The sequence below is a fragment of the Hyperolius riggenbachi genome, chromosome 6 (assembly GCF_040937935.1).
Source record: "Hyperolius riggenbachi isolate aHypRig1 chromosome 6, aHypRig1.pri, whole genome shotgun sequence".
In the NCBI taxonomy this organism is placed as follows: domain Eukaryota; kingdom Metazoa; phylum Chordata; class Amphibia; order Anura; family Hyperoliidae; genus Hyperolius; species Hyperolius riggenbachi.
Window position 1 is genome coordinate 291305474 of NC_090651.1, and position 144179 is coordinate 291449652.

General features: G+C 44.8%; 3 protein-coding genes across 8 annotated transcripts in view; 1 reads left to right on the forward strand and 2 right to left on the reverse strand.

Annotated features, from left to right (window-relative positions):
- Positions 1-14849: 14849 nt before the first annotated feature.
- On the reverse strand, positions 14850-67607 carry LOC137521592 (zinc finger and BTB domain-containing protein 49-like). Of its 4 annotated transcripts, none has more exons than XM_068241047.1 (6): positions 67409-67607; positions 60131-60175; positions 57389-57558; positions 36714-36928; positions 33885-34180; positions 14850-20420 (listed from the first exon to the last, which is right to left on the reverse strand). In XM_068241047.1, exon 6 carries the CDS (start codon positions 20368-20370, stop codon positions 18886-18888), a length of 1485 nt encoding a protein of 494 aa, XP_068097148.1. In that variant the 5' UTR covers positions 20371-20420; positions 33885-34180; positions 36714-36928; positions 57389-57558; positions 60131-60175; positions 67409-67607; the 3' UTR covers positions 14850-18885. The 4 variants fall into 4 exon arrangements, with proteins under 4 accessions (XP_068097148.1, XP_068097146.1, XP_068097147.1 ...); XM_068241045.1 differs by lacking the exon at positions 67409-67607 and adding an exon at positions 63021-63103; XM_068241046.1 differs by lacking the exons at positions 36714-36928; positions 67409-67607 and adding an exon at positions 63021-63103.
- Positions 67608-93683: 26076 nt separating this feature from the next.
- Positions 93684-105616, forward strand: ZNF865 (zinc finger protein 865). 3 transcript variants are annotated; one of them, XM_068241042.1, is made up of 2 exons: positions 93684-93726; positions 102456-105616. In XM_068241042.1, the coding sequence occupies exon 2, from the start codon at positions 102475-102477 to the stop codon at positions 105319-105321; it is 2847 nt and encodes a 948-aa protein (XP_068097143.1). In that variant the 5' UTR covers positions 93684-93726; positions 102456-102474; the 3' UTR covers positions 105322-105616. The 3 variants fall into 3 exon arrangements, with proteins under 3 accessions (XP_068097143.1, XP_068097142.1, XP_068097144.1); XM_068241041.1 differs by lacking the exon at positions 93684-93726 and adding an exon at positions 93733-94145; XM_068241043.1 differs by lacking the exon at positions 93684-93726 and adding an exon at positions 93749-93802.
- Positions 105617-135764: 30148 nt separating this feature from the next.
- The window catches only part of LOC137521591 (zinc finger protein 271-like), a 13643-nt gene continuing 5228 nt past the window's right edge, over positions 135765-144179 (reverse strand). The window contains exon 2 of the mRNA XM_068241044.1: positions 135765-138087. Coding sequence (XP_068097145.1) covers positions 135903-138047 — 2145 coding nt within the window. The 5' untranslated portion in view covers positions 138048-138087 and the 3' untranslated portion in view covers positions 135765-135902. The remainder of the gene's footprint in view (positions 138088-144179) is intronic.

Here is a 144179-nt window from a genome sequence, read left to right on the forward strand (position 1 = left end):
GGACAGTGCCATCTTTTATGGATACAAATTCATCTGATCTGCATGTTCTAGATGTTGCAAGAACACTTAGAGCCTATGTGAATGTAACAAGGGAGCTTCAGGAAATCAGAACAGCTCCTCATAATTGCATCAGCTCTGATAAAGAGCCAGCTAACATCAAACTCAAAAGATCTCTTCATGGTTTAAATTAATCAACAAAGCCTTTCCTAAGGCTGGCCTATTATCAGGGTTTTGACCTTGTCCCTCTGGGTGGCATCACAGTGCACTCTTCTCAGATCACAGCTGTCATAGGGGCCACCTTCGCTATCCGGGCAAAGATTCACCAGGCTGCCAACTGGTCCTCTGTCCATACTTTCATTGCCCATTTCAAAGTCAATCCAGCAGCCTCCGCTTCAGTTTAATTTAGAAAGAAAGTTATTTCTGAATGTGTTAAAGCCTTAATTGAAATTATTTTTGGTCAGCAAGTCTTGTCCCACCCTTACTTTTTTCTGCTAGTTAAATCCCATATGTATGCTGCCATGGAGGCATATGGAAAATTGTATACTCACTTAACGGTAATTTTCCTTTCCATGTGCATCCATGGCAGCATAGGGATTTTCCTCCCTTTCCTTTTGTTGACTTTTTGCTGTTCTCCGGTTCGGCTAGTCAATGAGAATGCTGCTCGATAGGGGTCACTTTCTTTTATAGCTAAGGTCCTGTTAATTGGTAGGGGTGGGGCTTAACCCATATGTATGCTGCCATGGATGCACATGGAAATGAAAATTACCGTTAGGTGAGAATACAATTTTCCATTATATGCGCATAATCATTGGCATTTTGTAAGCGCACTACCTTTTAAATATTTTATCAATAAAACGGAATTATGCTATGTTGAGCCTTGTTTGAGTCATAGGCAAACTGTCTTCTGGAGAAACGCCATTATGGACCTCATAAAACGCTGGGTTTGCCTGTCTGTGCTGGGTCAGCATATGAATCTGGTAAGAAGCTTGTGTACTTACTTGGTGGAGGTACACTGGGTGCTGTAATTAAGCTTGTGGTGGCACTGGTGGTTAGGGGCGTCTCTAGCCATTTTGTCACTCCAGGCGAGAAATCCTGTGCCCCCCCCCCCCGTGATTGCCCCCAGTCCCATACCCCGCACCCCTCATGGTGAACACCACTCCTGTGGTGAACCCCACCCCCAAGACCCCCGAAAATCATAATGCAGCAGCGTTTCACCAGAAAATGTACTTATTGCGGCATGGGTTCACCAGAAAATAGTTGTTATGCAGCAGAGCGTTTCACCATAAAATATACTTATTGCGGCATGCACTCACACACACCACACACAGTACACACACACACACTATACACACACACACAGTGTACACACACACACACACACACACACACACACACACACACAGTACACACACTGCACACAACATACACACTATACACAGTACACACACACACACAGCACAGTACACACACTATACACACACACACACAGTACACACACTGCACACAACATACACACACACACACAGTACACACACTGCACACAACATACACACTATACACAGTACACACACACACACTAGACATGCACAGCACAGTACACACACTATACACACACACAGTACACACACTGCACACAACATACACACTATACACAGTACACACACACACACACACACTTTAGACACGCACAGCACAGTACACACACACACACACACACACTGCACACAACATACACACACACACACACACACACAGTACACACACTGCACACAACATACACACACACACACTGCACACAACACACACACACACACACACACACACACACCACACAGAGCACACTGTACACAGCACACAGTAGACATACACTATACACATACAGAGATAGGAGGAGTGGAGTGAGACTGAGAATAGCCTGAGATGGAGCAGTTTATCTGTATTGCAGTCCCACATTACACAGAGACTAGTTGCTGGTAATAGGACTGCTGTCCCTGCCAATCTCTTACACAAGTCAGCAAGCAGCCCTCCTGGAGTCTAGGGACTGTCAAAACTTTTCAACCTGTTTAAGACCTTATCTGCACATGCAGTCATTATAACAATGGAGAGAGACCAGACAGATTTTTTCCCACTGACCCTCCAGACGAGATCTACATCATGCTGTGTATATTTACCAGCTAGCCTGCCCTCTAATTGCACTTTTATCAGCTAGCCTAGTATTTTACATTGCCTTACATCAACAAACCTGAATACAGCAGACACAGGACCAACCCTAAATCATTGAATGAAAGGCAGCCTGGGGGGGAAGTCAATGCCTGGCTGCTACACAGTCTCTACATCCACGCAGTTAGCAGTAGCAGAGAGAGAGGGACTGAATTCTCAGGAGTTGGACTCAGGAGCTGATGATGCTGTACTCCTCGGATCCCTGACTAGGATGAGTGCCTTCTCTCACTGACTCATTCATTACTGTGGTTCTTTGAATCATTGAGCTGAAGTCCAGTCAGCCCCGCTGCTGCTGTGTAAACTGACACCTGAGTCAGCTGAGAGGCATTTCTTCTCTCACTACTCAGTGCAGAAGCGCCCTTGCCTCTTCCTGTCGCCTTAGGCGAAAATTTATAGCTGCCTAATGGCTCGGACGCCTGTGCTGGTGGTACTGCATACAAAATATTCATACAGTATTACGCTATTGTGGCATATTTTTTTTGCATGATCGAAGCATTGAAGATCTTAGAAGGCTGAGCACAGCATATGTGTTAACTGACAAGGCCACAAATGTGTTTTGCTGATCTTACTCAGTCAGCCATCAAATCTGGTGAGCGTAATTCGTTATTATTGAAGGTGTTGTGAAGAGAACCATGTCTAGAGGGAATTGAAAGGACTCTGAGGACACTGTGAATTTTATTAGAACTTTTATTTTTAAAGGGACACTTCAGTCAAACAAAAAAAATGAGTTTTACTCACCTGGGGCTTCCAATAGCCCCCTGCAGCTGTCTGGTGCCCTCGCCGTCTCCCTCCGATCCTCCTGGCCCCGCCGGCAGACACTTCCTGTTTCGGTGACAGGAGCTGACAGGCTGGGGACGCGAGTGATTCTTCGCGTTCCTGGCCACAATAGCGCCATCTATGCTGCTTTAGCATATATCATATACCATATAGCAGCATGGAGGGTGCTAATGTGTCTGGGAACGCGAAGAATCACTCGCGTCCCCAGCCTGTCAGCTCCTGTCACCGATACAGGAAGTGGCTGCTGGTGGGGGCAGGAGGATCAGAGGGAGACGGCGAGGGCACCGGACAGCTGCAAGGGGCTATTGGAAGCCCTAGGTGAGTAAAACTCATTTTTTTTGTTTGACTTAAGTGTCCCTTTAAGGAAGGCATTATCTTTTGTATAGTGTGAAACATTCCCTATACCTGATTTTAGTGTGAATAACCACTTACCTTCTGCCTCTTGATGTGCCTATTGTTGAGTCTACCCTGTGAATTTATACAAAAAAATACATACCGGTAAATAGTTACCTTAGGGACTAAACTTTAATATGTATGTGTAACGATCGGTTTCAGCACGCAGAGAGAATCTGATTAGTGGTGATCTACAGTATCACCAAAAATACAGATATACACCTGATTATTGATGATCTGCACAATCACCGATAATACAGATATACCACTAACCTCTGGACACCTATATAGTGTGAGTGTTTGGTGCAACAGTAATAACTTTGAGTAAGGACCACCCGAGAAGCAAGTGGTCCTTGGCAGTATGAGAAATACCTCCCTTTGGGAGTGCAGAGATCTTGTGGCAGCCTGAGAGATCCAAGGGGGCGGAGTCCCAGGCTGAATAGCAAGAAGACCCAGTGGCTAGTGACCCCTGGAAGATGGGTGTCACAAGCAGGTCTGGAGAATGACACAAATGATAATACAGTTCCCTAGTCTTGGGTACGAGGTCCATGGTCTCAGCACCCTGGAACTAGTCTGGAATATAACACAAATGATAACACAGTTCCCTAGTCTTGGGTGCGAGTCCGTGGTCTCAGCACCCTGGAACTAGTCTGGAGTATAACACAAATGATAGCACAGTTCCCTAGTCTTGGGTGCGAGGTCCGTGGTCTCAGCACCCTGGAACTAGTCTGGAATATAACACAAATTATCATACAGTTCCCTAGTCTTGGGTGCGAGGTCCGTGGTCTCAGCACCCTGGAACTAGTCTGGAGTATAACACAATAATAACACAAGTAATCTGGCTCAGTGTGAATTCCCAGGTCCTCCCGGCTCAAACACACTGTACGATCTGACTATGGTCTGAATGCCCTCACGTAAGTGTTCGCAATGGCAGACAACTAGCAACTGGCAAGCAACCTGAATATATAGTTGCTAGACTCAGCCGCCCCGCCCGAGCCACTCAGCCAATCAGGAGTCCAGCAGGAATCAGCTGATCAGCCTGATCAGCTGATACATCTCCTGCTGGAATAAAAGGTCTGACTTCTGGTGCGCGTAGCTCCTCAGCCCGTGTGAACGAACAGACCCAGCCACACCAGACGCACGCTGCTGCAGACAAACCGCCGCGCTGGACGCGGAATCAGCCGTTTCCTCACAGTACCCCCCCCCCCCCCCCCGGGGAGTGGACTCCGGACACTCTCCAATCGGGTTCCCAGAATGTGGGTCTAGAATTTTTTCGGTCTCACATTCCGATTGGTTCTTTACCATCACAGGGAGGGGGGTAGCTAAATCCACGTGCACTATGTCCCCTGGGGAAAACTCCCACTACAGGCTTTCTCTTATTGGTCTGTTTTTTCTGAGTCCGGGGGTTTCCTCGGCACTGGTAAATGTTGTAATGTACCCGGTGAGGTCTGACTAGATGTTTTACCCTCTAGAATGTCTTGCTGGCAAGGGCTTAGATTAGGCATCCAGTCCTTCACTGTCTCCGCAGGTGCCCTGACCCCCTTCCGAGGTAGGCTGATCTCAGGCTCGGAACTTTTAACTAAAGCTTCTGCTTTTACCTGCTCTGCCACTCCTCCAACCTGTGTCTTGGTAGCACAACTTGCCCTTCTCCCCAAGCAACGCTGATGGCAATAGGCTGACCATTTCAGTAACTGACCTGAAGCCCAGTCGATTTGTGGGGAGTGGAGTCGCAACCAGGACATACCAAGAACAATGGCGGAGGTCGCCATGGGCATAACCAGGAACTGTAATCTCTCCTTATGCGATGCCCCTAGCCAACATGACAACAAGGGGGTTTGAAAGAGAGGTTGATTACTCTGTAACGGAGAGTCATCCACTGCAGTGACCAGAATCTGCTGGCCAGGCGGGGACAAAGGTATCCCCAAACTTTTAACGAAATCGTAATCTATGAAGTTCGCTGTAGCACCAGAGTCTACTAAGGCTTCTGCGGAACTAGTCCGACCTTCCCATGTAATCGAGCAGGGAAGGAGCAGACAATTTTTGTTTAGAGATGATGACCGCTCACCTCTGATATTGACTAAACCCAGGCGGCAGCATTCTTCTGGGCCTTTAGCACCATGCAAACCACTTTTTCTTGGCCTTCTGTGACTCTTTTTTACTTGACTCAGCCCTGTATACCCGATTTGCATCGGCTCGACTGAGGGTGTTGGAGATCCAGAAGAGTCGTGTAAGACAGACCTTCTAGCATTTCTACCACGAACCTGTTTCTGGTAGTGCAAACGGCGATCTATCTGCACGGCTAAAGAAATTGCCTCGTCTACAGATTTGGGCTCAGGATGTCCAATCATCACATCATAAATTGCATCCGACAACCCTGCCAAAAAACAATCCAAAAGTGCAAATGGCCCCCATCTCGCAGATACTGCCCATTTCCTGAACTCAGCTGCGTAATTTTTAACTGAATCCTTGCCCTGCTGCAACGTCTTGAGCTTCCGCTTAGCGGTCGAGGCAATGTCCGGATCATCATAAATTATAGCCATAGCTTCAAAAAATTTCTCAACTGATGCTAGGGCCTCATTCCCTGCCTGAAGACCATATGCCCAGGTCTGGGAATCCCCTGAGAGCAGAGTCTTAATAAACGTAATTCTCTGCGTCTCGGTTCCCGATGAATTAGGCCTCAACTCGAAGTATGACAACACTCTATTTCTAAATGAAAGTCAGATCTGTGACCAGAAAACCTTTCGGGTACAGGCATACGTATGTCTGTGCTAGGAGAAGATCCAACTGAGTTTATAGCTGATTGAAGTTCCTGAATAGCCCCAAATAGCTGGCTGATCTGGGTCTGTTGGTTCAAAACTGCCCCGGAAAGATTGTTTACCGCGGCGGTCAGGACTTCAACATGCCTATACCGTGCGTTCATTTGGTTTGGGTCTGCCATTCTGTAATGATCGGTGTCAGCACGCAGAGAGAATCTGATTAGTGGTGATCTGCAGTATCACCAAAAATACAGATATACACCTGATTATTGATGATCTGCAGAATCACCGATAATACAGATATACCACTAACCTCTGGACACCTATATAGTGTGAGTGTTTGGTGCAACGGTAATAACTTTGAGTAAGGACCACCCGAGGAGCAATTGGTCCTTGGCAGTATGAGAAATACCTCCCTTTGGGAGTGCAGAGATCTTGCGGCAGCCTGAGACATCCAAGGGGGCGGAGTCCCAGGCTGAATAGTAAGAAGACCCGGTGGCTAGTGACCCCTGGAAGATGGGCGTCACAAGCAGGTCTGGAGAATGACACAAATGAAAATACAGTTCCCTAGTCTTGGGTGCGAGGTCCGTGGTCTCAGCACCCTGGAACTAGTCTGGAGTATAACACAATAATAACACAAGTAATCTGGCTCAGTGTGAATTCCCAGGTCCTCCCGGCTCAAACACACTGTAGGATCTGACTATGGTCTGAATACCCTCACGTAAGTGTTCGCAATGGCAGACAACTAGCAATTGGCAAGCAACCTGAATATATAGTTGCTAGACTCAGCCGCCCCGCCTGAGCCACTCAGGAGTCCAGCAGGAATCAGCTGATCGGCCTGATCAGCTGATACATCTCCTGCTGGAATATAAGGTCTGACTTCTGGCGCGCGCGCGTAGCTCCTCAGCCTGTGTGAACTAACAGACCCAGCCACACCAGACGCACGCTGCTGCAGACAAACCGCCGTGCTGGACGCAGAATCAGCCGCCTTGCCGCCAGTACACGCGGCGGCTTTTCCGCGTTTCCTCACAGTATGTCAAGAGGGTATATTTACTATTACTTTATAATTATTGGGCTTGTAATCAGGGATGGACGCAAAACTGAAATGGGACAAATGAGTAAATAAAATGTGTGGGTTTTAATTACGGTAGCAAGTATTATTGTAAAACTATAATGGCCGAAAACTGAGAAATGTTTTTTAAAAAAAAATATTTTTCCTGATAGAACACTTTTAGAATAAAATAATTCTTAGCAAAAAGTACCCCCCAAAGAAAGCCTAATTGGTGGCGAAAAAAAGAAGCTATAAGGCCATATGCAATTACATTTTTCTCCTAAAGTTTCTCCTAGGCGATATTTTCACAACTTGTCATAAAATCCTTTTTAAGACACCAGCAAGCAAGAAAATACTCAAAACAATTTTGATAGTACTTTTTCACCAACTTTTTGGTACTTTTTCTATTACAAAATGCTGAAAAGTTGTTTTAAAAAGAAGTTGAAAAATTATCTCCTAGGAGAAAAGTCAGGTGAAAAAGTTAATTGCATATGGACCATAGATTGTTTCATTGTGATAAGTAGTAATAAAGTTATAGGCAAAGGAATGGAAGAAGCGCTGACAAAAGAGAAAATTGCTTCGTTTTTTTAAGGAGAAAAACCCTTTGAGGTGAAATGGTTAAACAAACCAACAAAACTTGTTAATATAGACTAAAACAAACTATCCTTATGTCTACAGCTGATTCTTTACAAAAAAAATTAAAACATTAAAGTACAACCCAGATCGGTATTAAAATTGTTTTAATATTTGAAAATATATACGGTACTTCTTTTGTTTTATTGTTCCAAGTGATCCAGATGGGATGGAGAGTTCAGCAAATAAATCATCAGATTTCTGCAGCTATTGCTGGGGTACTATACAACTTTTTACGGATGGGTCAAACTACCTACAGACTCAGAAAGTGACGGATGTGATATTTATAGATATATACAGTATATTTATGTATTCATATGCAATTATGCACCTCTGTAGAGATAGAAGAAATAAAATGACTGGTATGGATGAAATAATAATGGGTTAGTCTAATCATCCCTGTTATTCACTAATGGAAAGTCGTAAGAAGCATGTCATTAAGAGAAGGATAGGCGGTGTGTTGGCAGGAGTCACAGCTGAGCCCACGACTTTCACCGGAGTCACACAAAGGACACGAGTTTCCTTCCACTATATATTTTTATCTGATTGATTGAAGGGTAGCTAGGAAGTCGAGCACAAAAGAACAATGCTATTAGGCTCTGTTCACATCTAAAATCGAAATTGCAAATGCAAGCGTTTTGCGATTTTGTGCGCAATTTTTTTTAGCGCCTCCTGGCATTCCACTATGCGCTGCATTTTTTTAAAAATCGCTTTTCTCATCGCTTTTTCAGAGCGATTTTTTAATTCACTCCCTGACGCAAGTCAGGAAGTGAACTCTTTGACCCGGAAAAGAATAAATACAATGTATTTATTCTTAAAAATGCAAATGCAATTGCAGCACAAAGCGATTTTGTAAGCATTTTGCATTTTTCCTATACCTGCGCTTGAAAAAAAGAGCAAAAAACGCCCTTAGTGTGAACAAGCCCTTAGCAGGAAAGTGAGAGTGAGGAAAAGGCTACACACCAATGCCAGCTATGTTTGAATTGTGTCTATTACTGTTATGTATAGACAAGGGAGGGTTGTTGTTAGGCATACCAAAGGAGGGTTCTTGTTAGGCACAGATAGGCAGGGACGGATTTGTACTCTTTACCGCCCAAGGCCACTGTCATCAGCCCTTCGGTATTGCTAGTGAGATGACCCCTCCCCCCTTCCCTCCAGTATAGGTAGCCAGATGACCTCCTCCAGTATAGGTAGCCAGATAACCTCCCCGGTATAGGTAGCCAGATGACGCCCTCCCACCTTCCCCTCCAGTATAGGAAGCCAGATGACTTCCTTAATCCCAGCCATCAGTGCCATTAATTTCTCCACTCATCTCCAGTGCAGAAGCTTCCTCTTCCTGTCTCCAAAGCTGCCCAAGTCCATAGCCGCCGGCCACAATGCAAAGGTGCACAGAGAACAAGGTGGCTGCTGCACAGCTGGCTAGCCGCAGAGTACCACGGTCAGGAAGATATTAGCCTGATCTTTCTGCATTGCAGCATTTACAAGCTCGCAAATGCTGCAATAGTTTAGCCTGCTGCTTTGGTGCCCTCACTCCTGTGGTGCCCTAGGCCATGGCCTAGGCGGCCTTGGCCTAAATCCGGCCCTGCAGATAGGGGAGGGTTCTTTTTAGGCACAGATGGGGAGGGTTCTTGTTAGGCACAGATAGGGAAGGGTTCTTCTTAGGCATATATAGAGAAGGGTTCTTGTTTGGCATAGATAAAGGGAAGGATCTTGTTATGGTGGCCACTAATGATCCAATCTTTTTCATCCAATGTTGCCAAATCTATGTAGTAGAAGGGTAAACTGAGTGAATATATTGAATGGATTATTTAGGCAGTTCCCTTATATTACATAGAAATGGTAAGATTGGATGAAAACGACTGGATTGTTTTTGGCCACCATTAGGCATAGATATAGGAGGGATCTTGTTAGGCACAGATAGGGGAGGGTTCTTGTTAGGCATAGATATAGGAGGGATCTTGTTAGGCACAGATAGGGGAGGGTTCTTGTTAGGCATAGATAGGGGAGGGTTCTTTTTAGGCATAGATAAGGGAAGGTTTTTGTTAGGCATAGATAGAGGAAGGATCTTGTTAGGCACAGATAGGGGAGGGTTCTTGTTGGGCACAGATAGGGAGGGGTTCTTGTTAGGCATAAACAGGGGAGGGTTCTTATTAGGCATAGATAAGTGAAGATTCTTGTTGAGCATAGAGGAGAGTTCTTGTTAGCCACAGATAGGGAAGGGTTCCTGCTAGGAATATATAAGGGAGGGTTCTTGTTAGGCATAGTGTAAGGATCCCTCCAGTAGCATGTCCTGCTGGTTGCAGTGGAACTGCAGCCTGGCAGTTCTGAGGTCTTTGCATGCATTTGGTTGCATAGCCTTGTTTGTATTTGCACTGAATGTCATTATCTCTGGTAATCACCCTGCAGTTCAGAGCAACTCAGGATGTTGTCGTGAAACCACTTGTGGCTTGTTGCGGCTGAACTGCAGCCAGACACTGCCAGTTTCCTTGCATGCATGTTGCTGCATATTGTTGTATGCATTTGTAATGAGAGTCTGGTTCATTGGCAGTCAGCCTGCAATCTGCAATCAGAGTGACTCAGGATTGAATGATTAGCATTCAGCTGTGCGAGAATTTGCACGTCTGTTCTCATTTAATGATGCTCATGTAAAGGTCTTGATGCTGACAGTTTGCTTCAGGCTTGAAGGAGGAAGTGACGGCAGCGAGCCTTGGAACGCTACTATTAGGACGCATGGACCTATATGGAGCGCGGGGAGGACGCGGATTAAAGGGTAAATAACCCTTCCAATCCCCGCTGCTCAGCTGCTGTAATTAATCCTCATTTGAATCACGAGTAAACACTCGTGATTACTTGTGATTACTCGTGATTAAGGTCGGAGATCATCCCTGCGTAGTAGTGACCAGTGGTCACTTAAGGTGGCCATACACTTATAGATTTGCAGCAGATTTGACCATTAGATAGATTTCTGGCAGATGTCCGTCAAGCCACATCTGACAAGAATCTATCTGATGTGTGCCATACACTAGGAACAGATTTCCAATAGATTTCAGAATGAAATCTATTGGAAATTGATTTAAATGCATTATTGGATCATTAGATCCAATGCAACTCTATGGCCCATCGATCTGCTGCCAGTAGCAGATCGACCTAGATTTTCCATCCTGTCAGATAGATCAAATCGATCAAAATTGGCTGTAAATCGATCGAATGGGGAATTTGATAGAATCGATTTCTGATCAATCGATCGATTCTATAGAATCGATTGATCGATGGCTGAAATCGAGCAGTGTATGGGCCCCTTTAGACTCTCAGTGGTGAGGTCAACAGGTCTGTCCCGTAACACATAGATAGAGGAGGGTTCTTGTTAGGCATAGATAAGGGAGGGTTCTTGTTAAGCATAGATAGAGGAGGGTTCTTGTTAGGCATAGATAAGGGAGGGTTCTTGTTAGGCATAGATAGAGAAGGGTTCTTGTTAATCATAGATAGGGGAGGGTTCTTGTTAGGCACAGACAAGGGAGTGTTTTTGTTAAGCATAGATAGAGGAGGGAACTTGTTAGGCATTTATAGAGGAGGGTTCTTGTTAGGCATAGATAAGGGAGGGTTCTTGTTAGGCATATATAGAAGGGCAGGTTCTTGTTAGGCATAGATAAGGGCGGGTTCTTGTTAGGCATAGATAATGGCGGGTTCTTGTTAGGCATAGATAAGGGCGGGTTCTTGTTAGGCATAGATAGAGGAGGGTTCTTAGGCATAGATAGGGGAGGGTTCTTGTTAGGCATAGATAGAGGAGGGTTCTTAGGCATAGATAGAGGAGGGTTCTTAGGCATAGATAGAGGAGGGTTCTTGTTAGGCATAGATAGAGGAGGGTTCTTGTTAGGCATAGATAGAGGAGGGTTCTTAGGCATAGATAGAGGAGGGTTCTTAGGCATAGATAGAGGAGGGTTCTTGTTAGGCATAGATAGAGGAGGGTTCTTGTTAGGCATAGATAGGGGAGGGTTCTTGTTAGGCATAGATAGGGGAGGGTTCTTGTTAGGCATAGATAAGGGAGGGTTCTTGTTAGGCATAGATAGAGGAGGGTTCTTGTTAGGCATAGATAGAGGAGGGTTCTTGTTAGGCATAGATAGAGGAGGGTTCTTGTTAGGCATAGATAGGGGAGGGTTCTTGTTAGGCATAGATAGAGGAGGGTTCTTAGGCATAGATAGAGGAGGGTTCTTGTTAGGCATAGATAGGGGAGGGTTCTTGTTAGGCATAGATAGAGGAGGGTTCTTGTTAGGCATAGATAGAGGAGGGTTCTTGTTAGGCATAGATAGAGGAGGGTTCTTGTTAGGCATAGATAGGGGAGGGTTCTTGTTAGGCATAGATAGAGGAGGGTTCTTAGGCATAGATAGAGGAGGGTTCTTAGGCATAGATAGAGGAGGGTTCTTAGGCATAGATAGAGGAGGGTTCTTAGGCATAGATAGAGGAGGGTTCTTAGGCATAGATAGAGGAGGGTTCTTGTTAGGCATAGATAGGGGAGGGTTCTTGTTAGGCATAGATAGGGGAGGGTTCTTGTTAGGCATAGATAGGGGAGGGTTCTTGTTAGGCATAGATAGAGGAGGGTTCTTAGGCATAGATAGAGGAGGGTTCTTAGGCATAGATAGAGGAGGGTTCTTAGGCATAGATAGAGGAGGGTTCTTAGGCATAGATAGAGGAGGGTTCTTGTTAGGCATAGATAGAGGAGGGTTCTTGTTAGGCATAGATAGAGGAGGGTTCTTGTTAGGCATAGATAGGGGAGGGTTCTTGTTAGGCATAGATAGGGGAGGGTTCTTGTTAGGCATAGATAGAGGAGGGTTCTTAGGCATAGATAGAGGAGGGTTCTTAGGCATAGATAGAGGAGGGTTCTTGTTAGGCATAGATAGAGGAGGGTTCTTAGGCATAGATAGAGGAGGGTTCTTAGGCATAGATAGAGGAGGGTTCTTAGGCATAGATAGGGGAGGGTTATTGTAAAGCATAGATAGAGGAGGGTTCATGTTAGAGGCACAGATAGGAATGGGTTCTTGTTAGGCATAGATAGAGGAGGGTTCTTGTTAGGCATAGATAGAGGAGGGTTCTTGTTAGGCATAGATAGAGGAGGGTTCTTGTTAGGCATAGATAGAGGAGGGTTCTTGTTAGGCATAGATAGAGGAGGGTTCTTGTTAGGCATAGATAGAGGAGGGTTCTTGTTAGGCATAGATAGAGGAGGGTTCTTGTTAGGCATAGATAGAGGAGGGTTCTTGTTAGGCATAGATAGAGGAGGGTTCTTGTTAGGCATAGATAGAGGAGGGTTCTTGTTAGGCATAGATAGAGGAGGGTTCTTGTTAGGCATAGATAGAGGAGGGTTCTTGTTAGGCATAGATAGAGGAGGGTTCTTGTTAGGCATAGATAGAGGAGGGTTCTTGTTAGGCATAGATAGGGGAGGGTTCTTGTTAGGCATAGATAGAGGAGGGTTCTTGTTAGGCATAGATAGAGGAGGGTTCTTGTTAGGCATAGATAGGGGAGGGTTCTTGTTAGGCATAGATAGGGGAGGGTTCTTAGGCACAGATAGGGGAGGGTTCTTGTTAGGCATAGATAGAGGAGGGTTCTTAGGCATAGATAGGGGAGGGTTATTGTTAAGCATAGATAGAAGAGGGTTCATGTTAGAGGCACAGATAGGAATGGGTTCTTGTTAGGCATAGATAGGGGAGGGTTCTTGTTAAGCATAGATAGAGGAGGGTTCTTGTTAAGCATAGATAGAGGAGGGTTCATGTTAGGCATAGATAGGGGAGGGTTCTTGTTAGGCATAGATAGGGGAGGGTTCTTGTTAGGCATAGATAGGGGAGGGTTCTTGTTAGGCATAGATAGAGGAGGGTTCTTAGGCATAGATAGGGGAGGGTTATTGTTAGGCATAGATAGAGGAGGGTTCATGTTAGAGGCACAGATAGGAATGGGTACTTGTTAGGCATAGATAGGGGAGGGTTCATGTTAGGCACAGTTGAAGGAAAGGGTTCTTGTTAAAGAGTTAGCTGGGGGGGGGGGGGGTTGATTAAAGTTAGCCGTGGTGGTTGGGTAAGGTTAGGCATTAGTAGAGGGAGGGTTCAGTGTGAAAATAGGGTATGTTTAGCTGTAGTATCGGTATCTATTAACGATATTGTGCTATCATCATTTGCACTATAAGAGTAGAATATCAGTAAATTTATAGTTATGGTTATTGGTTTCAGGATGCCCTTTCTTTCATGTACACCCTGTACTGATGCTAGATATTTGCAAAAAACAATCACAAATAATCATGTTGGGCAATAAAAATTTAGCATCTGTACATTTCCGATCATTACATTTTTCAGTGATAAATACTGTATGCTTACACATAAAAGTGACAGGAAGGTGGCAGGTGCAGAGAAAGCAGAATGTTTGGACTTCACAAAGACAAATTAAAGGTATGTAGTTATGCTTCAAAAGGTACATTAGAAAAACAGAGCTCACATATGCATTAACTCATACAGATATAGGAAAAAGGAGTTAGGCTAGAGGATGTTAATATATATAAAGGCTTCACTGTTGTACAAGAATAGGGTATCGTGAAATCCACTCAGCTTAGAGTTCATACACACATCCATGGATGCGAGTCGCGCCGGCCAGATCAGGTAATGTATAGCTGGCGGGCAGGTGGCAGCTCCACTGATTGTGATCGGTTTCATGCTGAAATCGATTCACAATCTGTTTGCAGTAAAGGCAGCCATACGATCCCTCTCTGATCAGATTCGATCAGAGAGGGATCTATCTGTTGGTTGAATCTGATGGCAAATCGACCAGTGTATGGCCACCTTAAGACTTGTGTCTCTGCTGCTAATGTTTTTTTTCTTAGCTGTACTACACATACAAATAATTAGATCATAATTTGTTTTCGCTTCAGTGTGTCTTTAAGTTTCTTTATATTGCTGTAATTGCATATTGCTATTATTTCACATGCACAGAACTAGCAAATATACAATACATACAGAAATGCACCACATTTAAACAAAACAAAATAAACCACTTGTTATTTATTGGGAAATGTGCATAAAGAAATGCTGTTATTACATATATACAGTACATTTGTCTCAACGTGGGACTGTTGAATGCATTAAGGTCTATCTGTATAATACAGTCTGTATTCACTATGCCATAGCGATATACCTGCAGAATGCGTTTTTGTGGTGTACAAAATGTAATATGGCTAGAAAACTCTGTACTGTTCCACCTGTCAACTGTCTTTCAGGTTACTAAGATACGGCAAACACAAGGTAAGTGCTGACAGCTGAACCGGAGTGAGGCCTCTTTTCCATGGACTGTTGAGCTGTGTGCTTAGCAAGGCTGCAGTGAGCAGTTATCAGACAGCAGTGAGCAGATACCAGGCAGCAGTGAGCAGTTTTGAGAGTTTGAGAGGCATTTCACTGCCTATCAACACTCCGTGGAAAAGAGGCCTTAGGAGAGTGTCGCTGAGAAATCAGCTGCATACAAACACTTTACACTTTTTAATACCATTGAGCTATATTGTTGGACATTACATTATGCAAGGGCACTAGTGAAAATCTGACTGCACTGTACTCATTGCCCAACATGCCTGGTTTATGATACAACAGCTAGAGGCTAATCCTGGACACGGACTTCTACTAGCAACTTTCTACACACATATTTCCTCATCTTTTCTCACCGCATGCTGTATTTAGTAACTAGTATTGTACTCTCACAGCTTAGAGGACACTTGCACTGCCTCCTTGATCTGGTGATTAAGTCTGATGATTATTCATTTAAAGACATCAAAAAAAGATTCTGGTAATGCCAGCATAGCCGGATTTCAGGCAGGACCACAAAGGCCATGGTCTTGGTCTAGGGCACAGGCAAAGCAAGGGGCGGGACGTTGGCAGCAGTAGCAGTTCGGGATGTTGGCAGCAGTTAGCCTGCCGAACATTCATCCTGCTACACAGAGTTTGCACATAGCTGTGAGCAGCTGCCAACAGCCGGATCTGACACTAAGGGAATGAAGGAGCAGCTAACGGGCACTTACAGTGATCTCTGAGCTGCCTGTCACTCATTGAATGCACCACTCACCGAGGAGCTTACAATTTAATCCCTGCCGTCATGTTACTAACTGTCCTCAGAGGAGCTTATAATGTAATTCCTGCCATCACTTCACTAACTGTCCTCAGAGGAGCCAAACCATGTAATCCCTGCTGTGTTGGGGGGGGGGGGGGGGGGGGAGTTTATGATGCTGTTGGTCCGGGGGAACCTGGTGATAGTGGGCTTTGGGTGATACACAGTACAAATCTGGCCCTGAATGCCAGTGGGTAGATGTATATCATTGTTCATAAAGCCAAGAATCTCCCATGGTTTCCAGAGTAAGGTAGCCAAAGCTCACTTCAACAGTGAAATAGAACACTGATGGGGAGGGATTGCTTTGGAGTTGCATAGTCTGCGAGGCAGATGTACCAAAACCGGTGCAAATTGTAGCAAATAAGGGCATAAAGTGGAGCAGTTGCTCTCACCGACTAATCAAAATCCCGCATCAGGGAAACTGCTCCAATTTCTTGCGCCAGTTTTATTTCAATTTTTTTGTACTGGTTTTCATAAACCTGCAGTTAAGTCTGCCCCTGTGGCTTCAATTAAAGATATACTGTACTAGGAGAGATACGGAGGCTGCCATATTGATTTGCTTTTAAACCGTGCCAATTGCCTGACTGTCCTGCCAATCTCTCTGGCTGCAGTAGTGTCCACATCAAACACCTGCAATTAGCATGCAGCTAATATGGCCAGTCTTTAATCACGGCATCAGATGTTCATACTAATTACGGATCAGTGACTGAAAGTATTAAGAGAATCAGGATCAACAAGACAACCAGGGAGTTGGCATAGCTTAGGCTCTCTTCCACAAGCAGCTGACAGACAGAGAATTCACCACCTGTCAGCTGCTGCCATCCACCGACCGGATTCTTGGTAGCTATCGGCGCAGGCGGTGGAAAGGAATCCCCCCCCCCCCCCATGGAGGTGCACCTGAGCACGGCGTTTGCACTGGCGGCAAGTGGGACGCTAAACTGCTAGACATATGAGCAGTTCAGACGTCTGTGGAAAAAAACAAACAAAAAAAAAGTCTGAAAAGAAAAGAGCAGACTTCACACTCCCCCACTACAGTTCTCCTTTAAGCAAAAGAGCCTCAGATGCAATGTGAGACATCACAGAGCTGGACAAGGCAGCTACAATTCATGATAATTCACGCAACACTAGACTTGGTTCTGCAGTGGTCTACCTACCTAAGTCAGTAGCAGATTATTAATACTATTGTTAGTTCTCTTGAAAAGTGACTGCGGCGGTAACTGGCCCAAAATATTCAGTAATGGAGGTGATAATATTGCTTGTTAAAGTATAACTTGGCACATGGTAACGTTTACAAGTCCAAATGGAAGGAATAGGAAATGCAGCTGTGTTTCCTGGTAGACGTACTCCGGTACCATCACAGCTTGGGTCCACCGCAACCTCTAGCTAGTGGGAAGAACTCTTTTGCATAGCTACAAGGTCTGAGAAATGAGGGGGAACCTTTCTTTGATAATCTATTAGACATGCTTGTAAAATGTGTGCTGCTTGACAAGAAAAGCTAATACCTCCGTCAGAGAGATGGGATTCAGACTAATGAAGCATGAATGGGCCTATGGAGGCTATCGCTCTCAGCTGGTTCTTTTTTACTCTTTGTGATTCATATAATTCTTAAGTGACACCACCTCAGTTAGGTGATCTCTTGTGAAAAAAAAACATACATGACATTTAAATGTAGAAAAAAAATAAAAAATGGAATACATCTATGCTTTTTATGATGAATTAACCCCTGGGTACTACATTTCATGACATTTTAAAATCCTCTCTCAGCAAGAGAAACATTTAGTTATTGAAACCCAGTACATTCTAGAACCTAGGTTCTCAACATTGAATGGAGAGCATGCACACCAAAGGGTGCCTCTGATGAGTTCAGGAGGCACTTGGGATTGATAGAGTAAAGGCCCATATCCACCAGAAGATTTTCGTGTCAAATCACTAATGTTGAACGACCGTTTGCGCAATATCACGTAAAATCATTTTGATGTTCGATGACAGCCGATTACATGCGATAACCGTTCATTTTGAATAACCGTCATAATGGATCCAATCGTGGACGGTCGTTCAGATCGCCATTGACCCCCATGCTAATTACCACGATCGTTCAACATTGCGTTTGCACCCGTCATTTGTTCCAACGGTATGCGGTGGCTGGGGATGGATCAGCGGAACAAATCGTTCGTTGCCGTGTATCCCTCGATCCATCTTCCACAGTCTTTGTGGTGGGTACAAATTCAAAAAATTAGTAATCATACATAGACAAAACTGAATAAGAATTTCACTTAATAAAAGCCACAGGAAATTTTCAGAAAGTATTTATGCAGTTAGAATGTACTGCTAATTAAAAGACACTTGACCAAAGTGAGGCTACCCAAGGTAAGCATAGTGGTATGTTCATGTTGGATCCACATACCTTTGTGCTTTATCTGTTTCTCTCCTTGTTCCCCAGGTCCACGTAATCACCCTTCAAAAAAAAAAAATCTGGCTTTTAGCTAAAGTGAAATTTTCAGACAGGAAGAGGCAGGCTTGCAGTGATGATCCCTCCCCACTGATCCCCTAAAGGCGAGGGGATGGGGCAGGGAAGAGAAGGAAGTGGGAGGGCGATTGGAGGGAACATTGCCACAAGCCTGCCACTTCCTTTTCAAAGATTTTATTTTAGCTAAAAATCATATTCTTCAAGTAGTGATTATGGAGATGGGGGACGAGGAGAGGAATGGACATCATACAAATGTACGTTGAGCATACCTCTGTGCTCATCTTTTAGGTAGCTTTGCCTCAGGACAGGTATATTTTAATGTATGTATATCATATTTGGCAAACACAGGTTTTCATATGGGGTATGTACCAAAATAATGTTGAGAAACACGGCTCCAGAATTCTTGGATCTGAACTGTTATTTTAAATTGGTATAAAGGTAAGTCCTAAGTATCCGCTAAGCAATCACAGAGCACTGTCGTCTAGAATACTTCTCATAAGTTTTGCCTCCCAATCCGTGCTGCCTGCAGCATCCTGTCTAAGTAATGCCTGAATGGTATGTTTCCGCTTGGTATGCCTGCGGAGAGTATTTCTCTCCGTGAAGCGCACGTAACAGATTTCACATTGATAAGGTTTTTCCCCAGTGTGCACTCTTTGGTGTCTTTGTAGTTCACCAGACTCTCTGAACCCTTTGCGGCAAACCGTACATATGTAAGGTCTCTCTCCCGTATGAATGTGTTTATGTCGTTGCAGGTGAGATGATCGTTTAAAGGTTTTCCCACACACTTTGCAATCATACGGTTTACGCTCCGAGTGGGTGATGCTGTGGCGCTCTAAGTCGGAGAGATACAAGAATGACCGGAAGCAGATTGGACAGTAATGAAGTCTTCTTGGATCATCTGGGTCATCTTCTTGTAGTGATGACATGTAGTCCTCCTTGAAAACTGTGTATGGAATTCCCCTATCATCTATCAAGAGAAAGTTACTTTCTTCTTCAGTACAGCATGCTTCTTCAGAGTCTTGAGTATGAGATTGAAGAGCTTTGGTTGGTGCGGTATCAGGTGAAAAGCAATCCCCGCCTTTGTCATCTTTACTCGATTCTTGTATAGTTTCTGAAATTTCCATCACACTCGATTCATCACTGTCACTTGAGCTCAACTCAATTGGACAAAGATCCTCAGTTTTGGACTCTGAAGAGGGAGCGTCATCCTCCACACTTTCATGCTCTACTCTTTCGGTGTCTCTGGTAGCTTCGGAGGACATCATTTCACATTCGTAATTCCTCACTGCCTCAGAAACATTTCTGGTAGCTTCTGAGGCTGCATTCCCGTAACTTAGCTGTTGTGATTGCTCTGCCATCATTTCACATTCGTAATTCCTCACTGCCTCAGAAAAATTTCTGGTAGCTTCTATGGCTGCATTTCCGTAACTTAGCTGTTGTGATTGCTCTGCCATCATTTCACATTCGTTTTTTCTCACTGCCTCAGAAAAAGTCTCCATGTCATTCCAAGGTGCTTTCAGCAATGAATTGGAAATGGGTACCGTAGCTACTTTTATTAGTTCTGTTCCGTGTGTTATCCACTGTGATGTTACCTCTTCAAGAACATCTTTGTGAGGGATGTTATCCATAGGATTATACTGGATGGGAAAATGGTGGTCAAATGCAACACCTGAGCTGGCAGAGGGTAAATGCTGTGGAAGGCAACGATTATGTGCTTCATTGACACGAGTCTGTAAAGTACTGTTGTATCTATAGATTTGTTGTGGACGTACGGGCTTCACATACGAGTCATAGGTCTCTCTGTGTAGAGGCTCGGTTCCAGAGTTCCAGACCTGTTTCCATGATATAGGGTTCCTCATTGGGTGGACCAGGTCAGAATAGTCTTTGTAATACAAGTGATTCACCATCCAAGGTTGGTGATACTGCATATTGTAATTCGTTGATTCCATCTTTATAGGCTTGTGTCTTATAAGTAATCCATTACACTTTATAGGCTGACCTAGAATTAGAAATACAAGAAAATAGAAGCAATAGTGTGAAAAATGATTTTCTGTGCTTGATTTTATTGATAGGAGCGTTATTTTAAATTGAATTATGCATGACATTTTTTTGTAAAAGACAAAAGTTTTTACAAAAATAAAAATGCCTAGTATTGTGATTTACACTGTTTCGTCATACGTCCAACATGATAGTTGGACAATGTGTAATAGCAGTACACGGATGACATTGGTGGGTGGAGGCACCCAAAATTGTAAAATAATTAAAAACTGTTTATATAGGAGAGGTATGGTTGGTTTACCTCTCCTGGAGGTCTTAACGCATTTACCACTCTCTCAGTTCAATACAGTATAATCTCGTAATAGTAAACTCTGATATAGTAAACATTTAGGAATAATAAACTAAGAGTCCAGGTCCCAGCCAAGCACCATTATAAGTATATGGGAGTAAGGATACATATGAAATCGTCGCCGGGAGACTTGGGCGCAGGCAGTGGCGTAGCTACAAACCTCTGGGCCCCGATGCGGAATCTGGATGTGGGCCCTCCGGCAACAACAGCCCCCCCTCCCCGGCAACACCCGACGCACACACATATCCGAATCCCTATAGCCAGCTATAGGTCCCCCCAGTATAGGTAGCCAGGCATAGGTAAGCCAGTATAGTTGCCCCCGGTATAGGTTAGCCAGGTAGGTGCCTCCAGCATAGGTAGCCAGTATAGTTGCGCCCAGTATAGGTGAGATAGGCAGGCGCCGCCAGTATAAGTTAGATAGATAGGTGCCCCCCGGACAGGTTAGCTAGGTGGGTGCTTCTAATATAGGTAGCCAGAATAGTTGCCCCCAGCATAGGTTAGATAGGTAGGTGCCCCCAGTATAGGTTAGTGAGGTAGGTGCCTCCAATATAGGTAGCCAGTATAGTTGCCACCTGTATAGGCTAGCTAGGTGCCCCCAATACAGGTTAGATAAGTAAGTGCCCCCAGTATAGGTTAGATAGGTAGGTGCCCCCCAGTATAGGTTAGATGAGTTAGGTGCCCCCCAGTATAAGGTTAGATGAGGTAGGTGCCCCCCAGTATAGGTTAGATTAGGTAGCTGCCCCCCAGTATAGGTTAGATGAGTTAGGTGCCCCCCAGTATAAGGTTAGATGAGGTAGGTGCCCCCTAGTATAAGGTTAGATGAGGTAGGTGCCCCCCAGTATAGGTTAGATTAGGTAGCTGCCCCCCAGTATAGGTTAGATGAGGTAAGTGCCCCCCAGTATAAGGTTAGATGAGGTAGCTGCCCCCCAGTATAGGTTAGATTAGGTAGGTGCCCCCCATTACAGGTTAGATTAGGTAGGTGCCCCCCAGTATAGGTTAGATTAGGTAGCTGCCCCCCAGGATAGATTAGGTAGCTGCCCCCCAGGATAGATTAGGTAGCTGCCCCCCAGGATAGATTAGGTAGCTGCCCCCCAGGATAGATTAGGTAGCTGCCCCCCAGGATAGATTAGGTAGGTGCCCCCCAGGATAGGTTAGATTAGGTAGGTGCCCCCCAGTATAAGGTTAGATTAGGTAGGTGCCCCCCCCCAGTATAGGTTAGATTAGGTAGGTGCCCCCAGTATAGGTTAGATTAGGTAGGTGCCCCCTATTATAGGTTAAATTAGGTAGCTGCCCCCCAGGATAGATTAGGTAGCTGCCCCCCAGTATAGGTTAGATTAGGTAGGTGCCCCCTATTATAGGTTAGATTAGGTAGCTGCCCCCCAGGATAGATTAGGTAGCTGCCCCCCAGGATAGATTAGGTAGCTGCCCCCCCAGGATAGATTAGGTAGCTGCCCCCCAGGGTAAATTAGGTAGCTGCCCCCCAGGATAGGTTAGAGTAGGTAGCTGCCCCCCAGGATAGGTTAGGTAGCTGCCCCCCAGGATAGGTTAGTTAGCTGCCCCCCAGGATAGGTTAGTTAGCTGCCCCCCAGGATAGGTTAGTTAGCTGCCCCCCAGGATAGGTTAGATTAGGTAGCTGCCCCCCCCAGGATAGGTTAGGTAGGTAGCTGCCCCCCAGGATAGGGTAGGTAGGTGCCCCCCCCCCCCCCCATAATGGAGGGGGAAGCCGCAGCCGCGGGGAGGGCAGCCCGACCTCTCCCTCCCTTCCTCTCCCCGGGCCCCCCCCCCCCTCAGATGCAGAGTGAGCGCTCACGGAAGCGCTGTAGGCAGAACTTACCTCCGTCCCTGGTTCCAATCGCCACTGATCTCCTCCCGCTCTGTATAGATGCTGATACACACACTGCCGGAAGCAGTGTGTGTATCAGCTTCTATGCAGAGAGGAGATCAGCGGCGATTGGAACGCAGGGAGGTGAGTTCTGCCTACAGCGCTTCCGTAAACGCTCACTCTGCATCTGAGGGGGGGCCCCGGGGAGAGGAAGGGAGGGAGAGGTCGGGCTGCCCTCCCCGCGGCTGCGACTCCCCCCTCCCAATAGCGCGCACGGGCCGCATGGCCCTCCAAACGGACATGGGCCCCCCGGGCCCCTCCCCCGCCTCCTCAGGAGCCGGGCTCAGTCGCCATGGCGACCGTTGCGACCGCGGGCCCTACGCCATTGGGCGCAGGATACAGCCGGTATATGGCTGATCCTGCTGCTGCACAAGTCCCGGCCGCGCTAAATACTATTCCCCCTCCAGGCTGCCATGGATAGTGGGGAATGAAGTAATTTGGCTTCCAGCAATTGCTGGAACCCAAATAATTATTGTGTTTTAAAAGTAACTTCAACTCCGTCTTCTGACAGCGCCGGAGTTACTCTGTGTACGCTGCTATAGCTGTAATTCCTATTACAGCCTATAGGGGCGGCTGCTGCGCCCAAATCTACCTGCGCTGTAATTAGAGCGCTCGTGGGAGTAATGCCTGGTATAGTGAAACACGATATGATAGAACTGTTATCATAAACCTGTTTTTTGGACCCTTCAGTAGTCTATATGTGGCTATATTAAAAAGTGGGCGGAATCATGCGTCATACATCAGTCTGAGACCCACGAGCCATGGTCAGGGGGCAGGCTGGCAGCAAATTGTAGCCTGCTCACTATCGGCACACTAATCTGGGCCTGCGTGGATTACCTCAAAAGCACCAGTTGTGTGAGACCTATGCTTCCTGTGTAAGCTGCTGCCTGATTACGGAAATTCCTGTCATCTGTGACTTGCTTGTGCATGGCTGCAACGCTATAGTATCATCCAGGCTGCACAGAAATGTGGACAGAGGAATACACTATAAAGTACTGTACCAGCATTAACTGAGACCTATGAATACCTGTGCAAGCTGTTGTGTGATTAATGCATGCCAATCCCTGCATATTGAGCACTGTCATTTTGATCTAGCTTAGACACTCTTTGCTGGCTTGCTGAAGCAGAAAAAATGACTCCCAATTATTTTAAAGTAGTTCTTGGTTTTAGTCAGGATCTACCTAACTACCAGGAGTGCCAACTTCTGAGGACCCTCACAGGGGCAGGAAATCCTTCGTAAGGCTCCATTCACACTTACAAAACGCTGGTGCTTTAGCTAGCGTTTTGCTCTGGCGTTTTTGGGCGATTAACGCCATTCACACTTGGGGTGATTTCCCATCGACCGCGATTAGCGCTTCTATAGCACTAAACTCGATCGCCGGGAAATCGCTTGAAAATGGTGCAGGATACAAATTTTTTGGCAGCGATTTGCGTTACTCGCCGGCGATTAACACAAATCGCCCAAGTGAGAACAGGCCCATAGGTTATTATTGCACTAGCGCTTAGCGTTTTGCCGAAATCGCTGGCAAAACGCTCTAGTGTGAATGGGGCCTAAGCCTTATTGGTGGTTGCATAGGTTTTGCAACTAGAAATTTGTAAGTGGTTCTACTAAAATATTTGAGTGTTTTGACTTATTGCACTACTGGCTCCTGGTTTGTTTCTCCCTTATGTCTTCTCGGGCCGCAGATCCCTTGTCCTACACTCCTCCAGTATGGTTTTTGTGTATGGCCAGTACACTGATGAGTCATCATTCTGCTTGCCCTCATGCAATCAATCCCATTATTGGAGAGCAAAATAAGCCAGTCGACCCCAATGAGTGTACAGAAGCATGCATGATGCTGATATTAAGACATAAATAAAAGTTTTGATAGTGTGACCAAATGCAGCTACGTTGAGGGAGTTAAATTCAGACACTGTGGGTTGGGCTGCTGCTGCTTCTTGTATTGAATCATTCTGCTGTTTAGACTGCAAGGAGGAAGGCACAGACTAAAGGCTCATACACACATCAGACCATAGTCTTTGGAAAATGAAAGATCACAGACCAATTTTACCCCCTTCCATGTAGTATGAGAGCCATACCTACACAGTATATTCTATGGAGCTGAACTCCCCATCAGACATAAATCTTTGCAAGATGCTGCACACAAAGATGCTGTAGACATTCAAAAGATCTGTATTTGCAAAAGATCTGTTCCTGCAAAAGATCCGTTCCTGCAAAATGCATTCATAGTCTATATCTGCAGATCCTCATACACACCTTGTTTAACAGACATTCATCTGCAGATCAGATCCACCAGGATGGATCTTCAGATCTGCAGATGATTGTCAGATCTGCAGATCAATGTCAGTTAAACAAGGTGTGTATGAGGATCTGCAGATATCATAGACTATGAATGCATTTTGCAGGAACGGATATTTTGCAGATACTGATCTTTTGAATGTGTGCAGCATCTTGCAAAGATTGTTGGTATCTGATGGGGAGGTCAGCTCAATAGAATAGACTGTGTAGAGTATGGCTCTCATACTACTTGGAAGGGGGTAAAATTGGTCTGTGATCTTGCCTTTTCCAAAGACTTTTATATCAAGTGTGTATGTAGCATAAAGGTGCCCATAGACTTAACCATTATGGGCAAATTCAACAAATTCCAGCTTTAAAATGACAAGTAAAGTGAGAGGGATGTAGAGACTGCCATATTTATTTCCTTTTAAGCAATACTAGTTGCCTGGCTGTCCAGCTTATCCTCTGCCTCTAATACTTTTAGCCATAGACCCTGAACAAGCATGCAGCAGATCAGGTGTTTCTGACATTATTGTCAGATCTGACAAGATCAGCTGCATGAGTGTTTCTGGTGTGAGTCAGACACTACTGCAGCCAAACAGGTCAGCAAGGCTGCCAGGCAACTGGTATTGTTTAAAAGGAAATATATATGGCAGTCTCTATATTCTTCTCACTTCAGTTGTTCTTTAGACCTTGTTCACATTATAAATCGCCAGTGCTATCGCAAGCGCGAAGCGATTTATTAAGCTTTTTTCAAAGTGCTTTTCCCTGCGCTTTGAGCTTAGTAAGCAAATTACATCTTTCCCGACTATCCATGGCGGCCTGGAGGGGGAATAGTAATAGTAATAGTGGATGCCCCCAGCTAACGGAAAAGTACCAAAAATCACATTGAGCTCTATTCACAATAAGCAGTTCGGTAAAATCATTTTGGATGGTAAAGTACCTCATGCTGTCTTGTGTACTACTTGAGCTTGTATGTGCTAAAAATAATTCCAGGTACAAACCCCTGTACTTGGCCATTAAACTTGATTCTGATTCTGATTCTAAATCTGTATGTTACACTTTTTTCTTCCAAATTCACAAACGTTTTGCCCCATGAGGCAGAAGTTTGGTAATTTACTGAACAAACGTGCCTCAATTCACTAAGCCCTGGTCGGTAAGGCCTCTTTTCCAAGGACTGTTGATAGGCAGTGAAATGTCTCTCAAACTCTTACAACTGCTTGTTGCTGCCTGGCAACTGCTTACTGCTGTCTGGTAACTGCTCACTGCTGTCTGGTAACTGCTTGCTGAGCACACAGTTCAACTGTTTGTGGAAAAGAGGCCTAAGTGTCACTTACCAGCCTTCTAGCAGGGCAGCGGGCGGGCAGGGAGCTGTGTGTGACTGAGGTTTTCTGTCCTGTGCATACTATCATCCCTTTAGATGTGCTGCAGCCACCAGGGGGAGCTCTTCTGTGTGCTACAATACAAATATGCACATCTAAAGGGATGCAGGGATGCCCGCAGAATTGTCTGCTTCTTGTGCTTTGATACACTGAAAGACCCACCGGCATCCCTGTCGCATCCAATCACAGTGAGAAGCAGGCTGTGTGGCTCTCCCTATTGCCTGCCTGGCTCTCCCCAAAGGCTAGCTAGTAAGAGTTAGAGTTAGTTATCGGCTGCTGTGAGCTGGAGAAAAATACCGAACACTTTTGGCCAGTAAATGACAAATGCAGAAATCTTTGTGAATTGACATTTCCCGAGGTAATTACCGCACAAGTCGGTAATTTACCTCACTAGTCGGGAACTGTGATTTTCTGTGTGGAGATAGGTTTAGTGAATTGTAACTTGGGTACTTTTCAATTAGCTGGGCGCATTCACTAGGTGGCGATAAAACTCCACCAGAATTACATCTTTCCCTACTATCCATGGCGGCCTGGAGGGGAATTAGTAATTAACGTCACCTAGTGGATGCGCCCGGCTAACGGAAAAGTACCGTAACTTGTGAAGGTGAGCACTAAAATCAGCTGTTTTCAGCATGACTGAATGCGGTAATGCTTTGTGAATAGAGCCTAATATGTAGAAAAATACACCACAACCAGTGAATGCTGCGCAACTGCATATTTTAATTAGCGTAATTGCAGTACACATATTAGTATTTTTCAATGCATGACAATGCAAGCATTTGCAAAGACTATGGCTATCATTCATAAAGCATTTCCGCATGCGGAAATGCTTAATACCGCTGACTTTACCGAACACTCAGCAAAGTCCCAATTCATAAAGGCTCTTTCCGCATGAAAAGCTAACATTCCCGTGAAGAGCGATACATTTCCACCTTGTGCGGAGTTTTTCTAGATTAATCTAGAAAAAGTAACAAACACATCCATTCATAAAGATTAGAGCAAGCGGTATGCGGAAGGAAAATACCGCTTGCTCGACAGTAGCGATAGGCGGGCGGATTACGTGTAAATAAATGGGACGGACCTCCCAAGCAGCATCAAACAGAGGAGTGCACGGAGGGAATCGGGCAGCTTTTATGTTTCCGCATGTCTTCCGCCACGCTACCTCCAGAAAACCTCCGCACTTGTATCGCAACAGGCAACTTCTTTATGAATGACCACCCAGAAGTCTTAAGTACCGGTTGCGGAGAAGAACGGTGTTTTCCCGCACTACCGACTGGTCCTTTATGAATGATAGCATATATATATATATATATATATATATATATATATATATATATATATATATATATATATATATATATATATTAACATCATAAATTGTAGGTCTGGCGCTAGCTATGCAAGCAAGGATTAAACATATCCATCATTATAAAACCTTCAATTAGGCATCCCTGCTTGTAATATTGCCTCAATCGTATAAAGAGCAGATTAGTCCAAGTAATGAATCTCACTTAAATGCAATCCACTATGGAATAGACAGGCAGGCAGGCAGGCAATCCTAGGCAGAATTTTAGTTGAAACAGTTCCACAATTGAAATAGTTTCCCATTGCCAATGCAGCTGTATTTTCAAAGCAAAGATGTATGGAATAGATGCTGCATAGGTCAGACACAGTTAAGGGCCTATTTCGGCTACACGTGGATTCTAGATGTAGAAAACTGACTCCAATGAATACCTATGGGAAATCTGCATCAGAAAAATTGTGTTTAGTGAAAACAGGCCCATAGACATTCATTGGAGTCAGGTTTTCTGCATCCAGAATCTGCGTGTAGTGGAAACAGGCCCTAGTCCGATTTCCCAGATTACAATTGTCCACAACGTGTAAAAACATTGTTGCCCCAGTATCTTCTCTGGTGCGTGGACAATGTAAATGAAGTGCAAAGCTTTCACACATGATCAGTTCATTCAAAGAAATCACAGTGCAATGGCTTTAAATCACTTTTAGCAAAGTCTCAAACACGCAAACTCTCTCAAGGCTCCAGACGGAGATACTGTGTAGTGCGCAATACATATAGTTACCAGTCCTTTGGATGTAGCTGAAGCTGCGCATATAGACCGCTATCCTCCGTTGCCTTTGAATAGTTGGTAAGAAAGTTCCACCATGTAGCCGCCAGCCTGTACATAATCGGTAAATCCTTGGACTTAAGTCCGCTTATGAATTGTAAGAGCACACCAGCCGCTGTGACCAACTGTCATACGCCAGACCTACGTGATGACGCAGTATCACGTTAACATGTTTCATCCCGCCCACAAGACTTCCTCAGAACATACTGCCTAGCAAGTTGGTAGGTGATGGTTGTGTTTATACACAGCACTATGATGTACTATATATACATATGCTTGCATTGTCAGGCTTTGAACAATACTATGTGTACTTCAATTATGCTAATTTAAATACGCAGTTGAGCAGCATTTACTGGTTTTGGTGTGGGTTTCTACTCTGGATAGTCCAGACTGGACTGTCAGTTTAGGCGTAAATATGGTAGGGAGACTAATGGAAATGATCAATAAAATGTACAAATAAAAATCAGATCACAACTTTACAATTATGGCCATCTTACATGGCAGCCTGATTTTCAAACCAGAAAAAGGGGCCATGCGAGGTCAGATTGCTGCTCTATAAGTACAGAACATTTTCTATCTCTATATTTATGTTCAGCACCCTCTAGTGACTGGAGACAGCAATAGCCCAGCAGATAAACACAAATAAGGCCTCTTTTCCACGAACTGTTGAGCTGTGTGCTCAGCAACCAGTTGCTAGGCAGCAGTGAGCAGTTACCAGGCAGCAGCAAGCAGTTGTGAGAGTTTGAGAGGCATTTCACTGCCTGTAAACATTTCGTGGAAAAGAGGCCTAACTATGGGGTTGCAGCTCTGCAGTCTGGGAAAAAGAATCAGCAGGACAGCCAGGCAACTGGTATTGCTTAAAAGTAAATAAATATGGCAGTCTCCATATCCCTCTCACTTCAGTTGCCCTTTAAACACACACACACAAAAACTCTGCAAGCAGTTGAATATTAAAGGGCACCTGAAGTGAGAGGGATATGGAGACTGCCATATTTACTTTTAAGCAATACCAGTTGCCTGGCTGTCCTGCTGATCCTCTGCCTCTAATACTTTTAGCCATAGCCCCTGAACAAGCATGCAGCAGATCAGGTGTTTCTGACATTATTGTCAGATCTGACAAGATTAGCTGCATGCTTGTTTCTGGTGTGATCCAGACACTATTGTAGCCAAATCGACCAGCAGGACAGCCAGGCAACTGGTATTGTTTAAAAGGAGATAAATATGGCAGCCACCATATAATTCTCACTTCAGTTCCCCTTTAAAGATGAACTTAGTTGAAGACACGCCCTTTTTTAATATAGATACTTAGGGCCCTGTTTCAAACTGAAAAATTGTTCCAAAACGACTGCTATTTTGCCACAATTAGGCCTTTTTTCCATGGACTGTTGATAGGCAATGAAATGCCTCTCAAACTTGCACAACTTCTCACTGCTGCTTGGTAACTGCTTGTTGCTCCTGGTAACTGCTCACTGCTGCCTGGTAACTGCTTGCTGAGCACAGAGCTCAACAGTCCGTGGAAAAGAGGCCTTATATTTGCAATTCTCATTCAGTGAGGACTTCACATTTGCAATTCTCATTCAGGGCTGGTGCACACCGACTGGGCTGGGGATACGCTTGGTCAATGTATCTCAATGGGGTGGTTCACACCAGAGCGGGAGGCGTTTTGCTGAAACGCATACTCCCGGGGTGAGGCATTTTTTGGATTGCGGAGGCGTTTCTGCCTCCAATGTAAAGTATAGGAAAAAGTATAGGAAAAACGCAAACCGCTCTGAAAAAACGGCAGTTCAGAGCGGTTTTGCAGGCGTTTTTGTTACAGAAGCTGTTCAGTAACAGCTTTACTGTAACAATATATGAAATCTACACCAAAAACACTTCCCAAAACCGCAAAATGCTAGGTGAAACGCTACAGAAAAATAAGAAAAAGCGTTTCAAAATCTGCTAGCATTTTGCGGATCTGCTAGCGGGTTTTGGTGAGCACCAGGCCTCAGTGAGGAATTCTCGTTCCCTGAACAAGAATTGAATACGCAATTGGGGCAAAACTTTGCCATGATTTTCAATATGGAACAGACTGGTTTTCACAGTTATTTTCAGCTATTTTTGTCTGATATATTTCTGATCTCTACTAGGCTGCTATGTCAGTGCTGCATTTGATCTTGTGTCTGATCACAATTTCTACAATATTATACAGGGCTGTGGAGTTGGAGTTGAGGAGTCAGAGGTTTCATAAACTGAGGAGTTGGAGTCTTGAATGAATGTTTTGCTTTCTGTTTACTTTTCACTTATTTGATAACACCTGCCTTGCAGGCAAACAAAGGGACCAGATAATTTCGTAATAAGACTACTACTATATGTATCTGTGTTTATCTCATGTCACTTCAGGTATGCTTGACAAATGGGTACTTATCCGTTAGCCGGGCGCATCCGGCAGGGCAGGTGGCGCTTATTACTATTCCCCCTCCAGGCCGACATGGATAGTAGGGAAAGATGTAAATCTGGTGGAGTTTTGTCGCCACCTGCCGGATGCGCCTGGCTAACAGATAAGTATCGACAAATGTTCTAGTAAATTTATATAAAAAGTTGTGTCTTAGGCCTCTTGCACACTGCAAGCGATTCAGATTCAGATTCCGCTTTTTAATCTGTTTTTACTTCCGATTCAGATTTGCAGTTTTCTCCCTGCACACTGCAAATCGGAATCTGAATCTGATGTAAAAACTGATTAAAAAGCGGAATCTGAATCAGAATCGCTTGCAGTGTGCAAGAAGCCTCAAAGAGACTCGGAGCTGAGTCTTCCTGCTGTTTTTTACTTACCCAGGGCTTCCTCCAGCCCCATAAGCATGGATGACTCCCTCGCTGTCCTCCGTTCAGCTGCAGTCAACTCCCGGTACGCGGCTCAGTCGGACTTAGTCTGACTAAGTGACGTCACCCGGGGCTTTCTGTGCTTGCATGCGCAGAAGGCCTGCCGCTGACATCACTGAGACGCTTACTGGGGAAGATTGCGGCTGAACGGAGGCGCTGAGGAGGATGGCGAGGGACTCATCCATGCTTAAGGGGCTGGAGGAAGCCCCGGGAAGTAAAAAAACAGGAGGAAGACTCCGCTCTGAGTCTCTTTAAGGTGCGTTCACACCTCCAACTTTACTCCTGATTGTGATTTAAACTGGTCGTTTGAATGAATTGAAATGCAAACAACAAGCTGTTCAGATGTCCTGTACACACTGACCAACAAAGCGGCTGATATCCTAATTTACTGTCGTTTAACCAGCTTGATAATGGACAATGGACTGGATGGAACAATGGACTAGATTAAACAATTGATCAAACAACTGTAAGTTTGAACGTCCATTAGTTAGACAAACGACTAGAAGTTGTTTGTACACACGTGCGGACCTTACAGTCGTTTGATCGACAGTTTTTCCAACTGATCCGACAAGCGGATTGGGCAAACCGCCTGTTATCAGTCGCTCGACTGTGCATACACACGTCCAACTTGTCGTTCAAATGACAAGTCGGACAACAAGTTGGGCGGAAAATCAGGACAATTGTACGTACCTTTAACTGGGGCTCCTAAAAGTATACCAACAACACTTAGGCTGCTTTCACAGTGGGACGTTACAGGCGCACGTTAGAGCAGCCTGTAACGCAGCCCACCGCACAGTAATGAAAAATCAATGGGCTGTTCACAGTGCCCAAGTTGCGTTACATTGTAACTCTGCAAGTTCTGGGAAAGTGCAGCATGCTGTGCGTTATACTGGGCTTTAGCTGCGTTAGACTGCTTGCACATGCTCAGTGACTAGCCACATGGCTAATTAATATTCACTGCACTGTGGTGAGGTAACCTGGACTCATAGTGTTGTCCGGATCATGAATGAATTGTTCATTTGATCCGGATCTTTTTTGTGAGTCGAATCATCCGGATCATCACAATGAACAATTCGGTTCACAGTGGATGTCTGCCTGAAAGAAACAGGAACATACAGAATGTACAGTGCAGGGAAAGTCCTGTCCTGCTAGTCATTTCACCCTCAGTCTGCTTCCCTAGTAAAATGATTCAAATGATTCGGTTCAAACATCTGGATCTTTTCAATGATCCGATTCGAATCATCCGAATCCTTGAAAAGATCTGGACTTCCCATCACTGTCCTGGAGTGGCTGTTCTATCAGTATAGATAGAACGAAAACAGCGCACCAAGAGCCTCATAACGCGGCTCAATCTGACGTCCAACTTCAACACCACCATGCGTTGCGTTAGGGGCACGTTATGCGATCTTAACGTCCCCTAACAATGTACAGCTACAACATGGGGAGCACCATCCCCTACAAACTCAATATATCACCCAATAATTATCGAAAAAAGTAATCGAAACAAGTGGGTGTAAATCTGAACTGTGCAGAACGGTCAGAAAATAAGCATCATATACTAGAACCAAAGCAATGACCTCAAAATAACCGCACCAGGACAGACGTTATCAAATACAATAATGCATCCTTTATTTGAAATTACAAACATTAAAAACTATTAAAACATGATGGGGGAATATATAAACCCACAATATCGGAGAACTGGCGGACAATAAAGTGCTAATGAAGAATATAATCATTCTCAAATAACCTGTGCATGGCACTAGAAGTGCATAACGCTATAGTAACACATACAATGACATCAGATATATACATGTGCAATAGATGTCCCAAGTCAACGCATGAGACCAGTGAGAGTAGAAAAAAAGAATAGGGTGACCAGGAAGAGGGAAGCAATCCCCTGAGCCGTGTAAATGTGTATTAGAGAACGGCCAAAGACCAAATAGAAAAGTGCACAAGCTTCGAAAAAGCCACACTATAGGCGGCGAATCGCGATAGCGGCGGTGGGGACCCGTGGAGACATTATACTGGTAGGATCTTAGCCATCACTATCCACTATTTCAGCATTTGGCTCTGCCTTTTTCATCATTCTCATTCACTTATTCCCTTGTGCACTTTTCTATTTGGCCTTTGGCCGTTCTCTAATACACATTTACACGGCTCAGGGGATTGCTTCCCTCTTCCTGGTCACCCCATTCTTTTTTTCTACTCCCACTGGTCTCATGCGTTGACTTGGGACATCTATTGCACATGTATATATCTGATGTCATTGTATGTGTTACTATAGCGTTATGCACTTCTAGTGCCATGCACAGGTTATTTGAGAATGATTATATTCTTCATTAGCACTTTATTGTCCGCCAGTTCTCCGATATTGTGGGTTTATATATTCCCCCATCATGTTTTAATAGTTTTTAATGTTTGTAATTTCAAATAAAGGATGCATTATTGTATTTGATAACGTCTGTCCTGGTGCGGTTATTTTGAGGTCTTAACGTCCCCTAAAACGCAATGTCTTGGTGTGAAAGAGGCCTTAAGAATAACTATACCATGATACATGTACACTGCTATCTAAGTGTCATTAGGAAGCCTCACCTGTAGAGGGCAGAATTGTTTATTTCCCAGCCCATGTTCAGCAGCATCTTGATTCAGATTTCAGCATGGTTTTCATGGTCAGCAGTCAATCCTGTCCACCACCCAGAAGACTGGCTTGATACAATGTCTGCCTTGGGCTATCATGTGCCTGACCCCTCAGGGTCAAGAGTGAGGCACTTCCCATTTTTTCTGTAATCAACGTTGGTGCCCATGTCAAGCTGAATTCTGAGGCTCTAAAGAGGCAGCGATGATCAGCACTGATTCTAAGGACACAGTTTTAGACTGGAAGGACACATCTGTGGTCATAAAAAAGAAGACAAAAGTCAAAATCACATACACTGTACAATGCTGGAATTTAGCAGTAGCAACATTTTCACCGAATACAGGTTTGTCCATTGCAATAATTGCAACGGAAATTCCCGACCTGCATGATAATTAGCTGGAAGCAGATGTATTGCCATAACCAAAGATAAGGCACATTTTCCCTCCTCAGACAGTGCAAAGATCTTCCACAGACTACCGGAACGAGTACACCACCCACTCTGGCTGGCCCACAGTGTGCTGTGTGGATCAACCCTAAACCATGAAAGAAAAAAGTGATGGGTTTTTACATACCTACAAAGCGAAAAAGGTCAGCACTGCAAAATATATTCAAGCGATTTTATTTATCAATTACTCCATAAAATTATAAAAGTTGTGGTAGCTGTGACTTGTGGTGCCGACCCTTTTCGCTTTGTTGACTGGACTGGCTCTGAGGGGTACCTGTGTTGGGTCAAGGCATGCAAGGATTTACGTTTAGCCATTTGTGTGCCCCCACATAGGCCTTGGACTTAGACTGTCACCTATGTCAATCAAACACAAAAGTGGACATTATTGGAGTAGTGGTTAGCACTCTCTCCCCTTGCGGCGCTGGGTCCCGGTTCGAATCCTAGCCATGTTAACATCTGAAGGGAGTTTGTTTGTTCTCCCCATGTCTGTGTGGGTTTCCTCCGGGCACTCATGTTTCCTCCCACATCCAAAAAACATACAGGTAACTTAATTGACTTCCCCCTAAATTGGCCCTAGACCACAATACATGCACTTTACGATACATACATAAACATATGACTATGGTAGGCGATTATATTGTGAGCTCCTCTGAGGGCCCGTTTCCACTAGAGCGTATCTGCATGCGTTTCCTGCATGCAGATTTGCATAGACAATACAAGTGGATGGGACTGTTTCCACTTGTCAGGATTTCTGAGCATTTTTCTGTGCAGAAAAAATCTGCACGGCAGAGCCATCAGAATTCACATACTGCATACCGCTATGCGATTCGCATACAATGTATTTAATAGGAAATTCGCATGCGGTTTTGGTATGCGAATTTTCATGCGAATTCGCATACGATTTCGCATAGAAACAATGGAAAAGCACACAGGCACTGCCATGGTTAAATTTGCATACATAGGCTATCATTCATAAAAGTGTGGTCGGTAATGAAAATCAGTGCGGGAAAACACAGCTTTCAGTATTTTACACTTCTGTGTGGTCATTCATAAAAAAGTGTACAGGTGCGATTGCAGTTTTGAGATTTCCCGAACTAGGCTGGCGGTAGGCTTGCGAAAACACAGGAAGCTGCCGCGTTGATACATTTCTCCATGTTTCGCTCTACTGCAGCTGCCTGGGAGGTCTGTGTCTCCATTTACTTAACATGGTTATCGCCACATCCAAGGGAGCGGTATTTCCCATCCTCATACCGCTTGCGTTAATCTTTATGAATTAACATTTTGTTACATTTGTAACGATAGTCACTGCACAAGGTGGTGATTTATCTCTCTGCTTGGGAATGTCAGCTTTTCATGTGGAAACAGCCTTTATGAATACACATTTTGCTATGTGCTCAGTAAAGTCAGCCGTTTTCAGCATTTCCGCATGCGGGAATGCTTTATGAATGATAGCCATTGTCATCCATGCAAAATCGTATGTGAATTCGCATGAAAATTCACATACAACCGCATGAGAAATTCGCATCTGCATTTTTTCCGTGGCGATTCCCACCGCACAAGTGGAAACGGGCCCTGAGGGACATTTAGTGACAAGACTATATTCTCTGTACATCGCTGCGTAAGTTGTCAGCATAAATAACAATAATAATATTTAGATAGCGCTAATCTTCCGCAACTCTGTACAGAGTAAACTGTCTTGTCACTTAACTGTCCCTCAGAGGGGCTCACAATCTAATCCCTACCATAATCATATGTCTATGTATGTATCATGATCTAGGGCCAATTTGGGGGGAAGCCAATTAACTTCTCTGTATGTTTTTGGCATGTGGGAAGAAACTGGAGTGCCCAGAGGAAACTCACGCAGACATGGGGAGAACATACAAACTCCTTGAAGATAGGACCCTGGCTGGTATTTGAACCAGGAACCCAGCACTGCAAGGCAAGAGAGCTAACCACTATGCCACTGTGCTGCCTAAAACACATGAAATCTATTTTTAAAAAGTAAGAGTTGCCCACAAGCACAAATGCTTTAGCAAGTTCTGCAAATACGATATAGGAGGATTGTCAGTGTTTCGGAGGCAGGTCCATTTCGGGTTGTCTCTGATGACTTCTCTGTAACTAAATGCAGCAAAGATAATTCTTATGGAAGTTATGCAGAGCTGACAACCCAGTGCATTCAGTACACTAGGGAGAGCAAGAACTATTCTAAAGTACAGATAATTTTTTGTCTTATCAGAGGTCATCCTGTGAATGCACTTTTGAACTTCAGTGGTACTCAGTGGACATACCGTAATAGCTTATTATGAGTAAATGAATAATTGTACAGGGAAATTTTACTCACCTTTGGTATAAACGTGTATCAAAACTTCACATATGTTTCTGCAGTTTATGGCATATAAGACTGCTTTTTAACACCTGAAAATCTTCTGAAAAGTCAGGGGTCGTCTTTACGCCAGGTGTCATTGATGCCGGGTGATACGCCCTATCCTGTTACTGACTCTCAGATCTCGCTGCTGAGGACTGTAGTGAAGCGCCGCAGGCGCACATGTGCAAGATCTGAGAGGCAGAGAAGGAGGTAAATAGGATACAAGGGTGGGCCAGAAGGCTGAAAGGTAGACAAGGAGAGCTGACCAATCCACTTAGGGAGAGTTCACCAATCCAACCAGTCAGTCGCCTATATACTGTTATATACTGGGTACCACATACAGTACAGCACCAGTTGTTTAATTTTGATTTGGTGTGCGTTGGAAGAGGTGTAGTCTTATACAGCGAGTATATCCCAAACTCTATATTTTAACTGGAAAAGTTGGGGGGGTCATCTTATATGCCCAGTCGTCTTATACGCCGGAATATACGGTAGATGATAAATGACTTTCCCTACCACAGCTCACATTGCTGAATTTAAAAGGAGAAGCCTAACTTTAAATGCCAGGTACTTTTATACATCTGTTGGAATGTCACAAGGTAAACCAGTTTTAATCTCAGGTTGTGAAATCTCTGTATGTTGAGATTAGAGTTGCTGCTACATCTAATCCTAAATGGTGTTTACAAGGGATATGGACTCCTGTCAGCTCTTCCTGTTCAGTAAGCCAGCACCTATTCAGTGAGGAGACCTTGGGCAAGACCCCCAAACATTGCTACTGCCTATAGAGCGCGTCCTAGTGGCTGCAGCTCTGGCGCTTTGAGTCCGCCTGGAGAAGAGCACAATATAAATGTTCTGTATGGCCTAGTGCACACCAGAGCGGTTCTGCTGCAGTTTGCGATCCGCTTGCGGGTGCGGATCTGCTAGGGTAATGTATTTCAATGGGCTGGTGCACACCAGAGCGGGAGGCGTTTTGCAGAAACGCATACTCCCGGGCTGCTGCAGATTTTGGATTGCGGATGCGTTTCTGCCTCAATGTTAAGTATAGGAAAAACGCAAACTGCTCTGAAAAACGGCACTTCAGAGCGGTTTGCCAGGCGTTTTTTGTTACAGTAGCTGTTCAGTAACAGCTTTACTGTAACAATACATGAAATCTACTACACCAAAAACGCTTCACAAAACCGCAAAATGCTAGGTGAAACGCTGCAGAAAAAGAAGAAAAAGCATTTAAAAATCTGCTAGCATCTTGCGGATCTGCTAGCGGTTTTTGGTGTGCACCAGGCCTGTCTTCTCTGTGTCTTGTCAACATGGATAAGCAAAACTGTATTTTAACATAGAGACCATTTTTGAGGCAAAAATTACAGAATAAGGACTGTTTCACACTGAAAATCACCAAATACAATTGCATCGGAAATTCGGAATTGCAAATGCAATATTTTTTTTTACATTTATACCAGGTGTTTTAACGGCAATTTATATTTGTACAGTGTCTACACTAATAACACCATTACAATGACTATTAAATTGCTACGTGCAGCGCTTTTACAATTTTAAGTAAAACAAACCACTCTATAAGATTACATAGCCAAATCGTTTTTTGAACTGCCAGTGATTAAAAAATCTCTAAAAAAACAACAGTGCTTGCAATGTGTGAAACAGCCAAGCCCCATGTGTAACTTCTAAATTATTATTTATCCATTTATAAATACATGATTAACAGAAAGGGGCCAGTATCACTAACCATCTATTCTGGGCTGTGGAGTCGGAGTCATTTTTGGGTACCTGGTTTCATAAACTGAGGAATCTGAGTCCAGGCGCATTAGATTAAAGAGTAGGAGTCAAGGAGCCGGAGCAATTTTGGGTACCTGGAGTCAGTGGCGTCGTTGAGTATTTTTGTACCGACGCCACGGCCCTGCATATATTTATGTGCATTATGCTTGTTGTTGTGTAACAAAGGCTCCAGCAGTAAATGAAGTAGCAGAAAGTCTTATGGTGCCCATACATGGTACAATTTTCTTCATCCAATCTTACCATTTCTATGTAATATAAGGGAACTGCCTAAATTCTCCTTTCAGTATATTCACTTCATTTACCCTTATACTACATAGAAATGGTAAGATTGGATGAAAAAAATTGTACCATGTATGGGCACCATTAGGCCTCTATCACATGGGAGGCTGAAGGAATTGAATTCACTGCCTGTCAGCTGCTCTTGTGCAGAGGCTACCTTGTAAAATGGGTGCCACATAGACCGCAATGTTAATCGTGTTCATTGCAGCGCCCAGTGAGTAATTTGGTTGGCCTTTGGTTTATTACGAATTAGCGGCAGCAGGTGGTGCTAATATTGGCGGAGGTGTGTGGGTGGTGAGTTATTGTTAGGAGTAGGTAGAGGGTGGGTTAGTGTTAGTAGGTAGAGGGTGGGTTAGTGTTAGGAGTAGGTAGAGGGTGGGTTAGTGTTAGGAGTAGGTAGAGGGTGGGTTAGTGTTAGGAGTAGGTAGAGGGTGGGTTAGTGTTAGGAGTAGGTAGAGGGTGGGTTAGTGTTAGTAGGTAGGGGGTTGGGATAGTGTTAGGAGTAGGTAGAGGGTGGGTTAGTGTTAGGAGTAGGTAGAGGGTGGGATAGTGTTAGGAGTAGGTAGAAAGTGGGTTAGTGTTAGTAGGTAGAGGGTGGGTTAGTGTTAGGAGTAGGTAGAGGGTGGGTTAGTGTTAGGAGTAGGTAGAGGGTGGGTTAGTGTGAAAAGAGGTAGTGGTGGACTTACCTCCTCCAAGTAGACACACAAAGACTGTAGTAAAGACAGTCAATATATTTTGGTTCACAGAGGTGCCTGGCTCTTCTACTGACCACATATGCTATTGCTCCGTTGTTAATGCCTGGTGAAATGGGATCAAACCTGCGAAACGCGTTGCATATTTGGAGTTCATAAATAAAATATATTCACTGTCTTTACTACAGTCGTTGTGTGTCTACTTGGAGGAGGTAAGTCCACCACTACCTCCTCTATTTACCAAGAATTTGGTTTTTAAGCTCATTTAGCTTCCTTTTATCCTCTTGGCGCCTCTGTTCTCCTGCATAGTTTGGAGTCCACCCTGGGTGGAGGATTGAACCCCTTTTTCTCATCTACAGAGAGCGACTTCTTATTCCTGAGTGGGGTCAGGAAAATCTCCCCACCTGCCTTTACAGTGGTTGCCTAATAGTAACCCTGGTTTGTGAGTATTAATATTTACTCTATCTAGTAACCATTTACCAGTACATATTACACTATTGGGGCTCTTGGTGTTCCTTGTTTTTAATGTGAAAAGAGGGCTAGGTAAAGTGAAAGTAGAATATCAGTAAAAATTACCTATATTCTACTATCTATATAAGCCCCTGCCCAATTGTGGAATATCTGTAATTTTACCGCCATTTTACACTTGGCTTCACCCAGCTCCCTCATATAGCCCTTTTTTTAGCATATGCGTTTCTATTGCCGACCTCTGACTTTACCACCTTGAGGGTCACCCTATTAAATGCCAGTAGATTTCTCTGATTAAACACTGCTGTTTTTCTGTTCTTTATTTTTGGCAGCAAACACTATTACAATAATTTTTCTATTTACTGTACACCCCTAACTAAAGTCTTGTTTACCTCTATATATTTTGTTTTTGTTCCATATATTTTGGGTGTGAGAGATGCTGTTGCAATTCGCTGTGAAATACAGTGTGTGTATATATATATATATATATATATATATATATATATATATATATATATATATATATATATATATATATATATATATATATATATGTGACCATTGGTGTAGCAACACAGACGTCTGATTATGTGTGATCTGCAGAATCAACGATAATACAGACGCTATACCTGATTATGTGGTGATCTGCAGAATCACCAATAATACAAGTATAGCTAGCAGGATAGCAAGGTGTATAGTGTTTGGTGCACCAGTAACTGAATAGTTTAACTCGACCTCACCAGAGGAGCTGGTGGGCACTATTGGTACACAGTAACTGAATAGTTTGGCTAAACCCCACCAGGGGAGCTGATGAGTACTAGACAAGAGCACCTCACCAGTGACAAGGGCTCACTGGTGAGTAGAGTGGTCAGACAGGCTAGGATCAGTAACAGGCGGGCAGGTACAGTACAAAATCGACAGGCAAGAGAGTAGTTAGATGTCAGGAAGAGTTCAGCAACAGAGTCAGATGGGCAGAAGTACAGAATCGATTTGCAAGAGCAGAGTCAGAGGATAGCCAGAGTCATACACAGAATATCAAATATACAATAAACAATAATCCTAGTCTTGTGTGAAATCCCTGGTTTCCTCCCAGATCAAAACACACCGGATACTATCTAAGGTCTGAGCACTAACACGTGAGTATTCGTAACAGCAGACAGGTTGCGAGTGAAGACTGAAGGCTTTTGAAGCAGAGGAGACCCCACGGCCGCGCCCACCACCAATCAGCCAATCCGGAGCACCGTGAGTCTCCTCTGACGTCAGCCAACCGGCTGGTCAGCTGACGCGCCTCCTCCCCGCATAAAGGTCCTGTCTCTGCACGCGCCCGCGCGATACAGCAACCCTATGAGCAATAGACAACCCCGTCCTTGGCGTACTAGACGCCAGAGGAACGGGAAAAGTCCCAGAGCAGGGAAGCGAGGCGGCTGCGGAGACACCCTGCGTGCCCGCAGCCGCTGCTTCCATGGGTGTCACAATATATACAAACAAATAAAAGAATAACAAAAAAACCCCATGGTATAAATATTCACTTTGCATAAAATTGCTTATAACCCAGATCCACAATTTCTTAAATTGTAGGAATAATTTACGAGACGAAAAATAAATTAAACTCCACTATTCCAATGCATCCAGACACTGGCAAAATACAGCTAAAAGCAAATGATGGGAGAAACTGCATACTCCATGCACCACCTAGTGGGCAACTGTATCATCATTTATTTCTCCATTGGTTATATAGCTGTGCTACAAGGAGCAGTGAGATGCAGAAAACTTGTCAGCATTTCAGCCTCAATCAACAAACTTAGCAGAGCTCTCAGATTAACCTCCTTGCCGGTCTAATTCCCCCGGCAAGGAGGCAGCGCAGCACTTTTTTTTATTTATTTATTTATTTTTTAAATCATGTAGCGAGCCCAGGGCTCGCTACATGATAGGCGCTGAGCAGCGGCAGCTCTGCAGCCACTTTCTGGCGATCGGAGTAAGCAGGAAATCCCGTTCAGAACGGGATTTCCTGCTGTGCTTCCCCGGTCGCCATGGCGATGGGATGACGTCACCGACATCATCGACGTCGGGACGTCATAGGGAATCCCTATCCACCCCTCAGCGCTGCCTGGCCCTGATTGGCCAGGCTGCGCAGGGGTCTGGGGGGGGGGGGGGGGGAGGCGGCGATCGCATACTACACGCAGCTAGCAAAGTGCTAGCTGCGTGTAGGAAAAAAAAATTATGCAAATCAGCCCAGCGGGGCCTTAGAAATCCTCCTGCGCAGGTTACCCCGAGCTGAGCTCGGGATAACCGGCAAGGAGGTTAATAGGGCTTTTACCATTTGTTTTCCTATTCTTGAGCATCCCAGCGATAGAGAAATAGATCACCTATTCTGCATCATTCTAAAAACACTATAGAATACTGAAATTGACAGTGCCAAAACTAACCTATGTGCATGTATTGTCAAGGTAGTAAAGACGTACTTCAATGTCCGAAGTATTCCGAAACCCACCATGCAGCTTGTAATTCTGGGGTTAGAGCGGGGCATTGCCTGGGGCGCAGCAGCGGTGGTTGAGGGGGGGGGGGGGGGTATGGGCGTACCAATAGGGGATGCAGCCCATGCGCCCGCGGGGAGGTCCAGGCCCCCCCCCCTGGGGCCCGCTCGTGGCCGTTTTGGGGCCTGGAGGGGTCGCAGCATGAGGGGAAAGCTATGGCCACACTCCCCCCCCCCCCCCTCCCTCGGGCTTTCCCCTCTGTGCTCCCCTCCAGCTTCAATAGCTATACAAATACAGCGGAGCGGCGGGCAGCGGCAGGCAAATATATCTTCCATGCGTTCCAGCGCGGACACTTCTCGCTCTAGTGACTGACGCGACTTCCTGTATAAAACAGGAAGTGGCGTCACTCACAAGAGCGAGAAGCATCCGGACGCACGGAAGGTATGTTTGCCTGCCGCTGCCCGCCGCTCCGCTGTATAACTATTGAAGCTGGAGGGGAGCACAGAGGGGAAAGCCCGAGGTGAGGGGGGGGGGGGGGGACGACACTTGGCCATAGCTTTCCCCTCATGCTGCGACCCCTCCAGCCCCCCAAAACAGCCACGAGGGGGGCCCGTTCACAATTTCTGCAGGTGGGCCCGGGGGCTCTTAGTTATGCCCCTGGGGGGGAGGGGGCAGGGGTTGAGCGCAAGCAGAATGCACAACAAAAGTGTTTACTCACTTCCTGAGATCCACACGCTACATGTCCTTCGGCCTCTGGTTGGCCGCCTCTGCAAAGCCGTAGCGGCTGCTATGAGGGGACCCCCTAGACTGGCGTGGTGCGGAGGAAATCCCATCATGCTGTGCACAGCATCAGGGAAAAAAGGCCTGGGCGGTATTCTTTGATGGTTGGAGCTTAGATGACCCCTCCCCCTTCCCTCTGGTGAAAGTAGCCTGATGCCCCCCCCCTCAGTATAGGTAGCCAAATGACCCCTCTCCCCTTTCCCTCCAGTATATCCCTCCTTTTCCACTACCCCCTTTCAGTATAGGTAGCTAGCTCGCCTTCACACCGCAGCAGCCATCAGTGTCACTCATTTCTCTGATCGTCTCCAGTGCAGAAGCTTCCTCTTCCTTTCCATCTCCAATGCTGTCTAAGTCCATAGCCTCTGGCCACAAAGCCAACATGCACAGAGAGCAGGGTGGCCACTGCACAGGCGGTGTACCACAGTCAGGCACTCGCCTGATCTCCCTGCATTGCAGCTTGCAAATGCTGCACCAGTTTAGCCTGCTGCTGTGGTGCCCTTGCTACTGTGGTGCCCTAGGCCATGGCCTAGGGGGCCTTGTCCTAAATCTGGCCCTGGTTGGACCCCAGAACACATAATGTGCAGTAACTTGCTAATAAATGCTAGTTTAAAAGCCTGTATTGTTATTATTGATTTATAAAACGCCAAAATATTCAGTGGTGCTGTACAAAGTAGGAAAACAACAAGGGATACATAATGATACAGATAATGATATACATCAAATATGGACACTGGTACAAAATACAGAACTGCTGATTACAATGACAGATGTAACCTGATGAATAAAATGTATAACAGAGTGCAAGCTATGAAATGAATAACATTCCAAGGCACAGAAGGGTGAGAGAGCCCTGCCCTTGCGATCTCACAATCTAAAGGAATGGGGGGAAACAAGAGGTGGGGGAAGTATGCAGTATACATACAGGCAGTGCATGTTTAGGTTATCTAGTAAGTAGTAAAACTTGATGAGAGGTCGAAGGGGGAATGGCCTAAGTTAGAGCACATGATTGTCGGAAAAAGTATGTTTTTTAGGGAGAGTTTAAAGATTTCAAAGGTGGGAGAGTGACAGATGTGCGGTGGAAGGGCATTCCAGAGGAGGGGTGAGGCACGTGAGAAGTCTTGTATACGTGAATGCAAGGAGGCAATTCTAGAGGGTAAAAGAAGCTCATGCGCAGATCTGAGATTGCGGTTGGTTTGGTATCTGGAAACTAGTAGTGAGGAGATTGAACTGGATCCTCTTGCTAATTGGTAGCCAATGAAGAGCTTGACAGAGAGGAGCAGCAGAGGAAGACGGATAAGAGAGATGAATGAGACGAGCAGCCAAGTTCACTACAGATAGGAGGGGTGTCAGTTGGTAGTCCACCAAAGCAATATATTACAATAGTTCAAGCGAGATTCTAACAGTTTAGTTGTATCCTGAGTGAGAAAAGGTTGGATGCATTATATGTTTTTGAGTTGGAGATGACAGGCGCTGGTTAGGGAGTGAATGAATGGAGGGAATAAATGAGTAAGAAGAATCAAATATTACCTCTAAGCCAGAACCGGATTTACAACTCAGAAGCCTGTAGGCACAGATGTTTTAGTACCTTAAACTCCGCCCCTGAACACAGGCCACACCCCCACAAAAATAATCTGAACTTTAATCCATGCCTTATGTCACTAACTGTCCTTAGAATCTTACAATCTAATCACTGCCTCATATAATCCTCAGTGACGTGAGACAAGTATTAGGGTGTAAGTGCCTGAGGTCAGTGATATGAGGCAGGGATTAGACTGTAAGCTTCTGAAGTCAGTGATCTGAGGAGGGGGGCCGCCCCTCCCACATAAGGTGCCTGTAGGCTCAAAGCTCAAGAGCTGCAGCCACTAAGGCCGCGCTCAAGAGGCCACGCTGCAGTGTTAGGAAGTCTTACCCAAGGACTTCTTACTGAATAGGTACTGACCCTGGCCAGGATTCAAACCCTGGTCTCCTATGTCAAAGGCACAGCCCTTAACCAGTACATTGTCCAGCAGAGAGGTAGACAGAGATGGTGGAAAGATGATTAGTTCTCTTTCAGTACAGTGCCTCCTTGCATTGGATTTGAATTAGCACAGCAATATTATAAAAAACTAAAATACTACTCATGTGTGTGCCTCTCTCAACTGCCTTATTAGCCTGTTTACATAAGCACCCTATGACAAAAGCATAACTTGGAGTACCTTCACCTCCTCAGACCCATCCATATAAGCGGGCTGAGACTGTAGCACTCAAGGATGAATACTGCATTCTCATACTACAGAGGAAAGGTCAATGCAGAGCTGGAGCACAGGATGGTGTAGATATTGTGACTACCACTGGACCCTGGTTCCAGCATGCCCAGCCAAGCAGGTCCCTGGTTCAGCCACCACATCCGCTTGTTATTGGTGTTATAGTGGCAATGATTACCACCATAAGTGCTTAACATACTGGTAATATTAAGCAAAGGTTGTAGGCGGTGGCTTAGTGTGGGTGTCAGCTAAGTGCAGCGGTTGTGGTGTGTGCGCACAGTTGCAGGTGCATATGTGCATACTTAAAGGGGAACTGAAGAGAGAGGTATATGGAGGCTGTCATGTGTATTTCCTTTTAATCAATACCAGTTGCCTGGCAGCCCTGCTGGTCTATTTCTCTGCAGTAGTATCTGATTAAAACCAGAAACAGGCATGCAGCTAGTCTTGTCAGATCAGACTTATAAGTCTGAACCACTGAAACACCTGATCTGCTGCTTGTTCAGGGGCTATGGCTAATAGTATTAGAGGCAGAGGATCAGCAGGGCTGCCAGGCAACTGGTATTGTCAAAAAGGAAATAAACATGACAGCCTCCATATACCTCTCTCTTCAGTTCCCCTTTAAAGGAACACTATCGATTAACATGTTTTTTTATCCTGGGATTGAAAGAGTTCTGGAAGTGCTGGTAAATAATGATGTATACAACTCACTTGCTTTTCTCTTTTGTTTACTGTATCAAATTCCTTTCACTCTAAACCAGGTATGTCAAACCGGTCCTGCGAGGGCCGAGATCCTCACACATTTTTGATACAGCTCAAATGAATTGATGGGTCTGAATCAGGAAAGGTGTGGTCCATCAGGTAGAACACATTACTCTCTTTCTCAGTCCATTCTAAACACTGGCATGGATCTGGCCCTTCAGGCCTGGAGTTCGACACATGTGCTCTAAACTGACGGCAAGTCTGCTCAATTCTGACGACCAGTGAAACATGAGGGGAGGGGGAACTACTACATCTAACACTACATCTATTAACACTGGGGGAGATTTATCAACGCATTACCAACAGTTCTTTCTTCTAAAACTGTTCTAACCAGCAGAAGAACAGTTCTGCATGATAGTAAGAAACTTCCCAAAGCCTATGTAATAGTGGCAGTTTAGCGTGGATTTCTAGAGCTACACTGCAGTTAAGAAAAGTGCAAATCCATTCCTTAACTGCTGCAGATAAGAAGTGCTCATTAGCAGTTCTTCAGATAGTCCAGGATAGATGTGATTTGTGGAGGGCTCCTCCCCCCCACTCAGAGCTTGCTGACATCAGGTGTGTTGGTTACCTCAGCAACAGCAATTTCCCTCACAAATTGCACCGCCTGAGAGACCTTCCTAACTCCTCCTATTCCTTACAGTTTAAGAAGGTATCTGCACTAGCTAGTGATATCTTAGGATGTCTGAGACAGTTCTGCGCGGATTTCTAAAAACCTACTAATATTTTGTCTCAGACACTCTTGATAAATCTGGCCCAGTGTGTAACTCTGTGTGTGAGAGAAAGCTCTTAGCAGCTGCTGCTGCCTGTTCTGTGTCTCTGAACTGTCTGCAGAGAGCAGAGGAAATGTAACTTGTTATTGTGAGAAAACGCGGAAAAGCCGCCGCGTGTGCTTAAAGCAAGACGGCTGATTCCGCGTCCAACGTGGCGGTTTGCACGCGTAGGCACGCGTCTGGTAGTGTGGCAGAACGCGGAAAAGCCGCCGCATGTTCTAACAGCAAAGCGGCTGTTTCCGCATCCAAAGTGGCGGTTTGTACGCAGCAGCGTGCCTTTGGAGTGGCTGGGTCTGTTAGTCCACATAGAGGGATGAAGAGCTGCGCGCGCGCGGGCCAGAAGTCAGGACCTTTATACCAGCAGGGGAAGTGTCGGCTGATCAGGCCGATCAGCTGATTCCTGCTGGACTCATGATTGGCTGAGTGGCTCGGGCGGGGCAGCAGAGTTCAGCTACTATATATTCTGCTTGCTTGTCAGTTGCTGGTTGTCTGCCATTGCAAACACTTTGTGGAAGCATTCAGCCCATAGTCAGATCCTTTCCAGTGTGTTTGAACCAGGTGGACCTGGGAATTCACACTGAGCCAGATTACTTTGTACTGTTATTATTATTTGTTAGACCAGTTCCAGGGTGTTGAGATCAAGGCCCTCACACCCCAGACTAGGAATACTGTGTATCTTCTGTGTATTCTCTAGCATAGTTCCAGGGTGTTGAGATCAAGGCCCTCACACTCAAGACTAGGGAACTGTATTGTCTTTGTGTTATATTCCAGACTAGTTCCAGGGTGTTGATGATCACGGACCTCACACCCAAGACTAGGGAATTGTATTATCATTTATGTTATACTCCAGACTAGTTCCAGGGTGTTGATGATCACGGACCTCACACCCAAGACTAGGGAATTGTATTATCATTTATGTTATGCTCCAGACTAGTTCCAGCGTGTTGTGACTACGGACCTCACACCCCAGACTAGGATTGTGCTGTTACTGTATTACGTTAGGACTGGAAAAATGAAGAGGAAAGAAAACATCCGGGCACCTTCCATCTTTAAAATTTATTGTGCAATGTCCACATCCATCAGGGTTACATACCACGAGTGTGTTCCACGAGTGGTCAATACGGTGGCTGTGAGGTGGAGGTGGGGATGCCGGGCATCAGTGAGGGCTTGCGACGGCCGTTTCGCGTCTTGCTAGACGCTTGGTCACGCTGTGCTCCCGTTACTGTGGCAATACGCAGGCATCCGGTATATGCGGCGGTAAACCCCGCCCCTTCCGGGTGTCGCGTATGCCAAAATTATGGAGACCAATGGGAGAGGGTGCCGAGCACGGGATGTGCGTCATCAAACGGTGGAAGACTACATTGCCCAAAAGCCTGTGCGTGGTGGAATACGGGAGGAGGGCGACACAGCTCCGCCCCATCTCTTTCCACCAATGGATGGCAAAGCACTCCGCTTGTCCACTCCAATGCGCATTGGTTTAGGAAGCCTGCCTATATTTTAGCAGGGCATATAAAAAGAAAAAGAAACGTAGTCTGATGTGGATGGTACGTATTAAACAACCATCCCCCATTGATGTTCAAAATGCATCCCGGATCGGCACACCTCACAGTGATGTGTGTTAGGTGGCAACAAGTGACAATTACTGTGGCTTCATAAGTGAGTAAGCACAAACGTTTAAAAACACACAAGACCTGGGGAGACTCAGACTTAACTGCAGTTACAAAGCTAGTTAGGCGATAATACACCACTACTGAATTTACATCAAAACATTTCTTAAATGGATATGGCCGTAATATTTATATAGGGGACACGGAGATTGGTTAAGGGAATACTATCATGAGCCACATTAAGGGATCCCCAATTCCATCAAATCAGCCACATTTTTCAGCACCACAAATTACCATATAAAAGGTCACCCACGAGAGACAGTGTTCTAAATATACATTATAAATACGAATAGAAATAAGTCCAAGACATCAATTGATCTCAATCATGGATCTAACATGCATGCTAATTCTATTTTCTCGTTTAGGCCTGCTGGTCCCATGGCTTCTGTACGTAATATTATACACGTTTCCCTTCTGAGGAGTAATCTCTCCCTGTCCCCCCCTCTCCTGGGGGCTTCAACCTTTTCCAGGATCGCAAATCTCAACCCATGACTTACACCTCCATGCGCCTCCTTCATATGTAAAACTAATCTGGTACAACTCTTCCCAGCTTTAATGACACTAATGTGTTCTCCAATACGTTTCTTTAAAGGTCTAGTTGTTTGACCTATATAATATCTTTTGCATGGGCAGAACAACACATAAACCACATGGTCAGTCTGGCAGGTGTATAACCCCTTACTTCGAAATTCGACCCCTCCGACATCAACAACCTTCTGTGTGAGCATCTTAGGACAATACTTGCAAAATCCACATCTAAAGTTCCCTCTAGTGGAGTAACGATCCAACCAGGTTGTTCGTTTAGGTGACACAAATTCACTTCTAGTCAGGTAATTACCCAAGGTAGGTGCTCTTCTGAACGTCACTCTAGGGGGTTCCTTCACCTTCCCCATTAATTCTGGATCCTGATTGATCATCCCCCAGTGTTTGAAAATACTTTGTCTGATTTTGCCAGCCATGGGGTTGTAGTCAAAAGAGAAAACCATTCTATTGTCTTTCTCTCCTCCCACTGCTCTGCCCTTTAGCAAAGTTGCTCTATCCTGTTCTGCGGCTCGCCCTCTTGCTCTAATCAACAAGTGTGGATCATAACCCCTCTTAATAAATCTGGCAGTCAACTCTGTCGCCTGTTCATCGAAAGCAATACGCGACCGATTGTTCCTCCGTAAACGTAAATATTGACCATATGGAATTGCATCCACCACATGCTTAGGGTGGAAACTCTTTGCATGGAGGACAGAATTGGTCGCGGTTGGCTTTCGATATCCCTCACTGACCAATCCCTCATCCGTTACTTTGAGTCTTAAATCGAGAAAGACCACCTCGTCACCAAACATTTCCGATGTGAATTGCATGTTAATTTGATTGACATTTATGTGGTTCACAAAATCCTCAAATTCAGTTTGAGTTCCGGACCACACCACCAGGACGTCGTCCACGTACCTGGACCACCGTCTGACGTGCCTCCGGAATGGATTAGAATCCGAATGCACGGCAGACTCTTCCCACGCCCCTAAGAATAGGTTTGCAAAGGAGCACGCCACCGGGGTCCCCATAGCTGTCCCCGCGACCTGCTGGTACCAACGGCCGTCAAACATAAAAGCATTGTGTGCCAACACAAAGTGTAAGCACTCACAAATAAACTCGATAAATTTCTCGTCCTTATTGGTACGTTGTAAGAATTTTTTGACAGCCTGTACCCCCAGGTCTTGGGGAATCCTGCTGTACAGACTGACCACATCAATGGTGGCCAGTCTGTCACCCGGGACCCAGGTGGCGCGCTCCACCTCTTGCAACACCTCCAGGGTGTCCCTCAAATAAGAGGGCACCCCTGCAAGCAAGGGGCGGAGAAGGTGGTCCAGGTACCTGGACAATCTCTCTGTGAGAGACCCACAGCCTGAGACTATGGGACGTCCCGGCGGTGCAGTCATAGATTTATGCAATTTTGGAATGTGGTACCACACCGGTCGTCTGGGGAAGGCTGGGACAAGATCCTCCGCCAATTTTCTTGGCAAGAGGCCTCTCGCCGCTCCCCCATTCAACAGTGCTCTGAGGCCTGACTGGTATTGATTGGTCGGATCACAAGGAAGCGGACAATAGGTGTCTCTGTCTCCAAGCTGCCTTTCGGCTTCTGTCTTGTATTGTTGGACAGTCATTATGACCAAATTGCCACCCTTGTCCGCATTCCTAATGATCAACCCGTCATTCTTTCTCAACCAGTCCAGCGCCTGTTTCTCCCGTTTGCTCAAGTTGGGGATGGTCTGTTCATGAATTTGGGCTTTCATATCGTTTAGAACAGCATTGAAAAAATAGTCTAGACTGGACCCTGGGTTAACTGGGAAGGGTTGTACCGATCTACATGCTCTAAAGGATGAATTATCCCCCAACGTGAGCCCATCCCCAATTGAACTATTAGACCAGTCCATCCTCCCACCTTCTTCCCAGAGTTCATGCAGCATAATCTCTATTTCCTCATCTGTGGGATCCCACCGCGTCACTGGATTCGGGTCCAGATCGCAAGTGGCTGAACCCTGCATCATCTGAGGAGAATGGAGTATATCGCCCTCAATTGCCTGGCGGGTAGCTCTTGGGGTAAACCCCTGCTCCCCTATCCTATTGGCTATTGTCATGGGGTGTATACTTGGACTTGAGGGAGTTGTATTCTCTTGATTCTGGACTCCATTGTTCAACCTGCCAAATTTCTGGCAGATCGCCAGCTTGCGTACTGACTTATAGAGGTCGATAGTGAAAGCCACAATATCAAATTCCTGTGTAGGACTAAAGTTAAGGCCTCGTTTGAGGAGGGAGATGCAATCTTGCGAAATGGGTTCCCCTGAAATGTTCACTACTTGTAGCATGTCCTGTTGCTTATTGTCCACTATGCAGTGGCTTTCCGTTTTTTCTTCGGTTGTTTGACATCTTTGATCCCTTCCCAATGTACTGTCTTTGAGGAGCCTCCCCCGTGTACCTCCTCTTCCTCGTCGGATTCTGGATCTAAAGGGCCCGCTGCTCCTACACATGATGGATCTGATGGGCTTTCTTCCTTTTTCGGGGTTTTTGGATTCTTTTTAGGTTTTCTCCTGGGGGGCCGCCTTGGTTGTTTCCCCTGATCTGGGTCACTGTCAGAACCTGAGTCGGTGGTCCAGTATCCCCGGCCTTTTGGATGTCTGGGAACCGGGGCCGGACCCCAATTAAAGATCTTTCCTTTTTCAAAATCTTCTTTATCACGAAAGAATTTTTTCAATTTTCTGGTTTTAATTTCGTCTTGAATTTTTATAACTTTATCTTCAATTTTGGAAGTTACTGCCTTGAATTTTTCTTTGGTGACCGAAATCTCGTATTTCTGTCTTGTGTCACTGAGGTCGGCTGATACTTTGTTGTATTCTTGGATGGTACGTGCCAAAACTATATTTTGCAATCTTTTGGCGAGGTCTAGATGTGCCTCTGTCCAATCCTCTACAAACCGTGTATCGTCCCGATATTCGGATGGCTCCCAATATCGTCTAAATCCTCTGGCTACATATCCGTCATCTTTGTATCTTTTCAAAGTGGTGACTGTCCAAAAAAGCTTTGTTTCCTGCTCACTGAGTCTCCCCAATTTGGTCTCCAAAACCCGGGCCCCCACCTCCTTGTTCGCTTCTGTCGATGTTGCTGTGTTAGAGAAAAAATTCCTGAGATCTTCCCTTCCTACAGCTACCTTGTCACTGACACATAATAGAGAATCAATGTCCAATGAATTCTTTCGTGATAAAGAAGATTTTGAAAAAGGAAAGATCTTTAATTGGGGTCCGGCCCCGGTTCCCAGACATCCAAAAGGCCGGGGATACTGGACCACCGACTCAGGTTCTGACAGTGACCCAGATCAGGGGAAACAACCAAGGCGGCCCCCCAGGAGAAAACCTAAAAAGAATCCAAAAACCCCGAAAAAGGAAGAAAGCCCATCAGATCCATCATGTGTAGGAGCAGCGGGCCCTTTAGATCCAGAATCCGACGAGGAAGAGGAGGTACACGGGGGAGGCTCCTCAAAGACAGTACATTGGGAAGGGATCAAAGATGTCAAACAACCGAAGAAAAAACGGAAAGCCACTGCATAGTGGACAATAAGCAACAGGACATGCTACAAGTAGTGAACATTTCAGGGGAACCCATTTCGCAAGATTGCATCTCCCTCCTCAAACGAGGCCTTAACTTTAGTCCTACACAGGAATTTGATATTGTGGCTTTCACTATCGACCTCTATAAGTCAGTACGCAAGCTGGCGATCTGCCAGAAATTTGGCAGGTTGAACAATGGAGTCCAGAATCAAGAGAATACAACTCCCTCAAGTCCAAGTATACACCCCATGACAATAGCCAATAGGATAGGGGAGCAGGGGTTTACCCCAAGAGCTACCCGCCAGGCAATTGAGGGCGATATACTCCATTCTCCTCAGATGATGCAGGGTTCAGCCACTTGCGATCTGGACCCGAATCCAGTGACGCGGTGGGATCCCACAGATGAGGAAATAGAGATTATGCTGCATGAACTCTGGGAAGAAGGTGGGAGGATGGACTGGTCTAATAGTTCAATTGGGGATGGGCTCACGTTGGGGGATAATTCATCCTTTAGAGCATGTAGATCGGTACAACCCTTCCCAGTTAACCCAGGGTCCAGTCTAGACTATTTTTTCAATGCTGTTCTAAACGATATGAAAGCCCAAATTCATGAACAGACCATCCCCAACTTGAGCAAACGGGAGAAACAGGCGCTGGACTGGTTGAGAAAGAATGACGGGTTGATCATTAGGAATGCGGACAAGGGTGGCAATTTGGTCATAATGACTGTCCAACAATACAAGACAGAAGCCGAAAGGCAGCTTGGAGACAGAGACACCTATTGTCCGCTTCCTTGTGATCCGACCAATCAATACCAGTCAGGCCTCAGAGCACTGTTGAATGGGGGAGCGGCGAGAGGCCTCTTGCCAAGAAAATTGGCGGAGGATCTTGTCCCAGCCTTCCCCAGACGACCGGTGTGGTACCACATTCCAAAATTGCATAAATCTATGACTGCACCGCCGGGACGTCCCATAGTCTCAGGCTGTGGGTCTCTCACAGAGAGATTGTCCAGGTACCTGGACCACCTTCTCCGCCCCTTGCTTGCAGGGGTGCCCTCTTATTTGAGGGACACCCTGGAGGTGTTGCAAGAGGTGGAGCGCGCCACCTGGGTCCCGGGTGACAGACTGGCCACCATTGATGTGGTCAGTCTGTACAGCAGGATTCCCCAAGACCTGGGGGTACAGGCTGTCAAAAAATTCTTACAACGTACCAATAAGGACGAGAAATTTATCGAGTTTATTTGTGAGTGCTTACACTTTGTGTTGGCACACAATGCTTTTATGTTTGACGGCCGTTGGTACCAGCAGGTCGCGGGGACAGCTATGGGGACCCCGGTGGCGTGCTCCTTTGCAAACCTATTCTTAGGGGCGTGGGAAGAGTCTGCCGTGCATTCGGATTCTAATCCATTCCGGAGGCACGTCAGACGGTGGTCCAGGTACGTGGACGACGTCCTGGTGGTGTGGTCCGGAACTCAAACTGAATTTGAGGATTTTGTGAACCACATAAATGTCAATCAAATTAACATGCAATTCACATCGGAAATGTTTGGTGACGAGGTGGTCTTTCTCGATTTAAGACTCAAAGTAACGGATGAGGGATTGGTCAGTGAGGGATATCGAAAGCCAACCGCGACCAATTCTGTCCTCCATGCAAAGAGTTTCCACCCTAAGCATGTGGTGGATGCAATTCCATATGGTCAATATTTACGTTTACGGAGGAACAATCGGTCGCGTATTGCTTTCGATGAACAGGCGACAGAGTTGACTGCCAGATTTATTAAGAGGGGTTATGATCCACACTTGTTGATTAGAGCAAGAGGGCGAGCCGCAGAACAGGATAGAGCAACTTTGCTAAAGGGCAGAGCAGTGGGAGGAGAGAAAGACAATAGAATGGTTTTCTCTTTTGACTACAACCCCATGGCTGGCAAAATCAGACAAAGTATTTTCAAACACTGGGGGATGATCAATCAGGATCCAGAATTAATGGGGAAGGTGAAGGAACCCCCTAGAGTGACGTTCAGAAGAGCACCTACCTTGGGTAATTACCTGACTAGAAGTGAATTTGTGTCACCTAAACGAACAACCTGGTTGGATCGTTACTCCACTAGAGGGAACTTTAGATGTGGATTTTGCAAGTATTGTCCTAAGATGCTCACACAGAAGGTTGTTGATGTCGGAGGGGTCGAATTTCGAAGTAAGGGGTTATACACCTGCCAGACTGACCATGTGGTTTATGTGTTGTTCTGCCCATGCAAAAGATATTATATAGGTCAAACAACTAGACCTTTAAAGAAACGTATTGGAGAACACATTAGTGTCATTAAAGCTGGGAAGAGTTGTACCAGATTAGTTTTACATATGAAGGAGGCGCATGGAGGTGTAAGTCATGGGTTGAGATTTGCGATCCTGGAAAAGGTTGAAGCCCCCAGGAGAGGGGGGGACAGGGAGAGATTACTCCTCAGAAGGGAAACGTGTATAATATTACGTACAGAAGCCATGGGACCAGCAGGCCTAAACGAGAAAATAGAATTAGCATGCATGTTAGATCCATGATTGAGATCAATTGATGTCTTGGACTTATTTCTATTCGTATTTATAATGTATATTTAGAACACTGTCTCTCGTGGGTGACCTTTTATATGGTAATTTGTGGTGCTGAAAAATGTGGCTGATTTGATGGAATTGGGGATCCCTTAATGTGGCTCATGATAGTATTCCCTTAACCAATCTCCGTGTCCCCTATATAAATATTACGGCCATATCCATTTAAGAAATGTTTTGATGTAAATTCAGTAGTGGTGTATTATCGCCTAACTAGCTTTGTAACTGCAGTTAAGTCTGAGTCTCCCCAGGTCTTGTGTGTTTTTAAACGTTTGTGCTTACTCACTTATGAAGCCACAGTAATTGTCACTTGTTGCCACCTAACACACATCACTGTGAGGTGTGCCGATCCGGGATGCATTTTGAACATCAATGGGGGATGGTTGTTTAATACGTACCATCCACATCAGACTACGTTTCTTTTTCTTTTTATATGCCCTGCTAAAATATAGGCAGGCTTCCTAAACCAATGCGCATTGGAGTGGACAAGCGGAGTGCTTTGCCATCCATTGGTGGAAAGAGATGGGGCGGAGCTGTGTCGCCCTCCTCCCGTATTCCACCACGCACAGGCTTTTGGGCAATGTAGTCTTCCACCGTTTGATGACGCACATCCCGTGCTCGGCACCCTCTCCCATTGGTCTCCATAATTTTGGCATACGCGACACCCGGAAGGGGCGGGGTTTACCGCCGCATATACCGGATGCCTGCGTATTGCCACAGTAACGGGAGCACAGCGTGACCAAGCGTCTAGCAAGACGCGAAACGGCCGTCGCAAGCCCTCACTGATGCCCGGCATCCCCACCTCCACCTCACAGCCACCGTATTGACCACTCGTGGAACACACTCGTGGTATGTAACCCTGATGGATGTGGACATTGCACAATAAATTTTAAAGATGGAAGGTGCCCGGATGTTTTCTTTCCTCTTCATTTTTCCAGTTCCAATATCTGTCATTTCTATTTTGTTCCGAAGTGCACACGCCTGAGCAAGTCACGCATAAGGGGTTACTGGAAGGAAGGTGAGAAGATTTACTGTTTGCCTGTCAATTTTTTGTCACTGACTATTGCTAAGTATATGGTAGGGAGTGCCACTCACAAAACGCTGTATCTACATGTTATATCAACTGTATTACGTTAGCCCAGTTCAGGGCAAATACCTTTCATATTAGCAGCAGGGCTTCCTGCAACCCAGCCTTGGTCCCTCGCCCAGGGGTCCACAGGCTACAGGAATATCACCCACAGTCAGGGGTGAATTCCTCAGGGGTCTTAGGCCGCCAGCTCCTCTGGTGGTCTCCACTCAGAGTTGTTACTGTTACACCAAACACTCTCACAATTCTGGTGTCCAGAGGTTAGTAATAATACATCTGTATTATTGCTGATTCTGCAGATCATCGATAATCAGGCGTATATCTGCATTCTTGGTGGTACTGCAGACCGCCAATAATCGGATTCTCTCTGCGTGCTGACACCTATCGTTACAGTTATAAACAGTTGTTTTGTAGGTGAAACCTGATACCACATATTTTCATACGTTTTTTTGCTTTCAGAGAAAAATTCTCTGTAGTCTGATATGTAGAAAAGAACACTGGCTCTGCATTGAAGCAGACACCCCTTCTGCAAATAAATTGTTCCAACAGAACTAAATACTACACAATGAATTAAAGCTTTTGCCTCTGATATTTAACATGCAAAGTTGGAAAATGTTTATACAGCTACATAGACATTATTTGTACATTGTCATTTTAGAACTCTTGGGTATTGATGGTGTTCATTTAAGTATGCATGAACACACCTGTGGGCAGCGGCTTAGTGTATGTGGCATGGTAGTGGGTGGTGGTTTAGTGTGGGCGGTGGCTCAGTGCAGTGGTTGTGGTGTGTCGGGGGTTTCCTGGTCATTTTATTAAATTGTAGACGTTGATAAGGTGCCCTTTGATCTGTGGCTATATCACTGAGCAACAGCACTGGATACAAAGTGGTATAATACTAATATTCTCTCAATAGAGTAACAAAGCAAATAAGCAGAAAGAATTAAAGTGGTTACCTTCCTGCAGACCTTCGCTGCTCAGTCGCTTGATTTCGCCGATGGAGGTTCCAACTGTTCCCAAGAAGTAACAACTTTCCAAAGTGGAATTACTCTACCAGTCCTGTACCGTGTCTGGCACCTCTTATAGCAATCAGTAGCTTTCCTCCTCTAGAATTGCTAACTTGCTCCTGTTAGTCAATCCACAAAGGGAAAGCAATTAGATGAGACAGCTCAGAATGACAGGCATAGGAGTACAGCTCTAATTACTCAGATAGATGCTTACCACTCAAAACATGCTAATTTACGCAAAAGCCACTAAGAGCCCAAGAATGGATTCATCTTACATTTCTTTGCTTAGTTTATCTGATATTTTTTTCCTTGTCCCCCTCTGAGATTCCAAAGGTTTTGTGTGCTAAAGAGGCCAACAGGCCTTCTAGAGAAGAAATTTTACAATTCCGAAGCGAAAACCCTTACTGTTATCAATGTGGTGCTACAAAAGTGACAAACTGACTTTACGGGCCCTTGAGAGGAATCCAGAAGGTGTGGACTTTCATGGAGGGACAGCGGTGGCCCGAGAGTGCACAGAGGCCTGGGAAAGCTCTAAGGGCCCATTTACACTTAATCAGTTGGTGTGCATTAGTGTGCGTTGGTACGCGTTTTTTCCGTAGCAGTGCATTGGGAAGATTTCAGTTAAAACGCGTTAAGTGTGAAAGTTGCCATAGGAAAACATGGGCATTACTTTGAAAATCAGTTGACCTTTCAGTTATAACTGAGAGCAACTGATTAAGTGTAAACGGGGCCTAAGGCAGGCATGTCCAAATTCTGGCCTAGGGGCCAAATAGCCTTTTCTGGTGGCCCCCAAAGCATACTTCCCAACTTTGTGAGATAAGTAAAAGGGACACTTTACTAACGCCCCTGCTACATCCTTAATCACGCCCCCGACTTACCCCTAGTCACATACACATAAATTACATAAGAAAAATATATTGTTTTACAATTCAAATCACACTGGTCCTTTCTATCCTGGTTAATTTTTCTTCATATTAACATTTGAAAATAAGAAATACATCTATTTAAAGTAAACCAGAACTATAAAAAATAAAGATTTGATACCCACCCGCACCTTCCTCCTGCAGCATAAGCCCGTCTGAGTCCCACGCCGTCCTCCCACAGTCGTTCAGCCGCAATCAGCCCCGGTAACTGGCTCCGTCGTTTCAGTCCAAGACTACTGCGCATGTGCGGGACTCCCCCCCCCCCCCCCCCCCTCACATTTAGAGGTTATCTGCCACCGCTATAGTGGTAAAAGACACTGGTTAGTATCTGCCACTGTGCTAACAGCATGCAGTACATGGATTATTGCCCATGGAAATATTTCATTTGACATAATGTCACAGGTATAGTGTACCTAATAAACATCAGAAAAAATTGTATTTAATTTTGGTAGTTCGACCCTCTAGAACTCTCTCATGGAAGGCAATATGGCCCTTGGCCTAAAAAGTTTGGACACCCCTTCTCTAAAGGTGCATACACACGTCAGATAGGAAAATGAAAGATCACAGACCAATTTTACCTCCTTTCATGTAGTATGAGAGCCATACTCTGCACAGTCTATTCTATGGAGCTGAACTCCCCATCAGACAGAAATCTATGCAAGATGCTGCACACAAAGATGCTGTACAGACACAAAAGATCAGTATCTGCAAAAGATCTGTTCCTGCAAAAGATCCATTCCTGCAAAATGCATTCATAGTCTATGATATCTGCAGATCCCATACAGACCTTGTTTAATGGACATTCATCTGCAGATCAGACAATTATCTGCCGATCTGAAGATCCAACCTGGTGGATCTGATCTACAGATAATTGTCCGTTAAACAAGGTGTGTATGAGATCTGCAGATATCATAGACTATGAATGCATTTTGCAGGAATGGATCTTTTGCAGGAACAGATCTTTTGCAGATACTGATCTGTTGCATGTGTACAGCATCTTTGTGTTCAGCATCTTGCAAAGATTTCTGTCTGATGGGGAGTTCAGCTCCATAGAATAGACTGTGTAGAGTATGGCTCTCATACTACATGAAAGAGGGTAAAATTGGTCTGTGATCTTTTATTTTCCAAAGACTTTTATCTGACGTGTGTACCCACCTTAAGGCTTCTTGCACACAGGGACGTTACAGGCGCACGTTAGTGCAGCCTGTAACGCTCCCCCAACGCACAGCAATGTAACACAAGTGGGCTGTTCACACTGCCCACGTTGCGTTACATTGTAACGCAGCAAAGTGCTGCATGCTGTGCGTTCTACTCGACTAAGCCGCGTTAGACTGTTTGCACATGCTCAGTCATGTTGGGGAGGAGGGGAGAGCGGCCGGGCACATGGCTAATTAATATTCACTGCACTCAGTGACGTGCAGTGTTTACTTCCTGGAGCGGCCGCTCTGTGCGGCGATTGGCCGGGCGGAACCACGTGATGCCGTATGTGTCCAAGAGTACGCATCACCGCATCACGGACGCCAGAGTGAGCTGCACAACGCGGCTCACTCTGACGTCCACATCAGAGAGCACCAGGCGTTGCGTTAGGGGCACGTTATGTGCCCTATAACGTCCCCTAAACGCAACGTCCTGGTGTGTAACTAGCCTAAGGGATCCAGAGCCTTCCTTCTATAGCGAGTATGTAACTTTTTTTTCAGGTTGGCTTCAGATTTGCTTTATGTATAAATGGCAGCAACACCATAAGATAAGGATACAAATATTTACTTACGTTCTCTGCATCTGCTGTGCACCTTGGGAGGCTGTGCTATCCGATCTGCAATCACAACACAGATTTGGTAAATAAGTATAAATAAATAAATAAATATTACAGCGTCATTGTCACTTAAAAAGATATTTTAAAGGGAAATTCCAGTTCAGTTGAGAAATATGGCATCTTTTCAGTTCAGCTCTATGTGCTTGAGGCACTATATAAACCTTATTTCTGCCTGATTTTTTTTTTTTTAAAGGAGGCTGCTATGTTTATTTCCTTTTAAGCAATACTGGTTGCCTGACTATTCTTCTGATTCTCTACCTCTAATACTCTTAGCCATAGACCCTGAATCAGCATGCAGCAGATCAGGGGTTTCTGACAATTTTGACATATCTGACAAGATTAGCTTCATGCTCAATTCTGGTGTGATTCAGACACTACTGCAGCCAAATAGACCAGCAGGGCTGCCAAGCAACTGGTATTGCTTAAAAGGAAATAAATATGGCAGCTTCCATATTCTTCTCACTTCAGTTGTCCTTTAAGAGGTGCGTATAATTCACAGACATTCCACTCTTTGTAAAATACTGTGGCTGACAGGAGGGATTTCATTTTGTTGCCTGCCAATGGATTAGTGCACTTGTTGAAAATAAGTAAAAAGTCTATGGAGTCCAATACTCATGCAACAAAGTGAGGGTTTCTGCACACAGAGCTTACTGTCAGTTTTGGAAATGCAAAGCAGGCTACACACTGGAATGAAAAAAAAAAGTTTGACTTACCTGGGGCTTCTTTCAGCCCCCAGCCGTCATCCCGTGTCTGCGCCATCCTTCCACGACCCTCCAACCAGCTGCAGCGACCCCCTCAAAGCTGGCCAGTCACGCACCTCCTCGTCGCATCCCTGTGCACAACAGAGTCCTGAGCATGCTCAACGGGAATGCGATCAGGGCATGCGCAGTAGCGACTGGCCAGCTTTAAGGGGGTCGCAATTTGCTAAACTCCAAGAAATCGCTGCACACAGTGCTTGCGCGATTTAAAAGCCCTGCAATTCCTAGTGAGTCCCTAGCCTCAATCAGGCCAATTATTCCATTCTGATGTTTTGGCGTGGTGTGCCAGGATAATGCAAATAGCAGTGTGCGGTTTCCACTGATGTAATACGATTCTTTGTGAATCGCCTGTACCTGCTGCATTTTATGTGCAGTTGAGTTTTTGCACCATGAATTGGACTGTGTAATCGCATTAAAACCGCATAGCCAGTGATCAGGAAAGATGAATGCCGAACGCAACAGTTTTTCCTGTGCGTTCTTTATTTTTTTCAGAGGAAAAAGGCCCTGGCACCCGATAGGCATAAAAGATAAGCAAGAGAGAACAGGTAAAAAACGCTGCATGCTGTTTGGGAAATCTGAGCCATCCCTTTGGTGAGGGGGAAGGGAGCACTTTGGCATCTTTGCATTGGGTGCTAGAAGACCTTGCCATTTATTGATTGACTTAAGGTGGGTACACACATCAGATAAAAGTCTTTGGTAAATGAAAGATCACAGACCAATTTTACCCCCTTCCATGTAGTATGAGAGCCATACCTGCACAGTCTATTATATTGAGCTGAACTCCCCATCAGATAAAAATCTTTGCAATATGCTGCACACAAAGATTCTGTACACATGCAACAGATCAGTATCTGCGAAAGATCACTTCCTGCAAAAGATCCGTTCCTGCAAAATGCATTCATAGTCTATGATATATGCAGATCTCATACACACCTTGTTTAACAAACATTCATCTGCAGATCAGATCCACCAGGATGGATTTTCAGATCTACAGATAATTGTCTGAACTGCAGATGAATGTCTATTAAACAAGGTGTGTATGAGATCTGCAGATATCATAGACTATGAGGCCTGGAACCCACTGAAAACCGCAAACGCAAAACGCAACCGCTAGCGTTTTGTCTGAGCGGTTTGCAAGCGGATTCATGCGCGTTTTTGGTCGTGTTTTGCAACATTGTATTTTTTTCCCCAGCGGGTGCCTAGCGTTTTGCGTTTTTCATTTTTATCCTGATTGGTCCTGTGAATTATTTTTCATTTTGTTACAGTGTGCTGAACCGCAAAACGCTAGCAAAACCGCTCAGTTTAGGTTTTGCTGAGCGTTTCTGCTAGCGTTTCAATACTTTACATTGAAGCGCTAACGCTCCCAAAATGCTGCAGGTCCTGCGTTTGCGTTTCTGGGAAACGCAAACGCTCCTGTGGAAGTTGCCCCATCCATTAACATTAGCCCAGCGTTTTGGCAAACTGCTAGCGTATCGCAGTGCTGCCAAAACGCTGCCAAAAGCGCTCCTGTGGGTTCCAGCCCTGAATGCATTTTGCAGGAACGGATCTTTTGCAGGAACTGATCTTTTGAATGTGTACAGCATCTTTGTGTTCAGCATCTTGCAAAGATTTCTTTCTGTTCAGCTCAATAGAATAGACTGTGTATGTATGGCTCTCATACTACATGGAAGGGGGTAAAATTGGTCTGTGATATTTCATTTTCCAAAGACTATGGTCTAATGTGTGTATGCACCTTAAGAATGCATTTTGCGGGAACTGATCTTTTGCAGATACTGATCTGTTGAATGTGTACAGCATCTTTGCGTACAGCATCTTGCAAAGATTTTTATCTGATGTGGAGTTTAGCTCAATATAATAGACTGTGCAGGTATGGCTCTCATACTACATGGAAGGGGGTAAAATGGGTCTGTGATCTTTCATTTTCCAAAGACTTTTATCCGATGTGTGTACCCACCTTAAGTCTTTAGAAATATGGCTGCTAATTAGGGCCAGAAATGTTGTAATGATTGTCAGAGCTTCTCCCTACTGCACTGGGTGAATATTTGGTCACAATAACATGAAATCCAAGTGTGTCCTGTTCTCCCTACCTGTATGCCTGTTTGTGCTGCTTCCTGTACGCATCCCTGCATCTCTCCATCCTGCCTGGGCATGTGCAGTGTGCTTCTCTCTGCACACCCCCCAATCTGTGATGCAGAGGGCTTGTCACGTGAACTAGTGCAGCCATTCCTCTATACTTCAGCAGCGCCTTGATCTATTAACCCTTACTCTCCCCAACTGCAGCTGGTTATCCCCACTTTGAAATTCTTAAACCATTCCTCCCCAGCATTTAGCGCACTTAACCCTTTCATTCCACTTTTTCAAGAATTTAAACGTTCCCATCCCACTGTGTTATCCACTTGACAATTTAATAACTTGTGTGCGTAAGGCGACGTTCATAGTGGGCATTGCGTTCCCTGTAACAACAGGAACGCAACGCAGCGGGAAAGCAGGTTATCCGCATGTTGCATCGCATACAGTCAATGAAAGGAATGGTTCACTGTTAAGGTGGCCACAAACAATACAATAAAATGATCTAAATTTAAGGGAATTCGATAAAAACATTCGGTTGTCCCGAAAAATCAAAAGCTTTTTTTTTTTTTTTTCAAGCAAGAGATCCGATCGGTTTCCCATTTTCATTCTATATAAGTCGATTAGGAGTGGTGGATTTTTCTGATCAATTTTTATGAAAGTTGAATTGAGTTTTCAATCATTTTCCATAATTGGGTAAAAATGAATACTTGTGTGCTACATTAGTCAGATTTGTAAAAAGTTACAATCAATCAGAAAGATTGATTGAAAACCATGAATTGAAAATAAATTTAAAAAATTGTATGGTGTGGCCACCTTGAAGGTGACAATACACCATACAATTTTTTTTATATTTCTTTTCAATTCAAGATTACAAGCACTTTTTTTTTCTTATTTATTGTAACATTAAAAAAATATGACCAATGTATCGCACACATGTTACATTTTTTCACAATTGCGAAAAAAAACCCTGAGAAAATTGTTTGTGTGGATACATCAAAAAAGCTGACAATCTACCCTACACCATTCAAATTTCATAAAAATTGGCCTGAAAAATCCACCATTTTCAATTGACTTATGTCCCAAAAAAATTGTGAAATTATTTCAGATTTCTCAAATGAATAAAAAAAGAGCTTTCAATTTTCTAAACAGCCGACCATTTTTATCAAATTAATATAAAATTGGATCATTTTATTGTATTGTGTGTCACCACCTTTAGGCTTTGTTTACATCTAAAATCTAAAAATTGTGCACAAAATCGCAAATATGCTTGCGTTTGCGATTTTGTGCACAATTTTTTTAGTGCCTCCTGGCGCTTGCCTGTGCGCTGCATTTTGTTAACGCTTTTACAGATCGATTTTTTTAACTCACTCCCTGACGCAAGTCAGGAAGTGAACTCTTTGACCCGGAAAGGAATAAATACAATGTATTTATTCTTAAAAACGTGAAAATGCAATCGCTGCACAAATCGATTTTGTGAGCGTTTTGCGCTTTTCCGATACCTTCCATTGGGGCAAAATCGTCTAAAAAATGTTACAGGCACAGCTTTGCTGAGCGGATTGCAAACGAACCCCTCAGATGTGAACTCTCTCATAGGGGATCATTGCACACGCGTTTTCAGGGTGATTTTGAAAATCGTCTGCACTTGAAAAAATGCTGAAAACGCCCTAGATGTGAATGAGCCCTTACTGTTAACGCGCATGTTTTGCGGTAACGCACGGCTTCACACTGCATTACAAAGCTGTTGTTATATGCCACACCACAATGCACCACTGTGAATGTAGCCAGACGCCCCTTACCCACATAATGCAATTTCAGCTGCGTTTTCAGGAGCACAATGCGGCGAGATCCATGGGGACATCAGGAGTGCATCGACTGTACTGTCTGATGTCCCCATCTGTTTGTTGTGAGTCACCACAGAATCACAATGCACAGTTGGTGATGAAAATACACAAACGCATTCCATTCATTGTAGTGATTGGAATGGCAAGGAGGAGGCCCCTACTATTGTGCAGGTGTGAACCCACTGGCAGCTGCATAGTGTGGCTACACTTGTACACAGAGAGGAACACCGCCGTGAAGATGAAGAGGGTATCATCCAGCAGTGGAGGGGTTGCGGAGGATTTCCCCTATTGAGGTAAGTATCTAACTTTTTTAAATTTCTCTGATTACAGGTTTACTGCAGTACACAAAATTCAAAATCTGTTGGTCCTCATATTACATGGAGGTGGGAATATTGGCCAATCAAAATTGGATGGGTATATGCACCTTAAAGCAAACCTGAAGCAGAAAAAAAGTATGATATAATGCATTGAAATGTGTAGTATGGATAATGAATAGAACATTAGTAGCAAAGAAAAGAGTCTCGTATTTTTATTTTCAGTTATACATAGCTCCCAACTGTCCCTTTTTTTAGGGGAAGAGTCCCTCTTTGGGAACCATATCCATCTTTCTACCTTATTTTCACCACCCCCTCCCTTTAGATTGTAAGCCTTTGGCAGGGCTCTCCCTCCTTGTGTATTCTACATGATCGTGCATCCTGCTCATAGATTAACATACATTTATATTACTGGGACTACTACTCCAGTGTATGATCAAGCATTGTGTGCCTTATTGCTTATTACCTGTATTGTGTTGTCTGTAACCCCTATTATCAATGTCTATAACCTAATTTATTGTACAGAGCTTTGTAATATGTTGGGGCTATATAAATCCAATTAAAAATAATAATACTTTGTACATCCTCCTCGTTCTCCCGTTAGCAGCCCCGATAGCTTGGCGAGTCAGGGCGCACTGCGTATGCTCGGCCCGGCCACGTGCCCTGCCACGCTCCCGTGGCCGGGAACACTCTGCGCCTGTGCAGTACTACTGTGCAGGCGCAGAACACTTCCAGCTGCGGGAGCAAAACGGGGTGTGCACAGCTGCACTGCGCATGCGCCGACTGGCCCCGATTAGCCAAACTTACAGGGCTGCTAACGGGGGAGCGAGAAGTTGCAGGAATACAGCGTTTGGAGTGATTGGGGCTGAGGGGGCTGGAGGATGCCCCAGGTATATATAAATCTTTTTTTTTCCTTTCATCTCTGGTACACTTTAATTCCTTTCCTTTAAATTGATATAGTTTTAAATTCCAAATTTTAATAGGAAGAAAAAGTAGTGATGATAGAAAGGACCAGTGTAGTTTGAATTCAAAAAGTACATGTTTTGCATAATATTTTTTTGCGGAATGCGTGGCTAGGGGTGTAGCAAGGGTGTGATTAGAGGTGTGGCAGTGCTGTGTCTTAAAGTGGCCATCTTTCTCATCTCAAAAAGTTGGGAGGTATTGTTATGTAGCTTTCTTACATTTTTTTTAATAACACTGCATATACTGTCGTTTTAAAACCACACTGTCTTTTAAGCTATAAAACAAAGAAATAATGACCCTTTGAACTTTCCTGCAGTAAAACCTTATCTCAAGCTGTCTCTCATTGTTTCTTGGCTGTTTAGGTGCTTCAGAAAAACGGACTGTATTCACCCAAGTTGGGCCGATTAGCTCAGAGAAGCTCTTTTGCATAGATAACTGAAGTTTTTTTTTTTAACTATTTACATACTGGAAAATATCTGAGACTCTTTTCTTTACTAATAATATATTTCTGAGCTGTATGACACATACAATTCATTTCATGCGTTTATTTTCGCTTCAGGTTTGCATTAAGTGGTCTATAGACACAGATGTGGTCTGTAGTCTGCAGATTTCTACATAAACTGGTCCGCTCCAATCTGAACTGGTCCATGCTGAACGGGATGTTTTGCTCCATTCCAAATGGAAACCAAGCCTTAGAGAAGAAGGCAGCAGTGCCCTAGGCATTTGCCTGCTTGCCTTGTGGGTGATCTGGCTCCGCCTCTGTGGGTGTCCCTTCACCAGATGGATAGATCAATAGTGATTTCATGTTTACATGTGCCCTATATTTATATCTGGCCAACCACTATCCCTGGGCATCACCAGCGCTAGCAGTGTCTCCCTGCAGCTCCCTCTTCCCGTTCTGTAGGGATAAACAGAGATGCTCAGACAAGATAAGCATTCCTGTTTATGAGCGCCACGGAATATGTTGGCGCTTTATAAATAATAATAATAATGTGCACTCTCCATTCAAAAGAATGGCCTGAGGGCAGTTTCATGTTTGTATAATAACCCTCCAATAGCTAAACTCGTATTAATGTTCACATATGCCATTTATTGCTATCAAGGGGGCTGTAGAGTGCTCAGTTTTGTAGTAATGGCTAAATCTGTCACACAAAAAGAAATGTCCATAATTCAAACTCGGACTGGTTTGCCTATTGCACCTTGAATAACGTAAGACAAACACGCATATGACAGATGGAATCCACAGTGAGGACTAGACAAATGATGAGGCAGTGTGAAATTGCTTACCCTTTAGCCCAAAGAAAATATCTTTTTTCCATTTTGTTCCTTGCAGTGATTAGATCATGCAGGAAACAATGACTATAGCACCAGCAATGAGCGCATAGGAATCCTAATTACATTGTTGCACCTTCTGTAAAGTTACCATCACATGATGAGAATGCACTGCGGGATTCAGGAGTCGCTGGGAATCATTCATTCTAGTTCTGCATGTCCTTGGTTTCATGAAACAATAGAAAGCAGTGGCAGAGGTCGGACACTAGGACCTGATGGCGTCTGCAGTGCTCGGGGGTGGGGGGGAGAGAGGATGGGAATCTATGCCAGACTTGCCTCTGCTGCCAATGGACGCACATAAGAGAGAACAGCTCTACCAGGCAAAAACTGGAAATATTATATTCCCCAGATACTTTGAGATTGCCAGTCCTAACTATTCAGAAAAAGGCTCGTTGGGATTTGTAGTTCTACAGCTGCTAAAATGCCTTCATCGCCGGAAGGTAAATACTGCTGTATATTATACAAACGTCCATCCCAGTGGCATTTTTTTTTTACAATATTAACTTGTCCGCTAGGGGGCTTACGGGTGTTGTAGAAGCACCAGATAAAGCGCTGCTTGGCATGCGCAGTACGATCTTTGTGTTCTGAACGGCTGCTGAACAGCTGTTTTCGAGACATGCGCTGTAGGGACATTTACAAACAGCAAATTTTCACTCAGTTTTGAACATGTTCACTAAGGCCTCTTTTCCACAGACTGTTGATAGGCAGTGAAATGCCTCTTAAACTCTCACAACTGCTTACTGCTGCCTGGTAACTGCTAGTTGCTACCTGGTAACTGCTCACTGCTGCCTGGTTACTGCTTGCTGAACACACAGCTCAACAGTCCGTGGAAAGGAGGCCTAAATATGTAGAAGGATGCAATCAGACGGCCCCGTTCACACTTATGATCGCAAACTGCTAGTAGTTCTCGCTAGCATTTTGCCGCTGCGGTTTTTTATGCGATCATTGCGGATTTTTCACTGGACATTTTCACAATGTTTGAGCAATCATGACTGAAATGCATTGCAATTGGGATCGTTCTAAAATTGCAGAAAAATGTTGCATGTAGCGCTAATGTAGCGCTAATCCCGAATTGCCGGCAATTGCGGCAGCAAAATCGCTGCCATATAGTTAACATTGCACTAGTGCTAGCGATCGCTGGCAATTAGCGGTGAATAGTAGTCGATTGGGGTGCGCAAATGCAATCTAAATTATGTCAGGCAGTGCGCTCATATATTAAAATTGCAGAAACAGTCAGATTGTATGCGCAACACAGTCCTGCTATATGGGGGGAAGCAATGTCCCCCTAACCATCCAATTGGACAAAAGTTTATCAGTTAATTATTCTTAAAGGGAACCTGAACTGAGTAAAAGTATTTAAAATAAACTCATGAGTTAACTTCAAATGAACATTACATAGTTATCTCGCCATCAGTTCCTTTCAGAAGCTCACTATTTTCTTCTGAAAATGATCCCTTCCAGTTCTGACAACATTTTGTCAGAACTGAAATATATCAGTTGCTGTCAGTTATATATCAGTTGCTGTCAGTTATAGCTAAGAGAATAACTGATGTGCCAGGTAATGTCCATGTTTTCCTATGGCTCAAGTGGGTGATATTACAGTTTAACAGTGTGCTGACCAGAAAGCTGTTATGGGGTAATGGCCATTTTCAAAATGGAGGACGGAGAATTCCATTGATCACAGTTGACAAACAGGACGCAGGACAGGAGAAAGAATTTGAGGACTAGACTACACAGGAGGTAAGTATGACCTGTATATGTTTATTTTGACTTTTCATTTTCAGTTCAGGTTCTCTTTAAAGGGGGGTCGGGGGAAAATGAGCTGAACTTACACGGGGCTTCTAATGGTCCCTCGCAGACATCCTGTGTTGGCGCAGCCACTCACCGATGCTCCGGCCCCGCCTCCGGTTCACTTCTGGAATTTCTGACTTTAAAGTCAGAAAACCACTGCGCCTGCACGCCCGTGTCCTCGCTCCCACTGATGTCACCAGGAGTGTACTGCGCAGACACAGACCATACTGGGCCTGCGCTGTGCGCTCTTGATGACATCAGCGGGATCGAGGACACGGCAACGCAGGCGCAGTGGTTTTCAGACTTTAAAGTCTGAAATTCCAGAAGTGAACCGGAGGCGGGGCCGGAGTATCGGTGAGCGGCTGCGCGGGCACAGGATGTCTGCGGGGGACCGTTAGAAGCCCCGGGTAAGTTTAACTCATTTTCCCCTGACCCCCCTACAGTATCCCTTTAAAGAAAGGAAAAAAGAGACTGCTACACTCACGCAGGTTGTCCAAGTGGGAGCTGGGAACCAATGCCACAGTTGCAAAATAGTCAGAAAAATCCCGCTACACCAAGTGGTGGGGTGAAATAAAAAATATCCTTTATTCTTTAATCCATATCAGTGTCACAGATAAAAGCTCACGCGTATTGGAGCGATGGCTTGCTCCTTAAAGCCAATGGGTACCGCTATAAAAATAAAAAAGTCAGATACTCACCTAAGGAGAGGGAAGGCTCGGTCCTAAGGAGCCTTCCCTCTCCTCTCCCGGTGCCCTCGGTGCTGCGCTGGCTCCCCCGTTCGCGTCCGCCGCCGCAGGGACTTCGGAGGTCTTCGGGAGCACTCGGGCTTCCGAAGTCGGGCCGCTCCATACTACGCATGCGCGAGTGTGCGTCAGAGGGCGCTTGCACATGCGTAGTATGGAGCGGCCCGTCTTCGGGAGCCCGAGTGCTCCCGAAGGCTTCCGAAACATCCCTGCGGCATGCGGAAGTGGCAGTATTTGACCGAACTGGTCGAATACTGCCACGGGGATCCTGTGCGGGACCGGGCACCGGGAGAGGAGAGGGAAGGCTCATTAGGACCGAGCCTTCCCTCTCCTTAGGTGAGTATCTGACTTTTTTTTTTTTAAACGGTAAACATTCACTTTAATCATAGCTTAATCATAGCTTAATCATGCTAGGCCACACCCCCAAGGGTGTCCATCTTTGCCTTAAAGTAACATACATCTAAAAAATGGGTATAGGTATCCACAATACAATACAATACAATACAATAACATTTCTATAGCGCTTTTCTCCCATAGGACTCAATGCGCTTAGGCTCTCTCAGATTCAGTAATTAGTAGGATGAAGTATTCACACAACTAAAGTTATATTTCTGCAAATGCCAAACTGAACAGGTGGGTTTTCAGTCTGGATTTAAACACGTCCAGGGATGGAGCTGTCCTGATCTGTTGAGGTAAGGAGTTCCAAAACGTAGGGGCAGCATGACAGAAGGCTCTGGGACCAAACGTTTCCAAGTGGACTCTGGGTATGACTAGATTATTAGAACCTGTTGATCTGAGAATGCGGGGATTGCTACGTAGCTGCAACATATCTTTCATGTATCCAGGGCCTAGATTATTCAGGGATTTAAATGTCAGTAGGCTGATCTTGAATAGGACCCTCCATTCTATAGGTAGCCAGTGAAGGGAGTGCAGGACTGGCGTTATGTGGCAGTGACTGAGTTGGTTGGTTAGCAGTCTGGCAGCAGTATTCTGTATCAGCTGTAGACGGTACAAGGCCTTTTTTGGAAGGCCAGTGTAGAGAGCATTGCAGTAGTCCAGTCGGGATGTGATGAAGCTACGTCTGTAGCTGGTCATTGCATCTGGGTCCAGGGAGGGTTTTTTGAAGAGAGGCCTGATGATTGCTTCCTTCAGTAAAGCAGGAAATATCCCTGATTTTAAGGAACAGTTAATAATTTTTAGGAATACCGGTACGAACAGGTCGGGGCAGTTCAACATGAACTGTGTTGGGCCAGGATCCAGGTCACAGGTAGTTAGGCGGACGTGAAGGAGGATGCTTGATGTGACTTCTTCATCAATTTCTTTGAAGTTTGACCAAGGTGTTACATTGTCTCTGCTAATGGTCTTCGGCGCTATATTAGGCTCAGATGCTCTAAGTTGGATGGCGGACCTTATAGCGGAGACTTTGTCTGTGAAGAAATGGGCAAATTGGTCACAGAGGTCCTTTGAAGACTCGATATTAAGTTTTTGACATGCCGGGTTGCAGAGTTTTTCCACTGTGCGGAACACTTGGGCTGGTTTGTTAACTGCATTTGCAATCTCTTGTGATAGAAAGGATGATTTTTTTCCCCGTGATTACCTTTTGGTAGCTCTTCAAGTGGAGGATTAAGGCATGTTTGTCTTCTGGGGACTGAGATTTGCGCCACAGTCTCTCAAGTTTTCGGCCTTGTCTTTTCAGCTCTTTTATAGCGTTATCAAACCACTGTGCATGATGGTGTGGAGTAAGATATTTGGTGCGCAGAGGAGCAATGGTCTCAAAGGTGGAGGACACACATTTGTTGTATTTAAACACCAGAGTATCAGGGTCCAAGCTGGAGTCAGTCAATTCATCAAAGCTAAAGTTATCTCGGATATGTTGAGGTGTTAGCCCTTTTAAGCGGCGATATTTTATTTGATTCTTGACCTGGTGTTTGACAGCTGGTATTGAGAGGGAGAAGTGGATAGTGTGATGGTCTGACCAGGCAACAGGATTATTTCCACATTGGCTATTGACAGCCCAGTATGGAATATAAGGTCCAGAGTGTGACCTTTCCTGTGAGTAGCAGAGCTGATTGATTGGAGGAAGCCCAGTTCATGTAAGGCATGAGATAGCTCTATTCCAAATTTTGAAGAGGAGTCATCCACCCATGTATTGAAATCTCCAAGAACAATCCATCTGGGGTGTTCCAGTGTTAGGTTGCATAGGAGGTCTACAAGTTCCTGAAGGAAGTCTGAGTATTTTTCTGGTGGGCGGTAGATCAGCAATATGTTAGTGTTTTTCTCAGCTGAAAGTTGCACCCCCAAGCATTCAAACGAGTTGGTAGGACCTACAGTAAGTGGTCTGATTTTCAAAGCTGATCTAAAGCAAAGTGCAACCCCTCCTCCCCTGCGTTCTTTCCTGTTGCAGTATATCACGGAATAGTTTGTTGGCACGGCGGCCTCCAGGGTGGGGCCAACTGGTTCAGAAAGCCAGGTTTCAGTCAGGCAGGCCAGACCAGAAGACTCTATTAGATCATGTATGATTGCTGTTTTGTTGTTTATCGATCTGATGTTACAGAGGACAGCCTTGATGGGGCTACCCTGGAAGCTGAGGTCTGAGATTGATGACTCCAGGACAGAACAGTCTCCAGATGTGTGGCTGTCATCTCTGCTGGATTGTGCTGGAGCTATTAGGGTTGTTGGCTGGGTGTACTCTGTAGATTTTGTCACAGAGTTATTTTGGTTCTGTGGTGAAGAACGTCTTTTCCCACATCCTCTCGATCCTCTCTTTGTCTTTCTGAGGATTCCAACAGACTTAAGTAGAATTATTGTGGATTTGTCAATTGGATAAATATTTCTTGGTTGGTATACAGCTAAAAGTCTCTCTGCTGAGTATTGATGTTTACACATTAGGATGGACAAGAGACAGCTCAGGGCTCCTGCCGAGAAAGGCCCTATTTAGAGTCAAGGTGTGAACTTTCTCAGCTGTGGCTGGTATCCTGCAGAGATCAAAGGGCCTGTATAGACTGATTGTCCTTACACAGAGATGTATGGATGGACAGCATGGATTTGAAAACACAGTCCTTTGTTTAGGAATTTGAAGATATAATGTATAATATATGTAGAAAAATATAGTCTATTGAGCATAGATGCTGTAGATAATCGATGAAAGTTACTCACAGGATGGGAGAGGGCGGGCACAAAGAGGCAGAAAGTCTTTAAGGTCTCAGGTCAATACTACAATACTACAGGTCAACAATACAATACAATAAAAACATATATAGAACTCCATCACGATTGCACCTGTATCGTAGAAAAAGGAAGGAGGGAGGGAAGAAGGAAAAAGGTAGGGAAGGATGGGAAAAATTATGTATATATGAAAGGGGGAGGGAGGAAGGAGGAAGAGAGGGAAAGAAATGGGAACATCAAAAACAAAACTGGAACCACATATATCAAAATGCCATGAATATACAAATGCAGTTCCATATATCATCTTTCGTAAAACACATTAAGTTAATTATTCTTCTTTTTTTCAATTTAGTTTTATTGAAATTTTAACAAGCAAAACAAAAAACATCACAGTAAACAGCAAATACCAACGGATCCGGTCCGTTTGCATCCGTTTTCCGTGCGGTATGAACACGGTTGCGGTCCGGATCCGTTTTCTTAAAGAGATAACAACCTGTCCCACAGGGCTGGTATCTGCTGCACCTGTAGGATGAGGTCTTCTGCTGTGTAGGGCCTCACCTCCTCGTTATCAGACATATCACACATGTTGCTGCCAAAGAGCTCCAGCGTGAAATCGCTGCTGCTCCACTCTGTGAACGCTGGGCCCATGTGGTCCCCATCAAAAATGGCCGCTATACCATAGAAAAAGCATAGGAAGTGGGGTAGAACGTCCGTTTTTTATAGCCAGTGTGTTGTGCGCTCTCCGTTTCTCATTGGTTTGTATTGGACGGATGCAACAGTCAGGCTCCGCTCCGGATACGTCTGCCGGAGGAGCCGGACCAAAAAATAGCGCATGTTGGATCTTACGCCGGAGTCCGGATCCGGTCCGCATGGTACGGACGCATGTGAACGGACGCATAGACTTTCATTGCTATGCCGTGCGTCCGTTCCGCATGCGGTCCGGCTCCGGTACGGCGATTCCGGACGGTGAACGCCAATGTGAACCGGGCCTTATGAGGTCAGTCCAGACATTGCTGACAAAGAACAAAACATTACAGGGGGGGGGGGGGGGGGAAGTCTACACATAGACAAACATAAATGGGAGGTAGGGGGGGAGGGGGAACTGTATGTCTCTTTATGAGGTTCAGATTGTGCCAGCTGCTATGTTGATGCCAGAACTGTGGCTAAAAAGGAGGAAAAGGCAAAGGTAGGGAGGGGGGGGGGAGAGAATGGGAAGAGCGACTAAAGAATCTGTCAGTTTTAGGGTTGGGAGGAGAACCAGATGTCCCATGGGTCCCATATTCTATCAAAAAGTGGGGTAGTTTCTCTAATGGCGGAGGTGATTTTTTCCAAGATGTATGTTGACTGAACTCTGTTTATTAATTCTGGCCTAGATGGGGTAGTGACTTCCAAGTCTTAGCTAAAAGGGCCTTAGCAGCATTGCAAATTTGGCTAAGGAGCTTGTTTTGAGCCTTGCTAAGCTGGGGGAGAGGTTTATGGAAGAGGGCAGACCAGGGTCGGGTTGAATATCTAAGCCCAGGACTTCTGAAGCAATTTGGAAACAAGAACCCCAGAATCCAGCAACGTAAGGACAGGCCTACCAGCAGTGGGTTTGATCAGCAGTTGTTTGACAGCCTCTGTAACAAAGGGAAGAGGGTGTTAAGCCCCATTTGGCCAATTGCATCGGAGTACAGAACCAATCATATAATATTTTGTAGCTCCTTATGGTGTGCTTAGAGGAGCTGGCCATCGCATTAAATATTGCCTCCCAATGGTCTTTCTCTTCAGAAGCATTTAGTCTCTCTTGCCATTTCACCATTGCCGTTGAGGGGGAAGTATGTTTGGAATACCAAATTTCGTAATATATGGTGGAGATAAGGCCCTGTGGTAAAGGTAAAGAGGAAAACATAGACTCAAGTGGTGAGCGTGATAATTTCAGGCCACATGCACAGCGAGATCGGATGAAATGGCTGATCTGTAGAAATCTAAATACTTCTGAATCTGGCAGAGCAAACTTTTCTTTAATTTGGGGCCAAGAAAGCAGGGCGCCATCAGATACCAAGTCGCTGATCGTGTGGACCCCTCTGGACCTCCACATCCCCCAGGCCAGGCCACAGACTCCAGGGGGAAAGTTGTCATTATAGAATAAAGATATCAGAATAGATGGAACTCCGCCTGGGGCTAAATCTTGTTCAGCATCTTTTTGATTAGTAGGGAATCAATAATTGGTGCGAAGGTAAAACTTGTGCCCAGACAGGGTCTAGGGGTCCAAAGGAGGGACTTGACTGGGAAAGGAAAGACAAGCTCTTGCTCCACGTCGACCCATCTAACTGAGCCCCTAGGAGAAGACCACTGAAAGAGCTGGGATAGTCTTGCTGCCAAATAATAATGTAAAATATTGGGAGCACCAAGGCCCCCCTGGAGTCTGTGGCGGGCCAAGTGAATATATTTGATGCAGGGTCTACATCCTTCCCATATAAAATTGGTTATTCTAGACTGCAGCGCATCCACATCCCTTTTATTAATTCTGATAGGAAGAGCTCTGAAGAGGTACAGAATTTTGGGTAGCAATGTCATTTTAACTGCATAAATGCGGCCTTGTAAGTTAATTATTCTTCTATGACGATCTTTAAGCTTGGTTCACACCTCCACCACACCAAATATTGGAAAGGGACTCAGCCTTTACTGAGACCCCCAATTAGGTCTCGGTCACGACTTGGGGTTATTCCCGGGTCACCCCCGACCTCTACGATCTTAGGCTCTTTATCTCCACCGTTGTCTGTGCGACTATTTGAAATTGGCCTCAGCTGTTTGATTATCACCTCCGAGTAAAAAACTCCTCATAGCATAATACTGTTTCAACAATTAAAACTTGAAACTTTATTGCACTTACAATATGCTTCAGTAAAATTCCAGCATGAGTTTTATAACGGGCTCTCCCCCGTATTGGTGGCCTCCGGAGGGCTCTCTCGATCAGCGTAGCTGCAATGAACGGCTGCCGTGCGCACAGCCATCCGTGTCACTCTGCGTTCACCCACCTGATTCAACACTCCACGCCGTTGCATTAGGTCCCACCCAAATATTTTCGTCACAGCACGTGACTCATCAGGAGTATGGCTGATATTGTGGTGAAACCCCTCATACAAGTTTCCTGTCTGTGAACCTCATTGCATTGTGGGAAATAACAGCTGTTTACAGCTAGGTCCAACTGCCAAAAAAGCAAGCAGCATCTCCTTCCACTGAAATCACCTGCCAGCAGTAAAAATGTCACCATGTGATAAATGTCAGAATGTAAATCAGGGAGAGAAAAGATTTTACAGTGGGAAAACACTGACTAAAATTTTTTTATACATAATTATTGTAAAAATGAAGCACTTTTTTGTTACAGTATTTTAATTCGAGTTCCTCTTAAAAGTGAACCTCCAGACTAAAAATCTACTCAGCAGCACTAAAAAGACTTGGTGTTTCTTTAACAGTTTCACAGCATCAGAACTTTGTTTTTCTTACATAAGCCTTATTTTTAGCTGCACAAAAGCTTTAGCTCCGCCCCATCAAAGAAAAAAGCCCGGGCTTTTTTTCCCTGATGCTGTGCAAAGCATGCTGGGATCTCCTATGTTGTTATTCACGTTGCCTAGCAACTGGGAGGGGAGATCAGCACACAGGACTGTTGGAACTGTGTCTCATGCTCCCTGTCACCTCCTTTCAACCAAAAAGATGGCTGCCTTTATGAAATCAAACATTTGCCTGTTCTTTTAAAACAAGGTGGGTAAGAGATTATATTACCTAGTTTAATTAACATAACTAATGTAACATAATGACAGTTTGTTTGTTTAGGCTGAAGTTCCACTTTAAGGTTCACTTTAAACTTGACACACAGATCTATGTTAATATGTGTATTTTTTTTTTTTTTACTGAAAAATGTGTTTGACTCAAAAATGTTTTTCCATTCTTCAAGCAGCATTCACACTTATAATTATTATTTTTCAGATTGTAATTTTTATTTCTTTAAAAATAAAGGCTATAAACAGTGAGCCGAGCATTAGAGGTTCATCCTGCACCACTCTTTTAATTGTATGTTTGGTTTCAGCATTGCTGTAAAGATTGCGCCTCCAGTATCCTTTATATGCGTGGGAAAAGATGACTCTTCCTCTCCATCACTGAAGATACCCTATGCTGGAAAATTTTACATTCACCATTACTTTGAGGCACTTTCTCTTGCCCACCATGTAAATCATTAGATTATATATTACTAATTTATTGTATAGAGAACATGATAGTTTTTACCGCCTTTAAGTCACAAGGTTAGCATGCCAGTGAGGCAATTGCTTTTATAAAGCGGGATTGTCACCATAAAAATCAAATTTCAACAGCAACTGGTCTGAGTGTATTATAGGCCTGAAAGATAAATCGAAATTAAACCGAAATCGTGATCACCGAGATCACAATTTTGGAATCGTCAAAGCGGCAATTATCGCAATCACGTCATTTCCACATGGGGAAGTTTGAAGAAGTGGCTTCAAACTTTTCCAAAGTCCCGGTAAGTGCCTTCTGTGCGAGTCGAAACGTTGTCCGTCCCCTATCGGTGTCTTCCGGCTCTTGTGCTTGGCAAAACTCCGGGTTCCTGTATGTCCCATGACATACAGGAAGTATTCCGTGCATTAGAGCCTGCAGGAGGTGACGTGGATAGACAGGCATCGCTAGACTCTGCTTGAAGCTATGTCCAGAACTGATGTAGCTTGGGGGACAGAGGAGGCACAGAGCGGACACGGGCACAGAGACAGAGCGGGCTCAGAAAGAGACACAGGGGACAGGGAGAGAGAGACAGAAAAACAGAGCGGGCACAGAGACACAAAGGGGGCAAGAAAGACACCCAGTGGAGACATAAAGAGGCAAAAGGGGCACAAAAAGACAGGGGGACAGAAGGGGAACAAACCTGCACAGAGGGTGAATAAAGCTTGATTTGAAGAAAATCGTGAATCGAATCGAAATCGCAATTTCAGACAGAAATCTCTCAAATCAATTTTTTCCTAAAATCGTTCAGGCCTAGTGTGTTAAGTGATAAAGATGCTAATCCTGCATTCAAAACTTTCAAAACTTTTTCTGCTGTTATGGTTTGAAATTATCACATACTTAAAGGGGCACTACAGCGAAAAACTGTAAAATTTAAAATACTTGCTAACAAGAAGTAAATTTTTCCCAGAGTGAAATAAGCCATAAATTACTTTTCTCCTATGTTGCTGTCACTTACAGTAGGTAGTAGAAATCTGACAGAAGTGAGAGGTTTTGGACTAGTCCACCACTTTATAGGGGATTTTCAGGGATATATTTATTTTCAAAAGCACTTAGTGAAGAGCAGTTGCTCTGTCCAAAAAACTGTGTAGGGAGCAGGGAAGCTGGCCAGCATCATTGTTTAAATCCTTTTTCGGGAATATCTTTATAAAGAATAAAAGCCTTGCTGAGAATCCCCTATGAAGAGATGGACTAGTCCAAAACCTGTCACTTCTGTCAGATTTCTACTGCCTACTGTAAGTGGCAGCATTATAGGAGAAAAGTAATTTATGGCTCATTTTACTCTGGAAAAATTGTTTTCTTATTTGTATATGTTTGCACATATTTTAAAATTTACAGTTTTTCGCTGTAGTGCCCCTTTTTAAGGAGCACTGGCCCTTGAATAGTCAGTGCCAAACAGTTGCATGCTGGTTTTTTTTTTTTTTTTTTCTATAATATATTCCTCCTCTTCCATTTATTTCCCTGCCTAGCTGCCTATCTGAAACACGATCCCCTGCTCACTTGTGTTTACAAGCAAGGCTGAGGTGACTCAGTGATTGAAGGAGAAAAGAAAAGAAAGTAAAGGGGAAATTACATCAGGATTTATCCTCAAACTGAGGGCAAAAGACCAGGAACAGAATTATCTTAATTTACTATATAAAATTCACTGAAATCAAAATGTGGACAGTACAATACATGTGTTATATAAGTAGATCAAGTTACATAGTTACATGGTTATTTTGGTTGAAAAAAGACATACGTCCATCGAGTTCAACCAGTACAAAGTACAACTCCAGCCCATCCCCCACATACCCCTGTTGATCCAGAGGAAGGCGAAAAACCCCCCACAAGGCAGGTCCAATTAGCCCGAAAAGGGAAAAATTCCTTCCTGACTCCAGATGGCAATCAGATAAAATCCCTGGATCTACATCATTAGGCATAACCTAGTAATTGTAGCCATGGACGTCTTTCAAAGCAAGGAAAGCATCTAAGCCCCCTTTAAATGCAGGTATAGAGTTTGCCATAACGACTTCCTGTGGCAATGCATTCCACATCTTAATCACTCTTACTGTAAAGAACCCTTTCCTAAATAAATGGCTAAAACGTTTTTCCTCCATGCGCAGATCATGTCCTCTAGTCCTTTGAGAAGGCCTAGGGACAAAAAGCTCATCCGCCAAGCTATTATATTGCCCTCTGATGTATTTATACATGTTAATTAGATCTCCTCTAAGGCGTCTTTTCTCTAGACTAAATAAACCCAGTTTATCTAACCTTCCTTGGTAAGCGAGACCTTCCATCCCACGTATCAATTTTGTAGCTCGTCTCTGCACCTGCTCTAAAACTGCAATATCTTTTTTGTAATGTGGTGCCCAGAACTGAATTCCATATTCCAGATGTGGCCTTACTAGAGAGTTAAACAGGGGCAATATTATGCTAGCATCTCGAGTTTTTATTTCCCTTTTAATGCATCCCAGAATTTTGTTCGCTTTAGCTGCAGCGGCTTGGCATTGAGTACGATTATTTAACTTGTTGTCGATGAGTACTCCTAAGTCCTTTTCCAAGTTTGATGTCCCCAACTGTATCCCATTTATTTTGTATGGTGCTAGACCATTGGTACGACCAAAATGCATGACTTTACATTTGTCAACATTGAACTTTATCTGCCATGTATGTGCCCATATAGCCATCCTATCCAGATCCTGTTGCAATATGACACTATCATCCTGAGAGTTGATGATTCTGCACAATTTTGTATCATCTGCAAAAATAGCAACATTGCTCACTACTGCATCTACTAGGTCATTAATAAATAAATTGAAGAGCACTGGACCCAGTACAGACCCCTGTGGGACCCCACTGCTAACAGTCTCCCATTTTGAGTACGATCCATTGACCACAACTCTTTGTTTTCTGTCCATTAGCCAGTTCCCTATCCATGCACACAAACTCTTCCCCAGTCCTTGCATCCTCAACTTTTGCACCAGACTTCTGTGGGGAACAGTGTCGAAGGCCTTTGCAAAGTCCAAGTATATCACATCTACAGCATTCCCAATATCCATATTAGCATTCACTACCTCATAAAAGCTGAGCATGTTAGTCAAACAGGACCTGTCTTTAGTAAACCCATGTTGATGCTGAGAAAGAAGATTATTTCCTACTATGAAGTCATGTATAGTATCTCTTAGTAACCCCTCAAATAGTTTGCATACAACTGATGTTAAGCTTACAGGTCTATAATTTCCTGGATCAGATTTTTTGCCCTTCTTAAATAATGGGAAAACGTGGGCTGTACGCCAATCCACTGGGACTCTGCCAGTTGCAAGTAGTGTTGGGCGAACATCTAGATGTTCGGGAACAGGCCGAACATGGCCGCGATGTTCGGGTGTTCGAGCCGAACTCTGAACATAATGGAAGTGAATGGGGACCCGAACTTTCGTGCTTTGTAAAGCCTCCTTACATGCTACATACCCCAAATTTACAGGGTATGTGCACCTTGGGAGTGGGTACAAGAGGAAAGATTTTTTTTAGCAAAAAGAGCTTATAGTTTTTGAGAAAATCGATTTTAAAGTTTCAAAGGGAAAACTGTCTTTTAAATGCGGGAAATGTCTGTTTTCTTTGCACAGGTAACATGCTTTTTGTCGGCATGCAGTCATAAATGTAATACAGATAAGAGGTTCCAGGAAAAGGGACCGGTAACGCTAACCCAGCAGCAGCACACGTGATGGAACAGGAGGAGGGCGGCGCAGGAGGAGAAGGCCACGCTTTGAGACACAACAACCCAGGCCTTGCATGAGGACAAGAAGCGTGCGGATAGCAATTTGCATTTTGTCGCCATGCAGTCATAAATGTAATACAGATGAGAGGTTCAATAAACAATAAACAGTAATTGGTGTTGTCCAGAATGCGCACAATGCGTGGGTCGCGTTCAATGCAGTCCTAGGCCGAAGAGGTCATAGCCTAGGGTCACAAAAACCTGTTTATTTGGGCAATTTCAATGGTGGCGAGTCTGACGTACCTAAATCGCAGCAATGGCCATTAGCAACGTCTGAATCTCACGAAATGTCTCATGCAGGTAGAAGACATATTGTTAGACTTGGGCTCCAAAGATGGGTTCCCTACATCTCTGCAAACCAGAGTTACAGGGCTCCAAATTTGGTAAAATCCCCCATAGGCTTTCATTGGGCCTCCTATTTACAGTTCCAAAATCTCACATCTTTTCAAAGGGCAATTGCTCAGCAGTGGCAAATTTTCTAGCATTGTAGGGACCCTTAGGGGGAACATGACTGGTGAGTTTCGGGCCCCTAGGCCAAAGAGGTCATAGCCTAGGGTCACAAAAACCTGTTTATTTGGGCAATTTCAATGGTAGTTATGCTGACGTACATAAATCTCAGCCATGGCCGTTAGCAACGTCTGAATTTCACGAAATGTCTCATGCAGGTAGAAGACATATTGTTAGACTTGGATTCCAAAGATGGGGTCCCTACATCTCTGAAAAAAACAGAGTTGCAGGGGTCCAAAATTGGTAAAATCCCCCATAGGCTTTCATTGCCTCCCTATTTCACTTTCTAAAATCTCACATCTTTTCAAAGGGCAATTGCTCAGCAGTGGCAAATTTTCTAGCATTGTAGGGACCCTTAGGGGGAACATGACTGGTGAGTTTCGGGCCCCTAGGCCAAAGAGGTCATAGCCTAGGGTCACAAAAACCTGTTTATTTGGGCAATTTCAATGGTGGCGAGTCTGACGTACATAAATCGCAGCAATGGCCTTTAGCAACGTCTGAATCTCACGAAATGTCTCATGCAGGTAGAAGACATATTGTTAGACTTGGATTCCAAAGATGGGGTCTCTACATCTCTGCAAACCAGAGTTACAGGGCTCCAAAATTGGTAAAATCCCCCATAGGCTTTCATTGGGCCTACTATTTACCGTTCCAAAATCTCACACCATTTCAAAGGGCAATGGCTCAGCAGTGGCAAAACTCACCAGTCATGATCCCCCTAAGAGTCCCTACAATGCTAGAAAATTTGGTACTGCTGAGCCATTGCCCTTTGAAAAGATGTGAGATTTTGGAAAGTGAAATAGGGAGGCAATGAAAGCCTATGGGGGATTTTACCAATTTTGCACCCCTGTAACTCTGGTTTGCAGAGATGTAGGGACCCCATCTTTGGAATCCAAGTCTAACAATATGTCTTCTACCTGCATGAGACATTTCGTGAAATTCAGACGTTGCTAACGGCCATGGCTGAGATTTATGTACGTCAGCATCACTACCATTGAAATTGCCCAAATAAACAGGTTTTTGTGACCCTAGGCTATGACCTCTTTGGCCTAGGGGCCCGAAACTCACCAGTCATGTTCCCCCTAAGGGTCCCTACAATGCTAGAAAATTTGCCACTGCTGAGCAATTGCCCTTTGAAAAGATGTGAGATTTTGGAAAGTGAAATAGGGAGGCAATGAAAGCCTATGGGGGATTTTACCAAATTTGGACCCCTGTAACTCTGGTTTGCAGAGATGTAGGGACCCCATCTTTGGAATCCAAGTCTAACAATATGTCTTCTACCTGCATGAGACATTTCGTGAAATTCAGACGTTGCTAACGGCCATGGCTGAGATTTATGTACGTCAGCATAACTACCATTGAAATTGCCCAAATAAACAGGTTTTTGTGACCCTAGGCTATGACCTCTTTGGCCTAGGGGCCCGAAACTCACCAGTCATGTTCCCTCTAAGGGTCCCTACAATGCTAGAAAATTTGCCACTGCTGAGCAATTGCCCTTTTGAAAAGATGTGAGATTTTGGAACTGTAAATAGGAGGCCCAATGAAAGCCTATGGGGGATTTTACCAAATTTGGAGCCCTGTAACTCTGGTTTGCAGAGATGTAGGGAACCCATCTTTGGAGCCCAAGTCTAACAATATGTCTTCTACCTGCATGAGACATTTCGTGAGATTCAGACGTTGCTAACGGCTATTGCTGCGATTTAGGTACGTCAGACTCGCCACCATTGAAATTGCCCAAATAAACAGGTTTTTGTGACCCTAGGCTATGACCTCTTCGGCCTAGGACTGCATTGAACGCGACCCACGCATTGTGCGCATTCTGGACAACACCAATTACTGTTTATTGTTTATTGAACCTCTCATCTGTATTACATTTATGACTGCATGGCGACAAAATGCAAATTGCTATCCGCACGCTTCTTGTCCTCATGCAAGGCCTGGGTTGTTGTGTCTCAAAGCGTGGCCTTCTCCTCCTGCGCCGCCCTCCTCCTGTTCCATAACGTGTGCTGCTGCTGGGTTAGCGTTACCGGTCCCTTTTCCTGGAACCTCTTATCTGTATTACATTTATGACTGCATGCCGACAAAAAGCATGTTACCTGTGCAAAGAAAACAGACATTTCCCGCGTTTAAAAGACAGTTTTCCCTTTGAAACTTTAAAATCGATTTTTTCAAAAACTATAAGCTCTTTTTGCTAAATTTTTTTTTCCTCTTGTACCCACTCCCAAGGTGCACATACCGTGTAAATTTGGGGTATGTAGCATGTAAGGAGGCTTTACAAAGCACGAAAGTTCGGGTCCCCATTGACTTCCATTATGTTCGGAGTTCGGCTCGAACACCCGAACATCGCGACCATGTTCGGCCCGAACCCGAACATCTAGATGTTCGCCCAACACTACACGTGACCCGTTCGGACAATCACAGCGCTAGCCGAACGTTTGGGGAACGTTCGGCCATGCGCTCTTAGTTCGGCCATATGGCCGAACAGTTTGGCCGAACACCATCAGATGTTCGGCCGAACTCGAACATCACCCGAACAGGGTGATGTTCTGCAGAACCCGAACAGTGGCGAACACTGTTCGCCCAACACTAGTTGCAAGAGAGTCACAAAAGATAAGATAAAGGGGCTTAGCTATAACTGAACTTAATTCTCTTAGGACCCGAGGATGCATGCCATCCGGGCCAGGTGCCTTGTCTATTTTTAATTTATTTAGTCTTGCCTTTACTTCTTCCTGCGTTAAGTATTTAAAATTACAGTTAGAAGATTGAAACTCTTCTGCCTCTGTAATTTGCAACAGTGATGTTTCCTTTGTGAAGACAGAAGTATTTATCTACTTATATATGTGTTTTTTCCTGGCATAGTATGGCTAATCCTACTGCTTTAAAATTATCAATAGCAGCCTGCAGTTGAGTTCAATACTTAAGATAACTTGTGGTCAGTGTGGCACTCATCTTTAAAGGTGAAAGAGATAAAGATTGGAAGTGATCTCGCCGTGTATAGGCCCTGTCTCCGCTCTCTTTGCTGAAGTGACTCATTGGTGTGCTCCAGCCCAGTGGTGCTCATCCGGATTCCGCATATCCGTGTAACCCGGATAGCCAAACTTTTTTCCACTATCCGATTTGGAATTCTGAATTTTTAAAAAAATCTGGATAGCCTATCTGCGGATATTTAGGCGCATATCGTGGATATTGCGGATATTCGGATCCGAAATACTGTAACTAAGGAGATGACGTCCTGGAGCCAATCAGAGGGCTCCCAGCAGAAGCCCTAGCAACCAATCACAGAGGGGAACCCTGGCCCGCCCCACCTGACCTCATTGAGCCAATCAGAGGGCTCCCAGCCTAAACCCTGGCACCCAATCACAGAAAGGAACACTGGCCAGCCCCCCTGCATAATAAGGAGGGCTGCCATGATGAGACATATCGTCTTAGCTTGCTGAATGCTCACTGAGAGACATGCTCCAGTGCTGGTGGCCTAGCAAGGGCTGTACACAGTTATAAACCTAAAGCTGTTCCGTGATTAACCCCTTCACTACTATCACTACACTATTGTTAAATCGTTAATTATCTTGGTTGATGTTATAGTGTGACAGTCAGAGTGTGTGCTCCAGTGCTGCTGGGCCTAGCAAGGGCTGTACACAGTGATAAACCGCAAGCTGTTCAGTGATTAACCCCTTCACTATCACTACACTATTGTTAAATCATTAATTAGCTTGAGGTCATTTGTGTGATAGTCAGAGTGTGTGCAGCACACACTCTGACTATCACACAAATGACCTCAAGCTAATTAATGATTTAACAATAGTGTAGGCAGATGCTATTTGTCTGTGTGTGTGCTGTGCACAGACCAGGCCAGCTGCTGCCTGTTGTCCAGCTATTAGCCTTATGTATAGGTTAGGGATTAGGGGATAGGATTACTGTGTTATTGTGTAGTTAGTACTGTAGTACTGCAGTCAGTGCTAGTAGTTGTTAGAGTAGTAGTACTACTGTGTTAGCTTTCTACAGAACTGCTGTGCTGTGAGCAGTGCCAGTGTGACAGGTAGTGTGCACTAGTGTCTTCTCCTCTGCTGTCTGACTGTCACTCGGCACTTGTCACTTAGCACGTGTCACTTGCCACATGTCACGTGGCATTTCCAAGTGTCACGTGGCACTTGCCACATGTCACGTGTCATGTGGCACTTGGCAAATGCCACGTGGCACTTGGAAAATGCCACGTGACACGTGGCAAGTGCCACATGGCAAGTGACACGTGCCAAGTGCCACGTGCCAAGTGACACATGCTAAGTGCCAATTGCCATGTGCCACGTCCGGTATGCTCCTGGCACACATTACACCTGCTGCTGCTGCATTGCCCTGCTCCTGCTGCCTGTGCAGCTCCCACCGCCAGGCCAGGGTGCCACAGGCCACTGATACCATCTATATTTAACCCAAAACACAATTGCTGCGTAATTTTTTTGGAGGTGTCTTGGCTGAAAACTGTCATGTCTCAGTTGTGCGATTGGACTTTGGACACAATGTGGGCTACACGACCGCTGTCCAGAACCTATTTATTTATTTATTGTATTTATAAAGCGCCAAGGCCTAATGTTAATTGACAGCCATTTTTTGGGAGGGGGGGGGGGGGGGATTTTAAATCCCCACATCATCAATTAGTGTTCCCCTTTACAAAATAATGATGCTGCATGCCTTTTATACCCTAAAAAACGTTTTTAAAGCAATTTAAAGGTCACTTCCGTTTTTTCTATCCAGATATCAAAATTTGCCCGGATACTAGGGTTGGATATATGATTCAGATTGGAAATTTTTGAAATCAGATATCCGACCCGGATCGGATATCAGGGTATCCGGATCAATCCGGATTTTGAAAAGGGGTATCCGAGCATCCCTCCAGCCATGTGGGTAGAAGGAAGGCAGAACATGCATTACAGAGAAGCAGAATGCGGGCACCATCCAATGCAAAACAATCATTTATTGTAGTGTCAGTCCAGCAAAATCCAGCATAACTAGACAGTTGTACAGTTACTAACAGCTTGTGTGCTTGTGTCACTGTGTTTTTAACATCGGCACGGAGGTGGGTAGTGGGGCACTAGAATGACGCCTGTTTCGCATCTTTACAAACAATTGGTCACGCAGGGTCGACAATATGATGCAATAATATTCCCATGGGGCTATGACACTGATTGCTGTGCATTACAGCAGGTTCTCTCAGGATAACACACTGCATGCATGCCGTTTACAGGTTAACTTGCACATTTACAGTGGCAGTGAAGCATACTTTGAGGCTGTGTTCCCACTAGAGTGGAGAATAGACATTTTTGTCCGTTCTCCGCTCATCACTACATGGACAGTGAATGGCTCCTCTTTTATAAATACTTCACACTTATATATAATAATAGTTAAATTAATAGTTCACACTTGTCACGCTGCAACAGATCTGTTGCAGTAAGCAGACTGAACTTCTGTGCAATCCGTGATAGTCCCGGGAAGGCAGATGCGTTACCGTCATACAGCTTCCATATAGCCCGTGAAAACAGATCTGATCTCCGGCCGTGAAAACAGATCTGATCTCCGGTCGAACAGATCTGTTTCCACTCCATTGTCACTCCGGTCTGCTGAGCGGGCGGGTGAGAGAGGGAGGGTTTCTTACCCAGGCTTCTGTTTCTTCCCCACTACTGCGTCACGTGACTACCAGGAAGCGGGGTAGTCACATGACGAGACGTGAAGGGGAAGAGACGGAAGCCTGGGTAAGAAACCTCCCCTCACCCACCTGCTCAGAAGTCTAGCGTCCTCACATCCCTCCACCCCAGTGGAGCGTCCCCCAGACCCCCACCTCCAGTGGATTTTGGCCCTAGAAAGGTCGGTTTCTTCACTAGTGTGAAAATACGTTCCGTTCTCCCATTGCCCCCAATGCAGGGCTTAAAGGAATACTATCGATACCCAAGTGTTCTAAAATGACAATGTACAAATAATGTCTAAGTAGCTGTGTAAACATTTTCCTACTTTTCATGTTAAATATCAGAGGCAAAAACTGTAATTTATTGAGGGTAGGATTTAGCTATATTGGGACAAATCGATTGCAGAAGGGGTGTCTGCTTCAATGCACAGTCAGAGTTGCATATCAGACTACAGAAAGCAAATATCAAACATATCAAACTCTGAAAGCAAAAACAGTATGAAAAAGCTGTGACAATTAGTTACATTTCCTCTGCTCTCTTCACACACTTCAGTCAGACACACAGGACACAGGAGCTGCAGCTGTTAGGAGCTCTCTCTCTCTGTCACACACAGAGCTACACATAGGGCTCGATTCACAAAGCGGTGCTAACCCAGTTAGAGACTTTAGGCATGATAACCATTGCACCATGCTGGTGAAAAGCCAGTTTAGGCATGATAAGTTTAGGTGTGATAAGTTTAGGTGTGATAAGTTTAGGTATGCTAAGTTTAGATAAGTGTAGATAGTGTGCAAAGTCCCGCACGCAAAGCAGCGCCATTAAACTCTATGCGATGTGCACCAGACTTTGCTAGCGCAAAACTTTTGATCAGCTGTGCACTGCGGTGCTAACGCAGTTGGTGCTTAAACTTATCATGCCTAAACTTATCACACCTAAACTTATCATGCCTAAACTTATCACACCTAAACTTATCACACCTAAACTTATCATGCCTAAACTGAGTTTAGGCATGATAAAGGGCTTTTCACCAGCGTGCTAACTGTTAGCACCGCTTTGTGAATCAGGTCCATAGAGTTAACTGATCAAGTGTGAGGGGAATTTCCCCTCTCCTCATGGCTCAGTTAGCCGTCAGTTTTGGCGTCAGTAAAGATTGAAAGTATTTTGCTAACAGTAAACAAAGAAGTTGCTACTAAAATGTATACACCAGTAATTAGCAGCACTTCCCAAACAATTCCTGTGTCAATTGATAAAAAATATGTGAATCGATAGTATTCCTTTAACTACCTGAAGACCGGGTAACGCCCATGGGTGTGACCATGGCGGCAGCCCCAGGACCGCCTAACACTAATTGACATCAAGTCCTGGGGCTGCAGTTTGCAGGAGATCGCGCGCAGGCTGCGCGCGCATCTCCTGCTTGGGGGTGAAGCTCCGCCCCGCCTTCAGTCTCCGAGTGGCGATTGCCGCCGTCTATTTACATGTACAGCGCTGCGATCGGCAGCAGCGCTGTACTGGGGACAGCCGTGTGACACGGCTTTCCCCTCCATATGCTGTTAAAGGATACCTGAAGTGACATGTGATATAATGAGATAGACATGGGTATGTACAGTGCCTAGCACACAAATAACTATGCTGTTTTCCTTTTTTTCTTTCTCTGTCTGAAAGAGTTAAATATCAGGTATATAAGTGGCTGACTCAGTCCTGACTCAGACAGGAAGTGACTACTTTAGGCAGAGAAAGAAAAAAAGGAACACAGCATAGTTATTTGTGTGCTAGGCACTGTACATACACATGTTTATCTTATCATGTCACATGTCACTTCGGGTATCCTTTAAAGAGACTCTATAGAGTCTCCTGTATCCTTTAAAGAGACTCAGAATAAATCTCGCTTCAGAGCTCATAGTTAGCAGGGGAATGTGTGCCCCTGCTAAACCGCCGCTAAACGGGGGTCCCTTCACCCCCAAACCCACCCCCGCAAGACTTGGTCATAGAATTGGTCGCTCCTGGAGGCAGGGCTAACGGCTGCAGCCCTGCCTCCAGTCGCGTCTGTCAGTGGCGCATCGCCGCCTCTCCCCGCCCCTCTCAGTGAAGGAAGACTGAGAGGGGCGGGGGAGAGGTGGAGATACGAGCTGACAGACGCGCGTGGGGCAGGGCTGCGGCGGTTAGCCCTGCCCCAACCAGGAAGCGCTCCCCTGCTGCACCGAGGGGATTTGGGGGTGAAGGGACCCCCGTTTAGCGGCGCGATAGCGGCGGTTTAGCAGGGGCACACATGCCCCTGCTATCTATGAGGTCTGAAGCGAGATTTATTCTCGCTTCAGACTCTCTTTAAGTGATTGGCTGTCATAGGCTGAAGCCTATGACAGCTGATCACGCTGATTGGCTGGTGGGGGGAGGGAGGGAGAAGGGGAATATATTTAAAAAAAAGCACATTTTATTTAAAAAAAAAATATTTATTTAAAAAAAAAATAAACACAGGTGGGGTGGCCATCAGACCCCACCAACAGAGAGCTCTGTTGGTGGGAAGAAAAAGGGGGGTATCACTTGTATGCTGTGTGGCCCTGCAGCTTGGCCTCCCTTAAAGGGATACTGTAGGGGAGTCAGGGGAAAATGAGCTGAACTTACCCGGGGCTTCTAATGGTCCCCCGCAGACATCCTGTGCCCGCGCAGCCGCTCACCGATGCTCCGGCCCTGCCTCCGGTTCACTTCTGGAATTTCTGACTTTAAAGTCAGAAAACCACTGCGCCTGCGTTGCCGTGTCCTCGATCCCACTGATGTCATCAAGAGCGCACAGCGCAGGCCCAGTATGGTCTGTGTCTGCGCAGTACACTCCTGGTGACATCAGCGGGAGCGAGGACATGACAACGCAGGCGCAGTGGTTTCCTGACTTTAAAGTCAGAAATTCCAGAAGTGAACCGGAGGCAGGGCCGGAGCATCAGTGAGTGGCTGCGCCAACACAGGATGTCTGCGGGGGATTATTAGAAGCCACGGGTAAGTTCAACTCATTTTCCCCCGACCCCCCTACAGTATCCCTTTAAAGCTGCAGTGGCCCATTTAGTTAAAATTGGCCTGGTCTTTAGGAGGGTTTAACACTGCGGTCCTCAAGTGGTTAATCTTCAGTTTCCAGTCCGCTGAGTTTAGCCCCGCGGTCAGCAAAGTTGCAGAAAGCAGCAATGATGAATGCAGCAAAGTTGCATCCTGTTCAGCAGAACGTATGCACGGATCCATACGGAAGGACGCATGTGAACGGTTCCTTGGGTTGACATTTGATCCATTCGCATCTGTTCCATTTGTACAGTATCCATTCCGTTACACTTGCCGTCCACTTTTTAATGCTAATGTGAACTGGGCCTAACAGAGGCAGCGGATGAGCAGGGCAGCCAGGCAATTTGCATTGTTTAAAGGCCCCAAAGGGATTAAACGAGGAGATGGAGATTTATGGGTTTTTATAATGAGTTGGAATGTATGTATTGGAGTATGATATGTATGGGGAGTAATGCGGTGCTAGATGGGAGCAGTGGTGCTGTGGGTTTTTATATATGTAAATATACTTATTTGAGAGTGGTCTGGAGGAATACACATACATATGTGGAATATAATGGATTTATAATGGATTTATCCGGTATAATGATTTATGGATAAAACAGGAAGAGGAGGAGTACACAGAGTATTTAAAGATGGAGTCCACCAGTAACAATTGAGGTACTGATTCTGATGAAGACAATCGGACTTGTCGAAACATGTCAATCTGAGGTCTGGAGGGGCGCCCCAAAGACTTTCTAAGTACCTAGGTCGAAATCTGGAACTATCAACAATTATTCTGTGTACATGTACTGTATACAACACTTCGGAGAATCAGGAAGGATTCGGGAACCAAGGTGGAACGCATAACCAACACACTTTCTCCCTCCGTGAGAAGGACTGTAACGCAAGAGAGTCCGAGCTATCGCGAGAGTGAGTGACGTCACACCAGGAAGAATCACGGAGGCTGCCGGAACGTGAGTTGAAGCGCTGGTCCTGACAGACGCGCCGTCTGTGATACAATCTGTGTACTAACGGGGATTGTTGTAAGGACAGTGTGAGGCCAGCACGGCAGACCGTGGGATCACACGGAGGGAGCAGGTAATGTGGAGCAGTATTGGAGGGATTGATACCTACGATCTCGGACGTTCACCATTCATTTGCCTGAAGTACGCTGGCTATAAATGTCTTTCGTATACATAGAGTCTAAGCATATCCCTCCGGGAAAAGCGACAGTGAACCTGAGTCCATATACAGGATCAATCTGGAAATTGTTTGCATATTTGCGCACAGCCTATATGTATATAATTTTTAAAAGTATTTTTATTGAGCATCCTTTTTTAGAGCACCGCATAGCTCCCATGTGTGTATGTGTTGCATGGTTTGTATGTGGGAAGGAGTTTTGAGATACTCAACAGTTTGGAAAGAAAACTTTTTTCATGTTTATTGAACAGCATTTTGAGTAATAGGTAATAAAACTGTAAGATTTTAATCACTTGCGCTCCTTTACTTTTGAGATTATTGTGCTGGAAATTGGCAGTGGGGTTAAGGGGCCCACCACTGTAATAAAGTAAGCAGCAGGTGGGAGGATTGTTTCTGCATAAGATTTAGGGATAAGTCAAGCAGTGCCATCTAGTTTATTGTATATTGTTTAAAGGCTACCCGAAGTGACATGTGACACGATGAGATAGACATGGGTATGTACAGTGCCTAGCACACAAATACCTATGCTGTGTTCCTTTTTTTATTTCTCTGCCTCAAAGAGTTAAATATCAGGTATGTAAGTGGCTGACTCAGTACTGACTAAGACAGGAAGTGACTACAGTGTGACCCTCACTGATAAGGAATTTACCTTTTTATCTCTTTCCTGCTCTCAGAAGCCATTTTCTGCTAGGAAAGTGTTTTATAGTTGGAATTTCTTATCAGTGAGGGTCACACTGTAGTCACTTCCTGTCTGAGTCAGGACTCCGCAGCACGTACACTCCCGAAATTTTCAGGGTAGGGAGGGGAGCCCCCGATCTAGCTCTGTGTCGAATTGCAGCCCCCGAGCTCCGCTGATTCTCGAGATAGGTTTGCTGTAATCAGTCTCTGGAACCAGCGGAGCTCGGGGGCTGCAATTCGGCACAGAGCTAGATGGGGGGCCCTTCCCTACCCTGAAAATTTTGGCATTGTAGGAGGTGCGGAAGCGGAGATATTTCAGGAAAATAATGTCTAACTTCCCACTGAGCATGCGTGATACTCGGTGCAGAAGGGAGCTTCTGGGCTGCCCATTCTGATATTACACCGTCCTCCATAGAAAATGCTCCTACTGCTCTCCAATAGTGTTGACCGGATCATGAACGATTCAGATCTTTGATCCGAATCTCTTTTGTGAGTCAAATCATCCGAATCATCAAAATGAGTGATTCGGATCGCAAAGGGGGCGGGGCCAGGAGCGGCAAGCCCCCCTCTCAGCGGGCAGCGGGGTCCTGGAAGCAGAGCAGAGATGGATCGCTCTGTTGGAGGGGAGCCAGCCTTGCAGGGACAGGTAGATGAGAGACAGGGGACATCGGTGCCTCTGCCAGATATGTGTAGAGCACACATACTGGCTATAATGTGCTGCTCATTATAGGCTGTCTGTTCCGTAGTTGTGCGCAGTGAATAAATTGGAAACTTTTGGCTCAGAAGCACAGCTCAGCAACTGCAGACAGTGTGCTGGGCTAGAAGGGCAGGCACTGTGATTGCAGGGCAATATGATCCTCCTGCACTGCTAAACAGCTGCACTACACTTCTAGGAATGCTTTCTTTCACTGTGCGACCTTTGCATTCAAAGTACACAGATGAACATATAGGTGAAATATATGTAAAGCATATTATTGCAGCATGTGGGTATTGTGTGCAATCAAACATTTCTGCTCTCTGCTCGTCCCTCCCCCTTTCTCTGTCCACTCCCTGCCCGTCTCTGTCAACCATCTCCCCTTCTCTGTGTGTCCACCCCCCTCCCCTTCTCTGTCCACCGCAGAGAAAGTCCTGTCCTACTAGTCATTTCACCCCGAATGCTTCCCTAGTAAAATGATCCGAGATTCGGATCAAAGATCCGGATCTTTTCAATGATCCGATTCGAATCATCCGAATCATTGAAAAGATCCGAACTTCCCATCTCTACTCTCCAATACAGAAAGCACATAGATTTACTGCGCATGCGAAGCAGCGTACATGTCATCGCGCCTCTCCTCTAGTCTCCCGTCTGTACGTCAGCGCGCGCACACTCACACCTGCATGTGACGTGCGCGGCGGTCACGTGAGTTTGTGACGTCGCTACGGTCCTTTAGCCCATTAGGAATTAGCATCTACCAGAAGAGAAGGCGCGGGCACTGCGTGGAGGTACGATCTCCTGTGATGACGCGAGCGCGCACGCCGGAAGGGGATATAGGGGGTGCAATCCTAGCCGAGACACCGGGTGAGGGGGGAGACTGAATTTCCGTTTCCAGATTCCTATCCATATTGGGTGTTTTTCTTCCATCCCCGTCAGGTGGCGGCTCAGTGCAGGCGATAGACCCGTCTGTGTGTGGTCGGTCCTATGTGACCATGATTAGTATGGGCAGGCCCGGCCAGATGTGCGGAGGATGAAGAGCTGATGGCAGCGGTGACAGGGAAGATGTCGTGAGATCTCCTCCCCCCTCCCTGGCCCCTCATCTTCATATCAAAGCCTTGGCGCCCATCCATCTTGTGGCCGGAGCAGTGCAGGACATCTGATTGCTGGAGGACACAGTGACAGCGCCTGGGCTGCTTCCACCTAACAGGTGACTGCCAGCCATCATCACCATCCTCATCAGCCACAAACCTGGCTACATATTGTTCAATCTGCAGCATTACCTTCTAAGTAGTATGAGGGGGCTGGTGCATAAAGTGTTATCATAGACAATATATTCCCCATCATAATTGCAAGATTGCATAAATATTGTGAGGTCTGTATATAGCAGGGCTGTGGAGTCGGTACAAAAATCTTCCAACTCCTCAATTTATGAAACCTCCGACGCCAGGTACCCAAAATGCCTTCAACTCCTAAGTCTAATACTTACCAAGGCTGTGGATTTTGTCCAAAAATCATCCAACTCCTCAGTTTATGAAATCACCGACTCCAGGTACCCAATATTGCTCCGACTCCACAGCCCTGGTATATAGCGCTGACATCTGCAGCGCTGTACATAGAAAAATGTGACTTGTCCCTTAACTGTCTTTCAGAGGGCCTCACAATCTAATCCGTGCAATAGTAATATATCTATTGTAGCCTATGATGGCCAACTTTAGGGGGAACCCAATTAAAATTTTTTCCCTCGCCGCTGATTGGAGGGAAGGGACGCGGGCGGGGACCGGTGCTCTGCAGGAGGCGGGGGGAGCGGCGTGAGTGACATTAGTAAGGTAAACAGCGCGGCCGTAATTTATGGGGGAGAGTGGAGCGCAGGGGGCACTTCAGGGGGATTCAACTGGCAAAAGAAAATGGGCACTATAGCCAGACCCAGCCTCTGTGTATATATTTCTTTGTACGATCCCCACCTCGGGTTCTCTTTAACTGCCAACGCTTAGGAATTTTAAAAGACAACTGAAGTGAGAAGGATATGGAGACTGCTATATTTATTCCCTTTAGTCATAGACTAAAACTAGTCCTTGGTAAGAGTACTTGTAAAAGGTACAGACCAGAGCAAAGAACATCTATCAGGCCCTAGGCAATGTAACTGTGGGTGCATGTAAGAGTGATGTGCAGGTACTCTGCAGGGGAATAAGGAGATTCTTCCTCTATTACACATTCTTCATGCACAATCTGAACCAGGTTTATGGGTGATAGACAACACCTCTGTGTTCAATGTGCACAACATTCTCAGAGGATTCCCTGCAGCTCTGTGGAGAGTGCATATGTAGAGTATAGTACTACTGTGTAACAAAGTAAACCTGAGACAGATGGAATTAAAGTTTTATACATACCTGGGGCTTTCTCCAGCCGCCTTCAGGCTAATCATAATCAGTCCCTCGCTGTCCTCCTCCGCCATCTGAATCTTCTGCTATGAGTCCAGGTACTTGAGCCAGTCTGGCGTAGTGCGCATGCACACACTCCGCCGCCCGGGAGTGTACTACACCTGCGCAGCACTATTGTGCAGGTGCAGAACGCTCTTGGCTGTGGAAGCGGCATGCGGCCGGACTGCCCCTGACTGGCTGAATTACCAGGACTCCTAGCAGAAGATCCAGGTGGAGGAGGTGGACAGCGAAGGACTGATTAGCCTGAAGGGGGCTGGAAGAAGCCCCAGGTATGTATAAAACTTTTATTTTCATCCTTCTTAGGTACCATTTAATTCGTAGTCATCAAACCAAATTTTAACATATCAAATTATTTGATTTCATGAGCAAAGAGTGCGTACATTTGCATAAATCAGAATCAACGCAGAATTATTTCTATCTCCTTGACCATCTCTATTAGTGACACGGCTACACATCAGGCTTTATACTTACAGCATAGATGTTATTTAGTATATATGAGATTCCTGTGTACACATCATATATACAGTCACAATCAGATGTGTATATCTGACTTTAAAAATACGGGGACTGCTTTATTGAAGCAGCACAAGTAACTAATTTTGATTGGTTTATTTCATTTTTGTGGACTAAGCACAGCTATTACTGTATATATAAATTATTTATGATGACTATTATCTGAGAAATAGAACATTTTATCATATTTTTTTATTTTAATTACAGTTTAAATTCATTAGGAGTCGGTGCATTTTTTTCCCGACTCCAAATCCAGGCACCCAAAATTGCCCCGACTCCATGACTCTGACACCACAGCCCTGTAATTAGCTCCGCTTGAACATTCTTGGCCAATCATTCTTGTCGTTTTAATGGCAGGGCACATCCCACTCATCCTGCCCGTTCCATACAACAGATCAGGTCCTTGCTACGCAATTATTATTATTATTATTATTGATTTATAAAGCGCCAACATATTCCGTGGCGCTGTACAAAGTAAGAAACAAACATGGGGTACATAATACAGACAATGATGTACACTAATATACAAGATACATAGTTAGTGACAAAATAAAAAAAAATGATACAGCATACAGAATACAAAATACAGAATTGGTAATAACAGTGATAAAAGTAACATGATGAATAAAATGTATAAGGATTTCCAAGACACAAAAGGGGGAGAGAGCCCTGCCCTTGCGAGCTTACAATCTAAAGGGAATGGGGGGGAAACAAGAGGAGGGGTAGTATACGATAAAATATATAAAAGCAGTGTGTTTTAGGATACCTAGTAGGAGTGCAATTTTGGTCTTAGGACAAAGGGAAGTGGCCTAGGGTAGCGCATATGCTTGTCGGAACAAATGAGTTTTTAGAGAGCGTTTAAAAGTAACAAAGGTTGGCGAGTGACCATTGTGTTGTGGGAGGGGATTCCAGAGTAGGGGTGAAGCGCGTGCAAAATCTTGTAAGCGGGAATGTGAGGCGATTCTAGAGGAGAACAACAGAAGATCGTGTGCAGATCTGAGATTGCGATTGGGTTTGTATCTGAAAATGAGTGATGATATGTACCGGGGGAAGAGATTGTGGAGAGCTTTGTAGATTAGGGTTAGGAGTTTGAACTGGATCCTCTGGTTAATTGGCAGCCAGTGAAGAGCTTGACAGAGAGGGTCAGCAGAGGAAGACCGAGAAGAAAGATGAATGAGACGAGCAGCTGAGTTCAGTACCGACTGGAGCGGGGCCAGTTTGTTAGAAGGTAGTCCACAAAGTAGTACATTGCAGTAGTCCAGACGAGAGATTATAAGAGCATATATTAACATTTTGGTTGTGTCTTAAATGAGAAAGGGACGGATGCGAGATATATTTTTGAGTTGGAGATGGCAGGAGCTGGTTATGGAGTTAAGATGAGGAATAAAAGAGAGAGAAGAGTCGAATATTATCCCCAAGCAATTTTATGGGCAGGTTCACATCTCTGTGCTGTAACAGATTGCATTATTATTAATTATTGTATTTATAAAGCCCCAACATATTACGCAGCGCTGGACATTAGTTTAGGTTACAAACAATATTTAGGGGTGACATACAGCAAAATGACAATACAGGAATACAAGAAAGACCAGATCATGCAGCATAGTATGATTACAAGGTAATGCTTAGTCAGTCACTGGCTGGGAGCATGGAGAGTAGGCAAATTAGGTTCACTCAGATGCATAGCATGGGCTCACAGTAATGGAGGTGCATGATCAGGTAGGACACAAAAGGAGGACCCTGCCCAAAGGCTTATGATCTAGAGGGAGAGGAAAGGACACGAACGGTAGGGGACCAGAGTTCAGCTGTGGGTTTAGAGCAATTGCGGGGAGTAGTAGGCCAGAGTGAAAAGGTGAGGTTTGAGGGCCTTCTTGAAGATGTTGGAGGGGGCTGCCCTAATGGGTGGAGGTAGGGAGTTCCATAGTGTTGGAGCAGCTCTTGAGAAGTCCTGGAGGCGTGCCTGGGACTGGGTGATGCAGGGGGCGGTCAGGCGAAGTTCATTGGAAGCGCGGAGTGAGCGGCTAGGTGTGTACCTCCTAAGTAAGATCGGAAATGTAGGGTGGACAGATTTGTAGGTCAGACACAGTATCTTGAATCTGATTCTGGACTGGATAGGAAGCCAATGGGGGGATTCAAGGAGGGGATCCGCAGTGGTGGAGCGATGGGAGCAGTGGATAATTCTGGCTGCCGTATTCATGATGGACTGCAGTGGGGCTATTTGGGAGACCAGACAGAAGGGCATTGCAGTAGTCAAGGCGAGAAATTATGAGGGCATGGATGAGGAGTTTGGTGGTGGCAGACGTCAGGAAAGGGCGAATCTTACAGATGTTACGAAGGTGGAAGTTGCAGGACTTTGTGAGGTGTTGGATGTGGGGAGTGAAGGAGAGTGCGGAGTCCAGGGTGACACCCAGACAGCGGGTTTGAGAGGTAGGGCGAATGGTAGTGTGGTTAACAGTGACATGCACATCTGGGAGGTTAATGGATGGCTGGGGTGGGAAGATCATAAATTCCGTTTTGTCTAGATTTAGTTTCAGGAACCTAGCGGACATCCAGGAGGAGATGGCTGATAGTCAGGAGGAGACCTTGTCCATGGTAGTGGTGGATATGTCAGGGGTGTGGAGGTAGATCTGGGTGTCATCTGCATACAGATGATAGTTAAAATCCATAGAGGAGATAACCTTGCCAATGGAGGATGTGTATAGGGTGAACAGTAGGGGGCCAAGGACCGAGCCTTGGGGGACTCCCACCGAGAGGTGGTTGGGGGCGGACGAAGACTCATGAAGGTGGTCGTGAAGGAGCAGTTGGAGAGGTAGGATGAAAGCCAGGTCAGGGCGAGATCGTGAATGCCCATGGACTGGAGGAGTAGGGGATGATCTACTGTGTCAAAAGCTGCTGAAAGGTCAAGGAGGAGGAGAATGAGTATTTACCTTCAGCTTTAGCTAAGGCAAGGTCATTGACCACTTTGGTGAGAGCAGTTTCGGTTGAGTGGGCAGGCCGAAATCCAGATTGCAGTGGGTCTCGCAGTGAGCTAGCATTGAGGTACTGGGTCAGGCGTTTGTGAACCAGACTCTCAAGCAGTTTTGAGGCAAAGGGGAGGAGGGAGATAGGGCGGTAGTTGGAGGGTAGCGGGGGGTCGAGGAAGGGTTTCTTGAGCAGGGGTAGTACAATGGCCTGCTTGAAGTCTGAGGGGAAGGTGCCTGTGGATAGGGAGAGGTTAAACAAGGTAGTGAGGACGGGCCAAGTCCGTGAAGTGAGGCTGGAGTAAAGCAGAAGAGATGGGGTCAAGGGGGAAAGTAGTGGTATGGAAGTCTGCAGTAGGTGGTTAACTTCCTTAGTAGTAGGAGTGAAGGAGGTGAGGGGATGATAGGGTGGAGGAGGAGCTGGTTGGGAGGGGGTGGGAGGTGAATTATTGGATATTTCCTAATGGAGATAATTTTGTTGGTGAAGTGGGTGGCTACATCTGTGGCAGAGAGGGAGGAAACGGAGGGTAGGGGGTTGGTTTAAGGAGGGAGTTGAAAGTGGCAAAAAGATGCCGGGGGTTGGAAGCTTGTGCTCCGATGAGCTTGGTAAAGTATTCCTGCTTCACATGAGCAAGGGCAGTATGTAATTGCAGCAGGTTAGTCTTGTACTGTAGGAAATCCTGGTTAAGTCTAGTTTTCCTCCATTTCCGTTTAGTGGCGCTTGTTTTCCTCTGGAGGTTGCGAGTATGGGTAGTGCGCCAGGGCTGGGGGTTAGGGGGTCGGTTGCAGCGGAATACTGGTGGAGCAGCTTTCTCTGGGGCTGATAAGTGTTTGGCGATACTGAGCTGCAGCAAGATTAGGACAGGTTAGGGTGGGAAAAGTGGAGGAGAGAGCATGGAGAGGGTCAGCAAAGACGCTAGAGTTGAGCTTGCGTAGGTCTCGCTGCCATTGACCAGGTGGGTGGGCGGGTAGTTTGGAGGTGCCTTCCGTGAGGCGGTTGAAGGTGAGAAGGTGATGGTCTGAGGGTGGAAAGGGTGTGATGTCAAGGTCTGCAATGGTGGTTGATTTAGTGAATATAAGGTCGAGTGTGACCTGCAGTGTGAGTGGGGGTGTTGGTGTGTTGTACTAGGCCAAGTGAGTTGGCAATGGTTAGTAGCCGGGTCACAGTGGAGCTCTGGCCTTCATCGATGGGAATATTGAAATCCCCGAGGATGATGGTGGTCAGGTCAGAGGAGAGGATGTGATGGAGCCAGGAGGCAAGGTCATCGAGAAATTGTGGGGTGGACCCCGGAGGGCGGTATAAGACCGCAACAATGGCAGGGAGGGGGTAGTAGAGGCGGATGGTGTGGACCTCGAATGATGTGAATTGTAGGGAGGGAGGTGAAGTTAGGACAAGGCAGGTGCAGGATGGGGAGAGGAGCAGACCCACCCCTCCCCCATTCCTGTTTGGGGGTGTGACTGAGGTGAACCCCACCAAAGGAGAGGGCAGCCTCTGCGGCAGAGTCAGAGGGGGTGAGCCATGTCTCAGTGAGTGCGAGGATGGTGAGGGATTTGGAGAGGAAGAGGTCGTGGACTGCTGTAAGTTTTTATTGCGGACGGATCTGGCATTCCAGAGACCGCAGGGTAGGGGGAGCATGTGTTTGTGGGTGGGGTGGAAGGAAATAAGGTTGAGGCGAGGGTGGATGTTTACGTTATTTGTGGACAGAGGGCTGTAAAGTGTGTGAAGCAGGTCAGCAGGGATGCTTGTCTGGCAGCAGGCTGTGGCCCAGGATTGGGCGATATATCACCAGCTGCAAGTATCCCAATGTGCTGCATGCAGTAAGTTTCAGGATAATGTGTATGAATATGTGTACATTCTATAGATACCAGGCTTTGAAATATTGTGTGTTATAACAAGCGCAGTGTCCATTGCAGTACACACATTTATAATGCCTGCATTATGCAATGAGCAGAGTGTGAATCAAGCCTTACGTAATAGATCTGTAGCAGGTGTTCCATCCCCTTTGGAACTGCTGATCAAGTCACTGCTGGTCAGAACAGAGTGTGACATGGTGTCTTCCACATGACTTCAGATTACACCATACCACACTCCATTCTGACTAGCAATCAAATCAGCTATTCCGAAGTAGACGGAGGACCTACAGTACACTATATAACACTATACACTACACTATATAACATATTATATCAGCCTATCAGGCTGCACATAGCGAAAGACTGTCAGCTTTCTTTATCTGGTGACAATAGCTGTCTTATATATAACAGTCAAATGCCTAAAGTTCCATACACGCTACATAAAAGGCAGCATCCACAAACTATTCAGTCATTTGGTGGCCCCTCTCCTTTCACCTTATGGCTTCATATAGGTTTAGCGCTCTGGGGCCAAATATTATGCAAAGTAGTTAAACCACCTGGGGCGCCAAATGTTATGGCACTGTGGGCCAGAGTTTGACATGTATGTAGTAAGGTTAAAGTGGATCTGAGATGAACTTTTACTCATTGCATAATTGTGTTCCTTTCCTATTGTTTATAGGGCATTTTTCAAGCCACCCTTTCGGACTTGAGACAATCAGTATTTCATACAAAGAAAGTGTGCCGAAGGTTAAAAAGGTGTTACTGTGATATAAACTTACCTTGAAGTTCTATAGGCTCATAAGACCCCTTTAGGCTACTTCTTGCATCCAGCCTCCCCTCCTTTTTACTGGTGTATGTTTTGTTCCTGGCCATGTCAGAGACCAGTTGGAGCCTGGTGTATGAACAGTACACGTGTTTCTGTGTCGTGCTATCCACATGGCTGTGCACAGTAGCCATGGCTGAGAGCGTCCTGGGCATGCTTAGTTTGGGAAGTATTGGAACTTCCCAACTGTGCATTGCGACTGCTGCTACACATAGCCAGGCAGGAATAGATACAGAATGGGCGTGCATGTGCCCTGAAGATTTGACTGGAGTTCCAACTGGGCATACAACGGCAAGATGGAAGGAAGGCTGGATGTAGGAAGGAGCCTGGAGAGCCTGTAGCAGTGTTTCTCAAACCAGTCCTCGTGACTCCCCAACAAGGCATGCTTTGCAGGCAACCACCCCTCTGCGCAATTGGGGTAATTAGTGTATCAACTCCATGGAATCCACCTAGCTGAGACACTAATTACCCCACCTGTGCATAGGTGAGGCTGCCTGCAAAACATGTACCGTTAGGGAGTCACGAGGACAGGTTTGAGAAACACTGGCCTATAGTGAGGTAAGCATATATTTTTCTTTGAAATACAAAACTTGCTTTAGAACAAGATAGCTAATGTATAAAGTGGATCAGCACCAATGGATAATGACACAGGAGCGTGTGTCTGACACTATCTGAAGAAAGAGCTATTCTGAAACGCTGTGCGTCATGGCGGTGTGATACACAAATTTTATGCCTACAATAAAATTTCAAAAAGCTAAAATAAAAGAAGATCCTGACAACTTATGTGTTAGAACAAGATAGCAGCATTAATAATTGTATTTAATCTGTTCAGTCAGTGCCATATAAATGCATAGTAATTATAATGGTGGTGTAATTTTGTTTAACAGGCCATAATTTTTAACGGTTTTTGTTTTTTTTTCTGGTTTCAGGGTAGTCGGTGTGTATGAGATGGAAGCTAATGCAGGAGAGGAGGGCATTCACTTTCAAAGTTACCCCTTTGACTTCCTAGAATTCCTGAACCACCAGCGCTTTGAGCCTATGGAACTGTACAATCACCATGACCATGCTAAAGCCGTAGCCACCATCCCTTGTGCTTCTCCGCAGTATGACTACAACAATCAGAACCAGGCCAATAGCATCCAAGTTCCTCCTGCTGCTGTTTCAAAGCTTAAAGAGTTCAAAGTAGAAGCTCCTTCTGTGTCTCCTGCTAAAAAGTCAGACCTTGTACAGTTACAGCAATACAACACTCAGCCGTCCATCTCCAATGCCCAGACTGTCTTTGATGGTACATTTAACACTCAACAATGGGGAATTGTTGATCTTTCTAGCCATCAGCATCTTCTCAACAACTTAAAGCGCTCGCTACCAATAACTCAGCAGGTACAAGCAGAAGAAGAAACTAAAGACGATAAAAATTACTTCCGTAGGCTGAAGTATCTGATTGATCGTCGCTTCCCTTGTACCGTTTGCCAGAAGACTTTTAAGCAGTCTTCGCATCTAATGCAGCACATGCTGGTTCACACTGGAGAGAGACCTTATGAGTGCAATATTTGTGGGCGGGCGTACAATCATATCTCCAGCCTGATAAGACACAGGCGTTGCCATAGAGAAGAGACAGGCGTTGACGCAAACGGCTCGCTATCGGCCACAGACGTCGAGACCGCTGCTGCAGCTGCTGTTGTGGCGGCTGCTACTGCAGCCATGTCGGAGCCTCAGGTAGGGTCTGGGGAAGTGCCGGTGGCTGGGACAGAGCAAAATGTCATCATGCACCAAGATGGCCCGTTTACTTGCAACCTGTGTTGGAAAGTATTTAAGAAGCAAAGTCATCTACACCAGCATCAGATTATCCATACAGGGGAAAAACCTTTTAGCTGTAGTATATGTGAAAAAAGCTTCAACAGGCGTGAAAGTTTGAAGCGTCACGTGAAGACTCACTCCAACTCGCTGAAAGTCCAGTGTGAAGTCTGCGGCAAAGCGTTTCGGGACACCACTTATTTATTGAAGCATCAAGCCACCCATACAGGTGAACGACCAGATTACAAGTGTGATGTGTGTGGAAAATCATATGCAGCCCCTCAGAGCCTGCTGAGACACAAACACGTGCATGAGCCCAACGTTTCATTGCCGCAGGAGTTGGTGCCATCCCAACAAGTGCTTAGTGTGGACGTCAAGGAAGCAGTGGCAGCGGTTCCTTATGAGACCACAACCCTAATTGCGGCAGATATTGCTCAGACTGATGCAGCGGCTGTTGGTGTCATTGAAAGAATTGGATCCGTGTTTGCCCAGACTCCACTGCGCAGGCAGTCCTCTCTCTCAAGCAATACAAACAAAAACTTCTGCTGTAATGTATGTGGACGAGGATTTGGTAGGCGGGAAACTCTAAAACGCCACGAACGCATTCACACTGGTGAAAAACCTCACCAATGCTCTGTCTGTGGCAAGCGGTTCAGAGAATCTTTCCACCTCACTAAGCATCACGTGGTCCACACTCGAGAACGTCCTTACAAGTGTGAGTTGTGTGGGAAGGTTTTCGGTTACCCTCAGAGTTTAACACGTCACAAACAGATCCACAGGCTTCAGCTGCCTTGTACAATACCAGCAGGAGCCCTTCCACCTGATCGCCTTACGTTCGGGTGCACGGATTGCGGAGAAAGGTTTCCAGATTCATTTCACTTAATGAATCACAAAGAGCTGCACATGAGCGAAAAGCCATATGTTTGTGACACGTGCGGAAAATGCTTTGGTTTTATCGAAAACTTAATGTGGCACAAACTTGTACATCAAACAGCAACAGAACGTCTACTACCTGTAAGCCAATGTCTACAGGACGCAGAAGGCAATCAAGTAAACAGCTGTATGCAGGATGCTCTTGCAAATGAGATGGTGCCAACGTCCGGGGCAGCAGCTGCATCTACCGGGCAAGTCAACCCCGTTTCTGAAGAGCACCCCATGATACCCAGCGGTGAAAGATTTTCTTGCAGTATTTGCGGCCAAACCTTTAAACACTTCTTGGGCCTGGTAACCCACAAATACGTGCACTTAGTCAGACGCACGCTTGCTTGCAATGTCTGTGGACAAAGCTTTGCAGGAGCATACGACTTACTGCTACATCGTCGCAGCCACTTGCTGAAGAGGCATTTCACGTGCTCGTTATGTGGCAAGCGCTTCTGGGAAGCAACGCTGCTCATGCGTCATCAGCGCTGTCACACAGAAGAGCGCCCTTACCGCTGCAACATTTGCGGACGCGGTTTCTTACATTCTTGGTACCTACGACAGCACAAAGTAGTCCACACGGGAGAACGTGCTTATAAGTGCGCTTTGTGCAACAAGCGTTTTGCCCAGTCCTCCAGTTTAGCAGAACATCAGAGACTGCACATCGTGGCTCGTCCTCAGCGATGTCCAACCTGTGGCAAAACGTTCCGCTACCGATCCAATCTCCTAGAACACCAAAGAGTGCATCTTGGTGAAAAGGTGTACCGATGTGATCAGTGCGGCAAGAGTTTCTTCTACATTTCATCCATTCTACGTCATCAAAGATCTCATGATGCTAAAGCAGACCTTCGCTGTTCCTGTTGCCTGAAACTGTTCAAGGATCCAAAGTATTTCAGCAAACACGTACAAGCCCACCAAGGTGGGCGTCCCTTTAAATGTGGGACCTGTGGAGAGGGTTTTAGCAATACCTATGGACTAAAGAAGCATCGACATGTACATAAGATGGAAAAACTGGCTGCAGCTGCAACACTCGTGGAAGGACAGCAGTCTATGCAACCAGGGGGAAGTAACTGCAGTTCATAAGGCATGTCCTACTGTTTCTGAAGTCTAAATCTAGTGAAGGTCATGCATTCTGTAATTAGCCAATTTGGCTAAATAAAAGATACTTAATATTTAACTGTAACACGGGGTATTCAAGGTGACTGACACCTTCAATGCCAAAACGTATGTAAAGCCATTCAGATATAATAGCTGTGAAATATTGCAGTGCTTTCCTGTAAGCAATTTTAACAATATTTAAGTGTCATAGTGTTTTAAAGTACCTACGTTTTATTATATAACAATATATCTCACGTCCTTAATTAAATTCTTACTATTAGTCACTTCTCTCTGGTTAATGTGAATCATAGTGGTTGCTACTGTCATGAAGTGTAGGGATAATAGTTACAAGGGATTATTTTTTTTTTTTTGTATAAATGAAATTGAAAAATTAAGTGAAATGTCATATATATTTATTAAACCCTGTCAGCAAAGCAACACATTTAAAGCATTAAGTGTGGTTTAAATGAGATTTTAGCTTTACTAAATTAACCTCCCTGGTGCTATGATTATTTCTGGATTTACCAGGGAAAAAAATCATACCGCTAGATAGATCTGCAGCATCCCCTGCACTCACCTCCCCTGCATCCAGCGCTGCAATTCACCCTCCGGGTGGCGTTCTACTCCTATAGTGAGATCGCTATTTGTCATCATGACGAGAAATGGCTATCTCATCCGAGGGATCCAGAGCCTCCGAGGACTGGAAGAAAAATGGCTGCCAGCGCCTGAACCCCAGGGGAGGTGAGTTGAAACGCCCGCCGTGCTTCAGGCTCTGAATAGGCCTCCCAGCGGCTACCCTGAGTCAGGCTCGGGATTACTGCACCTGGCTTCTTATTTTCCTCCCCAAGCCTCTCTGGGTTACGGCCAGGGAGTTTAAAGTAAACCTGTATCGAAAGGAAAAAAAGTGGATACTTGCCTTAGTAGAGGGAAGCCTTTGGATGGTCTAGAGCAGTGTTTCTCAACATTTCATTGGTATGTACCCCTTTTAAAACCCTGTACTCACTAAGTACCCCCTAGCATAGTAAATATTATCACAAGTACCCCTTGACTTGACAAATAATATTTAATCGTAGTACATGATAATCAGTTATAAACCATGTCCAAGCATTTACTATTGCTTTTAATTATTTAAACACCAAATTAGTATTTTAGCTAAGATTTATCATTTTCTAAAACTCTAAATTTGTTATTCTTGGTTAAATATATCAACCCGAGTACCCCCTGGAATCATCAGGAGTACCCCCTGGGGTACACGTACCACACGTTGAGAACCTAGGGTCTAGAGGCCAGGGCCGAGGCAGAGGCTGGAGAGGCTCCAGCCTCAGGGCGCAGTGTAGGAGGGGGCGCACAATTCATTCAGCTGTCATTCCTAATTGTGTTTGAAGCAGAAAGAAATAAGAAAAGGGGATACATGACAGTGACTGCAAGCCAGATAACTAGAGATTAAGGTGTTGGGGAGGTTGGGGGCCTTGGGGCACCTATTAGTCTAATAGCAATCCGTGTGTGACGGCTGGGGTGGGAGGGATGGAGGGGCGCACTTTTGTGTTTCAGCCTTGGGTGCTGAAGGACCTTGTCCCGCCTCTGCTAGAGGCTTCCCATGTTCTTAACCCCGCCCCCACTTGCCAGGACCCTTTTTTTGGTTGCATCAGCGTTCCGTTCTGTGTACAAGAACGTGATCGACAAGTTCTTGTTGGATATGTTTAGAAGGACACTGCACAGAAAGGCTGGGCTCTTAACTGAGGGAAGTATTCATTTTTCTTTTTTTTTTTTCGATACAGGTCTGCTTTTTGCTCGGTTTAAAATACTGGCATGCCATTCACACTGTAAATTATGTCTACAAGGTGAGTGCTGTCAAGAATGCATCGATAAGCGGGTGAGAGTGGCTTTCGATGCAAGCAGTGGGGAATATGTGTTAAACATGAATCGGTACACATTGGAGCTATCGTACTATCAGTATAAGCACAGAGGTCAGTACAATCCCTTTATAGTACATTCCAAGGGACTGGACCACGTAGTTTACTATATCAGAAATTGTCATACTCAAGCACATAAAGTATACTACCGGTATATCTTAATTCAGTCAATAATTGTGAGTTATTTTTTAATGCTTCAGCAAGTGAGCACAGACAATTTCTTAGCTAGATCCAAATGCACAGTGCTCAATATATAGGGATTTGCATGCAATAATCATGCAACAGTTTGCACAGGAAGCATAGGTCTCACCGGTTAATGCAGGTGCAATACTGATAGTGTGCTCTTCTTTCCACACTTCTGTGCAGCCTGGAAGATGCTGTAGCACTGCAGTCATGCACAAGCAGCCAACGAATTGTAGCCTGCCCACATGGGCCCAGAGTAGCCAGCAGATTACAAATGACTGCCCACCGACTACAGCGCATGGGTTTCTGACTGATGTATAATGTATGATCCCGCCCACTCTCCACTGTAGCCAGGATACAGAATACTGCAGGGGCCAAAAACCGCGAACAATGCCATTCCAGCGCAGGACACTTGGGCGCAGCAGTGAGTAACAGAAGACGGAGCTGAAGTTACTTATAAAACACTAAAATTCGTCCTCCAGCAATTGCTGAAAGCCATATTATTTCATTCCCCACCATCCATGGCGGCCTGGAGGGGAATAGTATTTAAAATCAATGGGAATTTGTGCAGGAGCAAGATAAGCCATACAGGCTGTATCCTGCGCCCAAGTCTCCTGCGCCGATACCTCTCGTACGGGGAAAAACTGGTTCACTATAACCAGTTCTATTTTATCCGAGTTTACTATACCAGGGGTTCTTCTCATATATTTATAATGGTGCTTGGCTGGGACCTAGCCATTTAGTTTACTATACCCAAAGTTTACGAGAACGAGATTATACTGTAACACCTTATACTGGAGGTTGAAAATCAGTCATACAAGTTATATTACATTATTAATCAGGGCCTTATTTTAAGACATAGAAGCACCCGTACGCATAATGTAAGTACATTAACATTTTTAAATGACTATCTCCTTTTAGTAGTACTATTTTAGTAACAGCGTGTTTTAGCGTGCTTTTAACCACTTCACATCCAGACCTTTTTTTCCCCACTTATTGACCAGAGCAGTTTTGACAGTTTAGCTGTGTCCTTATTTAATCAGAAATAACTTTATCCCTACATAGGACACAGAAATGAAATATATATTGCTTTTTTCAAGACAAACTAGGCTTTCATTGTATGCCATTTTTTCCCCTCAAACAATTTTGTTTTCTATGAATTGTAATGGGAAAACAAAGAAAAAATAGAAAAAACATTTATTTCTCAATTTTACCAATTCCAGTTTAAAAATAAAAAGTGCTACTGTAGATAAAAAACACAAATTTTGTTTGGCTATTCTTACTGCTTATCATAAAACTTAGATTATGTTCCGGTCACAATTTATGGTGAAGATATTTGATTCTGAAATAATGTTACAGAGTGTATTTTTCACTATGAACTGAGAAAATAAAAGTATTAATAGTAAAAATCAATCTTATTAGCTCAGGAAACATATATTCCCATTCACCAATTAGTGCTGCATCAGATAGTGCCAGAAATGTGCACAGGAGCAAGCCCAATCCTGCACTGCTTCTGTACAAGTCAGTAGATCTACTGACTTGTGGCTTAGATGAAGTCACAGAGGACGTATATCTACTGACTTGTGGTTAAAGTGAACTTGGGAGAATCTAAAGGGAGAAATTTATATACTTACCTTTGGAGCGGGAAGCCTCTGTTCCAGCGCTGGGACCCCTGAAGTTCCATGGAGCTCACTGCACTGCCCCTGTGCATTAGGTTGGTAACACCGAAACATTGAGGAGAAGGGTCGTGGGGAAAGCTTTTGAAGGATGCAGAGGCTTCCCCCTCTCAAGGTAAATTGGGCTGTATTTTCCCTTCAGGTACACTTTAAAGGATAATTGAGGCAAAGAATATTGTTAGAATAAGAGGAGCAGGCGCGTATAGGGAGAAGTCCTCATGCCCACGGCTTACCCGTTCACCTCTGTCCCACTCCGTTCTCTCGTTAGAGTCATCAGAAGCTACTTCCGGGTCGGCAGCAGTGTGCCCGGCGGCGTGCCATCGATCGCTGCTGCTGCCAGCCTTTGGGAATATTTAGTAATTCTTCCAGTCTGACTTATATGCAGAGCTGTTTGTGCATAGGGAGAGTTGCATACACATGTAATGTTTTGTTCTCCAGGATACAGTAGAAAAGGTGACCAGCCACCAAAGTTTGACAACAGCAGTTCAGGTAACATTTACAGTATGCAAAACAAATGCTTGTTGAAAGACTGTTTTAGATATGTAACGTCCACTTTTACCTGAAAACCCCTTGACTGCCTTCTCTGATGAAATTACTTTGTGACAAAAACAGGATCGCTATATGAACAGTAAAGGGCATGAGAACATACTGCCAAGAAAATAATTTTTAGGGGGTGGGGGGTAGATATTGCTTGACTTGAAAAGCTTTATTAAAAACCTATTTCAGCAGTATTCAACAATAGGGATGGCCCAAAATTGATCAATCAAATTCTACCTTTAGTGGGCTTCAAATGGTCCATTTTCAAGTTCCATACATTTTTCGTCCGTCATGAAGGAGTCCGCACACAGACTAATCGGAGCAATCACCACAAGTTTATTGTCCCATCACATGTATTATAAATCCACAGTCTGACCTGCATAGGCCGACGATCGTTTCGGGGCCACTCAGGGTCCCCTTTATCAAGGCGGGTAGCAGAAAAGACATATACACCTTATCAGTGCAAAAACATCACAATAAATACCCCCAAACACAAATCCACAACTCCGCCCGTGGGCGTGTACATCAATCAAAAAGACATTTCACGTTTGAATGACACAAATTATGTCCTGTCATTGGGCTTCCTCACCTGCCAGTCAGTCCGCCTTGCCCTGTTCACAGACCCCACAGGCCCACATCAGAGTCCAACTCACTAAGCGGGGTGGGCGTGACCCATGGTCGCTCGAAGGTCCAATCCACCGTCTGGGCACTATCCACCAATCAGAGTGCCGGTGCGCCACGCGTACGTACGGACGCATTGTCACATGGCGCACACCCACCAATCAGAGTGCCAGCGCGTCACACGGACGCACTGTCCCTCGTCCCATGGACGCCCGCCGCGATGCGCTGGCACTCTGATTGGTGGGTGTGCGCCATGTGACAATGCGTCCGTACGTACGCGTGGCGCACCGGCACTCTGATTGGTGGATAGTGCCCAGACGGTGGATTGGACCTTCGAGCGACCATGGGTCACGCCCACCCCGCTTAGTGAGTTGGACTCTGATGTGGGCCTGTGGGGTCTGTGAACAGGGCAAGGCGGACTGACTGGCAGGTGAGGAAGCCCAATGACAGGACATAATTTGTGTCATTCAAACGTGAAACGTCTTTTTGATTGATGTACACGCCCACGGGCGGAGTTGTGGATTTGTGTTTGGGGGTATTTATTGTGATGTTTTTGCACTAAGGTGTATATGTCTTTTCTGCTACCCGCCTTGATAAAGGGGACCCTGAGTGGCCCCGAAACGATCGTCGGCCTATGCAGGTCAGACTGTGGATTTATAATACATGTGATGGGACAATAAACTTGTGGTGATTGCTCCGATTAGTCTGTGTGCGGACTCCTTCATGACGAAAGTATTTGATGGCCTTGGGGCCCGGCACCAGCTTACCCACTGACGTGAGTGCGGTCTTTTGATTCACCATACATTTTTCGTACATCTATGTCAACTCTGAATTAATTGCAACTCGTTGACCATCACTAGTCAGTAATAAGGTCCGTACACACGCCTGATCAAAGGCAACGACGGGTCCGTCGTCACTTCCTGCTGGGCGTGTTTTCAGCAGACAGTACAGCGTGTGTACAGTCTGTCGCTGGACTGAGAAGGCTGTTTTTTACAGCCTTAGTCCAGCGACAGATTATACACACGCTGTACTGACTGCTGAAAATACGCCTAGCAGGAGGTGACGACGGACCTGTCGTTGCCTTTGATCAGGCGTGTGTACGGACCTATACATGCCAATGCCACAGGAAAAAAAGGTGAACTGATATGTTATCTTACATAACAGAGTATTGAAGTTGTGCATCAACTCTGGAAGTTTAAAATGGATATAGCCATGAATCCGTTGAACTAAAACATTTTGATGTTAGCATTAGAAATATATTACAGTAATGGTTAATTGTGTGTTTTTGAAGATAAATTAAAATTATCTTGACCTGTTTTTCCCTGTATCCAAAACACCAGTACTGCAATTCCAGCATGAAGTATTTTGGGAGAGCTAAGATATAGTGTACAGACTTTTGACATTTCGCTAAGGGGAAGGAAGATATATGCAGATAGAAGAAATAAAAAGAAAATAAAACTCTTGAGAGAAGACTTGTGGTTGTAGTTCTGCCACAGAAACAAGAAATACTATACAGGTGGACAAAAAAGGCTTGCCAAACACTGATTGCTCCCCCCTTTTCAAGTCTTATCATTTAGATTGGTTCCGCCAGTAACCTTTTTACTGCCACTAATCTGATTAACATCCAATCAAGTTTAGACAGTTTGGAATCATGAGGGCTGGTTCACATTGGGGCGATTCTTCAGCTCTTTGCTGATCGTCGCTGATCAGCAAAGCGCTGCTACAATGTATCCCTATAGATACATTCACACTGCAGCGATTACGATCAGTCGCAAACACGCTGCATTCTATTGCACGGGAATCACGAGCACAAATCGCAAGATTTTGCCCGCAAATCACTGAGCCGATCGCGGGCAAAGCGCCAAGTGTGAACCGGCCCTGTCTTGGAGTAGTGGTAAGTTGTTACCAGTTGGAGTGCAGGTCTGCATCAAGCAGTACAAAGCTAGCAGAGCAATGGTTTTATCAATTTTGATCAGATGTCTAATCAAGATTGATCACTGCAAAGTTGTGATTTGATTGCTTCTCAGCTGACTGCTTTTGTTTGATTAATCAATAAAATGATTGAACTACAATGGACCCCTATGTGGCTACCTTAGGGGGAAGAAAGTTTTAAATAAAAAATGTAATTAGAGGATATTTGAATGCATTGCATAGTAGAATTCTCCTTAGTGTGGGCACCTCTCATAAGACATGCTGCTGGATTTCACATCTGAGAATATGATGCCAGCTGCTGCCTTCAACACAGAGGATGCAAGGAAAATGGGAGCCAAAGTGAAGCAGTTGACCAGAGCAACCAGCCGGCTTTCAGCAGTTAATTGAAACGAGGAAGCTGGGTAAGGGCTGGTTCTTACGGATGCTTGGCGGCGTTTACAGTCAAGTGTTTGGGACTCATCAGCAAAACACTCCCATTAAAGTGAATGGCAGCGTTTAGCATTGCGCAGTTACCGGCGATTACTGTTGATTGCGCAAATGCGGCATTCCGATCCTGATTTACTGTGTCGTTTCAGCCAGCCCTAGAAGTCCAGCCCCACCCCGACCAACCCATTCCCACCCCCCGAACGAGACGTCATAGGACGACGCGGCATGAACAAGCACTTACTGAAACTTTTGCTGTGGTTTTCTTTGCACCTGTCTTGATAAGTCGGCCACCTTTCATGCTGGGGTACAATAGAGATGGTAAAAGCGCATTTTGTAATGATTTTAGCACTGCTTTCCAGAACGATTTCTGGTGATTTTAAAGCGCTTTGGAATTTAATGGTAGCGATTTGTATTGCAATTTGATTTTTCCCTTTTTTTTTTTTTGTTTTTTTTTTGTTTGTGGTTCTGGGTAAAGAAATAGCTGCAAATATGTTTCATAGGAAGAGTAGGAAATGGGGGAGCTTTCCAGGGAATTTGAATTCAGGATTAGGGGTTATGAGCTAGGGTGCATGAATAAAACTATGTACAGGTCCTTGGTAAGGCCCTTTTCTCAAAAGCAGCTGAACTGTGTGCTTGTTGGTAAAGTTGGGCCGAACCTCCGATTTTAGGTTCGCGAAAAAAAAAAAAAATTTATGATGGCCACAAAAGTGATGGAAAAGATGTTTCAAGGGGTCTAACACCTGGAGGGGGTATGGCGGAGTGGGATACACGCCAAAAGTCCCCGGGAAAAATCTGGATTTGACGCAAAGCAGCGTTTTAAGGGCAGAAATCATATTGAATGCTAAATGACAGGCCTAAAGTGCTTTAAAGAGAACCCGAGGTGTGTTTAAAGAATGTTATCTGCATACAGAGGCTGGATCTGCCTATACAGCCCAGCCTCTGTTGCTATCCCAAACCCCACTAAGGTCCCCCTGCACTCTGCAATCCTTCATAAATCACAGCCATGCTGTGAGGCTGTGTTTACATCTGTAGTGTCAGTCTCAGCTGCTCCCCCGCCTCCTGCAGAGCTCCGGTCCCTGCCCCCGTCCCTTCCCTCCAATCAGTAGAAAGGGAAGGGATGCAGGCGGGGACTGGAGTTCTGCAGGAGGCGGGGAGAGCAGCAGACTGACACTATAGAGATAAACACAGCCAGCTCTGACAAGCTGTTTGTCAGCAGCGTGGCTGTGATTTATGAGGGATTGCAGAGTGCAGGGGGACCTTAGTGGGGTTTGGGATAGCAACAGAGGCTGGGCTGTATAGGCAGATCCAGCCTCTGTATGCAGATAATATTCTTCAAACCCACCTCGGGTTCTCTTTAAAATATCTTGCATGTGTATACATCAATCAGGTAGTGTAATTAAGGTACTGCTTCACACTGACACACCAAACTGTTCACTGAACAGAACAGGTATGCAGTGGCGGGTTCACTGAACAGAACAGGTATGCAGTGGCGGGTTCACTGAACAGAACAGGTATGCAGTGGCGGGTTCACTGAACAGAACAGGTATGCAGTGGCGGGTTCACTGAACAGAACAGGTATACAGTGGCAGGTTCACTGAACAGAACAGGTATGCAGTGGCGGGTTCACTGAACAGAACAGGTATGCAGTGGCGGGTTCACTGAACAGAACAGGTATGCAGTGGCGGGTTCACTGAACAGAACAGGTATGCAGTGGCGGGTTCACTGAACAGAACAGGTATGCAGTGGCGGGTTCACTGAACAGAACAGGTATGCAGTGGCGGGTTCACTGAACAGAACAGGTATGCAGTGGCGGGTTCACTGAACAGAACAGGTATGCAGTGGCGGGTTCACTGAACAGAACAGGTATGCAGTGGCGGGTTCACTGAATAGAACAGGTATACAGTGGCGGGTTCACTGAACAGTACAGGTATGCAGTGGCGGGTTCACTGAACAGGTATGCAGTGGTGGGTTCACAGTACAGGTATGCAGTGGTGGGTTCACAGAACAGGTATGCAGTGGTGGGTTCACAGAACAGGTATGCAGTGGCGGGTTCACAGAACAGGTATGCAATGGTGGGTTCACAGAACAGGTATGCAGCCAGGGACAAGCTATGCCTAACTAATCTTTCCCTATGAGAGAGAGTGTGCAGCAGCTCGCCCTACTCTCACTAATGCAGGCACACGAGTGACCGTAATGGTCGCCGCTGCCTGCCTTTTAGTAGGGGGGAGTGGCTTCAGGGGCTAGTGTAGCCTAATTGGCTTCACTGTGCCTGCTGACTGTGATGTAGAGGGTCAAAGTTGACCCTCCATGGTGCATTATGGGGCGAACCGAACTTCCGCAAAGGTTCGCCTGCGGGACGCGAACCACGGAAGTTCGCATGGAACCGTTCGCAGGTGAACCGTTCGGCCCAACTCTACTTGTTGGGAAGTGCAGCCTCCCAGATGTCGCCCAGTAGGGCCTTCCTGCTGCAATTTCATGTGGCCTAATGTCAGCTTTAGTTAAAGGGAACCTAAACTGAGATGGATATGGAGTTTTCCTTTTAAAAAAATACCAGTTGCCCGACTTTCCTGCTGATCTTGTGTCTCATACTACATATACATGTCTAATACTTTTAGCCACAACCCCTCAACAAGCAGATCAGGTGCTTTGACTGATGTCAGACTGGATTAGCTGCATGCTTGTTTTAGGCGTGTGATTCAGCCACTGCTGCATCCAATGATATCAGCAGGGCTGGTGTTGTTTAAAAGGAAAAATCCATATCCCTCTCAGTTTAGGTTCCCTTTAAAAAATGGGTCTTGTTAGTTCTCAGTGTGGCTGCATTAAGATGTGACTCCTGTAAAGTAGGTGCCTTTCCAATGGCCATTGCACCAGAGCAGCTGCCAGACTGATTCGCTGCACTCGGTATGCTGTAGAAAAGATGCATTACATTCATCTGAAATGGTCATTCGTACATATCTACATGTTGAGACTATACTCCACAACTAGAATACAAGAGCTAGACGTAGGCACAGTTCCCCAACCCTGTCCTCAAGGCCCACCAACAGTACATTTTTTGCAGAAAACCACAAACATGCACAGGTGAGGCAATTAGTGTCTCAGCAGAGCTAATTAACTACCTCTCTGGATTTCCACAGAACATGCACTGTTAGTGAACCTTGAGAACAGAACAGGGTTGGGGAACACTGGATGCAGGGACTGAACAGGATCTATGATACTAAAGGACCAATGAGACCAGACTAGCTGACAAAGCAAACACCACAAAAGCTTTTTAAACTCTAGAGATTTTAAAAGCTCTTGCTAATGCTAAGGGGGATTTTTACAAATTCACATGGCTCCAGTGTGCACACACACACACACACACACACACACAGGATAACATTAGTAACACTACTGGTGTGCACCAGCCCTATAAGTCATTTATATACACCAGTGTAGTATGCAGTGAGAGGGGACAAACACAAAGCTAATCTGCAGGTAAGAGAAGATGGGAAATATAAACACGATTGACAAGGCACATGCAAAAGCCAAATGTACTACAGTAGCTGAGTGGTTAAAACTATTTAACACTTCAAGTTACCAGATTGAATACTGTGTGGTTTGTCATTTGTTCCACTTCCACATCAGACTAAGCATCTGCTAATGTTTTTTAAAATATACAACACTTCAGGGTCATCTCCAGTTTGCCCTTTTTTGGAGAACCGCTATGCTGAAGCTCCAGCTATGCACTTTAGAGAGGAGCTGTGAGTTAGGATTCTCAGAGTGCTGTGAACACATTCTGTTGACAGGCACCATCTGCAGCACAATGCAACAAGTCTCAGTGCAGCGTGCATATCCTCTTGGCAGAATGCTAATGGTACCCACCACCAGATAGCCTCTATCACAGACGTGTGCTATGATGTTATCTGTTCTGTATCACAGATGAATACTTATAGATTTATACATACCTGGGGCTTCCTCCAACCCCCTCAGCACCGATCGCTCCCACGCTGTCTTTCTCTGCCTTCTCGTCCTGGAAGAAGCCCTGTAAGTTTGGCCAGTCGGTGCATGCGCAGTGCGGCTGTACGTGCCCCCGTTTCGCTCCCGCAGCTTGGAGTGTTCTGCGCACTGCGCAGACACAGAGTGCTCCCTTCCACGGGCGTTACGAGGCTTGTACCGGGACAACGAAAAGGTGGAGGAAGTCGACGTGGGAGGGAGCTGGAGGAAGGTATTTATAAATCTTTTATAACTATTCGTCTCTGGTTTACTTTATAGTGCACTAATTCTACTTGATTTAGATGAGCATATGTGTGTGCAGTGCCATTCCTATAAACTATACTGAGTGCATTTATTTTTGTCACTGAAAGCATTAAATATTCAGGTATGCAAATGACAGTTTATCTCTAGTCAGAACCAAGTACCCTCATTGAAAAGTACTTACAGCCATAAAAGTCTTCCGTGGCAGATAAAAGCTTAAGAGGAAGCTTAAAGAGAACACGAGGTGGGTTCTAAGAATCCGATTAGCATACAGAGGCTGGTTCTGCATACAGTGACCAGCCTCTGTTTCTATACTGTTTCCCACTCTGCTGTCCCCCATAAATCAATCACTGTGCTGGCAACATGCCAGCCGGCTGTTTACATTTCGCCAACCGGCTGTTTACATGTGAAGTGTCAGTCTGCCGCTCCCCCGCCTCCTCCATAGCGCCATTCCCCGCCCACTTTCCTTCAATCAGCGGGGAGGGAAGGGACATGGGCGGGGACTGGCGCTATGGAGAAGGCGGGGGAGCGGCAGACTGACACTTTACATGTAAACAGCCGTCGCCAGCACAGCAATTGATTTATGGGGCATAGCAGAGCGCAGGGGGGAGACGGTATAGCAACAGAGGCTGGGTATTATATGCAGACCCAGCCTCTGTATGCTAATTGGATTCTTAGAACCCACCTCAGGTTCTCTTTTTAAAAGGGGAAAAAAAATGCAAATAGCTCATAGCCTGTAACTCGGGAACACTAAAAGACTAAGACATTAAACCTACTTTTTTAGCTTTTAAACAGAAAATAAAACTGGTTGAAAAAAAAACCCTCATATTTAGGAGTAGGACTTATCTGTTTATCTCATTAGTTTATTTTCAATTTAGGTTTGCTTCAATCTAGGTACACAGTAGGGATAGTCGATGGGATTATAATAATTCCAAGTTGATGCAAATTATACAAAGCTTTGAAATAGACAAATCTTCTAAAACATCTGTAAGTGTATTCTTACCTTATCCACTCTGTGACCGCCTAACACGATTGGCGGCCGCAGAGTGGCTCTGTTGTTCCTCCACGCTGCTGCCATATGGCGCCATCTCACGAGGAGCGAGATTAGACGGGAGCTCACACGAGTTTAGGTCTGTAAACACAGCAGGGAACAGCGATCAGCCTGCCAGCCCATGATCAGCGCTGGCAGGCTGTTTTTTATATCTATAATTTAAAAAAAATTCTATAGTGCTGCGATCTTGCACAATGCTGTACAAAAGATTGATTTGTCACTTAACTGTCCCTCATAGGGGTCACAATCTAATCCCTTTCATAGGCATATGCCTATGTATTTATAGTGTAGTGTATGTATCATAGTCTCGAGCCAAATTTAAAGGGGGGAGGGGCAATTAAAAAAAAAATTCTAAAAAAAAAAAGCAAAATTTTTATCTATAAAAACAAAATACAAATAGCAGCAGCAATCAAATACCACCCAAATAAAGCTCTATTTGTGAGAAGAAAAGAGGGTAAAATTCATTTGGGTGCTAAGTTGTATGACTGAGCAATAAACCGTTAAAGTTGTGAAGTGCGGAATTGTAAAAAATGGCCTGGTTACTAGGGGGTATAAACCTTTGGTCCTCAAGTGGTTAAAGGTCAAGCAAGGCCAATTGCATAACCATCCCCAGCACAGCCAGACAATGCTGCAGCATGAGAAGGGTGTCCTAGCAAAAACATCTTCAAATACCTTGCAGAGGCTCCAAACTGAAACAATGAATATCCTTCCTTAGGAGCTGCAGCAGCAAATGAATTGGCTCAGAATTCTTAACATTTCAGTGATCATCTCTAGTTTTTAGTGGGACATAAAGTCTTGCAGAGGTTTAGAAATCTCTGAAGATGCCTCAAAGGACAAGCGAGGCGAATGAAATCTATCTTTACTTACTTAGGGCTTCTTCCAGCCCCTACAAGTCATGTGTGTTCCTATCCATAGCTCCAGTCTTCTATCTCCTGGGAGAAGTTCCAGGTTCAAGAGTCCAGGTTCATGCATGTGCAGTACAGATAGGCCTAGATTTTCCTGTAGTTTTCCGACTCAATTCTGTTATCTTTTCTTATCTATTTCCATACACTTCTTTGAGAAATCAATCAGAAAATGTCAGGATCCCTCCTGTAGCGTGTTCTGTCCGTTGTAGTGGAGCTGCAAACGGACAGTTCTGGCTTATCTGCTTGCATTCGGTTGTGCATTCGCAATAAGTCTCATTGTCATTTGCAATCACTTTGCAGTTCTGGGCAGCTCAGGATGCTGTCATCATTCCACCAATTGCTTGCTGCAGCTGAGCTGCGGCCAGATAGCCCTGGATTTCCTGCATGCATATTGTTACATAATACTGCATGTATTTCTTATGGGAGTCCTTTGTATTCACAGCCAGCTAGCAAATGGTAATCAAGCCAGCTCAGGATTAAATAATTACCATTCAGCTGTGTGGAAATGTGCATACTTGCATCCATTGGCTGATGCCAGTTTAAAAGTCTGCCTCCCATTTTAGACCCTGCCCATCATAGCGGTCAGTACGCTGGTCTGCTGGGCACCTTGTTACTCTGTATAGTTCTGTTATTGTGGTTCTATGCGACCTTATTATTTGTGCTTTAGCTAGTTTCTTGATAAATATATATGCAGACTTGCTAATATATATTTATCCATAGCCGTTTGTTATTTTTCTTATTATTGTGTATTGCCTAGTTCCATGCTTGATGGACGTTCGCTACATCCGCGGTGGGTCAGTGAAGTCCATTATCCAGATAGCTTGGATTCTGCCATCATCACGTTGGTGACTGGTAGTATTCCTGCTACTCTAGTTTCTGGGAATGTAACTATAGGCTGCAGTTGCTATTAGTTACGTTCTATCCTGAAGTCTTCCCTGGGTGGATGCTTGCTGGTGACTGTTGTTAGCCTTCTTGCTCTGCTTCTGTAGACGTGACTGTGAGCTGCAGTTGCTACTAGTTACGCTCCAATCTTTAGTCCTGTCTTGTACCTGTCTGAATGCTTGCTATCGCTAAGGCAGCACAGTGCGAACTAAGGCAGTGCAACATCACACTGCGCTGCCATTGTGTTCTATTTGTAGCAATATCAGAAGCCCAGAGCTGCAGTTGCTCTGGGCAGCCTGTGTAGCCTTTTCCATTATTCAGCTACCAGCCTCGTTGCTCTGGGTGGTCAAAGTATAACCCCCAAGCATTACAGAAAAATGTTCGAAAATAAGATTGGACATGTTGGAAATTATCTATCTATCGAATCATCTATCAAACACAAAATTGTATGATGTCTACCTAACATTACACCGTGCACCACTGATGAGCAGCCTAGGTGAAGGAAATGTTCATATTTCCCTAGGGGGCAGCTTACAGCTTAGCATTTTAATTGAAAGCTTTTTCATAATGCACTGCTGCATATAATACATAGAAACGTGCATGAAAATGCATAGCATCTGAAAGTGAAGTGCAGAAGGACTAATCACTTAAAGTATACCTGGGAGGAAGCTTAACCTCCTGAGCGATAATCCCGGGGCTGAGCTCGGGGTATGTCGCGCAGGAGGATTTCTCAGGCCCCGCTGGGCCGATTTGCATAATTTTTTTTTTTGTTACACGCAGCTAGCACTTTGCTAGCTGCGTGTAACTTCCGATCGCCGCCGCTCACTGCCGATCCGCCGCTACCCGCCGTTCCGCGCAGCCCCCCCCCCCCTCCCCAACCCCTTGCGCAGCCTGGCCAATCAGTGCCAGGCAGCGCTGAGGGGTGGATCGGAACTCCCTATGACGTCGGTGACGTCATCCCGCCCCGTCGCCATGGCGACCAGGGAAGCCCAGCAGGAAATCCCGTTCTGAACGGGATTTCCTGCTTACTCTGATCGCCGAAGGCGATCGGAGTGGGTGGGGGGATGCCGCTGCGCTGCGGCTATCATGTAGCGAGCCCTGGGCTCGCTACATGATTTAAAAAATAAAAAAAATTAAAAAATAGTGCTGCGCCACCTCTTGGGCGATATAATTGTATCGCCCAGAGGGTTTAAATTAGTGTTATACATATCTGGGGCTTCCTCTAGCCCACTGTTCCCCAACCATGTCCTCAAGGCCCACCAACAGTGCATGTTTTGTGGAAATGCACAGAGGTAGTTTATCAGCTCTGCTGAGACACTAATTACCTCACCTGGGAATGTTTATGGTTTTCTGTAAAATGTACTTGTTGGTGGACCCTGAGGACAGGGTTGGGGAACTCTGCGCCCCCCTTCACGCTGATCTGACCCTCGCCATCCTCTGCAATCTGGCCCAGTAACTTCGGGAGTTGGGGCTTACTATGCATGCCTGGCGGCGCTTGCGCGCCCCTTCGCACTCCCATTGCAGGGAAAGTTCTGTGCATGCGCAGTATGACTGGCCTAATTACCAGGCCAGATTGCGAGGGAACGAGGCGGGGGAGGAGCACGGCAAGGCACAGATCAACGTGAAGGGGGCTAGAGGGAGCCGCAGATATGTATGAAACTTATTTTAAAGGGAACCTGAAGCGACTAAAATTATTTAAAATAAACACATGACGCAGCTGCAAATAATTATTACACACTAACCTCACGTCAGTTCCTCTCAGAAGCTCACCATTTTCTTCTTACAGCGATCCCTTCCAGTTCAGACAAGATTTTGTCAAAACTGAAATATACTAGTGCCAGTCGGTTATCAGCAGCTGTCAGTTACAACTGAATGTGCAAGGTAATGTCCATGTTTCCCTATGGCTCGAGTGGTTGATATTACCGTTTAACAGTGTGCTGAGCAGGAAGCTGTTATGGGGTAATGGCCATTTTTAAAATGGAGGACGGAGAAATACATTGATCCCAGTGGCCAAATGGGACGCAGGAGAGGAGAAAGAGATTGAGTAGAATACACAGGAGGTAAGTATGACCTGTGTATGGTTATTTTGACTTTTTATTTTCAGTTCAGGTTCTCTTTAAGTTGTCTCTCAGGTATACTTTAACCACTTATATGGTTAGCGATGGTAAATATATGTCCCACAAGACTTCAGTTACTGCCCAGGGACGTAGATATTCATCAATGGCTGCAGATGGTGGCCGCTTGCTCCCACGTGAGTACTTGCCGCCACCCGTTAGTGGGGAGATAAATGAATGGGAACACAGTAATCTAAGTCCCATGTCAATGATTTCTGGCAAATTAGATGCCTGCGTCGTATCTTCCGGAGAAACACGTGAACGCATTACTTCCTGTTTGCGTACTTATAGTACGCTAATAGGAGATAATGCGCGAGGACGTCTTGTGGCTGAATAGTAAAATTACACCTACATTCATTGTTTTTTTTTTTATAATAAAAAGACCCACCATTACATTTAAAATTAACCCCTTACCTCCTACCCTCTCCCATAGTTACCTAAATAAATAATATGCATATGAAAAAAATACATAGTTACCTTAGGGACTGAACTTTTTTAATATGTACAGTATGTTAAAAGGGTATATTAAGATTATTTATGAAATTATGGGCTTGTAATTAGTGATGGACTCAAAATTGAAAAAAATGCACTTTTATTTCCAAATAAAATATTGGTGCCATACATTGTACTAGGGAAGTATTTTAAACTGTTTAATAACCGGGAAAAATGGGCAAGTAAAATGTGTGGGTTTTAATTACAGTAGCATGTATTATTTTAAAAATATAACGGCCAAAAACTGAGAAATAATGATTTTTTCCCCCCTATTAAAAAGCATTTAGATTCAAATAATTAATAAAAAGAAAGCCTAATTGGTGGCAAATAAAACAAGATATAGATAATTTAATTGTGATAAGTAGCAATAAAGTTATAGGCGAATGAATGGAAGGAGTGCTGAAAGGTGAAAATTGCTTTGGTACAGAAGGTGAAAACCCTCTCAGTAGTGAAGTGGTTAAAATGTGTGTGTTTCTATGTACTTTCAGGGTAAACTAGCCCTAATACAGAGTCGATCACCTGGAACAAGAATGCAGTCCTGATAATGCAGTTTTTCCCAGAGCCTCCATGTTCACATCCTTCCTGGGTTAGCTCCACTTCTGTAACCTCTAGAGCAGGTGTGCCTGTTAGGTAGATCATGGTCTACAGGTAGATCCCAAAGGACTTCTAGGTAGATCCCAAACCACCTGCCTGAGTGACCTATACGTTGTACTCTGTCTCTGACTTGAATGAGCTTAGTGCAATATGCCATACTGAAGCTATGCACAGCAGTTTAGTAGAGGATTATGATGTTGCAAGGTGCTGAATACAATTTTGCTACGAAGCATGATATTGAGACTCTATTTGGTCAAGCATTGTTCTATTTGGGGTACTGAGGAGGACTCTGTATCTAATTGACTGGTGGCATGTGGTAATCACTAATGGATGCTGTGCATGTGCTGCAGTTGTGGCTATCACTCATGGACTGCCACTGTGCATGTGCTGCAGTTGTGGATTGCATCTCTAGGTAGATTAATTCATAATTCTCTAAGTAGCTTGCAGGCTGAAAAAGTGCGGGCACCTCTGCTCTATAGGATCCTAAATCTAAAAACAGAGGCTTCCAAATGTCTTCCAAATGTCTTTTTATTGTCTGCAGACACTATACTGCGATATTCTTTATCTGGAAATCCTTACCTTTTTACTAATCCCGGAGCTATTCACATGCCTACCCAAGGCCTCTTTCACACAAGTGACTGCAGGTGATTAATACAAAAAAAGCCCGGGGGGGGGGGGGGGGGGTTGCGGGGAAGTAGTACTTACCTCGGGAGGGGGAAGCCTCTGCATCTTAACCTCCTTGGCGGTAACCCCGTGTGTGACACGGGGTAAGCCACTGGAGGGTGACGCTCAGGCCCTGCTGGGCCGATTTACATAATTTTTAGCACTTTGCTAGCTGGGCCAGCACACTGATCGCCACCGCCCCGCTCCCGATCGCCGCTATCCGTTGCGGCGTGCGCCCCCCCCCAGACCCCGTGCGCTGCCTGGCCAATCAGTGCCAGGCAGCGCCGAGGGGTGGATTGGGACTCCCAATGATGTCACGACGTCATCCTGCCCCGTCTTTGAACAGGGTAACAGGGTTAATGAGACTTACCCCGTTCACTTCACCCTCTGGGATCCAGCGCATGCAGCCCCCAAAAATGCATGACATGCAGGTGCAGTAGCGGCTGCAGCGTGCGACAATATTTACAATCTGTGCTCCTGCACAGGCGCAGTACAAGTTTACCCTTGAGCACCAGCGGAAATAGCCAAGCCCGATCGGGGGCGAGTCGCCTGCACAGTAGAGTGGACCTGATCAGCTTGGCTATTTACGCCAGAGCCTGGGAGGAGGCTTGTACTGCGCCTGCACAGGAGCGTAGATATTAAATATTGCCTCATGCTGTTCGGAGGCTGCTAGCGATGCATGCGTGAGGCTGAAGAGGATGGGGGAAGCCTCATTAGGATCCAGAGGCTTCCCCCTCCTGAGGTAAGTACCCCCCAGGGGCAGTTTTCTTCCTTACATGTTTACTTTAAACAGCTCCTGTACACCTGCACTGGCCAGGCAGTTGTTAGCATTCAGCATGGAGAGTGGAGAGGCAGCATTCCCCCCCCCCCCCCCCCCCCCCCCCGCTCAGACATGACGTTGTGGTTTTTTTTTGCAACTTTAATACAACAGCGCTTGTCAAACAATGACAGGTGTGGTGTCACAGACACTGCTATTCGGCTGCATGAAACTGCTGCCACAAGGTGCTAGTGGCCGGAAGCTGGGAGGCTGGACTGCTCATCGGAAGTATCAGAGACAACAATACATAAAATGGTTTTCTTTTTGAGTGGGAGTTTGAATCTAAACTAGCTATAATTTCTCTAAGTCTGAAAAAAATCTCTACATTTCTAACCCCTTTCCGTGCTAAACCAATTTAAATCAGTGGTTATCAAGCAGTTATAAGGCAAAGGAATATTTTTTGGGCATTGTTTTCAACAGCCATCAAATAGATGCCAATGCAAATTAATGGTTTTTGGGTACAGAGGCTGCGAGAACTGTGCACATGATGCACCAGATACTAGCTAGCTAATTGGTTACTATGAAAGAGTAGTGGCTACTCATTGCTCTAAGGGTAGGAACACGCTAGGCAGAATCACCTATGCGTTTTCAACTATGTGCTATGGAAAATGCATATGCAATTCTGCCCAGTGTGTTCTCTACCGTTATAGTTAAGGCCCATACACACGGGCTACAACTGTTGCTGGAAACACATGGCGCGCGCATGTTGCGGCAACAAGTCCTCCATGTGTATGAGGCGCGCACAAGCAACTGTTGCTAATCAGAGCTGTCTCCAGGCGATTGACTTGTTCAATCCCCGGCAACAGCTGTTGCAGCAACCGTCCCTAGTCTCAAGTCGGTGCGGTCATGTATATGCTAGTCTCTAGCAACTCTTGTGAGTCCGACAGTTCATTGAACCTGCGACAGAAGTTGCTGAGCAACAGTTTCCGCTATGTTGCAGACAGGTTGTTGCCGCGTGTATACAATCGTTGCTTGTATACAACTGTCGCAGCTGGAGACTTTCAACTGTTGCTTGTCTCCATGCAAATGCAGACATCCGTGCCTCGTGTGTATGTAGCTTTATTAGACTAGTGATTTGTAGTCTGGTTGTTTGGGCACCAGGGGCTGAATGTTAGGGTCCTTTTATACGTAAAGTGAACCTGAACCTTATAAAATTATTTAAAGCAAACACATGGGCCTCAATTCATCATTGCCTTTGCAATAACTTTTTCCAGTTCGTTAAATTACCGAATTCGAAGTTTATCGATTTCTAGTTGTATTCAAGGTTTTTCCGCTTTCAGTGTGACTTCGATAAAATATCGATAACAATGTGGTAACCATTCGGTAACGTGTCGCTATTTCCATTTTACAGCGGTAATTTAACACAAGGCCATAAGATTCCCATGGAATTGTGGGTAAAAACGCAGTCCTTTGAACACCACGTAGCAACATTTCGAATAGGGCTTAACACCTGGACCAGGATTCTGGAAGTGGCTTGGGGCAGTCCCACAATTTTGCCAGCTACGGCTTAATAGGAGCCTTTTCTGAAAAAATGTAGTGTAGCTAGCAATTTAGTTAACCCTGGCACTGCCTGTGTTCTCTTACAAGATGATTCAAGAGAAATGCCGATGTCCTGGTATAGCAAATAAATCCATTCTCTTGCAAATCTCTTCTAGACCTTATTCCTGCCCCTTTGAATCATTCTCAACTGATCCATAACCACTTCAAATGGCTCCATCTTCTCTGTCAGCAATGATCTTACAGGAATAACGACAGAGCAGTGAAGGAGATAACTAATCCTAAATTTAACGCTAAACCACGCCCACTTTCATTTTCATGAATTACACTTTCTTTCGTTTTATCGCATCATTACCAAATGCTCACTAACAGCTGTAGATAACTTTGTTGAATCCTGAAATCAACTTATCGAGTTCGGTATTTTACCGAGCTGACGGTAATTGATTCGATAAGTCTTGATGAATCAAGGCCATGATGTACCTGCAAATCAATATTGCATACTTACCTTAACGTTGGTTCCTTTCAGAAGCTCACCATTTTCTTCTAACGATTCCTTCCAATTTTGACAAGAATTTGATTGCTGTTAGTTATAACTGAAAGGGCAACTTATATACAAGGTCCATGTTTTCCTGTGGCTCAAGTGGGTAATATTACAGTTTAACTGTGTACTAACCCGAAAGCTGTTACAGACACTGCCATTTTTAATATGGAGGATAGAGAATTCCATCTATCACAGTGGACAAACAGGAAACAAAATGAGTAGACTTCATGGGAGGTAATATGACCTGTGTATGTTTATTTTGACTTTTAATTCTCAGTTCAGATTTGCTTTAATCAGTTGCTCTCAATTATAACTGAAAGGACAAGTGATTTTCAAAATAAGGCCCATGTTTTACTATGGCTCGGGTTCACAGTATACGCATTTGAACAATACACTGCTATGGAAAGCCTATAGTGTAAAAGAGGCCTTAGGCAGTAGAAGGGGATGTTATTGTGAGAATAGTGGGCTGGGTAAGTCTTCAGTAAAATATTGGTAATACAACATTACCAATATTTTAACTTTAAAGGAAACATCCCAGGAGTAAAAAAAAATAAAAAAATAGATTCACTTACCTAGGGCTTCCTCCAGCCCTTGGCAGCCGTCCTGTGCTCTTGCCGCAGCAGCTCCGGAGGCTCCCGGTCTTCTCAACTTTCGGCCTCTTCTGCGCTCCACAGCACAGGTCACGTGGTCCGGCCGACGTCATCAGGACTGTACTGCGCAGTACCGTCCTGATGACGTCAGCCGGACCACGTGACCCGCGCAGTGGAGCGACGAAGATGCCGACCCGGCGAGGTCAGGTTCTGCAGCGAAGAAGCTCGGGAGCCTCCAGAGCTGCGGCGAGGGCACAGGACAGCTGCCACAGGCTGGAGCAAGCCCCAGGTTGTTTGTTTTTTTTTTGTTGTTTTTTTTTTACACTCCTTGGACCTTTACTTTGAATGAACTTGTGGTGCCAGCTGGTTAATTTATCAACAGCTGGAGGCTTTGATTGGCTGAATTTATTTTGCTTCATAGAACAGTGGAGGTTTTTTATGTTGGGAACAACAATCAATTTCTCATATAACGGTTAAAAGACAATCTACAGATATTATCAATGAATTTATTTAGGTAGAATTCTCAACTGGAGGACTCCAAGGTCAACCCAAGACTGGGTCAAAATGGAGCTTGAAAACCTTAAAACAACCCAAGTGCTATCTTGGCACTATGCGACTATCCAATCTATAACAAATCAAAATGAACATCCCCTTAATAAGCCTACACTGCAAGTCTTTGCCTCCTTATATAAAAAAAAAATAAATGTGCCCCAAGAAATGACCCTGCACCACTCGCATCAATCAAAAATACTCAGAACTTTCCCCCAGGCTCTGACACAGGTCGATTTATCTGAAATTGATATAGATTACTGCAAATCACAGAAGCAATCAGGTGTGGGAAACAGATCTATATGAGAAATATGAGAAAAAAAAGTACCAAATCCTATGGTATGCGTAGGTCTGATCTCACAACCTTTGAGAAGCTATTTCTGGACGCCCAAGTCCCAACTAACCTAGTATTTATGAAAACACACCTAATGCTGGGTACACACCATACAATTTTCTGTTAGATGGTTCGATAGATCATTTCCGACCATTTTTCTGATCAATGTCTCATAGAAGTGAATGGAAGTAGATAAGTACAGATAGCAGAATCATTTACCTGGCTAATCTACTCTTCCTCTACTTTTAGTCTTAAGCCTCATACTCACGCTCAACAGCTGTATTTTATGCAGCACAATTATCAACCAACTTTTGTTGTGAAACAACCAAAAAAGTGGTTTGCTATTGTTCAAACAACTGATAAAACATCAATGCAACTGTTGGATTAACGTCTTATCAATTGTTTGAACAATAGCAAACCACTTTTTTGGTTGTTTCACAACAAAAATTGTTGGATTGTGCTGCATAAAAGACCGCTGTTGAGCATGTGTATGAAGAACATTTCCAAACCAGAGCAGGAGATTTAGGCGCAGCTGGCGCCACCATAGACTGTAATAGAAATTACGGCTATAGCGTGCAGTGAGTAACTTCAGTGCCGTCAGAAGACGGAGCTGAAGTTACTTATAAAACTCTATAATTCAGCCTCCAGAAATTGCTGGAAGCAGAATTGTTTCATTCCCCACTATCCACGTCGACCTAGAGTGGGAATAGTATTTGACGTCGCCAGGAACTTGTGCAGGAGCAGGATAAGCCATACCAGCTGTATCTTGCACCCAAGTCTCCCGGCGGCGATTCCTCTTGTACGCTATGGATGAGGCTTAAGGCCCATACACACGTCGGATTTCCGCTAACGACGGGTCGTTTGAACGTCCGTCGTTCGCCCACTAAATCGGGCGTGTGTAGAGTGTCGTTCACTTGATAAGGGTGGGTTTGAGCGATCCGCCGGGCCTTATCAAGTGAACGACAGTCTGTACACACGCCCGATTTAGCGGGCGAACGACGGAACGTTCAAACGACCCGTCGTTCGCGGAAATCCGACGTGTGTATGGGCCTCATGACCCTGAACAAGCATGCAGATCAGGTGTTTAAATGGATTGGCTGCACGCTTGTTCAGGTGTGTGCTACAGATACTAATATAGCCAGATATCAGCAGGACAGACAGGCAACTGATATTGTTTAGAAGGCAATAAATATTGCAGCATCTACAGTATATCCCTCGCAGTTTAGGATCATTTAACCCTCTGGGCGATACAATTACATCGCCCAGTTGAGGGCGCAGCACTCTTTTTTAATTATTTATTTTTTAAATCATGTAGCTAGCCTAGCGCCAGCTACATGATAGCCGCTGTGCAGCGGCATCCCCCCACCCCCTCCGATCGCCTCCGGCGCTCAGCGCAAGCAGGAGATTCCGATCAGAACGGGATCTCCTGCTTGGCTTCCCCGGTCACCATGGCGACGCTCGCGATGACGTCACAGGGAGTCCCGATCCACCCCTCAGCACTGCCTGGCACTGATTGGCCAAGCTGCGCAAGGGGTCGGGGGGGGGGGGGGGGGGGCTGCGAGCACGGCGGGTCAGCGGCGAACGGAAGTTACACGCAGCTAGCAAAGTGCTAGCTGCATGTAACAAAAAGGGCCTGAGAAATCCTCCTGCGCGACATACCCCGAGCTCAGCTCGGGATTATCGCCCAGGAGGTTAAATGGCATCCTGAAAAAAAATTTACTTTGATAGTTGAACTGTGTATTTGTTTGGAGCTCCATCTTCTGGCTTGACTTGGAAGCTTTGAAAATCTTGTTTTACTGCAGTATCTCATAGACATAAATGGTGCCTAGTTATCCAGCATTAAGAGATGTATTTGCTATAACAAATAGATTTTCATTCTTCTTGCATAATCTTTGCCAGCTTTTTTTTTTTTAAAGGTTTTTTTTAAAAGGTGTATTATGTATTTGTTATATTCCCTGTTTTTCAGTGCTAGACAAGCAAGAAAATACTTTGATAATTTACCTGACTAGTAAATCTAATTTTGAATTCACTAAGGTGTTATACATTTATTGAATGTTTTATCAAAAAAATATTCAATAAATCTATAACACCTTAGTGAATTCAAAATTAGATTTTACACATGAGATAAATTATCAAACGTTTGATAGTGTTTGATAAAGCTTAGGGAATTGAGGCCATTCTCTTTAAAACAATGTTTTTAGCAGATATGACAGACTACTTTATATCCTACAATTTTTGATGAAAAAAGTTACACAAAAATAAAAAAGATAAATGTAACTTAATAACACAAATAAACAGCATTTCAGTACAGAGTACAGATAAATTATTTTCCTGGCAGTTTGCATGGCCCAATAATCCACAACACAATATAATATAAATAACTTCCTGCAACTTTAATATCATGATCTTAGTATAAAAAAAATGTTTATTCAGTACAGCTTCATAATGTTAAGATATTTTTGTGAAAATAAATAGGCATGCAATACTGGTGCTTATTACTGTGAAATGAAAAACGAATGTCAAAAGGACACAAAAAAAAAAAACACAAAAAACTGGAAGAGAAGAAAAGAACCCCCTTTAGAGGGAGGAGGAGAGATGTCCAGCAGCAGCAGGGACCCCACTAAGATCAGCTGACCTGAACCCAGACAAGGCAGCACAGATAGTGTCAAATGAGCAGCCACTTTGGCAGTCTCCAATTTAATTGAAAGTGAATGGTAATCGTTATATATATTAAAAAAAAATAAAAAAATTATCAGCTACTTACCTAAGGAGAGGCAAGGCTCTGGGTCCTATAGAGCAGAGTTCCCCAACCCTGTCCTCAAGGCCCACCAGCAGTACATGTACGTTGCAGGAAATCACACACAATCACAGGTGGAGTAATTAGTGTTGCAGCAGAGCTGATTAACTACCTCTGTGGGTTTATACAAAACATGCAGTGTTATTGGGCCTTGAGGACAGGGTTGGGGAACACTGAGCCTTCCTGCTCCTCTCCTATGTCCAGCGCTAGTTCCCCAGTAGCAGTATTCAAGCAATTTTGTTAAATACTGCTTGCTCCGCCACCAAAGGAAGCTTTGCGAGGCCAAGTGCTACTGAAGACAGGCGGCTCCATACTTTTTTTTCCAACAATTCCCATTAGCTTTAAATGTTTTGAATTTTGCTACCCCTATAGTTAATCACTCATAACTGTTGCACAATTAACTCTATACAGGGAGTTCTCTATTTGTGCAGGTTTGAGCTATAAGAAAGTGTGCAGTCCAAATTTTACAGGAATTAAATAAACCTCTATTCAAAACAATGCACACCGTTAGATTTGTGTCCTTCAGGAATCTTTTTGACTATAATGAATCTAAGGACACACCTAGAATAACAGCCAGCCCTGACTACAGTTATTTCATGAGACAGTTTAGGACTGACAGATTTACATACATGCTGCTTGGCCAAACACCAAGCAGCCAATTCTGTTCTATGGAGGTGGTAACCAGGAGTGGGAGGAGTCTCCTCTGCGCGAACAATAGCAGCAGCCAATCTTTGGCACATTGTGGGAGAAGAGGCCATCAATGCTGGAGTGAACACCTAAACACACTAGATTTGAGTCCAAAACTATGATAACCATTCTGGGTGTGTGCAGTCCACAAGCAATGTATCCATAGCACTGTACTGCATCTGCCAGTACAAAGCCAGAAGCAGTACAAAATGACAAACTGTGTGCAAGCGCTCCTCAACATCCAGTGTAGGTTTGCGAGCTGGTATGAAAAGGATGTCAGCATTGCTTAGAGCAAAAAAAAAAAAAAGTGTCCAAAACAAAATCCATATCGTAAAAAGAGAACTGGCATAAAGAGTCATGGAAGAGCCAGAGGCTGGCCCAGGAGTGAGAGAGCAGGACCTGACCTGCAAGAAGAGGAGAATGAGGAGAGCAGGACCTGACCTGCAAGAAGAGGAGAATGAGATAAAACCCATGAATACACCAGGACCCCTTGCTTCAAATGTGGTGTATATGTTACGGCCAGAACCCGAAGTTTGGCCACTTCTAGTTCTGGCCGGCCACTTCGGGTTCTGGCCGGCCAATGTGCGAAGTGGCCGCTGCGCTGCGGCCAATGTGAGGAATGGAATGAATCCTGTAACATTCATGTATATTCTGGCCCCAGCGCAGCGGCCAAACCTATCGCAACTTAGTTATTTTAATGAAATTAAGCCGGCGGCTTTTTCTCTGCCTCTTTCTCTCTCCTCCCCCCCGCCTCTCTCTCCTTCTCTTATTATTGGCAGCACTACGTGTCCCCCTCCAGAGTCGTTCGTCGCACCAGGGAAGCCTGCCGTTCCTGCAGAGCGGGGTGCTGGCAGAAGCGATGTCTGCAGCCTCCCCGCTCTGCTCTCCTGCCGCGAGGAACGACTCTGAAGGGGGGACACGAGTGCTGCCCATAATAAGAGAAGGAGAGAGAGGCGGGGAGAGGAAGGAGAGAGAGAGAGGCAGAGAAAAAGCCGGCGGCTTCATCTGTTTCATTGCCGCCGGCTTAATTTCATTAAAATAACTAAGTTGCGATACGTTTGGCCGCTGCGCTGCGGTCAGAAGATACATGAATGTTACAGGATTCATTCCATTCCTCACATTGGCCGCAGCGCAGCGGCCACTTCGCGCATTGGCCGGCCAGAACTAGAAGTGGCCAAACTTCGGGTTCTGGCCGTAACATATACAAACCAGAAACCTCATCCTTTTCTTGACTTTAAACTACTACATAAACTAAATGAAACGCTGCTTGCATCACTGGATGTATCTAGAATTACCAGGTCAACAGCTCATTTCCAGGTTCTACATGTGACTAGGAGAGAGGGAACAAGGATATCTTTATTAGTCTTGCCTACTTGACAGGACCTATATATTTGCCATTAAGTAACTGAACACAGTTGTGTTTTGCTGCTGTAGCTAATACAAGTCTTGCCAGGTAAAGGAAACCATTTGTGGCAAAAAATGGCTCTAAGCTTTGTGTTACAGAGAAAGAATGTTAAGCATTTTATTCTGCTATTATTACAAGAATACAGAGGTAGCAAAACATCAACTTTTAAAAATGGTGGTCCTTTAAAGGAAACCAGAGCTGACTAAAAAGTTTTAGGACGGCGGCGTGGGAGTGATCCGTGCAGATGGGGCTTGAGGAAGACCCAGGCAGGCAGAGCTTTTCAGTGCAGGAAGATTTGAGCGCAGCCGGCGCCACCATAGACTAATAGGAATTGCATCTATAGCGGCGCTCAGTGAGTAATGTCAGCACTGTCAGAAGACAGAGCTGAAGTTACTTTTAAAAACACAATAATTCAGGCTCCAGCAATAGCTGGAAGCCGAATTATTTCATTCCCCACCATCCATGGCGGCCTGGAGGGGGAATAGTAATTAACACGGCCGGGACTTGTGCAGCAGCAGGATCAGCCATATACCGGCTGTATCCTGCACCCAAGTTTACCGGCGCCTATTTCAAATGTATGCGCCCCAGGTATGTATAAAACGTACTAGTCAGCTATGTTACACTTTAAGTTGCTAGAGATTGTGTACTTAATCACCAGCAACTGATATTTATACGTATTCTATACAGATGGCATAGACGCCTGTTTGATATTAAAAACTTAAAAGTCACCCAAACACCTGGACTTGGAAAACAAAAAAAAACAAAAAAAACTATAAAATCTCTCCCCCCCCAATAACAGAGGTTCACAATACAGTGTGCCATGGGATGGGGCTTGCTCCTTTTGCCCTTTGTCCATATGAAGTGCGCCATGTTCCTCAATAAGCAACTGCAGTTTAAAGCTTCTGCTGCTGTTGCACACTCCCGCCACAATGCATGCCAGGAAATGTAGTCCATAGCTGGACTGCTCCCTCTAAGGGCACATTGTATTCCAAGCCTCCCTTATGGGGAGATTCATTATATAATTGTAAAGGTCCAGGTGTTATGGTTGCTTTAATATGTGCATTGCAGCTTTATAGCTTGCTACAATCACTAGTGAAATACTCTTACCGTAGCTACAAATCTCTTAAAAGCTGCCATTGTGACAAGGTTCTTAATCAGTGTACTGTCATCAATGGCAACAACAAGGTAGTTTTGACAGTGTAGGACAGTGGCTGGATCTTAGAGGAAGACTCACTTCTGGAGTCCAGCCAGCATTGATTCGGAGAGGTCATAATTGAAATAGGCAACCAAAATTACATAACTAAAAAAAAATAAAACACATAGCTTATACTTGTGTTTGGAAAAAAAAATGAGGATTATTATGTTACTCATTGAAACATTTAGCATTTCTTTTATTGGGGGGGCAAATAAAAAAAACACCTCACTTTTTTTTCATATTTACCACTATTGGTACCAAGAAACCTCCAAAAAAACCTTTCAGACAGCGCTGTACAATTTCATTCTTCAGGAACCTAAATAATCCATTGGTCTTTAGCATACAGTAGAATCCCTTTATAGCAGTGATGGCTAAGCTTGGCACTCCAGCTGTAGTTGGAACTACAAGTCCCATGAGGTATTGCAATACTCTGACAGCTCTAAGCATAACTCAGGAGGCAGAGGCATGATGGGATTTGTAGTTTGGTCACAGCTGGAGTGCCAAGGTTAGCCATCACTGCTTTATAGCAACTTCCAAGGGACCAGAAAACGTAGTTTACGTCCATATATCTGAAGTTTACTATATCAGAATTCAGTGTTCTCCCCAGAATTTTTATTCCAGCTGGGTGACATGAAATAGTAGCTGGGTGGGGCAATATGAGAGAATGCATTGCTGTTGGTTCTGTGGCCAACTCTGCTTACAGCATAGGAAGAGGTAAGCCGATGGCAGCCAGGTGCTCACCAAAACTAGCTGGGTGGAGCTCCCGGCTAAAAGAACCTGGGAAGAACACTGCAAATTGGTCATACATTGTATATGTATACAGACGCATTTGCTGGGACCTGAGGACAGTTTACTATATCCAGAGGTTTATTATAATGGGATTCTACTGTATAGTGATTTATTGGCCCTTTGATCCCTTAGTAAAATAAAATAAAAATGGCGCTGTTAAAGCATGACTGCAGTATCATTTCTTGTGTTTCTAGTAAAAAGTAGTTAAAGGTAGAAATATCTAAAAAGTAACGGAAGTAGTCATCTGAATTCTCTTTGCACTCCTCTAGCTAGATGGGTGGATCTCTCCTCAGTGGGCAGCCACAGCCTTGCCCCCTTCCCTTTAAGAAACAAAAAAAACAAAAACAAATAAAAAATACAAATAAATTCTGCACCAGCGCTAGTATTTAACACTTTTGTTAAGTGAAACTTTGGTTGACCAATATTAGATTGTGAAAAACATTCTAATTTCTGAGTGAAATACTGCATACCATTTCTGTAGAGGGATAAGGCATCTGTTAGTATTGACAAGTCACATTTCATATTAAACCAAAAAGGTGAGGCTCCTGAAAATAGTTTCAGATATTAAAACTGAACAATGGCAAAATATTTTTCTTTAAATCTAAATTCAAAAAACAGTCCAGTTTAAAAAAAAAAAAAAAAAATTAATTTGACCCACTTGAAAAAAAAAAAAAGCAGCGCTATAAACTGTTTAGTTTCTTTCCAAGCTATTTTTTTCTGAACTACTACATATTTGGTCTATATGCATGCATGTATTTGACACTAATCTTGTTAGTTTTATAAAAAAAAAAAAAAAAAAAAAAAACCTACATATCTCAAAAAATGAAATTTTCATCAGCTGAATGTTGTGCAAACGCTTCAACTTTACACAAGTCTCAGATATTCTGGTCAAATGTATCATACCAGTTACAGAGTATGTAAAACCTAAGAATTTAGTTAGAAAATAATTTATAGGATAGCTAGGGTAAAATACATAGTACATTTCCTACAGTTACCAGGACAAAGTTCAGAGATTTTAAAGCTCTATTTTTTTCCATAAGAAAATTTTCTAAAATTGCTACAATAGTCCATAATACAGCATTGCTTGAATTATACATCTTTTGTATAATTGCCATTAAGTGTGTAAACAGTGTGCAAACTGTCTCACTCCTGGACTTGGTGAACAGATTTCATGTGCCGCTTAACCCGGCGTTTTTCCTGAAAACTTTTCCCGCAGAGTGGACAGTTGTGGGGGCGTTCTCCGGTGTGAACCCGCTTGTGCTTCGAGAAGTTGGAAGAGTTGTTAAACCTTTTATAACACACATTGCACTGGAAGGGTTTCTCCCCAGTATGGATACGTTGATGGCTTGAAAGGGCCGATGACTGTGTGAAGCCTTTACCGCAAACTTGGCACACAAACGGACGCTCCCCAGTGTGGACCCGCAAGTGTTCCTTTAGATCTGTAGCCCTTTTAAACCGTTTGTCGCACACAAAACAAATGTATGGTTTGGGGTCCATTTCAAAAAACTGCAGGTCGTCTTGGTCTTCAAAACAGTAATCTATTTGGGAGTCCCAACATGCCATGGTCCTCTGCATAAACAGGTGTTCGGATTCAATGAAGTCTGTAGCACCACAAATACTATCATCTTTTAAAATCTCACCGTTTACTTTATCTTGTGTGGGTTCCTCAATAGAACCTCTCTCTTCTGCAGAATGAGAATATTCCAATTTTACCATTGGTTGTTTCTTGGGATCTTGCTCCTGGCACTGGAATGAACTTTTGGCAAGGGCAACAACTTCATTAGCATTATAATCATCATCATCATCAGTAGTGCTATCATCTGATATTTCTACATAGATTGCATCCTCGTTTTTGTCACGGTACACATTCTTTGCTACATAGGAAGTAGTGTTATAGCCATATCCTGGGGCCTTTAACAGTTTTGTCTGGATGCAGTTTTCAGAATTAGCTTTACCTGCATTCCTTCTAGCTTGACTGTCAACGTTGGAGACCGAGCTGTCTGAATCTAAGATTACATCATCATCATCGTCATCAATGAGCACCACCGGTTCATTTTTTTCTTCTTTTAGTTTGGAAAAGGTTTCATCTTTGACTTTCACAGCACTGGACATTCCAGCACATGACAACTGCAAGGCACCCGCATTCAGCACTTTGCTACCATTAACTTCCATAGGACCTTTCTCCAATATGAATTTGCAGTCTTCATTGTCCAACATCATTTTAGGAAAAGTTACAGCATGGTGGTTGTTGCTCAAACTGTTATTAAAGAAGACATCTCCAAGGCCCTTTAGGTAGAACATACCATTCTTACTTTGGACTGGCTGCTTTTGGAAACTATTTTCCACTTTAACATTTGCTAGGATATCCTTCATGGAATGAGTCCGCTGGTGCTTTTTAAAATTGGAAGAGTTGTTAAATGTTTTGCCACATATGTTACAGTGAAACGGACGTTCGCCAGTGTGAATGCGCATGTGCCCAGTCAACACGGAAGACTGAGTGAAGCATTTTTGACATATTCTGCAGCGGTAAGGACGTTCTCCTGTATGGACACGCTCATGGTCTTTCAAATCGGAAGTACGCTTAAAGGCTTTCTCACAGTATGTACAGGCATAGGGCTTTTCATTCAGGAGCAGGCCCCCTGCTTGTACTTGTTGAGCTAAACCTGGTACCTGGCCATGCAGTCGTCTATGCTTTAAAAAATTAGAAACATCTTTAAAGAACCTTCCGCATACCTCACACTTGTAGGGTCTCTCCATCATATGAGTACGTTTATGAGCTAACAAAGAGGAAGATTGTGTGAAGGCTTTGGCACATAACTCACATTTATATGGACGTTCACCTGTATGTGCATTGTAATGGTCTTTCAAGTTGGAAGAGCTCTGAAACTGTCGGCCACACAGCTGGCACTCTAAGCGACTGCTGTTTCTATGGAGCTGTTCATGAAACATCAGCTCTGAAACATAATGAAATATTTCAGAACACAAGCCACACTTTAGTTCTAACTTGGCCGTGGGCTGTTCCTGGTAGAACTCGCCGCCGTTTACCTCCTCTTTGACAGTTAAGGTTGGGTTGTCCGACGCTTCCACCTTCGGCAAGCTTACCATTTTCATAGCCATTCCATCATGAAGGCTTTGTATTGAATTACTCATCACCATGCTGCAACTTAATGCAGGGGACTTAGTGTAAATCTCAGTATTCTTATAGCAGGACTTTAGCTTCACATCTGTGTCTTCATTCTCCATGCTATCAAGCATTGCCAGCGGCATTGAGGAGGGGTTATTCATCATGCTCCTGGCTCAGAGACCAAGGACTCCAGCATGAAAAATCCTAAAATAGATAAAATTCAAAAATAAAATATTCAATATATAATTCAGATTGTTGTCATTGTTAGATATCATACTCTCCAGATATTCAATGCCAATAAGCATATAAAAAGGCTTTACTCTAATTGCCATATCCAGATATTTTAAGCCTCATCTACACGGTACAATTTTCCATCAGATAGACAGATCCATTAGATCAGCGTTTCCCAACCGCTGTTCACTAGTGTGCCGCGGGATGTTGCCTGGTGTGCCGTGCGGGGATCCCCAACCTGTGGTCCGCGGGACGCAGGACTGTCCTCTTCCTCCCCCCTCCCGCCCATCCCCGCTGCTTTTATTACCTTTGCAGCGGCCGCTCTCCCCTCTCCAGCGCATGTATTTATTCAAGCAGGGTATCTCCCGGCTGCTCTCTGTGTGATGCGCAGGAAGCAGGGCTCGGTTACCATAGTAACGGCGATACATATCGCCATTACAGGAAGCCGCTTCTCTGCTTCCTGCCGCATCACACAGAGCAGCCGGGAGATACGCTGCTTGAATAAATACACGCGCCGGAGAGGGGAGAGCGGCCGCTGTTAAGGTAATAACAGCGGCGGGGGCACCACCTACCCATACTGGCTATACCGGGGCACTATACTGGCTATCCTGGGGCACTATACTGGCTATCCTGGGGCACTATACTAGCTATCCTGGGGCACTATACTAGCTATCCTGGGGCACTATACTAGCTATCCTGGGGCACTATACTAGCTATCCTGGGGCACTATACTAGCTATCCTGGGGCACTATACTAGCTATCCTGGGGCACTATACTAGCTATCCTGGGGCACTATACTAGCTATCCTGGGGCACTATACTAGCTATCCTGGGGCACTATACTGGCTATATACTGAGGCAACTAAACTCCCTATACTGGGGCAACTATGCTAGCTATGCAGCCGCACCCCAGCCCCCCCCCCCCCCCCAATAGCCTGCTGCGCACGGCACTGTCCACTAGGTCGCGCAAACACCCGGAAAAGGTTAGGAACCACTGTATTAGATAGATCTAATAAGAAACTGCATCATGGGTAAACGACCAAATTGTTTCAGGTCAATTTGACGATAGATTTTGTTTTGATAAGTACCCAAAATGTACTGCAAAATCTAATGCTGGGAATACACCATGAGATTTTTCAGCAGATTTACTGTCAGATTGTTTTTCTGATTGATTCCCATTCACTTCAATGAGAAATCGATCAGATAAACAATTAAAAAAAGTCAGATCTGACCTGTCGGAAATTATCTATCGAACCATCTATCTGCCCAAAAAAAAATCTCATGTTGTATGCCCAGCATAACGCAATCCGATCGGACCGGTTGTAAATGATCCAATAGATCCATCCAAAATCCAACTCGACCAGGCACCACTTTAGCAATTATAGTTTCTTTATTGGTCACATAGCCCTCAATTCACTAAGCTTTATCAAACTTTTGATAATTTACCTGATGAATAAAATCTAATTTTGAAAACACTAAGGTGTTATAGATTTATTGAACGTTTTAGCGATAAAACATTCAATCAATCAATCTATATTGCCTTAGATAATTCAAAATTAGTTTTTACCCATGAGGTTAATGATCAAATGTTTGATAAAGCTTAGTGAATTGGGGCCATAGAATAAAATGCAGTAGCACGACAGAGTGCCATTTCGAGCGTCTCCTGCTCTATCTCAAGTTGTTAAAACGGCAATACAGTTTTAACAACTTAAGTGCAGGAGATGCTCGAAACAGCGGTCTGTCGTTGTGCCACTGCATTTTATTCTGTGTCCAATAAAGAAGCAATAATTTCTACAGTGGTGCCTGATAAGTTGGATTTTGGATGTGACAGCCCCAGTGGCGTGGAAAGCTGATTTTTTTGGGCACACTCTCTGCTGTTCATGGGGGCTGTCCCACCTTACTTTTAGTCTTAATAGATCCATCTAATAGATCCGATCTGACGGAAAATTGTACCATGTACTGTAGATTAGGCTTTAGGCTCTCTCCCACATAGGAACATTAAAGCCAATGGGTACCGCTAATAAAAAAAAAAAAGTCAGATACTCACCTAAGGAGAGGGAAGGCTCGGTCCTAATGAGCCTTCCCTCTCCTCTCCCGGTGCTGCGCTGGCTCCCCCGTTCGCGTCCGCCGCAGGGACTTCGGAGGTCTTCGGGAGCACTCGGGCTTCCGAAGACGGGCCGCTCCATACTACGTACGCGCTCGCGCGTCATAGAGGGCGCTCGCGCATGCGTAGTATGGAGTGGCCGTGTCCTCGGGAGCCCGAGTGCTCCCGAAGGCTTCCGAAAGCTTCCTTCGGCATGCGGAAGTGGCAGTATTTGACCAAACTGGTCGAATACTGCCACAGGGGATCCTGCGCGGGATCGGGCACCGGGAGAGGAGAGGGAAGGCTCATTAGGACCGAGCCTTCCCACTCCTTAGGTGAGTATCTGACTTTTTCTTTTTTAAACCGGTAAACAATCACTTTAAAGAGACTCCGTAACAAAAATTGCATCCTGTTTTTTATCATCCTACATGTTCCAAAAGCTATTCTAATGTGTTCTGGCTAACTGCAGCACTTTCTACTATGACAGTCTCTGTAATAAATCAATGTATCTTTCCCCTGTCAGACTTGTCGGCCTGTGTCTGGAAGGCTGCCAAGTTCTTCAGTGTTGTGGTTCTGCTATGAACTCACCCTTTCTGGCCCCTCTATGCACACTGCCTGTGTGTTATTTAGATAAGAGAGAAGAGAGAAGCTGCTCTAATCAGCTGGATAAATCGTCCTCTGAGCTGGCTGGGCTTTCACATACTGAGGAATTACAAACAAGGGCAAAGCTGTTTGCAAGAAGAAAAGAGCAGCCTGAAACTTCAGTGCATGGGGGAAAGAAACACACAAATGATCTCTTGAGATTCAAAAGGAATGCTGTATACAGCCTGCTTATGTATGGATGTATTTTCTATGTGTGGACATACTGTACATCAACCTACTTCCTGTTTTGGTGGCCATTTTGTTTGTTTACAAACAAACTTTTTACAACGGTTTTTAACCACTTTTAATGCGGCGAGGAGCGGCGAAATTGTGACAGAGGGTAATAGGAGATGTCCCCTAATGCACTGGTATGTTTACTTTTGAGCGATTTTAACAATACAGATTCTCTTTAAAGAGAATCTGTATTGTTAAAATCGCACAAAAGTAAACATACCAGTGCGTTAGGGGACATCTCCTATTACCCTCTGTCACGATTTCGCCGCTTCTCGACACATTAAAAGTGGTTAAAAACAGTTTTAAAAAGTTTGTTTGTAAACAAACAAAATGGCCACCAAAACAGGAAGTAGGTTGATGTACAGTATGTCCACACATAGAAAATACATTCATACACAAGCAGGCTGTATACACCCTTCCTTTTAAATCTCAAGAGATCATTTGTGTGTTTCTTTCCCCCTGCAGCTATCTTCCACTGAAGTGTCAGGCTGTTTCTTCCTGCAGAGAAAAGACAGCTCTGCCTGTATGTAATTCCTCAGTATGTGAAAGCCCAGCCAGCTCAGAGGAGGATTTATCCAGCTTGTAAAAGATAAGAGAAAAGAGAGAAGCTGCCCTAATCTAAATAATACACAGGCAGTGTGCAGAGAGGGGCCTGGAGGGGAGAGATGCATCACAGAACCACAACACTGAAGAACTTGGCAGCCTTCCAGACACAGGCCTGACAAGTCTGACAAGAGAGATCAGTTGATTTATTACAGAGATGGTGATAGTAGAACGTGCTGCAGTAAGCCAGAACACATTAGAATAGCTTTTGGAAGTTGTAGGATGATAAAAAACAGGATGCAATTTTTGTTACGAAGTCTCTTTAAGGCTGGGAGCACACTTGGTGGCGCGAAATAAGTAGAATGTTAAAGCTTTTAACCCCCTTGGTGTTATGATTCTTTCCAGATTTAAGGGTCTAAAAGCGGTGCAATTTTTTGAACCCTTTCAGACCCTAAAACCTGAAAAAAAAAATCATGCTGCCAAGGAGATCTGCAGCAGTTTTACAATCACTCACCTCCCTGGCTCCAGCTCTGCAGTTATGCCTCCTTCCTGCGGGTGGGGCTGCAACTCTAAAGTGAAATTGTCGGCTGTTGTCATGACGACAGCTTGCGATTTCACCTGCAGGAAGCAGAATGGTGGCCGACGTCAGGATCCCCTGGGAGGTATGCAGAAACGCCCGCTGCGTGCTATACTCTGCACACAGCCTCCGGCGGTCACCCCGAGCAGAGGTCGGGATTACCGCTCTTAGCTGCGGTTTTCCGCCAAGGGGGTTAATAATGCAAAAAATTGTTTCAAAATAAAATTGCAAACAAAAGATGGGAATGCAAACAAAGTGCAATTTCCAGGCAGGCCACTGGCTTCAAAGGCCAGTGGAATCGTGAGCGTTTTGTCATTGGGTCCTGCAGTATTTTTAGAGCATTTGCGCTTCAATACAAAATAGCAAAATCACTTGTGCTGTACAAAAACTATTTTGCTACCAAGAAAAAGAAAATGCTAATTGCAACCACTGTACAAAGGGCTGTAATTACATTAACCTCAAGTCAGGCAGGGGGTGGAAAAAAGCCAGGAGCAGTAATCCTAAACCTGACTCAGGATAGCTGTCGGGAGGTCTAATCAGAGCCTGAAGCACAGCAGGCATTTCAACTCATCTCCCCTGGGATCCCACTGGCAGCCATCCTTCTTCTGGTCCTTGAAGGCTCTGGATCCCTTGGGTGAGACCGCTGTTAGTCATCATGACAACAGACAGCGGTCTCTATTGGTTACAGCACCACCTAGAGGATGGAGGGAGAATCTCAGGGAGGTAAGTGCAGAGGCTGCCACAAATCTATGTGGTACAATTAGTTTCTGCTTTTAGGGTCTAAAAAGGTTTTTTAACCACTTCCCAACTGAGGGGTTTTACCCCTTGACCACCAGAGCAATTTTCACCTTTCAGCGCTCCTTCCATTCATTCGTCTATAACTTTATCATTACTTATCACAATGAAATGAACTATATCTTGTTTTTTTCGCCACCAATTAGGCTTTCTTTAGGTGGGACATAATGCCAAGAATTATTTTATTCTAAATGTGTTTTAATGGGAAAATAGGAAAAAAATGTGGGAAAATGTTTATTATTTTTCAGTTTTCGGCCTTTATAGTGTTTAAATAATGCATGCTACTGTAATTAAAACCCATTAAATGTATTTGCCTATTTGTCCCGGTTATAAAACCGTTTAATTTATGTCCCTATCACAATGTTTGGCGCCAATATTTTAATTGGAAATAAAGGTTCATTTTTTTCAGTTTTGCGTCCATCCCTAATTACAAGCCCATAGTTTATAAAGTAACAGTGTTATACCCTCTTGACAAATATTTAAAAAGTTCAGTCCCTAAGGTAACTATTTATGTATTTTTTTTAATTGTAAATTTTTTTTATTTTTTTTTTTAATTATAAAAAAAAAATTGGGAAGTGGGGGAGGTAAGGAGTTAATTTTTTGTGTAACACATTTATTTCTATGTAAAAAATACTTTAGGGTGTAATTTACTATTTGGCCACAAGATGGCAACAGTAACTTTTTGTTTCATACAACCTGCAAGCGTCCTTCCGGACTCTTGCAGGAAGTACTAGGAGGCTGAGAGTTTTTTTTTTTCCCACAATGATCGCGCTGCTCAGCAGAGCAGCAGCGGATCATTGCGGGGCTTAGATCAACGAACGGGAATGGATTTTCCCGTTCATTGATCTCCGGGTGAGCGGCGTGCTTACCGGCGGGAGTGCGCGCTAGAGCGAGCGGGAGTGCGGGCAGCGGCGGGAGCACAGAAAGCACGGATTTCTCCGTCCCTGGGGGTTACAGGATGGAATAAGTACGGGCAGGGGTAAAGTGGTTAAAAATTGCACCGCTTTTGGACCCTAAAATCCAGGAATAAATCATACTGCCAGGGAGGTTATTAAGCGCTTTTAAATAACAGGAAAATGCGTCAAAAACCACTATATAAAGCACAAACGCAATTTCTCCATCCAGTGTGTCACAGGCCTTCATATCCAGACTGCTTTCTGGATGTGTGGAAAAATCTTTAAACAATGATACA

Bases quoted from the DNA above. Each gene is read 5' to 3' on its own strand.
- LOC137521592 (XM_068241047.1), bottom strand. From the start codon at position 20,370: ATGGAATCAACGAATTACAATATGCAGTATCACCAACCTTGGATGGTG.
- ZNF865 (XM_068241042.1), top strand. From the start codon at position 102,475: ATGGAAGCTAATGCAGGAGAGGAGGGCATTCACTTTCAAAGTTACCCC.